The following is a 144179-nucleotide window of genomic DNA, read 5'->3' as shown; positions in this document are numbered from 1 at the left end:
TCAATAAAAAATATTGATAGCCTAACAAAACAAATGATGTTTCACCATTCCATGTGATTATGCAAATCGTATTTTCCTCTGTACAATCCACCGATTGAGCATTAAACATAATTTTATAGTGCGGATTATATTATCTGCAGCTGAAAGACAAAAGAAATAAATATTTTAGAACTTAATTTGTGAAAAATCATTTTTCCAAGGATTTATACAGGGTGCTCTGTAAGTCCTAATGCAGTCTTTATCTCATTAACCGTTCATCGTAAAGATGTGGTTCTAGTTTAAAAAAGAGGCCCAGAACCCCCGCCCCCCCGTATCAGTTTTAAGAGTGAAAACACAGTGTGTCACAAAACAAAACTAATCTAAAATTTTATATGTCCCCCGTCTTCAAAAACCCAATTAGAAAGTTGTTGTCCTACCTCTTCCGAAGAAAACGAAAAATTTCCATGTTTCTTAGTACAATTTTCACCGAGATATTTGAATTCAGAAATTGGAGAAAAGTTGGGAAATGACAGCATAAATGAGGAAAAAGAGCGTTGTCTGTTAGTTTATGCTGTTCTTTCCTAACTTTTCTCCGATTTTTGAACTGAAATATGTCAGTGAATATTGCACTTAGAAACGTGGAATTCTTCCTCTGGCCTCAGAAGAGACAAGGCAACAACTTTTTTTTTATTTACTTTACAAATTAATGCACAAATTCAAACATGTGTTACACAAATACAAACATGTGTTACACAAATACAAACATGTGTTACACAAATACAAACATGTGTTACACAAATACAAACATGTGTTACACAAATACAAACATGTGTTACACAAATACAAACATGTGTTACACAAATACAAACATGTGTTACACAAATACAAACATGTGTTACACAAATACAAACATGTGTTACACAAATACAAACATGTGTTACACAAATACAAATATATAATACACAAAAAATAGATGCACTCATATTACAAACAAACACTATTACAAACAAAACCTCAAGGGACTGAACTTTGTAATTGGAAGCACAAAGTGTCACCATAAAAAAATTAGATTTTTTTATTTTGTGAGGCACTGTATTTTCCCTTTTCAAACTGGTGCAGGGTGATTTCTGAACACAATTCGAACATTTTTTAAATTGCAGAAATAAATTATATAAACAATAAATTATAAATATGTAATCAGAAACCATGGGAAAATATTGGTGAAAGTAAGTTTAGTTTTACACATGGTTTATAAAAAGGAGAGAGACACACACACACACCCTTCCAGTTATATACAATTTGATTTCATTTTTACACAATATAAAACTCTACAGAGAAATTACCATTTTTCATAGAAATTTTCTCATTCGTTTCTACTAATTTTTTTTCGAAAGCAGTAAAAGATTATTTTTCGAAATCGCTTTCACTAGCAAATACAATATAAAAGAAAAAAAACGTCACCGAATTCTATTTCTTTTCCATTTAAGTACTCGACAAACTATTTTTCTCGAACCTCCGAACGTTCTTCTCGAAGAAATAAGAAGTAAAATAAAAATCGAGTCATCATTCTTTGTAAAAGATCTATCTATTCGGCGAGAGTATTTTAAAGACCGACATACATTTTTGATGATTTTAAAGTGCGTCACGTTGTTTTTTGCCAGAGAAAAATTTCTCTGTGTGTCTCTCTTTCGAACAAAACCCTAACGTGGGATGGAATCTGGGTTTTTAGCCGGAGGTAAACAAGAATTTTAGGTTGTGTATCATGCCCAGAAAGGGGATATCTGCGGACCCGAACCATTTCATTAGCGTCAAACACGTATATATATACATATAAGCGCTTCTCTTGAAAAATACACCGAACGAAAAAAAAGAAAAGAAAAATTGAAAAAAAAAATTCTCTCTTCTTTGAGCTCAGATTTAACAAAGCTTATATTTTATTTTATTTTTCGTTTAGTCTGTTTGGTTCTATATCTTGCTTTTGCCTAGATGAAGAACGTATTATCGTTGAACGTGATCTTTTTGTGCTAAAATGAAAACCGTGTACCGAGGGGGATTCACTTTTCAATGTACGTGATGCAAACTACGACAAAGTTTCAAGATTTTTTTCTCGTCTTTTTAGATTTTTCTTGTTCAAAACTTCACTTTATAACTTGTTAACGTGCTTCGAGGTAAAAAAAAAAATCTGTGTGTGTATGTAGTTATATACATTGTTACTCTATTATGTTTCGAGTCTCTTTTATTCGGGAAAGTCAAATTGTAGTCGAAATATTTATGAGAGGGGAAAAGAAAATCATGTTAATATTGGAAAAGATATGCTCAATTTCTTCTAATATTTTTCAATGTATATATCTTAAAAAACGATGTTCCTTCACGATTCCGATAAAACAGACGGTTTTTTTTTCAATTTAAGAAAAATTGCAAATAGTTCAATTGGGTCTTAATCGATTAAAAATAGAATTAAATCTTAATAAATTTTGAATATTAGCTGAAAATATACTATTGGTATCATGTAGAGCATTTATATTGTGAAATGCGCGAATTTATTTAATTTATTAAAGTGTATTAATGTAATTAAAAGACTGAAAGCGCATAAATTTACGCTGGTAACTTGGTAACTAGTAAATGTCATCTTATGAAGCATTCTTTTTCGCGGGTTCGTGTTAAGTGCTATCCTATAATGTCTCGGATACTGATTTGTTAATTTAATAAACTCTATAACCCTTCGACGAAAGTTTCCTGGTATTTTTCCATGCTTACATATTACAGTTTTTAAATATCAACGTGGTTATTATACATTTTACCTCTTAAATTACACCAAAACAAAATGGTAAATTTATACTTCCTGATAAGGGGAAATGTGTCAGGCTTATCAAAGAACTAGTTAGAACTAGTTACTAATTAGAACTTTTTAATTTAATTTTCATTTTGCTAGGGGTAGGGTTAGTACTAATTTTGAAATCAAATTCAAATTTTATTTTATATATATTTGAAAAAACATTGAAGAAGCAAAAAAATCAACCAAAGGGTTATATGGTTAGATAGGCTATACTACAGGTATGCGCAACAAAATCATATACAAATAAATATAGATTTGACAGACCAAGCGGAAAATGATCAGAAAAATAATGCAAATTTTATGTATCAATTTTGAGACAAATAATGAGTAGTTAGTCACTATGAAAACAGGTGAGAAAATTCAAACAGTATTTTTTCATTATGCAATATTTCAGTCTTTTTGCCGACAGAAAGGAATGAAAGTTTCTGAAATGTGCATGTTGTGTACACATACCAAACATATTGCGTACTTGAGTAGAATTCATTAATATAATTGCATTTTGACATCCAAGTTTATTTTTTATGAATACCAAGTCCAATTATAGGACTAATGTTATAAACGAAGGAAAAAGTCGTGTTTGAATTCCCATAAATTACAAGACATTAAATTATAGCATTCATTTCAGTGCGATACTGCGCACCTTTTTGTCAAGTTAAATTTTTTGCAATTTTATTCTTTCATACATATTCACAAATGACAGCTATAGAAATCGAATTTTATAATTTCCTTTGTTTAAATGGCAATTTAAGAATTTTAAATTAATTACGTTTAACTATATTAACAAAAAAGCATATTTAATCATTCAAAGTTCATCATTTCAAAATATTACATCACAGGAATGCATCATTCAACCGATCACTAAATCAAAACTTCAAAACGTCAAACATTTTCCACTGTAACATGCATTTAGCATATCGATGGACTTGATATGCTAAAAATTTCAAAGTTCTGAACAGTTTTAAAACTTTCTGTGGCATTTGTATTTACGAGTGCGGCATACTTCAAAACTGTCATTTCCCCTCCTACCGATTCCCACAAAAAACACAAAAATCAAAGAAAGTGTCCAAATTTCAAAGAACCGCGCTCGGCCCAAATCTTTGGTCGAAAAGCTTCTTAAAGTGAAGCTTCCGATGCATTTTCGAAATCATAGTTTCCCGGAAGGGGGCGAAAAAAAAAAAACCACCTCGACAATCACACGTCAAATACAAACCAAAAGTAATAAAATAAAATAAAAGATAAAACACACAACACTAGAGAAAGGATAAATAATAGAAAAGGAAAAAAACATTGAAAAAAAAAAAAAAATCCCTTCACATCCACATTTTCTTCTCGTATTTCGGGAACTTTTGTAGAAAGACAAGTTGAAGTAAGAGTTAAAAAACACGTTCAATGTAAATAAGGCCTTGTACAAGACACACACATAAGAAAAAAACACAGGAATTGAAGGGGTTAGAAAAAAAAATAAATAAAAGAAGATGGTCGGAAAAGAAAGAGGAAACACACTCGAATGAACGAGTACGTACTAAGGTTTGAAATCCTTAGAAAGATACTGTCAAACAACTCAAGCATTGAATACGTTAACATATAAAAAATAAAATACTTGAAGAAAAAAAAAAATAGGAATCAAAGCATACAAGGATGTAAACCGCTTTGCTCGGCATTTTTTGCATTTGCTTTGTTTACTCTTTAAACAACTTAAAGTCGAAGAGGTTTTAGAGGTTGTGCCGGCCATTAGAATTCCTAAATGGTTGACAAGATATACACTGTATACATTTAAAAAAGGGGGGGGGGGAGGAACAGGATTTAAGGAAGGAAATAAAAAAAAAAACAGGAACAAAGATAAGAAAAAAATTCAAAATGAAATATTTGTTCTATTTTTTTCTCGCTTCTATTTTAGTTTTTTTCCTGAAAAAAAAATATCGTGTGTACTCGTGGGTGATAGGAATTTCTCTATTTTTTTGTATTAATTTTTTAATGAAATTAATACTTGTTTTTTTTCTTCTACATTCTATTGTATCTGTTCCCTCGTATTCTTCGCATCTTGTGTGATACTTGTATTGTCTAAATGGTGCATGTACTAATAATTAGTCAAAAGTCTATTTTGCTAGGTTTGAAATTTCGTTACAAAAAACATTTGAATGACTATTGTTCAGCAGCATCGATACGGATCTATGGAAAATTCAAAATTAGAATTTATATAATATGATTTAGACATAAACATTTTGTGACATTACCATCATCAACAACAATCATTTCCAATCCACTGCTGAATAAAGGTCTATAAATTTTTCTTATTCACTCTGCCTGATGCTTTTGTCATCCAGTTGACTCCAGCCACTTAGCGGATCTTGTCGAACCATCTTGCGTTTGGACGCCTTCTCAGACGTTGAACACCACGGGGTGCACCAATCCAAAGTACTTGTGGTCCATCTGTTGTCCTGTCATCTTGAAATATGTCCAGCCCATTTCCATTTCAAACGTTTGATTCTTTCCATGATATCATACACTTTTGTTTGGCCTCTTATCCATGTGATTCCTTTTCTATCTCTCTCTATGTTGTCTGTAGCCATTGTATCGTCTTTCTTGCGAGTGTTAATGTTTCGGTTCCGTAAGTCAGTGCTAGTAGCACACACTTTTTAAACACTTTTCTTTTCGGGCATAATGACATGTGGCTTTACAGAATTACACAGTTTTTGCCAAAGGTGTTCTATCCGATCCAGATTTTCCTGATTATTTCATTAATGATTCCGTTGCCCGAGGTAATTTCTTGTCTCAAGTATACATAGATTTCTACTTCTTCTATCTCTGTGCTGTTGAGAAAGACATTCTTCTTCTTCGAAGCAAAGGAGTTGAACATAACTCTAGTCTTTTGCAGATTCATTTTCGAGCAGCATTATATTCATGAACAATTAAGTGTTGGGGATCAGCGCACTTTTAAACAGTTTCTAAGGAGAAAGGTTTAAGGAGGATCACTGTCCCCATAGCAGAGTTAGGGGGGGGGCCCAAATTATTACGTAACATCAGACGGAATTTTATTCCAATCTTTTTAATAATGCAATTAAGGAAATTACTGGTTTCATATCTTTTCAAGCAGTCACAAACTCAAAAATCATTTTCTAGTAGGAATATCACTATAATATACTATTCAACCATTGATTTAGTTCAAATTTGGTACATACACATGTTTTCGATTTTACATACTGTGCCAGTGCTTGACAAAAAAAAAAAAAAAATTAGGAGCCAGCAAAGTGTTATAGGTGTCACGCAATTTTTTCTACAACAAAATCGGTCCAAAATAGTATATATTTCTACTTGTCCAGGATTTAGGGGCACCCTTATATGTTAGCAGGCACGTTGGCATAATTTCCGATAAAACTTTGTGCTGTCCTTCAACTTCAATTAAGATATTCCAATTTTTTAGTCGACATGGTGACTTTCGTTTGGGATTTGTCCAGCCCTGTACTGTGCCAACAGAAAGTTTTGCATATGTCTAATACATATTTGTTTCGCAAATTTTCAAGCATCAAATATGCGTAGCTTTGCATACGTGCAAAGGGTTCTTTAAATGTTCATCACAGCGGCTAGTTTGAAGATGAAAATTCAGAACTGCCTTCGTGTACATGAAGTGAGGTCATATTATTTCCATTTTATATTTTAAATTTGCTGGTACGTGTCCCAATTAACAACAACATTTCTTTGTTTGTTGCAAAGCACGTGTGGCCATAACTTCCCTAATCTGTAATTCCCTAATTTTTGCAACCCGAATTATTTTTCTTACCATAGTAATATTACTTCAATGCATTTATTTTAGTTATGATTTCTAAGGCTTTCCACGTCTTAAATAAAGACTTATAAGGGAAGTACAATTCGAAATACATTTAAGTTAATGATTTTTCCTGCCTTTAATACATGTCATTAACTACGAAAAAAAAAATTCAGCTCGAAAAAAGAAGTTGTGCGTTTAAGTTTAAGGATAAAATGCGTTCTTCATATACAGGGTGTCCTGTAAGTGCTAATGCGGCCTTTATCTCATCAACCGCAGTCAGAGACGTATAGTTTCAATTTAAAAAATGCTCAAAAGACGTTCAAAAATTATCCTGTACTAGTTTTGAGAGTGAAAAGTATGGTATGTCTTAAAATAAAAAAATATTAATTTTTATACGTTTCCCCTTGTCCTCTAACTTACGGTTAGAAAGTTGTTGCCCTGTTTCTCCTGAAACCACCGAATTTTTTTTTTTTTTTTTAAGTTTGCGTAAGTGCAATATTCGCTGTGACATTCGGATTCAAAAATCGATGAAAAGTTGAGAAAGGACAGCATAAATGAGGGTAAGAAGCGTTGCCCGAAATAGTTTTTTGCCGTTCTTTCATAACTTTTCTCCGATTTCCGAATTCAAAATATTTTGGTGAATATTGCACTTAGAAACATGAATTTTTTTTTTCTGTTGTTCTCAGGAGGTGCAGGGCAACAACTTTTCAATTGGATGTTAGAAGGTAAGGGAAACGTATAAAAATTTAGATTTCTTATTTTGTGGACATTGTATTTTCACTCTCAAAACTGGTACAGGATTTTTGAGCATTTCTTAAACTAGAATGACACTTCTAAGACGGACGATTAAGGAGATAAAGGCCGCATCAGCACGTACGGTACACCCTATATACAATGTGATAATAATAATTATTTATATTGATTATAATATATATCTATTCCATGACCTGCAGCTTAAATCAGTTTCCAAAAGGCTAGAAATACAGTCAGTAACTTGGACTCTCGGCTCTAGAATCAGAAATTGGCATGATAACAAATTGCTTCAATAGCTGATCAACATTCATTTGTTTTCATATCGACACTAATCAATAGCAATAGGGATTATTTTCAGAATCGAAAATGTTTCTACTATGTTATTATTTAATTCAATATAAATCTATTTTTCTGAAAGAAAATCCAATCGAGAATAACTGAAAAATGTTTATTATTTTCGCAGATATATTCGTCAAAATTTTATTCACTCGAATTCCTATAGTTCAGGGAATTTTTATATATTTTTTCTCATATAAATTGACAGTACATGGAAGTTTATGGTTGGTATCCTCATAGGATGCACTGCTACAATATATAAATCACCTCTGTCTATGATAAATAAAATGTGCATATTTTTTCGGGATTTTAGGTCATGTTTGTTTTGGATACCTTAATTACCAGCAGCGATTCCGAAATTCGTGGAGTTTTTGTCGTAAAAAAAAAATTGGAGAAAAGTTTTACGATTCATATTTCCATTTCATATTTCTATTCCTCAAAACAAACCTCGATAGGATTCATTAAAATTTTTACTACGTTTTGCCGGAAGAAAAGATTCGTTTTATACCTGACAATATTCCCATCAGGATGCATAGGAGTTTTATTAAAACTCATGGAGAGAGGGGGGGGGGAGAAAGAGAGAGAGAGAGAAGAATGAAGATACGGAGGAGAGTTTGTGTATTCTGACAAAAAAAATTAGGAAAACATATATTATTACGAGAAATAATACGACCGAAAGAAGAAAAATTATTTCGGTGATATTTCTACAATGGACGATCATTCTATGGATATTCCAGAACTTTTGACAAAACTTACTCGATTCCAACAACAATCTTATATATAAATGTGTGTATTTGTTCTTTATACAAATATACAATTTTAGATCGATTGTTGCCAAATTTTGCATATATACCAAACAGGACCGGGATTGAACCGTAGGCTACTTTAAAAGTTCGTCAGAGCTGGGAAAATGCCCGAAATGGGTGAAAAACCGTCGGACAACAATGGTTCCTCGGTCCCAACCGTCACTTTCGGAATGTTTACTCTGGTTACCGTGGTTCCCTAACATTGCGTTTCAGACATTCCCATGCCTTTACAATGGTTTGCTTCTTCTTTGATGCTGCCAGTTTTATGTATAAAGTTTATTATATAATGGTTTGCCATTTTTTCAATAACCCCAGTAATTGAAGAAAACCCTGTCATTGCCGGGTATTTTTGCTTGTAATAAATAAAAATAAAATAAATAAACACAAAATTAAAATAAAAATGAATAAAAAATTATAAGTAAAATGAATAAAAGAAAAGAATGTATATAAATAAAGAATGAAAATAAATAAATATGTAAAAACAGAGGATGAATGAATAAAAAGTAACGCATGAAAAGAATGGGAGAGAAAGGACCATTCTATGTGCAGAGCCATCTGAACGCCAGAAAGTTCACAAAATTATCATTTCGGATACTTTCCTTACGGAGGCGCGTTTCTGTGAAATCACTCTCATCAGTTACCTCACTATAAGTACCATTATAACCAGGGTTTATCTTTTGGACTGGCCCGGCAATTCCTCACACATTGCTCAGAGGACAGGCCCGATGGCTGCTCGGGCCAGAGGTTAAGGTCGAAAAAAACTTTTTAAACATTTATTGTTTAACAAATTTTTCAGCAGCTAACAGCCCTGTATAATGAAGAAGAGACGAAACGTCTAACTATTTGTGGATTTTCAGCAACTGAATGCATTTGCTCATACAAAAATCAGGAGTTTGTTCCCTTCCAAAATATTCTATAGCTTTGCGAGACGCGTTTCAAAAAGAAAATCCGTTCACGAGTTTTTAGTTTTATTTCCGATAGTCAAAAGCTATCTGATAAAATCCGGAAAGACGCGAATCTCGAAGTTTTATTTTGCCAAAAATATTCAGAATTCTTCAAAGTACGAAATTAAAGGTGCCATTAAGCGCCGCTATATAGCCAAAACGTGCTAATTACTAAAAATACGCATTAGTGAGGGAGTCAGTGAGTCAATGCGCTGAAGACTGGAGATCTTGAAATATTCCGATATCAAAATATGACGCGCACGCGCTTGAATGGCGCGCAAAACAAAATTTATTTTTGGACGGGAAAACGCGCTCATTCGAAACAAAGAGACGCGTTTTATGTCCAACTCGCGCGCGAGAAAGAGAGTATTTCCAAATATTCCAATATTTCCCAAATACCTTCTCTTTTTCCACGTACATCTCGCTTTATTATCACACCGACCGGTGACGGTGGATGGGAATTTTAACGGTGTATGGAGGAAATTGCGAGTTTAGGACATTTACGTCCTCACATAACGAAGACCTCGAACTCTCCCCCTTCCTTTTCGAATGCCAGTCCATTAGCGGGTGCGATGCGCTAATGGCCAGACATTACACTATACTATATCGGCCATTCTGGAAACTTCCAGAATTGCCTAAAACACAACCGTCAGCCATTCTCCGATTAAAAGTGTACTTCGAGGACGGTGAGAGAGAGAGAGAGAGAGTTAAAGTGAATAATCGCAGACGCTAGACGTGACTGGGAAGAGATGCTTGTGTGATTTCCGTAGATGTTCGGATTCTGGAACGTCTCCCCCTCACTCTATTCGCCGTAACAAAAACAATGAACTGTAAAAGGCATTACAAAACGGCGTAACAAGGTATAATATACTCACCCGCTATCCCTCCATTCAACTGGACTTTCTTATGTAAGTGAATGTGTGTGTGGGTGTGCAATCACCAAATTCAAACAGCCCCTTCCGAAATCGTAACGGTAACTTGGGATGCGTTAAAAATCCGATATTTTTAAAAATCGTCCTTTATTGCCTCGGTTCCAGCTTCTTCTTACACCAGCAACTGCAATTTCTAGAGCATAAGCCAAGCCGTTCCCTCTTTCTCCCCCTTCTTCAGTCTAACAGGAGAAGCAACCCCCCCCCCCCTGGAAATTACAGTACGGTATATTTAAGAAGTTGGAAGGTCGGATGAAGTAATGAAGAACAAAAGAGAGACGGTAAGAAACATGGGTATTTCGGGAGGAGGGAGGGAACCCAGGGTAAGACAAGAAAACTCCTCGAAGTAAAGGCCTCTAATTTTACAGCCATCAGTGCTTTTTCGCCGAGATTCGAAGCTTCCGTACCATTTAGCAAGAAGGACATTAAAAACATTAAAAGAAAAGGGCATTGTTTGTGTGTGTGTGTGTTATGCTGCTGTTTCTTTTTGCAAAAGGGTCGATGGGGTGTTCATTGGACTTCTTGAAAAAAAAAAATATATATATATATATATATCGAGAGAGAGAGAGAGAGAGAGTACACCATGGCGTGTGCATGTGTGTGAATTCGCCCAAGAAAACAAGTATCAACTGTTTACCAGAAAATCTCCTGGGAATTGTGTGCTTGATGGTGTAAAGGGGAATTTTGCTGTTAACGAGTCTAAGAGACCCCACTTCATCCACTTTCTCCAAAGATTCTTCTGCTGATGATTTTCCGAAGGGGGTTTGTTGGTGGCAAGGGTATAAGTGAAAAAAAAAGAAAATCGAAGACAAATAATGGAGGAATGTGAACGAGGGATGGCCAAAAGGCATTTTATATGTATTACGCTTACATGAGTGAAGAGGACGGATAGTTTAGTTTGAGTGAAAATGGCTTTAATGCAACTTATATCCACCTCCTCTAACTCTCTCACAGCTCTGTTCCACCTTTTTCAAAGTAATTGAACGAGTCCAAGAATTAGAAACAGTTGTGACTCGTAAGAAATGAAAAGGCTCGGGAATCGCTCCTAAATGTGTGTTTACGATCGTCGAGGATACGTGTATTGAACAGATTGGAAATCTATGGCTTATTGATAGCGTGAACTCACTTGAATTTCTCTTTCTCCCTCAAAATTTTTGTTTAGGGACATTCAAAATCGTATCCTGATGCATAGTAAAAATTATCCAAGCTTCTCTATTGTGGAAAATGTAATGCTTTGAAGTTCAAATTGTTTGAAAATCATTAGAGTAATTGGAACTGAGAGCAAACTGAATCTCTGTGTTTAATTCTCTCTCCATGTCTGTTATTCTTGAAAGACGGGCCTTAAAATTTTTTTTGACAACTCGTTAAATATAGTATGAAAGGATTACTTTTATACAGGGTGCATAGGTAACAGGGCATGTGGTATTTTACTTGCATTTTTAAAGCTTTTTTTCCCCAATTATCCTCCGATTCTTGAATTCAAAAATTTTTCAGCGAATATTTCACTCAGAAATGTGGATTTTTTTTTTGTTGGCCTTAGAAGAGACAGGATAACAACTTTCTAATTGGAAATTAGAAGACAGCGTGACCTATAAAAATTTAAATTTTGTAACTTTTTAATTGAATGGCATTTAAGATGATGGGTGACATCATTTGAAACATTTTTTCTGTTTGAAAGTTGTCTCACGGTTCAGGAAATACGCATTGGAGAACGATAACAGTGGACACCCTATATATAGATTTAGACTATAGAAAGTGGGCCTGGACTGGAGAGTAATAATATTTACTCTCCAGTATAGGCAATTTTCATTGTGAGGGTATCACGTTGTACAGATATTTCACTACTACTACTACTACTACTAAACCACACATGCACCTATTCCGTATTCCTCTGCGGAACTTCTAACGAATTGATACATGTTGGGATGTGCATGTAGTGAGCCTGACGGAAGTTTCTGTCTAATGTTCATTATGTGTATTGCTGCCACTTGCCATCAATTTTTCTAACTATGAGTGAAGTGTTACGATTGAATAATTGCATCGTCGTAGGCCTGTTGCTCTCGATGATGAGACTTTTTAATGGAGAGACATGCTCTCTCGCATTTGCGCTACCAAGTAAGTTGGGAACTACAGAAAACCAACTTCAGCCGACCACCTCTGTGGCGACGGTGGGATTTTTCCTTAGTCTCATTATCCTTGGTCTATGGATGAGAGGAAATATATGGAACTAAAGGAAACAGTCCTTCACACAGTTCGTCAATGTTTCTTTCCCTTATGAAACGTGTTGGAATCTGTCTTTTGAAAATTCTCTCAATATTGTCTTCATATTGTTCTTCGAAATCAATGAAGATGAGTGAAATCATCACAAGCCTTCAAATTGCCATTCCTGATAAAAACAAATTTCCAAGAAGCTTGACCCGTGGAGGCCGAATTTCATCTATGCTTTGTATACGCTACGGTCAAAGTGATAAATCCATTAAGTTTGATAAAGTTTCATTCATATCTTTGTGAATTTATCACATTTATCAGTAATAGTGAATTAATTTTATGATAAATCGCCAAAGAATAACTTGAATTTACCGGATATTATGTACAAATTTCCGTCTACAATGATGAGGATTCGATCAGATACATTATTTATGTTCGCGCTCACGGTTACAAATGTGACATAAGCTAGCAATGATTTTCTATAATACTGTAACAACGTTTTCTTCACACTTATTTTACTTTTTTGGCGAAATACATGTAATGCGCGTGTCCCGAATGGGAAAAACTAAAAAGTTAAGTGTTTAAAAGTTTAGTGGTTAAACTAAAAGAAATATTTCTGTTTTCATATTCATCAAACTTAACCATTTCATTAGTGAATTGTGCATAACTACCGATAAAAATAATAAATAATATGAAATTTATCAAATTTACTGACACAATTGCTGATTATGCATTGCCACATTTACCTTAACATAAACATGTTGATCCCTTGGCCGGAAATTACTGGCAACCGTTCGTGCCATAGGCATACATCCAACTAGAGAAATCCTCCGAATAACGTGTAAAACTCAGATACATCATTAATATTGAAAGTTGTACAGTTGTATGAAACTATAAAAATTAACTTTTTATTTTGTCACCCTGTCCTAAAAAAAACCCCATTAGGAAGTTGATGCCCTCTCTTGAGCCCAACAAAGAAATTTCACGTTTCAAGTGAAATATTCACTGAGATATTTGATTTCAAAAATCGCTGATAAATGAGGTAAATAACTTCACAAACTAACGGTCAAGCTCCATAACCTGCTGCTCTTCCCCCCTTCTTTTTTTAGCGAATTTTTAAATTCAAATATCTCAGCGAATATTGTACTTGAAAACGTGAATTTTTTTTTTGTAGGCCTCATGAGAGACTGGACAACAGCTTTCGAATTGGGGGGGGGGGGGTGTTTAGGACAGAGTGACAAAATAAAAAGTAAATCTTTATATTTTCATATAACTATACAACCTTTGCTGTATGGATGTCGTATGTCTAAGGTCTATACATTATTTGGATACTTTTTTTTTCTAATTGAGGTATGTCTCTTGAATAAACGATTGCTGGTAATTTGCAGCCAAAAGACTTATGTACTCACCCTATATAATAACTAGGGCTAGGATTTTAACGACTTGAGAAACATACAGAATTTTCTCCTAAAAAAATGTATTTATGCCCTTAAAAAACTAAAAAGTATCCGCAAAAACCTAAAAATGTGCTTTTATAAAATAGGCTGAGCATATTTTCTGGGGAAAAATACGGAAATTACAAGAAATCGCCAATCATTGTCAAAAAATGATGCCGAAAAGGTACGCAAATAAAATTGCCAATACTTGATAATACCGCCGAAGAATTCCCAAAAACGATGTCAAAGGTAAGTGAAATTGCCAATTATTGCAAGTCGCCAATTGCGAGAAATGAAGCTAGGGAAATCGGAGTTTGAGTGGAGGAAAAATCCCTCTTCATTGTTACGCTGAAATATGTCAAATAATGACCCCGAATATGACATACGCCTTAAATTCTGAAGATCACGAAAAATGTCCTCAAAATATACATAAAATCACGCAAGATCGCCTTAAAATTTCCTGGAAATCATGAAAAAATGCTCCATCCCGTAAAAACACGTAGCGAAGTATGCAAAATGCGTAAAAAATATGGTCATAATGTGAATTAGTCTCTAAACAGAAAGCATAATCATTGGCAGTACAAAAATAGCTTTCTTCGATATTTTTTAATGATTATTCAATTATGCCGTTTCATTATACCAACCAACGGAACCAGAAATGATCAGAATCTAAATGAAGGTTAGGCATGTAAAAAACCCGTTGACAAGCATATCCAGGGCGTTTTTTTTTCCCCTGCTTTAGATAACTGGCGTCAGCTGTCGCATGTTTTAAACCTCTTATTCCTTTTATTTTTTTTTTCTTTTCCCAAATTCCGGTGGTTTTTTTTCCAACCTTCACCCTCCCCTCATCTTATCCATTTCTTTATTTCTATCGTCTCATCCTTTATGTATCTTTTTCTTCTTCTCTCTGGGACTTTTATCTTCTTGCTGTTAAAATATGCGGGACCGAAAACCTCGGGCAACCTACTTCCGGACTGGCCAGGAAGAAATATGTCCACTGACTCCCGTTTCCGATTGACCGGGATCCTGATTTCCCCCTTCTCTCCCCCCCCCCCGCCATCCATTCCATCCGCATTCTATGTCCTGCCCTTTGGGAACTCTTCCCCAACTATTTTTTTTTTTTTTTGGTGCCCATTTTTCTTGTTTTTTCTTAGTTGTTTTTTTTTCTTTATCTTTCTTTTCTTTCCTTGACGCCTGGAGTCCATGGAAGTTGGTGGTGGTGTCGGTGGAATTCTCATGAGCTAAGCTGCAAAAATAAGGGGGTCACCGATTACTTTCATTACGGACAACATCAGCAAATTCGTTTTCACATGGAGTAAGCACTTTCCCCTTATACTTCAACACCCAAGACCTTATCTTTTCCTTTTTTTCCCCTATCATTTGTTCCTTTACGTTGCTATCCCAACGCCCCCTTCGATGCATATTCATTAAAGATATTTAAACTATAACTTTAAAATTATGTAGACAATATTTTAAAATATGGATATGAATTCCCATGCAGATCACCAAATTACAGATTTTGGTTACAGAAAAGGATTGGTCAATATGCTATCAAAAATAGAGAGAGAGAGATGGACGGCTTTTTTTTTTTGTCAACGCAATGCACTATGGAAACATATTTTCTGTATAAGAAGTAAGTCAGAAAGAAAAATCATCTCTTCGGGTAAGGGGGGGGGGGGAAGGGCGGCTCGAATTCAGGCCCTCTTGCAAACCGGGCAAGCATGCTACCATCTACACCATAGTTTTCCAACCTGTTTTGTCTCATCGCCCCCTTCTTCAGAAATTTTTTTCTCCTAGCGCCCCCCAAACCAATCTAACCCGTAGAATCCTATGCTATACCAGTAGCTTATACCGCCCCCCCCCCCCCCCTAGAACATTCCATCTCCTCCAGGGGACGTTAACGCCCACGTTGGCAATCACTAATCTACACCAATGAAGACAGGACCCTGTCTTTCTCATTTCACATACTAGTGGTGTAGATTTTAGCATGCTTGCCCAGTTTGCAAGAGAGTCTGCGAACTCGTTACCCCCCGGTGGACTCGTATACGTCACATACGTACGATTGGGTAGTGGTAGTATGTTGTACTGTACTCTGTGCTGTGAAGATTTAAGAAAGAGTTATAATCTGCGGCTGTTTTCTGTTGAAATGGTGCGGAAACGTATAGTGAAGCCCTGCACAGGAGGGCTGTAGGGACGGGTGAGCAGGGAATTAAAGATCCAGTAATCGAAGAATATGCCAAATCAGCGACAGTTGGATGGCTTTCAGCACCAGCGATGTTCTAGTAGACTTGGCGTGAATCTATTCGGGCAATTTGATGAATAACCCTGTGAAAGCAAGTGAGACTGAATTTGGCACGTATTTTACATATGTTTCTGTTCCCATCTAAGGCGACTAGAAAGGGGAGCGAACTCATTGCCTTCCATCTTTGAATAAAAAAATTGTATCTGCCGCTCCTAGTAACTTCTAATCGTTAAAAAAAGCAACATAGGGAAAACACCGATGATACATCACATTCCACTTCATCACAATACTTCATGGAGATGAAATATTGGTTAGCCTAGGGTTTCAAGTAGCTAGCTCTATTAGCATCTAGAGATACTAAGTTTATGCCAACGTTTCTCTTAGACTAGACTGCAGCAATACTGCGCAGCAACAAAATGAAGTTTAAAGTGACAGATGAAAGTAAAGTATTTCATCATACACACATAATATGTTGTGTGTGTGTGTGTGTGTGTGTGATCATCTTTATCCTTTATCCATACATGAACGTTTTCTTCTCTGAATGCGATTGCATATGCCAGGATGGCAATGCCACGTACGTATTTCGAATTGTAAAGAAATGTGTTGGAAGTTGATAGCATGCAGACACTTGGATTTGTCACTAACAAGTCCTGACCTAAATCTAATCCAGAAACCATGAAACTTGTTAGAAATAAATCTGAAGAGTCGTTCGACTGTTCCTTGATTCAGTCAAGATCTTGATAAACTATTCATACATAGCCGGCTGAAAATAGGTGCTGAGACTTCATAAAACCGATTTTATACATGTGTTACGGTGAATGTAATAAATCGGTTATTGTAGACAAATATCCGTATATTATGCATATTTAGCAATCGTCTCGATAAGTCTGATAAATTTATCACTTTTACCGGTAATTATGCATAATAATCAAGTATCGTAGGTAAATTTGATAAGTACCTGAAATTTATCACCTTTACCTGTGTGATTATGTATAATACCCTAGTGTAATTAGTGAATTTGATGAATATGAAAAAAAATTCCAAGTGAGTTTAGTAAATGTGATGAATATAATCGCACCCCGATATAATGATAACAAATTTCTTGATCGTACCCGATATGAAAATACAATACATTTATGAATTATCATGTATAATACGATCTATCACAGTGTTTTCCAAATAGGCAAAATCGCCCTCTGGGGGGCTATGGAAGCTGCAGGTATAACGTAGGATCCTGTGGGTTGGCTTGAATTGGAGGGGTGATGGAAGAAAACAATTCAGAAGAAAATGCAGCGGTGGAACCAAAAATTTGGGGAACTATGGCCTATCATGTTTACCAACGACGCGACGATTGGGTATTTTCCATAATCGCCGGTAAAAGTGATAATTTTTTAGTACCTATTAAATTTACCAACACTTCTGAGTTGCACTTCTGTGCTAAGCATAATCGCAGGTAAAAGTGATTAATTTAGGGCGATTTATGAAACTTACCAAAATGCTATTATGCATAATAACCACATTTATCACATTTACTATATAACGTGCATTTTTCTAGTACAAGTTTTTAGTTAATGGTGAAAGCCATCCAACGAATTATATAGCGATAGTTTCGAAACTTTCACGACTCGAGTAGTACCCAATGGAAATACATGCATAAATTGCATATTTTGGGATTTTTATCAGTCCACTTGGTTTTCGTTATATATTACTGATTATTTTCATTTATTACTAAAAGGGCCCGGGCTTTCGCAACCTGCTACAGGTTGGGACCAGGATTTACACTGTAGTGAATTTTATTATTATTTTTTTTTACTAGGCTATGTTCGATCTTCATAGATTATTTGAGAAATTCAGATCAGAAATTAATATATATATGAAATTTTTTGAATTCATTATTCGAGTAAATTTACTGTGAATATATAAATTCTGTGAACAAGTTCCAGACTCAATGGGATAGAGTTCAGTCAGCTTCCCTGTTGTAGGAAGGGTATAGGACCCCCCCCCCCCCATACTCAATTGGAAGTATACATATTTACATACAAACTCTCCAAAATCATAGTGCCATATCTTATCATGTAAGCTTCCTATGAATTTGAGACCTGCGTTATCGGTTCATACGTTAAGATGGTTCTGATTCTACGGGCATTTCTGTTGAATTTTGAAAATAATCACACTTCTTTACCCGCCATATATCCTTTAAAATTTTTATTTCTTCAAGTTTGAATTTTTCACACTGTTATTATATATCTGTGCCCCTGAACTTGATTTTTTTCTTCTTGTGGACATCTTAAAGTTTTCCAGGGCTACAAGGGAGCCACATGGCTCTAGGTTGAGAACCACTGATTGAGAACCAGCGAGTAAATATTTGATACAGAATGGCATGCCACAGGCTCGTTAAAGATGCTCAACGAAAACTAGTAGACAACCCCGTTTTGCAGTTATATAGAGTTCTTGTGGGCTCTTCTCTATATGTCTTTCTTAAGGTTTTTTTTTTTTCTTGTTTTTTTTATACTTTTCCTGTAACAAATCTCTTTTCGAAGTGAAGATTGCAAGGATGGATTTTTTTTTTCTTCTTTTATATATATATACAGAAGAGATTTCTCTTGATGGTGATGTTGGTCGGATGCCGTGAATGGTGGTGAAAGGGAGAGAGAGAGGCTTCTTGGCTGCTTTGGTGCATCTGCGGTGAATTCTAATTTGACAAGTGACGACTCCGTGTATAGAGCTTGGGGAGTCATGAATACGCATTTCACGGATATCCCTTTTTCCGGTTTCACTTGGGTACTTGGAACCAACACCAGCTTTCCAAATGGATGAAATGTAAGAAAAAAAATTTTATATGGAAAAAATATATATCTATATATATATAAAGTGATCTGCTGATCGTTTGCGTGTACATGTAAGCCTAGAAATATATATATCTAGACCACGCGTATATCACACCATTTTTTCTCCGATTTTTTTTTTTATAAATCTTTTCTTTACGGTATAAATTTTTTTTCTGTCCTCTTTTCCCGACAAATTTTTATTCAATGTCTCTAAAAGGAAAAACTAGATCTTGTTGCTAGAAATAGACACATTCTGGCCGTAAGACTACTGTACCGTCAGATGGGATCGAGCGCATGGCTGATGATCTAAATATAGGCGAAAATTGATAACATGAATGAGTAGGGCTCGGATTTTTATGCCCTAAAAGAAGAAACGTCGTTGCTGATAGGTTAAAAAACCTGAATTTATCGATCAGCAACGACGTTTCATCTTTAGGGGCATAAAAATCAGAGCCCTAAAATGATGAGGTTTCGACTTACCTATGATCATAAAATGTTCGTACCGGTTAGAACAGTATTTCTCAACCGTTTTTAGCCCATGCTCCCCCCCCCCCAAAGAATATCTGAAATCCAGATGTCCCCTCCGTAATTTTTTCAGGGGGTATCCCCCTCCCACCGGTTTCATAATATATATATAAAGGGTTTTTTTGTTTTTTTTTTATTGTTAAATTCATTAGTTTTTGCTTTGCTTCCTTAGGTTTTATTGCCGGGGGGCTTTGTCCTTCCCCATTTCTGTCAACTTTTACCTAGTCAAAAAACAGTGGTTCTCTCGGGGGCCGAATTAACCATTAAGCAAAATAACACGTGCTTATACATATATATATAGGGCATGAGGTAAAAAGGAGCACCCCATAAAAAATGATCAAATAGTATATTTTCTTTTTAATGTAAAATTTTTTCCCAGCATCAAGCATGCGGTAGAAAATCTTATAATTTCAAGAGCACTTGATTGCACAGTTGAAGACCTTTATCGAAAGATTAACCAGGGACGCGGCTGACGGGTGGAGGCGGGGAGGGGAGTTTGGTGCCCCGGTTGTTAGATCTGAAGGAACGCAAAGTTCACTCTTTTTTCGTTAAAAATTTACGAAGATGGGGGCGCAAAAATTGATGCAGACTCTCAAAAGAATAAGTAAATTTTTGTTTCTAGTTGAAACCTTGAGAAACAGAAACACAAAATCAGTGAACTGAGTTAATTGCTAGCAAGAACTTTCTTTAATGCTCTTTTCTGGATTGAGATTTCACTCAATTTCCATTAAATAAGCCCCGAACCGTCTGAATAGCATCAGTCTATCTTCCCCCGAGGAATAAAAAATTTTTTTAGTCCAACTGCCCTTCTCAGCTATTCTGCTATCAGCTATTCCTGCCTTGTTTGCAGCTGACTCTCTCCAAAATTTTAACCAGATGAAATTGTCATGAGACCTCCTCTGCAATTGAGGCTCTCAAGCCGTGGCATCATAGAATTCAGGCAAAATGACTTTTCTTAACGCCCCCCCCCCCCCACCAAAAAATACCCGCTTACCAATTTGCTTACTTACTCTTGAAAATTGTAAACACATCTAATTGTCACGAGGCCCCATGCGTTATGGTTAAAAGTAAAGATGACGAAGTACCAAAGTTGCTTGAGTGCCCAGGGCCTTCACGTGGAATGATCCGGCCCTGGGTTCGCTCGCTCTCTCTCTCTTAATCAGGGTTCCTCGGAAAGACTTCGGGGGGGGGGAGAGAGTCTGTGAGTTCTTGGATGAGAAAACAATCAATTCAAAAGGTGGCATCTTATTCTTAGCCACCTCGTTGGGCATTTTGCCTGTTGTGGCCTTGTATTTGTTTTTACATTCTTATATGCAGAATATTATTTTTTAAAGGAGTTCGTGGTCTTCATATTTCTTCATTTTATTGGCTCAGGTTGTCCGGGGAATTCAGCTTACTGGCACAAATTTTCCGTGGAACACAAAGCGTTAAGAGAACCCTTAGTCAAACCCCTTCCTCTGAAAGATAGGGAAAAAAGAAGTCATCAAGAAATTGTTTAAAAATTCAAACTGATATAAAAAAAAAACGAAGGGAGTTCGGAAGTTTAAAAATCTTCATAGAAAAACTAAAATTGCCCCACGTTGAGAAATAGGGGGGGGGGGTAGAAGTAACTGACTGGAGTGTGAAAGTAGGTACAGGTATCATTGGAACTGGCGTATGACTTTCTCGAAGAATGCTTTGAGCAGTGAAAGTGAACAATCCTAGTGTACGTCATAGAGTGACAAAAGGGAACTGTAGAGTGAATGTTTCAGCACTTTCCGGTGGAATTCTGTCAGAAAACACCTTGTTTTTTGGGATGCACGATTATGGTGGTTGTCGTACAAGGCCATGGCATGCAACCCACCAAACAATGATTGATGGCTGCTTACTCCTGTCGGTAAAAGTAGAAATCTTGGCCATCTCGCAGCCCTAAGAGTTGCTCGCCGCAGAGAGCAACAGGGCTACAACGTAAAAATTATTCATTCATTACACTTCACTCACTATGAGTTGAGAAAAAACTCATCCTAAACAACATTTAAAAATTGATTGCAGATGGCAGCACTACACATAACAAGCATTACACAAAAACTTCACGGAAGGTTCACTATACATATACACACATTACAACATGTACCAATTCGTCAGAAGTTCCGGAGAGGAATATGGACGAGGTGCTGTGTGGTTTAGTAGCCATAAGAGTTAGCCACTGTGGTGGTCGAGTAGTCATAGTGACGGGCTCGCATCACGAGGCCCCGGGTCGGAACATACAGTGGTGGTCGGCTGAAGTTGGTTTTCTGTGGTTAAAAACTTCGAGGTGTGAATGCGAGCCGATCTCCCCTTCAAAAAGTCTCATCACAGAGAGCAACAGACCTACAACGGCACATAATAGTCAATCATTACACTTTACTCACTTCACCTCTTTAAAATATAGTTGACAGCACTGAAAAATCACAAAACACTAGATACGTACTCAGACTGTTACTGAACACACTTACACTTCCGACACAATTCACTAGGTAGTAAATTGCCCAATGGCGATAGACCTGAGCTGTTCTCGGTTCGAAAGAATATAAGCCATAAGAATTCGTGGGCTCCACTGAAGGTCAAAACGGAATTCTTCGCACCTCGCGGCAGCAACAATTCGTGACTTTCCTGTAGATTAGTTTTCATGGTACTGTGGAGGTGTTGTGATGGCTCATCGATGCGCTTGAATGTTTCGATGGTCCCGTGGTCAAGAAGTTCAGTCAGAAGCAGGCGCACGGGCATCGTAAAGGATGGCCGAGGATCGTTGCAGATCGAATTTCTCAGTCATGAAGATGTATAAGCTGAAGCTATGAAACTCAACTGGACGGTCAGCCTGCCCGTACTAATTCTTATTCTATATAGTTCTCTCTCCAAACGCGTAAAAATCATGCTGATGTAAGGGCACGGTACAGAATACTTTGCAAAATGTGCTATGCATTTTTAGCCGGCCTCACCACCAATTTTGATCACTGCCAATCCAATAAGGTAATTTTTCTACTTTGGGGCCATTCAAGTATTACGTAAGCAGATTTTCAGCCATTTTTGACCCCCTCCCTCCCCTCCCCCGTCAGCAAAATTTCGTCAGCAGCTTAGAATGTTTCATATCTTCGAAAAGGGGTGGTTGATGACTTAAGCAACCTTCAAACTCCCCCCCCGTCATTAAAAGTCAGCAAATCCGAAACCCCCTACCCCCCCATCCCCCGTAATACTGAATGACGTAATACTTGAATGACCCCCCTTTTCTCCTAATTGTGTGATCTAATTTAATCAATTCGTCGCACCAATGTTATTTCATAGACGCGAGAGGTAATTTGAGACTAACATCCGGTGGTTATTATACATAATCACTGGCCAATCAACCATTTTAAGTTTAATACATTTTTTTCACATTTACCCGTGATTATGTCTAATCACCAGCTCGTATTGTTAAATAAGATGAATCGTCAATAAATTATTTAAACTTACCAGAAATATTGCTCAAATTCCAGCCTAGGATGATGGACCACACAAGGTCAGTGATGTTTTTGTGTTTAAAAATGTTTATCAATATGAAATTTTATGCATTCTTCGATTTTCTGTATCTGTATGCATTAATACTGAGAAAGGGCAAAATTTGCAAATGCATGTGCGCGTAAGCATTTCCGTATAATCCTGGCTCTAGTTATGAGAAAGACTATTTGAATTCACCCGATAAGTTGTCAACAAAGAGAGGAACAAATAGTAATGATAGAGTAGATGTTTGTAAAGCAGAACTGTCATAATCTGCAAAAAGTAATACGTCGCTCCTATAGTTGTCAAGCTTATTTAATGTTGCCGTTGGGGGTTTTTTTTTCCCTTCAGAATTTCAGACATGGCAGAAAGGAGAGAACGATGATGACGGTCAGAAAGGTATAAAATAAATAGTCTTGGACTTGAAACGTCTCCATATTTTAACATGCACAGACATCATGAGTATAGCAAAAAAGAAAAAAAAAGTAGCAACCCGTCTCCACACTCACTTTTAATGAATTGTGCCCACCGTTTCTGCTCAGTTTTATTACTTCGCATGGAGCATGGTTTCTTTATTTCATGGTTTTCTTTATTTAACCTCCGAAGTTTTTTTTCCTCTTTTGGGAGTGTTGGTTTTTGGTTTTTGCCAGAAGAATCAGCATTGCGTTGTTGTTTACATCCTATTTTCTTTATTTTTCTGAATGGAATAGGTAATCCCCTCTTCTCCACATTTCAGTACATAGCATCTGCTGCTCGTGAGCAAACAATGGCATTCTCAAAATGGGTAGTGCGGTTTTCTTCTTCCAGAGCTGTTTTTCCGACTGTCTTTTTCATGTTATCCTGGGATAAGCTGGGCCATGGTCAGCCTGCCCTGCTTGGAGGCAACATAGATTCGTCTTGGAATTTCGAAAGCGTTGGTCAAAGCGTGTAAACATATATGGGGGAAAAACACACCCACACGCAATCGCTCGTGCTGATAAAACATATGATTCATAGTGAAAAAAATTCCCTAAAAAAAAAGGTAAAATGATTATGAAAACCTAAAAAGGAGGAAAAAAAGGACGAGTTTTCTAAAACGTAGGAGGACGCTTGAAATGACACCAAAAACGTCGTCCTAAAGGAGTACGGACGGTAACTCTAAATATAATAACAGGAAATATATGCGTACGCCATCTATACGCTATTTTAAGCATTTCATCTAAAAAAAACATTTCAACATTTGGAATCATTATAGGATGATTAAGCAGACTACTACGGTTATAATATAAGGACGATGGGAACGCTTCAAGGGTTAAAGCAGACTCAATGCTATAATTCGAACACTAGGAACGTCGGTGCACTAACCATTATTAGGCATGTATGCGTTTACATACTTAAAAGCTACTTTAAAGTTTCCCGAAGAGAAGAAGAAAAAGAGCTGAAATTTGAAAGGAATAATGTATGAAATGAAATACAGAACTTTTGAAAAGAGAATGAATGGTCATTTCATGCGGTGAAAAGAGAGGAAGACCATTGTCCATCTCTCTCTGTCCAACAGCGTCTTCGTCCATCCTAAAGAAGACGACTTTTAAGAAAGAAGAAAAAGTTGGGTTCCCAAATACATCAATAGATTCACCCAAGTTTTCTTGCCATTTAGCTCATGTCTATTCATGGCCCAACATAGTACCCATTTGACATCCTCAATATAAAAAGTGGAAAAAAAATCAGGCTTTATTAGCATCAAAGGGAAAAGTTTTATTGTGAAAGAGAACTTTCCTTCTGATTCGTAGAAAAGAATAAAAAACGTCTAAAATATACCGTATATTTTTAAAGCTTTTATTTCTCTTTTCTGCAACTTTTACTTTGGACTGAATCCGACTTTAGAAATTGTTGAATTTATTTGCTTCTTCCGATGAATCAGTAAAAAAGCATTATTTATATAGTTTACAGGTCAGAGTGAATACATAGGTAATAAAAATATTTTATTTCTAGTCATAGTTTGAGAAATTTGGATTTATAATAAAAATCCTGTGGAAATTATGAATTTGTAATGAGGAAGATTGTCTCGCGTAATTTTTGTTTAGGCTGCAATAATCAAATTTCAAGTCCGTTATTGTACTATAGCACAATGCAGTACAGATGTGTTATATGTAACATTTACAATTCAGTATTGTGAATACTTCATTAAAAGCTAGCAAAACTTCAGGGAATCGAGCAACCTGAATAATGTCTGATTTTCAGTTGAATATAATATATTCAGAAATATATACACGATATCATTGAATACAAATAAATACAAAACAAATAACTCCTGACGTGTTTCGGTTGTATTTTGTATTTATTTGTTTGCAATAACGTTGTTTATATCTATTTCTCCTTGTATTAAGACAAAGCGCAATTTTTCTTCATTTACAATTCATTATTCAATAAGAATCTCAAATATTAATCTATTCTATATAGCTACAAGAATATTTACTTATAATGAATATAATTAATAAATTAATAACCTTTATTAATTCCTTCAATGTAAGAAAATTTCTAAAAACCAATGGAAAGAAATAGAAAGAAATAAATAGAACTAACTGTAATTTATTATTGATTGTAGTAGCAGTAGTATGAATATCAATGAATTTTGATGTATATTAATTATTCACTTTTTAACAATAAACATAATATAAAATTTTTACACCGGCATCCGCACCACCAAAAACATCCATAAATTAAGTATCTGATTCTTTTCCCCCAGCAGATTTTTGTAGTTTTTAGGCTACTACTACTAAACCACACATGTACCTCGTCCATATTCCTCGGCGGAACTTCTATGGAATTGGTTCATGCTGGAATGTGCGTGTCCGTGTTTTGAACCTAGCGTGAAGCTTGTTTCTGTGTAATACTCGTAATAGTGCTACTACTACTAAACCCAGACATGCACCTCGTCCATATTCCTATGCGGAACCTCTAACGAATTGGTACATGCGGGAATGTGCGTGCACGTGTAGTGAAACCTGATGTGAAGTTTGTTTCTGTGTAATGCTTGTTATGTGTAGTGCTGCCATCTTCCATCAGTTTTTTCTAACTATGAGTGAAGTGTAATGATTGAATAATTAATCGTTGTAGGCCTGTTGCAATCGTAATAGTGCTGCCATCTACCACATGTTTTTTGAATTATGAGTGAAGTGCAATGTTTGAAGATTTTACCGTTGTAGGGCTAAATTTTAAGTAGGGCTGTGGTTTGTAGGCTAAGAAACTACTAGTTATAGTAAAGCGAAACGATAGTTTTTGAAAATTTATAAGAAATATTAACTTGAATTACTTAGATATTTAAGATTAATTACCATTGCAAGCCCAAAACAATTCAAAACAAGTACCCAAGTTTACTAAAAAAACTTGATACAATTATTAATTTTCTTACATTTTCAATGATCTTAAATTGGTACCTACTTAAGTACTCATTTCTAAAAGCGTTACAAGAAGCGATATGTACCGAAATATTCCTGATAAACGACAAAAAATTACTCAACTGTACGAGTTTCATTACTCTCACAAGAATGTCTAATTAGCCATTTCCTTCAAAAGAGTGACAGAGTTGTCCGAATTGAGAAACACGGGATGTAGAAGAAAGAAAATTCCTCATTTTTCATAAACAAATAAAGAAAGCAAAAATTGCAAAATAAATAAAATAAAGAATGCAAAATAAATGAAATTAAATACAAAATTGTAGAAAAATAAAGAAGAGGAATAACAAGAATCTCGCTGTATTGTCAAATTCACTTTCTCTTGGGAATGCGAGTGTAAATATAGACTTGTATCTAAGTCTTGACAATCAATGATAATTCATCGTTAGGAAAAAAAAGCAGCTTACATAACAATTTTTCATTCGGTGAATCACTATTTGTAATTTTCGTATCACCCATTATGATTGATATAATTCATTGAATTGAATGAAGGAACTAAATGTTACATTGCACATGGCTTTGTACCTTTGGGAGTCATAGTGTAGCAACACGGATAGTAGTATCCCTTCAGGATGATCTGCAGCTTGCAGCAGATTTGGTCCTTTCACGAGGCTATTCTCTTTGCCTCTTACTGTATTTCTACCCGAAACATTGAAATAGTCCAAACTTACTAACGGTGGAAAATAAATGAGGCGCTCTCTGCTCTTGTGTCTTCCTCAACAACGAAAGCCGAGATAAGACAAAATAGAATTCTATTCCCCTTTTTCGTATATTCCCTGAAACTTATCCTCTCTGCATTATTTCTGTGGGGATTCTTTAGTTTTCGTCATAGTTTCTCCGCAGCTTCCTGAGGCTACTGTACTCTGCCACTCATTAGCCATGTATGTGTTACGGTAAATGTGATGAATCCGGCTATAATGCATAATCACAGAGCACTTTGGTAAGTTTGATAGATTTCTCTTTAAATTTATAACTTCCACGTGCGATTTGTATTGCACCCAAGCGGCGTTGGTAAATTTAGTTAGTACTAAAATAATTATCCCTTTTACCGGTGATTAGGCATAAACCCAAGCGTTGCGTCGTTGGTGAACATGATAATCATACTATATAATATGATAATCCAAGCATGTATTGTATCATTATATCGGGCTAAGATGGTAAAATTTGTCATCATTATATCGGGGTCCGAATATATTCATCTCACAAACTAGACTCATTTAGAATTTTTTCGTATTTATGAAATTAACGAATTACTCTAAGGCAAAGGTTCTCAAAAACTGCAACACGGAGGCCGATAAAGGTTTTTCGAAGATATTCTTTATTAAACTGCTCTGGGGAGCCGCGGATAAGCGTTGATCACCAACGTGTTGGAGGAAAATGTTTATGAACCCTGCACTAGGCTAATAAGCATAATCACAAATAAAGGCGATAAATTTCAAGTGTTTATCAAATTTACCAACGATGTTTGGGCATTATGTATATAATAATGTCATTATGTATGTAATAATTTCATTATGTATATAATAATGCCATTATGTATATAATAATGCCATTATGTATATAATAATGCCATTATGTATATAATAATGCCATTATGTATATAATAATGTTTGAATATTGTCATGTTCAAACGGAAAATATACCATTTGGTATGGCTTTCGATAACGTCATTCTGTGGTGTGCTTTCATTATGTTAGGACCAGTAAGGCAGTTATAGACCCCCTAGTGGCGCAGTGGTAAGATGTTCGTCTTCCACTATGAAGGTTACCTTAAGGTTCATAGAACGCAGAAGCAAGCTCTTTACCTACCGAACATGGGGCGACCGCAGATAGATGGTGCTTCCATTTCCTACCCAACTTCAGCGGTTGGAAATTGCCGTACCGCGATATACGACCGAAGTTGGTGTGCGATAAAGTAGTTGTAAAATCTATGTTTTTTTTAAGTCAAATTGTCCGCAATGCCTTTAAAAATATAGTCGTGGGTATAAATTATGTGTATTTTACTATAAAAGTTTACCCTATATAGAATACAAAGCTGACTAGAATCTTATCAATTTTCAGATTCTTAATTTATATAGGTTCTACTATACGTAAAAAAAATTGCAATATTGACTCGGCCTGGAAAGGAGTCAAAAACTGATTAATAATTAATTTTAGGTTTACACATCACCTGTTTTATTTCAGTATAATGCTATGGTAAATGTGATGGATCCGTAACTATGCATAATCACTAATCGTCTGAGTAAATTTGATAAATTTTACTGCATTTATCACTTTTATCCTTGAGTATGTCTAATTCCCAAATGAATTTGGTAAGTTCGATAACTATAGAAAAAAGGAATCAGATAGAAATACTTTAATTCAACTACTTATCAGTTTCGCTCGTACGTAATGCACAACGTGTATTCGTACTTTGCACATAAAAATTAAATTAAATTAAAATAGGTGTGAAGAAGAGATAAGAATAAATTTTTTTATAAGTCTTGTTATCGTTCGCTTTCACCACATTTATCATCGTATGCGAACATTACCAACATGACCGATCCAATTCATCATCAGAGACTGAATTTTATGTGAAATATCCGGATAATGTAGGTAATTCAATTGACGATTTGAAATATTCACCAATGTGAGCTGGGGAGTACACAAAATCACCGATAAATGTGATAGATTCACAATCGTTAATTAGTGTGCAGTCAAATCTCAATATAACCATATTGTGAGGCCCAAAAAAAAAACCTTGTTGAGAGCGATTTTTATCTTTATATTGAGAATGACTCTTGTCATTGTGTAGTGAGGTTTCTCTTACTGTACATGCATTTTTTTCTTACATTTATTTCTTTTTTTTAGAACTTTCTCTGTTTTTTTCGTGGTGATTTTATCCATTGTATTTCTTCTTTCTCCCTTTTTTGTCGTGGGAAGTAGGAGCTATGTTAGATATCTAAAGCCATGACCATATTTGGTGGGCTGGGGTCCTATTCGCCGCTGTGGTAGCGGCTAAAGCCATGGTAAATAATAAAATAAAATGAATGTATAAATACAGCGAAACCTCGCCACAACGACACTCTATGTAACGATAAATCCCTCTACAACGACATTTTTTTTTCAACTCTTGCATGGAATTGCTTATAGTCTAATGTTGAGATCCTCTCTATTCAACGATATAACGATAACCTCTCTACAACATTTTTTCTTGGTATGCAGAATATCGTTATATCTAGGTTTCACTGTATTTAGTAAAATTTATCAAGATATTCGGTGATTATGCGTAATTACCGGATTCATTATATATAACATTATTAAGAAAATTCAAATTGAATTTTTAATATATTGTTACATATATAATGTTATTGTTATTATATGCTAACGGATTTACTGTATGTAAATGCATGTACGGCCGGGATTACCATATGAACGTTTGATAAAAGATCTTTCGCAAAACTTAAAAGAAAAAAAAAACCATCCAATAAGCCATAGGCTATATTCATGCAATGTAACCCATACACTTATTGGTTGATTTTTTGGTTTTATAAAATAACTTTTACAAAACTCTTATAGTATAATCTCGGTTTAAGATAGCTATTTAAATTAGATAGCCCGATAGCCAGAATAGATAAATCCCACAACCATTTTATTTGGGACCTTGGATCTGAAAAGCACCGAAATATCGCGAATGAATCTTCCGCGTAGGAAATAGAATAATAATAAAAAAAATTCTATACAAAAATCCAATATAAAAGAAAAAAAGAGATCGCGATCTTTGTATACATAAACAACAAAAGTCGAATTCGACGGCTTTGGAATTTCGGCGGTTTTGAAGGGCGCTGCGAGTGAAAAGGTCTTGGTGCTGGAAAAATTCTCATTCGACCAAAAAGTTCGCTCGGCGAGAACTTTTTATCCGCGCAGTAGGACAGACAACGTAGCGCCGCTTCACCTCGCGCGGATTGATACTCTCTTCTCCTGCCGCCCGCCGCCGTTTGTTCCTGTGGAAAGAAGTAGACGGCGAGAGTCACACACAGCACACGATGAACCCAGAAGCTGCTACTGCCGTAGTGTTGTTGTTAGTAAACTTTCGGAGGCAACGTGTTCGCATCATAAGTCAAGCTCACGCCTCTTTTTACGCTCTGGCATAGCCAAGTTAAAAAGAAAAAAACGCCTCTCTGTTTCTCCATCTACGAGTCAAGACATATTATTCCTCTACAGAGTTTGTCACTCACAGTTAAATTTCCGTTCGTTTTGTTTCGAATTTAATCTCGTGGACATTGGAGCCGAGATTCGCGGGCTCGAGACCAGGCCGCGTCGCCTCCATGCATCTGTCGGCAGAAATGAGCGCCTCTTCGGTGGCGGCGGCGCGACCGACCGTCGACGCTATGACAGAATTTTTCGTGCCCGTCGAGAGGACACTGACTGAGATATTAAGTGAGCACCCGGGAGAGCTGGTGAGGACTGGTAGCCCGAACTTGGTGTGTTCGGCACTCCCGTCTCACTGGAGGTCCAACAAGACTCTTCCCGTCGCGTTCAAAGTCGTGTCGTTGGGCGACGTCCACGACGGCACCATCGTAACCATCAGGGCCGGCAACGACGAGAACTATTGCGGCGAACTCAGAAACGCCACTGCCGTCATGAAGAACAAAGTTGCCAAGTTCAACGACTTGAGATTCGTCGGCAGGAGCGGCAGAGGTAAGTCCGGAAAATAAGCTTTATTTCATTTACATTTTATGCCAAAGATTCTGGTAAATAATCAAGTTTTGTTGCCAAAAAAATTGTAAATAAATCATTATCATGAAAAGCTATAAACAATTAAAATCCACGGTGAAGAGAAGTCCGTTCAGAACTATTTTAAGTTTTACAATTGAAGAGCTCGGGGCCAGGGCCTTTTTTGCATTTAGAGGTTGCTATGACTCTGTTATCAATAAAATAATTGTGTAAAACCCCCTGTGTAGCCGTCACTCACGTCATCTAGAAATCATGAGAGCCTAAATGGTGTGACGACTTGAGCGAAGTGTCGTCAGTTTCAATGTGCAATATTGTGAAAATCGTATATTAAATTAATGTAAAACTTATCCAAATATTAATTACAATTACAATATTAATAAAATTTATGGATGACAAAATAAAATAAAAAACGATTTTTTTTCACTCTTTTTGAGCTTTAAATATTTTACTTATTGTGGTAAATATGCTGGTACACAGTAATTCATGATACAAATACAAGGTAAACTCAAACACGAGGCCCAATTTTGACTTGACTTGGGGGGTAATGGGCATAGCAAAGCAGACAATAGAAGGCCTCAACTTGGTAAAAAAAATGTGATTTTTCAACAAAGACCATTTGTTAAAATTTTACACCCTAAATTAATTGGGGCCCATGTAGAAATTGCGTCCTATTCGAACAGCCCTTAAACTTTAAACAAAAACTAAAACAGTCCTTTAAGAACTTTTGTTTTTATTTTAGTCGGTAATTGAACTTCCTCTGTGTCACTTTGTTTGAGCTGTTCCGTTTTGGTATTTAAGGCTTTTACGGTCACTTTTGAACATATGACAATGCTCTTTTGAAGCTCTATCTTTAAAGTAAAAAAGTGATGTGGACGCCTTCTATTCCTCTCTCTCTCTCTCTCTCTCTCAAATTTTTCCATAGTGACGAGTTAACCGAGTGTTTAATTGCATTGTTATCTATGAAAGCTAGACGAGACCCAAGAAAAATGACGACTAAACCGGACGACTTACCGAGGTTTTACTGTATTTATATTTAATGTGTGCGTCAAGAGTGGATAAATAGATTTTAATTGGTCAAAATGCAACCTTTCTTATATTAAAATAGACAAACTATATATTCTCTTATTTCATGAATTTGATGTTAGTTTTAATAAGCGAGGATTTTTTTTTCTGGAACTAATGTTTTTCTAGAATATAATGAATTTCTTACATGTTTGCTAAGTAAGATATGTGATAATATGCAGTGAAATCTTGATATAACGATACCCTGTGGATCACAAAAAATATCGTTGTAGAAGGATTTATCGTTATAGCGAGGTTTTAGTGCACAATGTAAAGTAATTTTTGTAGGTAAAATCTTTTATATGATAGAGCCATCGTCAGATTAAAATTTCCTACAAATGTTTCGTGTACATCTAGGGTAGCATCTTCATTTGCGACGAAGTAATTCCGTAAGTTATTCAGACACAGCCTATATCGCGTGCAGTTATTATTGATTCGTAAAAAGTGCTGATTTTGTGCAATCAACTAAGCTTTTTAGGAAGCTCATTCACTGATTTGAAGGACAAAGTAGTTAACTATAGATACAGTGAAATCCTATATAGCGATACGTCTGTCTGGTCTCCTGAGTATCGTTATGTAGGCGTTTCACTGTATACAATAGCAAATAATGAGACCCTCTTTGCGTTTGAAAAGGCTTTATCTTCATGCTTCCTTAACAGCTTCAGTGTTTCAAATTTGACCTCTTCCTACACACTGATTGATTTCTCCCACTATAATATTTATAATACCATATAGAAGAATCAATGTCCAGTTGGAGACCGAACTGATGTATAATGAAAATACCCGAGTAACATTGTAACATTATATAGGATGTATCGTGAGAACAGGTAATGAAATGACACCGAATATGGGAACAGTGGTCGTGCTACATTCACGAAGCTTGTAATAATTGATTTCGGATCATTCTTATCTTCTTAAGTATTAAGTGATACGTAATCGATTTCGTAAATTATATCTCATCCATCTAATCTCATTCTGTAAAACATTGTTGCGAAAACTTACTTGTTAAGCATCTTCGGTCTTCTATAAATTTAATCATGACGCAAAAATACCAGTATTAATTATTCGTTCATATACCGTAGCTCAGTGATTTACAAAAACTTGCATAAATAGGCACACAAATCAATATCTCCAGCTTGCTGCGACAACCCTTACAAAGTATATATAAATCCTTTCTTTCACAAAACTAAGTTTTTATTAGGTAAAGAACATTTTTTCGAAAACCACTCATTCAAATGCCTGGAAACTATGTGTGCCTCTCAACACTATGGTGTTACATACTTTATAACACGAGGATTTTTTATTTAAATTATTCAAACATGTTTTATGGAACATAATATGGGTAAATTTTGGTGATTTTTGAAAAAGTTGCATGTTGTTAAAGTTAAAATTCAAGAAAAAAATAACCAACAATTAAAATCCTAAAAGTTCGTGTTAAAGTATATAACACCATAGTGTTGAGAGACACACAAAGTTTCAAGACATTTGAATGAGTGGTTTTCGAAAAAGTGTTCCTTATTTAACAAAAAACTTTGTTTCGAGGAAAAAAAGCATTTTAGCGGAAAACATTAGCATGTATAATACATGCCAGCAGTTTTTATATTAAAATATTTTAAAAATATTTTTATTACAGGTAGAACAAAAACGCTAGAGGAATATGTAGAAAAAATATTTTTATTACAGGTAGAACAAAAACGCTAGAGGAATATGTAGAAAAAATATTTTTATTACCGGTCACAGTTTAACGCAGAAAATTTCACCGTATTTAAAAATTAGAAAATTTGCGTGCGCCAACCCCCTTTTGATTATTTTCCTGTTTGATTGGCAATGATTGGTCGTATACCCTGCTTTAATTTAAATGGTCACCCTTGAGTATTCATGATTAGTAAGATTAATAACTGTTAATTCGCATAACATTTTCGTGATAATTTCCTTACAACTCACATATGATCCTGCTTTCCAGGTATTTGACCTCCAAAATAACAAAAAATCGCTCTCTTGAGTTCAAAGTGAAAATTTGAAACATAAAATTGATATTTTCTGCCCTTTTTAGTCGTAAGTCAATAAGAAATGAGGCTGGCTAAACCGTTACAAAAATCATGGAACATAAGAAAAATCGTACTAACAAATAAATTTGTCAAAATTTCATTATTATTAGTTGTTACTGCTATACTGATTATCGATGAACTATGACAAAGAAGGTTCCATGAAGAAGCTGCTAGTTATGTTTCTTCACGTAATTTTTCAAATATATTTACCTGTAATCGACCATTCGGCAAACATTTACATAATCCTTTTCATGGTTCTAATAATCAACTTCCATTTAAATGTAATAATTAACGAGTGTTTAATGATCACGAAAAGAAAAATATATAATCATAAAAAAAAATTCACATGTTTTTTTAGTGGCTATAAAAATTTTACGGAACAAACTAAATGCTTAAGTAAAAATTGTAAAATAATAACAATAAATATGGAGATTGTTTTTTTAATTGTTCACGGAAGACAAAACTCAACCACATCATGAACAAATATTTATTAATCACTTTCACACACAAACCAAGTTGACAAAAAAAAAAAAGGAATTCACGAAAAAGTACGGAAATGTTAGCACAACATGATTCCGCTATTTTTTTAATATTTCTTCCAATTGAATAAATTAATTAGAGTAGGATTAAATAAAGTTTTTTTTTCGTCTTTCGAAATAAATATTAGAAAAAGAGGGAGAAAAAACCTCAAGTTTTTCAACTCAGGGGTTACTTATACTCACAGATGATTAAACAATTGAGTAAATACTCGTACATGAGTAGTGTATTATCTCGACGCATTTTTCCCCCACTTAAATGTCCTCTTCCATAACTTTTTTATATATAAATCGCAGATTTTGTATTCTTGAAAAATTAATTTTTTTTTCTACAGGAAAGGCTAACTAAGTCTGTTTTAAAGTAATACGACATTTTTATTTTTATATATTAACGTTTTTTTATACCGGGTGTCTTCCTAGTTCGGTCTTCATCTCACCAACGGTTCACCGTAGAGGAATGGTTTGAGATTAATTTAATAAATTGATTACTCAGCCGCTGCTGAGAATATTCGTTAAAAATAAGCATGTGTATTCTTGAAAGAAATTTTGATTACAATCAGTATATTCAATTTTTATATTACTTTAGTATACAGGTTGTCCTGCAAATACTAACTCTATTTTTATCTCATCGATCGTTCGTCTTAGAGGAATGGTTTCGATTTTAAAAAAATGCTCGAAATGTGTTCAAAAATCACCCTGTACCAGTTTTGTCGGTGAAAATGCAGGTTGTTTCGAAAGAAATCACCCAATTTGAAATGCGTGTATTACGAAAAGTATTGAACACATACACACTTTTAAGATTGATTTTATATTACATGGCTTAGTTTTTTTACAAACAAAATTAAAGGTGTTCAATATGTCCACCTTGAGATGCACGGCATATACGGTGGTCAAATTCGGCCCAAACAACCGCGAGCATGTTTGCTTCCACGGCTGCTGGTATGCGTATCTTCAGTTCGGCTAATGTAGCTGGAAGGGGAGGCACATAAACGTAGTCTTTTATGAACCCCTACACGAAGAAATCGCACACTGCGAGGTCCGGCGATCTTGGAGGCCAGTAATGTTTAACTGAATTGTCAGGTCCCGTACGTCCGATCTATCGTTTAGGAATGCGATTGTTCAAAAGTTCTCGAACATCCAGGCTCCAGTATGGTGGTGCCCCGTCCTGACGGAAAATTAAGTCATCGAATCAGTTTCTAAATGTAGAAAAAGTCAATCTTGAAAAACACTGCAGTGGCGGCCGAAGGAAGAGCGTTAGCGCTACCTGTCGGGAACTGCGTGAACCTCGAGATTTCCCTCTTTCTACCTATGCATTATTCGATCAAAACTTGATTAAAAGCTGAGTAGTTATGATCTTTTTTTAAATCGGATGATTCTTTTTGAAACCCTCTGTATAATGTGTCACAAAAGAAAAAATTATATTTTTTTATATGGACACCCTGTCTTAAAAAACACAATCATAGAGTTGTTGCCCTGTCTCTCCTGGGGGCAATAGAAAAATTCCCCGTTTTTCTCTCTCTCTCTAAATGCAATATTGGTTGCGATATTTAGAATTCAAAAATTGGTGAGAAGTTGGGGAAGAACAGCATAAATTAGGGGAGAAGAAACGTTGTCCTTAGTTTGTGCTGTTCTTTATCACCTGTTCTCTAGTTTTTGAATTCAAATATCAACGAACATTGCACTTGAAAACGTTAAAATTTTTTATTGCCCTCAGGAGAGACAGGGCAACAACTTTCTAACTGGGTTTTTTAGGACAGGGTGTCCATGTAAAAAAAAAAATAGATGTTTTTATTTTGTGACACTCTATTTTCAGCATCAAGAAAGACTGCAACAAGGTGATTTTTGAACACATTTCAAGTAGTTTTTAAATTGAAACCATTCCTCTACGACGAACGACTGATGAGATGAAGGCCGAGGTAGTACTTACAGGACACTCCGTGTACTAAAATAACATAAAAATTGAATATATTGATTGCATTCGAAATTTCTATCGAATACATATATTCATTTTTAACGAATATTTTCAGTAGGGGCTGTGAGCGATCAATTCATTGAATTAACTAATTATTTTATGACTTATTTGAAGATCATGGAATTTTCAATTTCAAAAATTCTCAAGAGAGAATGGAACCGATCTGAGAACAGTCAGTTGAGAGAAATTCCGGTTAAACGAATGAGATTGAAAAAAGCGCAAACTACATTGCGTATGTATTGTATATTGAATATTTTAGGTTAGGGGTTCTTAACCAGGGGGTCGTTGGAGAAATTTCGCTAGTCCCGTGAGCTTGGGGATAAGGGAGCAATTGAGTTTTATTTTCACGTTATTACATGTTTAATATTATTCTTTTTAGAGGTCTGTGGCATTCACTTCATTGCTAAAAAAGGGTCCATGGAGCACAAAATGTTAAGAATCCTTGTTTAGGTACGTCACTCAGTGAAATATTATGTAATAGGAATTTCATTTAAAAAAAGCAACACGTAATATTTTGTAGAGACAGTGTGTGGAGGTGGTCTTACTTGCTATGAATTACCTCTCGTACACACACTGTACTAACATAAGAAGGCATAATAGGGCCAATTAGAATCAAGATTTCCAAAATTTTTGTGGTTACATACATTTTGTGCCAATAAGATGAAGGCCACCAGTCCTTTGGGCCACTATAGAAATTTGGGTCTCAAGGACTTCTGAGGTGGCTCGTACATAAAACTAAATATTTTGTTGATATGGAAATACTTAATATGAATACAGATCCATGGGTCGCGAAGCTGGCCGTGTTGTTCATTTTGGGTTGCGCCGAAGAAATATTAAGAAGCCCTGCCATAAATGTGTCCGAGAGTTTCTCTGAACGGTTAGCGGTCATATCTGTCTGCCATAAAGGTGCAATATTAATCAGGAGCCACAACTAGCCTCATAATCAGGAGTCTCTTGATTAGTGTCCAAAATTATTTTTTGGAATAAAACTATATTGGAGTGCAGGAAGAACTGTGATTCCTACGAAGGTCTTACTGAAATATAGGGCGTCACGGAAGTGCTTCAAGATCAATCAAGGGATCTAGGAGATACAATACATAAAATTGATGTAAAAATAACTATGGGAATCCCTGAGCTAAATGACGATCAGTTAACAGAGTCTCTACTGTATTATGTATTATCTTGGCGTAAAAAAATTAGTTATATATGCTACGGTAAATATGATAAATTCGGCTATTATATATAGTAACCGGATTAATATTATGCATAGTCGCCGAGCATTTTGGTAAATTTGATAAATTTCTCCGAGTTAATCACCCTTTTCCACCGGCGATTATGCATAGTACCCAAGTGTCGTTTGTAAATTTAAAAAGTTCCAAAAAGTTATCATTTTTATCGGCGATTATGCATATCCAAGTTTCCCGTCGTTGGTAAACATGATAAATCGTATTAAATGATATGTTACACACGATAATTCATACATGTATTTCATCGGGGGTACGGTCGAAAATTTTTTTATCATTATATTGGAGTCCGACTATATTCATCACACGTTATACTAGACTCTAGAATTTTTTCTGATATTTGTGAAGTTCACCAATTATACTTGGCTATTACGCATAATCACAGATAAAGGCAATAAATTTGAAGTATTTATCAAATTTATCAACGACACTTGGCTTTTATGCAGTCTCCGGTAAAAGTGATAATTATTTTATCATTTGTCAAATTTATCAACGGCGCTTGGGTATTAGGGCACGAATATAGTGCACGATGGTTTCTGATTCTGCGAGCACTATGTTCATACCTTTACGCATGCTCGTTGGTAAAAGTGATAAATTTATCCAACTCACCAAGACATTGGTAAATATACATAATAACCTGCTCATCAAATTTACCTTAACATATACAATATGCATATTGATTGGGAATAAATTTTTGTACTGCAATTGTATCTTGCTTTATATGATAAACTATCGTGATCTTAATGGTATGAATGACTATTTGTGCTGATAGTTACTTGCATTAGTTAGAAAATTTTGTGTATAAAATAGAGTCGTGGCGAGAGATTGGGTGTTTAACCTACAACTAATTTTGGAGATGTGTAGGGCTTAGAAAACCCCCCTAACGGCGAGAGAGAGAGAGAGAGAGAGACAGACACCGCGATCTTGGGGTAAATCCGATATACAGCTATTTCCCATCACTGAACATGATAGTGGTTCACTGTCGAGCCAATGATTGTTGGTTGAGATAAGTGTCGGATATGGCCATCCCCTGTCTCGAATAATCCGCGAAATTCAGTGTGCGTCTAAGTCTAAACGCATGGTCAGTGGTTGAAACTCTGCTGTTATCGAACGATCCGTGAAAGGAGACACCGGTTACACGGAGGAATTTATTAGGCATTCCAAATTAGCAATTGGTATGGAAGCTGAGGAATGGACAACATTGGGGCTGTTCTTGAAACAGTAGATGTAATAAGTAAATTTTTGAGTCGTACAAGTCAAACCTGTCTCCGGCAAACAATTAAGAATCAATCCTACTAACCGGTTATTACCCATAATAACCGGTTAGTAGGCATACTTACCAATCGTCTTGGTACGTTCAGTAAATTTATCACTTTCACCGGCAAATCACTGTTGGTGAATTTGATGGTTACTGAATACATTATCACTTTTACTAGCGATTACGCATAACAACCAAGTGTCGTTGGCAAATTTGATAGATACTTGAAGTGTATTGTGTGATAAATTTGAAGAATTTAATTGTGAATGAATTTACTGTGATTATACATAATTACCAAGTGTAATCGGTGAATTTGATTAATTAAAAAAAAATTCCAAATGAGTCCAGAATGTGTTATGAATATAGTCGAACCTCTGTATAATGATAAAAAAAATTTGCGATCGTACCCCGATACAATGCATGTATGAATTATCATGTGTAGTAAATAATATAGTACGATTTATCATGTTCACCAGCGCACACGACGCTTGGGTATTATGAATAATCGCCAATAGAAGTGGTAATTTTTTAGTACATATTAAATTTACCAATGACACTTGGGTACTATGCATAACCAATGGTAAAAGTGATAAATTTAGGAAAATTTATCAAACTTACCAACGACGTTTGGGTACTATACATAATCACAGGTAAAAGCGATAAATTAAGGAAAATTTACAAAACTTACCAAAATGCTCGGTGATTAAATATAATAACCGGGTATTATGCAATAATGGTAATCGGGTTTATCACATTCCCCGTGACACATATAACTTACCTGAGAAATTACACAACGAATCATTCTCACTGGCTTTATTTACATTAGTATGAATAATCTCTGGCGTGTAAATAGTCGTTTAAAAATAAAGGGGCAATTCTAAATCGGAGTAGACATTTAATCGGATTCATTTTTGACAGTAATTGCTCATATAAATATATATACCTTAAGATATCGCGAACAAACTAATGGTTTGAGTCCGAAAGATTGTTCAATGCACTGAAAAATCACATTGGATCTGCTTTCCTTCCATTAATCGAGATCAATAAAGTTTACAATGAGATAAACATCCAACAGGAAACTTATAGCTTATATTTCAATTCATAAAAACTTGAATATTAGTCTCCAACTTGAATGTTGGTAAGATAGCATAGGGGTTCTTGTACTTTTGAGTTCCATGGACCCTTTCTGTTAATAAGACGAGGGCCACGGACACGTTTACAGAATAATATTCGGTATATAATAATTTAAAAAGAATAAGTTAATTGTTTTCTCATCCAAACTCAAAAGAACCGCCCCATGAAAACACTCCAAGGACCCCAAGGGGATTCGCGGACCTCTGGTTAAGAACTACCGAGATCGTTCATAGCAGTCTGCTTGTATTATGAAAGAATGGATTTTTCTTTTCCCATTTCTTAAGGCGTTCAAATTTTAAGCTCCACGCGTCTTTGCATGCTAAGTGTTAGCTATAGTTATCAATAGTGGTGTAAATGAAACTTATAGCATGGAATTCTCATTGAAAAGCGGCTTAGGTTTTCTGAACATTGTTCAGCGGTGGTAAAAAAAAGTGAATAGTTATGAAGAGAGACTTCATTTTTTGAATATGTTTGTATATAGGGATGAATGCAGGTGTCGAAGTGTTATAAATTTTCAACGGTATGGATAAGATGGGCCATGATTAATCAATTCGCCGCCAATCAACTGCCTTTACAAGGGGACACCAGTACTATTTGGCAAGAGACAATGCTTGGTTATGGTGTCGTAGGGAATTTTTCTCTAATAGGGTTGTTATTAAATGAAATACTTACCCCCCGGGGGCAGCAAATTCTAACTCAATCGACATGTTTAAAAAGAAATACGATAAGCATGTTGGGGAAATCGAGAACCTATCCGTATTTATACAATGCCCATAAAATGTATTTATGGCTGTGTTATTCTAATATTTTACCATATATTGTTTATAGTTTTTGTGATTACATTTCTAATTGGGTTCCTCTGTTCCAGAAATATATGACATCCATATTTGTTATGGGCAACAACTTTTTTTCAGCCACCTCGTTGGGCGTTTTGCCTGCTGTGGCCTTGTATTTGTATTTAGTTCTACAGTACTTCCAAATACACTTCATGAGCCACCTGTGCATACTCGAGAAGCCACAATTTTTTTCAACTCATGTTAAGGACGAATAATTTCTTTTCATATCATCAAACCTATCTTCGATATAATGAAGAATTTCGGTAATTATTTTAAATTAAGAAAAGATTTAAAAAATTCAAACAACGATTAAATTTTTGTGAATGAAGTACTTAAGGCGTATATAGCATATTTCTCGGAATAAGCACCACGGTGTGGAAAAATAATTGAAGTACATACTTATGAGCCTAAGGAAAATGCCACAAGTGTTTCAATTTAAAATTCAACATCTTTAAGATTGCTGTTTTCTTATACAGTGGAAATTCTATATAACGATACCCTCTATAAAATAATCGCCTATATAACAATATAAATCTCTCCTCCCTATACATTTTCTGTAATGTTAATATACTTCACCTATCGCGATGAATTCTTTATCATAGTACGTTTCTCCGGCCTCTTAAATATCACTAAATAGCAGTTTAGTTCTTGTTTGAAACTATCGCCAAGTTCTCAGTACTTATTTTGAATAATTTAAATGTTATTTGATAAGTTGGTATTTTAAATTTATACGGAAACGTCCATAAATCAATTGATATTGCATTTTTTGAAACAATAATTAACGTATAAGCTCTGCTAGAGTCTCAAACATTATACTTCGAAATACATTGATTGTGAAACAATTTCCGATTTGCTTTGTGACATCATACATCTCTGTCTAACTTCATTACCGCATTCCCTTGTATAGGCCTCGGCCAACCAATATTGAATAAATAAATACATACATAAACGCCACAACGGAGAGGAGAAAAAAAATATGGTGATTAATTTTTGGTTTCTTTTTGAGCTTGGTGAAATATACACTTTCTAGATCACAATTTATACACAAATTATGTCTCTCTAACATTCCCATTCGATATTATTTTGCTCGTGAGCACGTATCCAGTTTTCAACAGCAGCAGCAATGGCAATGTCCATTCTACACAATGATGAAAAACATAAAGGAGAAATAATAGGCACTTCCCCCCCCCCCCCCCGTCCATTTGATCAACCGTTGCGAATCGATAATAATTGTGTATTACCCTCCTCATACTCCTCCCTGCTCATTAAGTGTCACGTAATCCCCGTAGATATGAAGTGAAAGGGATGCATGTGTGGTGAACGCAACTTACATCCAAATATGTGTGTCTATAGCGAAAAAGAAGAAGAAGAGGTCTTTGGGGTGAGCAATAACAAAAATTTCTTCCGACAAAAGCACCAACAATAGATCATTAATCATTCGCAGTCACATGACAGGAAACATGAACAGGGGTGAAGGCAAAAAAGAGCACCCACCCCTTCCAGTTGCGTTGTTGTTCATGTAACATGCCCAAACTATTCCTCTCTATTTATTCTTTTTTGTAAATGGTGCCCTGGAATATATTCAGCGTTGTACAAATAAGCAAGGGATACGCAGCTGTGATTTCTTCATAAGGTGTTACCAATATATTTTTTTGTACCGAAATGGCATCAATCAGTACAGTGTGGTCCATGAATTCATCTTAGTTTTTAGTAATGCCATTGGTTTTTTTTTATATATAATGCTGCTTTTTGTGTTACCGTTCTATAATAATTCAAAAATTCTACTCAAGCACATACACTCAATTATCATGAAAAAATTAGTGTTTCTTCCCTAACGGTTCTGGAACAATACTTGTTTTGGAAAAGAAAAGATTTTCATTGTCCACGAAGCCACAAGTGTTAGTGTACTTTATAAAGTAATCACACATTGCATCTGTATGCAAGAGAAACATGATTGCGATAGGTATAATAATACAATACTTTCAGGTTTGCATTTAGAACTTCCTTCCATTAATAATTATTTTTCTACCGACATGCACTTGATCGTTAGTTGTACCGGAACCTAAAATTTACCACATTCCGACTGGTCAACCAAGATAAATGCATACCAAAACAAAAAAAAAACAGGTTCGAACTGAAACCTATAAAGTGAGATGTTGGTTTTTGCCGGCATAGCTCCAGAGAAAGGCCTATATTTTCACAATTCTCATATTTTTTTTATATCATCTGGCTTCTATATTGCAATACCATACTCTTCTTCAGATATATAAGAAGCATAGTTCCGGGAGAAAAAAATACTTCATCCAACTCCCGTACTTCAGGACAACATTGGCCAAAGAACACCGAAACCATAAATTCCCACCAAATCAACGGCCAGCGGCTAAGCGCCCCAAAAACATTGCGTTAATCCTTCTGCCTCAATTCATACAAGTACCAAAAAAAAAAAGAAGTCCAAGGATGAGGAAAAGTATCGTTAATTAGTACCAAAAAAAAAGTGGTAGTGATTGCTTGGCGTTTTCTTATTTTCCCGGTGATTTTCAGTATTTAGTTGCTAACAAGCAGCTAAAGGGTATTACACGGTTCTTGGGGAGAAGATCACTATAAGAAGCGAGAGAAAAAAAAGAAATTAAATTAGGCAAAAAAACAAGTCCAGGCAAAAAAATAATAATAACAATAATTCCACGTAGGTTACAAACAACATAATCTTTTATCGCTAACTTTGACCAAAAAAAAAATCTTTTTTTCCTCAGATTTTTATCATTAGTGAAGATTTTTTCCCCTCAACGCTTAAACGAAGATTATTGTAATTTAAATTGTTTCTTGTAGTTAACAGGGCGATTAGTACTGTTCACTAATTTTTTTTCTTCTCTCTCTCGCCATGTACAATTGCATTTTTTTTCCCTAATTTAATTTTTTTTTTCAGTGTTAAAGCATAAAAAATAAATGAAATAAAATACACGTTTTTTCTGTTTTTTTTTAATATTATCAACGTTATCTCTAATTGCTTTAGTAGTTTTTGAAATCCTACCTCAGACGCGGGGGAACCGAATAATTCACTTAAAAGCGTCACTTTAATATTTAAGGAGAGCAAATAACGATTGTTAATTGGATTAAAATGTTTGTGAAACAAGTTGCGTTGAGAGGGCTGGGGCATTCCATTTGGACAAAAAAAAACGAAAATATTTTTTTCATTGCATGTTAATACCTGTCTTCATATATTTTTTTCTGTGGGGGGAGGCCCTGCTCTCAGTCTACATTTTTAGTTGTTTTTTTTTTTTAGTACTAACGTTTACACGTTTGCTTAATTCGGTTAAAAACCTACGCGTTTTTTTTTTTTTACTATATCATTATTTTATTTATTTTTTTCTATGGGTTTTGAAAACTTCATGAACACATTTTTTTTTTCCTCCTGATATATATATCCTGAGGAATTTAAAAGCATTAGAGAGAAAATAAATGGTAAATAAAACAAAACAGGCAATTCTCTCTTTCCATCTCCTCATTCGTGTTCTAATGCGATTTAATTGGGTTGAAGAGCGAAGTTACGAGATTAAACACACACACACACACAAAAAAAACTTATCTGACTCGCGTAGTTAGCGACATTTTCAAAAAAAAGGGGGACTACATCTATCAGTTGTTCATTAGGTTGAATATAAAAAAAAAAATTAAATAAAAATGACTGGAATGTTGTTACTTTTGTGTTCAATTTTTTTTTATTGTTTTATTTTAATTTTTTATTTTTTAAGAGATGATCAGTGACATTACATTTCTTGTTTAACGCCATTTCTCTCTCTCCACTTTTTTTTTTTCACCTTCTCCATCTTTCTCTTTAGATTCGTTTTCTTTATACGTGACATTCTTAAAAGCATTGGGTTTTCAGTTTTTCTCATTAAATTCCTCTTTTCTTCTAAATTTTTTTTAATTCTCTAATTTTTCAGAGCTACTTTTTTATTGTATAGAAACGAAAACGTATACGGATATTGTACGAAAGAAGAATGATAAAAATAAATTTCAAAAAGATATCTATTTTGAGTTTTGTTTTTGATTTTAGTACGATTTTATCATAAGAAGCTTTATTAAAATTAATATTAAAGTACGATGGAGGGGAAGAAAAACTTAATGAACTTTATGACCATCGCGATTTTTTTAAATATAATACGGGGTATTTATTGTAAGTGATGTAATGCATTTCAGTCGTGGGAAGAATCATTTATACTGTTTTTATACTGCAGTGTGTCCTTAAGTGGGTGATTTTAACCTTGACATATAGGATCTTATGGGTTGGCTTTTAAAGATCAGTACTTAGAAAAATCGATTCAGATTGGATTCAATTTGGGTAAAGGGCAGTGAAACAATAAGTTTTGATATGCAGTGCAGAATACGTTTTCTGCTGGAGTGTAGACGATGTTTTTTAGGATTTTTCTTAAGACTTTTGTTTAAGAATTTTTTTTTGAGATTTTTTTATAGGTTTTTTTGACACTTTTTAAGGATTTCTCTTGAGACTTTAAGGATTTTTGTTGAGACTTTAAGGATTTTTGTTGAGACTTTTTCAAGGATTTTTGTTGAGACTTTTTTAAGGATTTTTCTCAAGGCACTTTTGGATTTAAGGCTTTTATCAATATTTTTTATATATATAAGGATTTTCTCCGACTTATTTTTTAAAGCTGGAGGCTTTTCCAATGACTTTAGGATGCTATTTGAAATAATAATGCTTAGCTGATCAGATACCCATTGAATGCATGAGTGATCGGTACTTTGACTTATACGAGTTTAGTTTGATCCTAAAAGTGTTTGTTACTAGTATCACGAAAATCTTGCTTCCCATATTTTTGCCATATGAAATAACGGAAATCTCTTTATTTTGTTCTATATCTTGCATAATAGTAGAACATATTTAAAAATCAATTAGAAGTAAAATCCTTTGCAGAATAAAAAAATAGTTTTGCTCACAGTAAATTCCGACAATCACTTAAAGTATATATATGAGGAAATTAAGCAAAGTTTTATTTTTTAAAACGAAGATCTATACCGAAGATATTTCTCCATCGAAGAAGTAATTACTACAAGAACTTTCGTAATTTTTGTCATTTTATACTTTTGTTATTCTCGGATAGATTGCCTCAAATGAAGTGTGAATAAAGGAACACAAGACTTTAACCTAACAAAACTATAGTAATTGGCGTGTGACAGCATTTGACCGAATCTCGTCACCGATAGTTGTCTCGAAACCATTTAAAAGTATATTGTATATGGATTGGGAAGAATAAAGCGAGAAAATAAAACAGAAAACATAATACATTTGATATGTTATTTAGGAGGAATCTTTGAGTGGGAGCATATGAAGAATAGAAGTGGAGAGGAGAGGCACTAAAATACAAATACGGAGCTTTTCTGTGTAAAATGATCAATTTTCGTATGTTTCTAGATCGTAAGTCTGATGTGCTTGAATGTTGAAGCATTCGTAGCGAATGTTTATTGCTTGTAACAAATTACTCTCAAGTCGTGATTCTACTGTACTTGGACGATATTCAACAATTACACTTCACTCATAGGTGGCAACAACACTGAAAATTCAAAACACGCCACAAGATACGCACTCAGACTGTTAGGAACCAACACACACACACGCTTCCGGCACAACTCAATCGGTAGTAAATTATCCGTGGTGATAGATCGAAGTTGTGCTCGGTTTAAATGAATGAACGTACTTTGACGATGCTTTTTCGTTGTATTTATAAAAAGTTAAGACTTAGTAAAGTATTGCAATACAAATGCATTGATAAAAATAAAAGTATTAAACATAGTAATAAAAATAAATGACACATACAATAAAAAAATACATACATACATATAATAAAAACGTGATTATTACAAACGTGATATTATATAATAGAAAAAAATAAAAATAAATAAATACAGATGTGGAATAAAAAAAAATTGAAAATAAATAAATCTTAAAGAGAAATATGTAGAAAACAAATACATATTTTTTTATTGACTAAGAATTAATTTTTTTTCAGTTATAGATATTCATGCGAAAAATATTTTTCTATCCAAGAAAATATCACGAGACATTTTTGTAATTTTAGCCATTTTATATCCATGTTATTCTCGGGTAGATAACCTCAAATGAAGTGTAAACAAGGGAACATAAGCTCCGGCAAAACTCTAGTAATAAGCATGGACAAATTTAACCTGATCTCGTCCCCGATAGTTGTCTCAAAACCATTCAAGAGTATATTGTATATGGATCGGAAAGAATAAAGCAAGAAAACAAAACACAAAATATAATAGATTTGATGTATTATTGGAGGGATTCTGAATCTTTGAATGGGTACCCTAATATAAGAATAAAGGCCTGGGAGAGGGGTGGGACTAAAATACAAATACGGAGCTTTCAAGTGTGAAAAAGTCGAGAATCAGTCTGAAAACGAATTCGCTATTTTTTGGTCCCACTTATTCTTCGGAATTAGGTTTTTGTCCGGATTTGCTTCCGCAACATCAGCCTTTCGTTATGTGGAATAAATGTCTCGGTGTCTTGGCATAGTGCACGCATTTCTTATCTGTCTTCTTCGGAGGAGGGGGGGGGGGCTTTAACACACGAACTTCATACTCACACATACTCTTTCTCTCAACCCTTCTTTTCTTCGAGAACGGAGTCAATTTTAAAGTTAGCAAATCGAAAGCTTTATCTTCTTGCCCCCCGTCTTTGATCGTCATCCTTAATTCACAAGAAGAAGAAGGAGAGCAAATTTTTCGAAGGTGGTTATACCAACGACGGCAAGGAGCAATGCGAATGGGCGATATTTCTCTTACTTTCTTTCCATTTGGTTGAGAGAAAAAAATAAGATTTATACACTTTATTTTTATTTTTTTAACTTCTTATCCTCCTTGATGTTTGAATTCATCAGAATGAAGTACATACTCTGATATGCTGCTCTCTCTCCCTCTCGCTCTCTCTTTTTACTGAGATCAGAGAAGTAGATTTTTTTTTTTTGTTATCCTTGTTGTTGAGGGAAATAGAAAAAAGAAAGTGTATATCAAAATGTTCCTTTGTAAGATGCTATCGACTCTAGATTCGGTAAGCTGTAGTGATGCAAATTTGCATTTTCCTTAAGAAACCTACGAAGTTCTATTCTGTATACAATGCAAATGACTCGCGTTGGATCACGATGTATTTTAACATACGTATCTTGAATCTGCGTGTATGTGTATTGTGCTCGGCATGGTATCTATGAAATAAGATTTCAAATAAAATTAATGTTGTACTATATGCGGAGTAATTTTCACGAAGTCTTTATCTTGAAGTTTACTCGGATTTTTGTGTTTTTTTTAGTATTTTGAATTAAATTAAATTTTAATTAATTTATTTAATTTAATTTTTAGGTGTTTTATTAATGTGTTTAAGAGTTGAGCGCAAATATTATCAGTATTTTTAGCTATAGCATGGCTTAGATTATAGTATCTTCCATTGATCTCTATGTTATAAATACATTTTCTGTCTCTCCTGTAATTACATTCCTCTAATTCCAGAGGAATCCTTTCTTAGGATTCCCCAGCCTTATCCAGGTTCCCCACCTTCACCCAGGAGTGAGACCCTTTTCTACTTATTGAACTGTATTTAGTCAAAACTAAATATTGATAATGAACAAATTTTTTTTATAATTAATGTTTGTTTCTGGACTTCTGAACCAGGCACGGATCCAGAGGATTGGGGTGATCATCCGTCTAAAGAGCCGAATTTTATGGAAAAAAAATTAGTGTGTCCCGTAAATTTCGGACAGACATATCACCCTGGATCCATGTCTACCCTAAGCTAGAGTTCAGCAGGATTTCCACTGGGGGTTCTATGCATGGCGGTCCCAACATCATAGACTGCCGGGCGTTTTGGGTCCCCTGGTACTTAGTTGGAAATAACAGCTCACATATTTACATGCATACTTACTGGTGAAAAAATCATAGTACCAGATCATATTATGTAAGGCAGTGTTTCTCAAAGTGTGCGTCGGGACTCCTAGGGGTGTCGCAACGAGCTTCAGATACTGATTTGTATGCCTATTTATGCTTTGAAATGGTTCATTTACTTTGGAAAATATCTACCTAATTATTCTGGGGAGTTGCCGATGAAACATAAATTTTGCAAGGGAGTCGCGGTTGACAAACGTTTGAGAACCAATCATGTAGGGGCATGAGAACCCCCGGGTTATGCCTGGATCGACTCATGGGTTAAAATGATCCAGGGCATCTCTGTAGGATTCTGAAAGTAATCACATTTTACTTAAAGGTTTTATGTCTTTTCAAGTAGATTTTTTCCCCACAGCTTTCTGTGGCTCCGTTGCCACTTGTCATACCTCTCTTTCACTTTTTCCCCCCGTGGCTCCCATAGAATATCTTAGGACCAATAGAAATTCATGTGGGCCAAGTTGAGACCCACTGCTTTTCGATATAGAAATATAATGAAGAAATATTATCAAGTCCGGGAAAAGGGTGAAAAAGTATTATTTCGGACTGTTTTTCTTGAGAAATAAACCGTGTTTAGTTTCAAAAAAATTTGGTTGGCACCAAATTCTTTTCTGATTTGTCAAGCACTGTTTTAAGGGGCATTACGTATTTTCCCAGAATTGACCGGCCCGCATATTTTTAATGAAAATGTTCTGTTTTCCCGTTATTTCAACCAAACTTTACTATTACTACTTTAATATTTATTATTTCATGATATCAAGGATTGAGATTTTTTTCATTACTTATAAACTCCATTAAGACAAATATCAATACAATTATCATTAGATATATTCATCTCTCATATATTTGCCAAACCAAACGTTTTTTTGTTAATTGCATTCTAATGCATTGCGATTTGCTGTAGTCCATTATTCTTCGTCATTGGCGATTTTTCACGTATTTCAACGGTAAATGACAGTTTTCTTAACTTTGAAAATTCTTTCGGAAATAACATCTGATGTCCCATGTTTTTACATAGAGAACCCGATTTCTCGTATTTTTCTCGAGGCAATACGATCAGCTTAGGCATATATTTTATTGCGTCTATTTATACTTTTCTTCGTGAACAACTTTCATGGAACTCATGGAAACTCTTGGTGGACTGCATTCGGCATGCGGACAAGAGGTTGCGCACCCTTGATATGCAATACAAAGAAAAATTCTGTACTAGGAAAAAATTGTCTTTATAGGAAGGCGGCTTCAGAGAGGCTTCACTATTTCACTGAGCTCGTTTTGAGAAAAAAAGGAGAGAATACACCCCAGATTTTAGATCTGGAGAGGATACCTCTCACAAATAAAATTGCATCGGCGTACATCATTGCACTTTTATGTGTAGAGAAAAAGTACCCCGCAATGGCAACATTGGTTAGCTTGTATATATATATATTTATTTATATGATGTCGAGATGCTTGAGACTGGCGAAAAAAAAATCAAGCTATCTCCCTCTTGAAGTGGCATATACTTTCATGGAGAGATGTCAGTGTGAGAGAGAGAAACCTCAATGAGAATACACGGCAAAGCCGTAGCGAAATCCCCAAAGCCACTCTCATCTGGTGGGCTCCCATCTTTCTTTGACTCTTACTCCGAAACCTTTTTTTTTTGTATTTTTGCTGTTCCCCCCTTTCGTTCTTGAATCTGGCGATACGAGTCTAATGCAAAAGACATAAGTCAATGCAAAGAAACAGCGTTGGGACGATATATATTGTCAGTCCTCTTAAGAAACTAGTCGCGTTTATCACTCCGCGTATTCGAAGTATGGCGTATATTCGCCCATTCGTCCAGAGTTCACCGGAGGAAGATTACGATGTATTGGTTTGATAAAGAAAGCAAAAAAAAAGGAGTATATAGTATTTCGAGAAAGTAATAAGAGGGGTGGTGGGAAATAGTTTTAAAAAAGGACAACCGAAAAAAACTATCATATTTTGAAAATTTGTGCTTGTAAATGTACGGAAATTTTAGAGTGATAACTAAAAAACAGATGTATACAAAACTTAAGTATAAGCAAAAAGAACAACAATAATAATACAAATCTCAATATTGTACAAGGGAAAAATATCTGCAAATAATTACAATTCATATATAAATGTTTGTTTTCGTACAGCATACTATTCCTTCGTGAATCAAAATGCCATATACGTGCTGTACAGGCTTTAGAAAAGGACTTCTCGGAAAAACTCAGGGTGTTTTTCACTGATTTGGCTCCAAATCAATATCTTTAGATTTTGAAACACGTATACTTCACCAAAGACCAATTCTGGCCATATCGCAATTTGCTGACATTAATGAGGTGGGTTGGAAATGAAGGCGCTATCTATCGAGTTCATTAGGGAAAATATCTTATCTATATCCTCCATCGGGTTTGAACCTGGGAGTGTGATAGCAACCTTCTTGGTGATGGACCAGCATCTTACCACCACGCCACTCGGGTGCTCGAAACATCTACAGACACACTGTCCTGTTGAAACAAAAAACTGTCTAAAAGTAATGAGAGGCGCCTCAGAAAATAGGATTTCTGTCGAAATTATCTTGATATGAATATATTTCCAACATTTGGCTCTGTCATTGCATGGGTTAGTAATATTTAATGCTATCGAGTCAAACTGAATTGCTTCTCATCAAAGAAAACATCCTCATCCCACTTAATATCGAAAGATATACACTCTTTTCGGCCAATTCACGTTGCTCCTGACTATGCTGTTTTGTATGGGAAAGGTTTTCATTTCTGTTTTCCGTACGCACATTTGAGAGTTTCTATCACATTAGGCAGAGTTCGATGTGTGCAAGGCAAGTTTTATTCTTTCTGAATTACATCAGAGAGATTTTTTTTTCACGTAAAATCTGTGAATAATCGGGGTTTTTTTTCCTACGGTTGGTAGCCTTTGTTTTATGAAGGTCTAGTTTTCTATTTCAACCTATGAGGACATAATTGATATCAATACAACTGAATAATTTTTCATTCATTCAATTATAATAAATTATCAAGTCTACCTGCAAACCACCTGCGCCATCCATGCACCATGGGTTGAGAAACGCTACTCTATTGGGTATATAGTTAGAGTTTTATAAAAAGATATCGGATGACCAAATATAAATTATAGATTGGATACTATTCCACAACAGCAAAAACCAATTATAATTCAATGGCAATAATTCAGTTGAAAGAGTTAAAAATTTTCAAAATACGATAATTTCTTGCAGAAACATTACTTTTTTGTGACTATTCCTAATGTGTAATTCCTACTAAAGGAATGACAATTCCTTTTATAGAGCTATAAAAACTTAGATGAAGACAACTATAATTTTTATGAGCTGTGCATTATATTTTTCTGATAGTTCCTAGTATTTTGTGAAAATCTATTCAATTTTCTTGTGTCGCTGTATTTTTAGATATACAGTAGAACCTCATTATAATGTACCCCACTATAACGGACTTCGCTTATAACGGACAGCTAAAAAAATTGTAAAAATTGCAACATTTTAATCTGACGAGTTTAAAACTCGTTTTTTATTATCCGAAAAAAGTACGAACTCGTTTAAAAAACATTTTCAAGCAAGCGATAACACATCGATCATTGTTTTGTTTTGCGTAAATGTGGATTCATATCACTCGCCAGCTAGAAAAATGAAGATTAGCACATTGTATATGTACACATCTTTTTCAATTCTATCTTGTTGAATGCTGTTCTTTATTTGATGTATAATGAACACTTTTTACAGTTAACTAATGTTCTTTCATTGATGTAGGTATACCTTGTAGCATTGCACCCTCTCTGAGAATTATTTGTTATAAACCGGATTTTCATTAGAACGGCAACCTTCGGCTCCTAATAGTCCGTTATGACGAGGTTCTTCTGTATTTGATGTCCATATTTAAATGAACATTTTTTTTCTCATTTCCTTTCAATAGACACATTGCGTGTTGTGGTTCTTGTATTTTTATTAATATTTTTATTGCTTCATGATTTCGTATTCTCATGACCAAATTTCCGTAAATGGTATCCAGATAACCAAATAAAAAAGTCATTTCTATGTTACCCACAATCAACGAGATGCTAACAAATAAATAAACTACGCAATCTTAATCTGAACCACAATTTTTTTCTCTCTTGGTATAACATCCAGTCGTTTGTTGAACGTGAAAGCAATTTGCATGTAAGACACATTAACACTAGATGCTCAATGTTTTGTATAAATAAAGTCATTTACAATGATTTTTAATGAGTTCCTCTCTAGTTAAGCAGTTTATTTCTACGCACTCGTTCGTGAAAAAATAAAATAAAAAAAAACCCCGACAACACTCCAACTTATACCAGAGAGACAACCAGAAGGATAATAATAACAAAAAAAAATTTGCAATTTCAACTACAGAAGGTCATTAAATTTTCATAAGCATTTACATTTTTGCTAATTTTTGCAAATGAAATACGAAAAATGCAAAACCTAATCAGAGATTCTTTTTAGTTGAGTGTTTTAATATATATACGATATGAATTCTAAATTAACTTAAATTACAAGTTTTTATTATTATTATTACTCCTTCTTATGATGATGATGATGCCACTAATTAAAAATGCCAGAAACAAAAAAAAAAGAAAAGAAAGAAAGAAAAACAACGATGTCTCTTAAGTAACAAATTTTCACTTCGACGGATTCACATAAAAATTATAATTTAAAAAAAATATGCATTTAAAAGAATAACAAACAAAAAAACACTCCCTTTTTAAATAAAGAATATTCATAGAGAGAAAGTAAAAGATGTAGAAAATGAATGATAAATTAGTTAGACGTAAGGAGAATTTAAAGAAAAAATGGAGATGAAGTGCTATATTTATGTATAAATTCTTAAAATGTGCTTCGAATTAAAGATTCATGTATTTCAAGGTGATGCTTATGGTTCTTCTTAAATTTTTCGGTGGATATTTTTTTTTAATATATTATCTTTCTTTCCTTCATTATCATTATATTATTATGCCATGATTACCTCTTTTTCCACTCTATCCAATTTTTTGTTGTTGTTTTCACCTTTTGCAAACTTCATTAATAATTAGCTTTTGCCATTTACCGTTGCCGTTTCTCATGAATTTCACTTCCATCGCGCCCACTGTATTAGCATATGAATATATATATATGCTGTTGTGTTAGCGTAAAATCACTAATTGCGGTGAAAGGGTGGATTCCAGTCGAAAATGCTAATGATTTTTCCCCCCATTCCTTAATTAACGAATTCTGAATTAAATAAATAAATAGATTTTTATGAATTTTTTGTAATTCTTTTTTTTTTTAATTTTTTTTTTGATGTACTATTTTGTAACATTACGTACCTGTATATATTTTTTTTTTTTGCTCTTTAGCTTTCTCTTATTAAAAGGAGTGAAATACCAGCGGAGAGTGTTAATTAATTTTTAATTTAATCATGTGGAAGTACACAAATCTATGATATCATGAATGTAAATGCACGCATATGTAACCGAATTTTTTATTATTGTTATTCCCTTACCTCTTTTTTTTTTGCCGTCCTCTATTCCGCTAATAAATATGGAAATAGAAACGTGTGCAGAATTTCTACTTCTATGCCATTTACTATAATATCGATTTTTTTTTTTTAATAATTGAGAATATCTGATGATGTTTTTTTCCATCCCTTAGTGTATGATATCCAACTCAAGCTAATAAAAGTGATAGAAATGAATTTATATTCGATTAACCAGCCCTTAATTAGAATGCATTAATAAGATCCGCTCATCAAAATTTATCAAAGATTCATGAGGAATTCCATAAATTACGTATAAGGAGTGAATAGAAAAAATTATTTTCTTATTATTTTTTGGAAAATCGGGGGAAAAACTTGATTCAATACTTATTAGCTTGGAGAAAAAAAAAGCGCCACACGGGTGTAAGCGCTGCAGTTTAAGGAAATTTATGAGATTTCGCGAAATTCGTAACCCGAAAGAAAACAATGTTTTGACTACGTGTTGGATGCAAGGGGGTTGGAAAATTTTTTATTAACATTATCGGCTGTTCGGAGATGAGTTTATGGCATTAGATGGGACAAATTTTTTTTGCAGAGTAATGGGTAGAATGACCATATTCTTATGTTATTCGGTCAGCACGTCTCTTTTTTTTTTTTGGTAAAAGTGCTTATTTTGACCAAAGTTTACTTTTTTCCAGAGAGAGCTTATTAACATTGTTAAATTCCACTTGAGACCGGGAGAAAGAAGCTGAAGTTTTATGAGTTTAGGGTGGTGTGGAGAAATTGTTCCCATCGTACCACCCTTCTGTATCCGGTCTAGCATGAAATTGCAATGTAAGAGTATTTCCACGATAAGCAGCAATATAGAAGGCTCTCTGATATATAAATACAGTCGAAGCTCGTTATAACGACTGGGGCCGTAACTAGTGTTTTTGCTGCCCGGGGCAAACATAATTTTGCCGCCCCTACAATTTTAAAATTCGATAATTTTATAACGGTGTTTTTGTTCCCACATAAAACTGCCACCCCCCCCTAAATTTTTCCGCCCGGGGCAATTCCCCCTTCCCTGCCTCCTCCTAGTTCCGGCCCTCATAACGACCACACGTTATAGTGACCATTCCAATACAACTACCGGCAGGATAAGTCCCAAACGGTTTTCATAATACGACTATCATATATGTTTTACTTTCGTGATATAACGACCCTCCCAATTTAACATTACCTCATACCCTCCATTTTCAACGGGACGAAGGGAGTCGTTATATCGAGCGTTGACTGTATTTAGAAATTGCAGAATAGCAGAATTTACACGAACGAATGGTCATTCTTAGCAAATTTCGTTTCTTGGGTCGTGATGTCAAACATCCGTTATTACAACCCACAAAATTACGCTGAAAATTCCCGTGATAATAGACTTCTCATTACTAGTGAGGTATAATTTTTTGCTCTGTAAGGTTATAAATTATTGAAAATTGTTGTTTTATCGCCATCAAAACGTCTTTTAGATCATTTCGTTTTAATATTAGTGAATGATCAGAACTTCAGTCATGAAGTTGACTTTTGATCTCGCATCAGTTGATTCTCTCAAGAGGTTTCTGCATAGATTGCCAATGTAGCTGACCAACAAAATAGTTGAAATTCTCAATTTTTGTATCACCGTTCACTTTCGTGTGTGTGTCTGCATACTTGTTAAAATTTTTCCGCTAGTCGGAAGGTTTTAGTTATTAGTTCAGCCGTTGGTATAAAAGACTTTAAACTGTAATTCTCGGTCAAGCAAGCCCTTTCAGTGACCGCGGTCACTTTGTGTCTGGGATAGAAAAAAAGTCGTCGCATAGAAAAAATAAAATCGTCGTATATCCCGTCTGTGTATAGTGGAAAAGTATGAAAATAATATAATATTTAGGTAAAAAAATTTTACATTTCCGAGTCTATTCTTTGTTAGAAGTATTCGAAGTAATGTTCACGAGGAGCATGCGCAATGATAAGCGTCACCGACAGTTTAATTTTTTAAGAAAGAGAAAGAGAAGAAGAAAAAAAACGCGAAAAAAAGTTTTTTCGCGCGGGAGAAATCTTTTCACGTTATAGAGAATTTTTTTTTCAATTTTTTCAATTCGCTAAAGATGAAAGTTTTTTTATCTTTACCATTACCTCTTGCACAATCACTTGTTATAGCGAGATTCTCGTTATAAACCATACTTCGCTATACCGGACTCTCACTATACTTGCTTATATTCCGGTATATGCCTGTATGTTTAAACGTTGTCCGGTTTTCATGTATTTGTAGACAAGTATGATTCTATGATACAATGCTTTTTTTCCGACTGAGCCAAAATATGAAATGCCTCATTGATTCATTTTATGTTTTGCTCTAAGTATCTACAGTGTACACACATGCTCAACTCATGACCCATGGGCAAAATGTTTCCCACGACCTCAAACCTCATTTTTTAAAAATTATCAACACATTCCCAGATCACTTATGTGATCCCTGTCAGTTCAGTACCCGTGGCACATTTACATCTTACTTAAGTAGCTCATGGTATATTTACAGACCACATAAGTAACTATGGCACTGTTCCACATCACTTAAATAAACTTGTAAATTGCAACACGTTTTCAAATCGGTGAAGTGGACCTCATTCTCCTAAAGGTTGAACACCCTTGATCTACTGCTTCAAAGTTCACCACATATATAAAGCGTTCAAATTCCTGTTACATATGAGTCAGGAAGTATGGATTTCTGCGGTAGTGGGATGCGTAGAAAAAAAAAAGTGAAATGAGCATAAATGCCAGAAACTCTTAAATTTTTACAAAACGTAAAAGCGTCAAGGCAGAAATTCCACGAAAATATTGTCTGTTGTATGCGACTCTATGACAAATGATCATGGATCATGATCATTTGTAAAATAAGAGCGGCATAATCGAATTATGCTTATTGGTCGGCGATATGTGTAATCTCCTTTGAAATTGGTTGTAATTTTCCAGGTAAAGTAGGGAGAGAGAGAGAGGAGATAGAAAAGGGGGTATATATCCAAAGCCGCTAATTTCGGCCCCGAGGTTTCTAATTTCAATCGGGATTGCCATCACGGCTGAAAGAAAAATCCTGCCTGTGTTCTTTTTCCCCACTGTACGTAACGAGGACTTTTCTCTGTGAGAGTCTGTCTCCCTCCAACATCCCTCTAAGTATCATTCAGTGAGTCACTCACACACACACACTGTCAGGCTCAGAGTCTAGGATATATTCTCTTAGAATCGGCCCAATTAGTATTCTCCATTCCCTTTCCCCAACAGCCGATGCCTGTTGTGGGTGTCGTCACTGTGTGATAAGGCATCTCTGTCTCTCGTCACCCCTTAACAGGATTAAAGCGCCAGTACAGAGTTAAGTTTTGTCTTGGATTCCCATCTTGATGGGGTGGAGAGATAAATGAAAAAAAAAAGAATAAATAAATAAAAATTATTCTCCCCTTCCTACTTACAATGTAAAGCTTCCAAACAACTAGTTTCTAGCTTCTCATTCTTTTTTTTTTTTCCAAGGCCCTTCCTTCATTCATTCCTCTTCAACTCTATTTAACCCCTTAGAACCGAGCCAAGAAGTACCGAGGAGCGAACGAACCTCTTGTCGTGGAAACTGCAGCAATTGAAGTCAGTCTCGGGCAAAAGCAGTGGCTAATCAAATATTTAAACTTCAAAGAAACAAATTCAATTTCGAAGTGACGCGAGATCTTGCGGGAATTGTGATTCCTCATCTTTTTGGCAGAGTTTGTGTGAGTTATTCCTAATCGTCCAAGCGCCAAGGAAATTCATCCATTTGTTCTGTTTTCGGAAAGAAACTCGAAGATTTGGGTTTGATGAGTGGTGATGTTATACGAGAGTCTCTTCCTCTCTCTCTAAGAAACACAGAAATAAATTAGATTACTGGGTATTTTGTGGAGGAATGGCAGGCGCACGCTACTAGAAAGCATGGTAATGTATGATAAAACTTTAATCGGAAAATGCTGAGAAATTTTCTCAAAAAAAAGGCACTATTTTCTTCCCAAAAATGTGAATTATTATTTGTAGTATTGAAATTAATTTATTCTTCGATTCCTCGAAATAAATAACGAATTCTTATTTATTGCATAAATGAACTACATTAATTAATCATTTCGTTCGGTGTTGCTAATGAAATGCTTGTATTCGAAGCGAATGGCGTTCTCACACCATGTCAAATGCGTATTTTCTGACATGGCCGTACCCTTAGGTTCTGGATCAAACTTATTAGTTTAAAATTTTTGTATCATAAACTCGATATAAAATGTACATCAAATACTCATAGGCGGATACAGGGGGCGATCGACTCCCCAATCGTTCCCCAAAACTTTATATTGTTAGCATAGGCGGAAGAGTGGAGGCAGAAAATCCGCCCCCAAAACTGATCCCAACCCTCTCCCCTCTCCCTACGCTGAAGAAGAGCCTGCAACGCCACTTATGCTAGTAGGAGGAGGGGGGGGGTGGCTAGTAAAATTCCTAGCCTGTAGATACCTTTAAGAGATGTGACGACTATACCAAATACAACTAATTCAATACTAGAGTACTCCCGGAAGGGATCGAGCCCGGGTACTGTCTGGTCTGACAGAATACTAATCCACACATGCACCTCGTCCTATATAAAATGCTATGTCTATTTTCGATAATCTCTGACATTCATTTGGAAAGCTGTTGTTGAAGATGAAAAATCATTGTTAACAATTGTCGAAAATCTTATCACAATTATAAAATAAAAACTTCATTAAATTGTTGAACAACGTTGTGTTTGAAGAGTATAATGCATTCGGAAAATGTTGTGGACATTGAAGAATTTATTATATGTTATCTATATTTTTTATGGGCATCTTTTTTTCAGTCACCTCGTGGGCAATTTGATTGTTGTGGCCTTTGTGTTTGTATTTATATAAGAGTCATTGTTATCTGACAGTTTCAATTGCTGTGCTGTGAATCACCATTATAAAATAATACATTTATAAAAAGCGTTATCCAATAATGCAATTTTTAACAGCATCCGGAAAGATTTATCGCAGTGGAAAACCCCATTGTTGTCTTACAGTTCCAACAATCACCGAATATAATCACCATTACAAGAGAATTATTCATAAAATAATGGCAGCTGTTGGAAAGTTGTTGAGGTTGAAAAGCCATTGTTGTGTTTCTTAACAGTATATTGTATCTAGAAAGTGTTGTTGAGGTTGAGAAACCATTGTTGTTTTCTAACAGTATAATGCATCTAGAAAGTGTTGCGATTCTAAACCTATTACCGTGTTTTTAACAGCATAATGCTACCTAGTCGGGAAATGTGTTTGTTGTGACCTTTGTTTTTGTATTTCTATCTAGGAAAGTGTTGTTGATAGCGAAAAACCATTGTTGTGTGACAGTTTCAAAAAACATAGAATCTAACACAATTGTAAAAAGGAAATCTCAAAATTGTTCAAGAAGAACGCTATTTTTAACAGCATCTGGAAATTATTGTAGAGATTGAAAAACCATAGTGTTGCCACACTGTTTTTAACAATCCTAAAATCTAATGAATTATTCGAAAAACCGTTTGTGCTGAGTTTTCTAAAAAAACAACACACACATTATAAAAATTGTATGATCTAGTTAATAAAGAAATGCAGGAAATGAGTTATACCATATATATATATATATATATATATATATATATATAAAATTCGAAATCGGAGAGGGGCAAAAAAAAATCATGATTTTTTTATATGAGCAAATTTAATTTCAAAAATTTTATGACAAGACACACGTCAGTCTTTTCATAATTTTCTCAATCAAGATGTTGAACATCAAATTTTCTAACACTACTAAAAATTTGAAAATTCTAAATCCGATAGATGGTGCTTTCATTTCCACCCAGGTTGGAAATTGCCGTATGGGGATGTATGAGCGGAGTTTGCGTGCGGTAAAGTAGCTCTCCCATGAGAAGCATCCGTGCCGTCTTTCTCTGTCTTAATCTCGTGCAAATGTTCTTCTAAATATCTTATTACCTTTATTACCTTCATCTTATCTTTATTACCTTCATAATTGAATATCACGTATCTAAAAAAGTGTCTCATCCACTACGGAGTCAGATGCGTCACCTTAGCAATAGCATAAGACAGATAAGCAAATCTGGGAAACAGTTTCGTAACGGATGATCATGAACTGCTTCCGTACATTGGGCTTTGAACATGGTCAAGAAATTCTACAGATATGCTGACTCCGGAACAGTGGAATAATGTAGTAGCAAAGATCAATTAAATTATGATTATAAATAATTGAAAGTTGGAAAACGCTTTCGTAACTGATATGATAAAATTTTAATAAGCGATAATTATTATCCTATGTGAACGTGGATGATGAAGTTGCAATTCGTAGTCAGCTTACGGATCCTGAACTTCGAATTAATCAAGTTCAACTGTATTCTGATGAAGTTATGATTATTTTATACGTTGTTATATGGTATACATACTTTGCGAATCTGAAAAAATATACGATTTTCATATGCCTGAATAGCGACATTAGTGATCAGGGACAATACAAAAATATCATTAAGAATGATAGAAACATCAGGGATAACTAAAAAATTATCATTACGAGTAATAAAAAATTATTATGTGTATGGTAATTTGCTTAAGCATTACCCCAAATAATTTTTAGTCGTATTATCAGTATAAAATGTGGGATCATAGGGAATAAATTCTAGAGGATTATGCTGTTTATAGATCCATTACTATCAGTAAAAATAAGACACAAAATAGCCATGGTTCGCGTAATGATTCATATATTCAAATACTTATAAAAACTATGATGGAAAAATCGAGATACAAGTAGCAAGAGAAATTTAGTGCAGTGAGTGCATCGTTGTGCGACTTATTGTTCCGATTACGATCAACCAATTACGTCAGTACACCATCGATCAATGTTTTTCAATGGTTATTTAACCACATTAACATCACCATTAAAGTATACAACGACAACAATGTATGTTATCATCCAAGCCTGAAAAAAGCCGAAAACCTTTCCGCTTCATGCCGTGAGACTTTCGGCAATGTTATAGCGGTACGAAAATAGTGCTCGGAAACATTAACATCAAAACCGATTCCACGCTTCGTATTTCGACGTTCATCAGAAATTCAGGTTCGAACTTCTTTTTCCACCGCACTGCTGCCCTCTATCCAATTATCGGATCCTTTTGAACCGGGTCAAAAATAAAAAATGAAAAACGGAAAATAAATTCGCTTAAGTGATTCACCGAGAATCACAAACCATGTCATTTTCTTCAGGGGGCCCCGGCCATTTGAGTTACTGCTCGTGACGACGCTGCTTAGATCTTGAAACGAGATTATGAAACGATACCGCGGGTTTTCGAATAGGTTGGGGGCTGGAATAGACATAGTTTATAATACCTGAGGTAAGTACAGCGGGGAGAGAAAGCGAAGAGTACCACAGAAACCAGAGTGGTCTACGTGAAGAAAACGCGAGATCACGCAGTCTCTCACGCGCAAACTCACATACATCATAGAGATTAATGACTCTGCAATCACACGCCCTAGATTAAAGGGGATGATTACACGGCTCTCTTTTTTTTCTCTTCTATCTTTTCTCTATTGGCGACCAAACACTCTAGATTATAGCTGCCGCTAATTTCGTACCGATCACGTAGCTTTTATATACGTAAATACTTTGCCCTACTCCCCTCCAGAGTCCACCTTAAGCTATGCTTCGTTGGAAGGAGGTGGGATGATGCCCGAAATTATGAAACATCAGACGAATCATTAATGCATTCGTTGGGTAGCCACAAGGACACTGCGACCGCAAACTTGCCCAACGAGCACTGCTTTGGTGGGCCTGGAACGTACGGTGCAGCCTAAAACAAAAAAAAAGAATATGTAGAAGGGAGAAGAAAACCATGGAGAAAGGTATCGATGGAAAGACCCTCGGGCGAGCCCTAATTGCTCTCGACGCTTCTGTTTAGCGATTAAGTAGTTATGCCGTAAAGGTTTTTTTTTTTGCTCTGTCATAAATTCTAGACTTCCGCAGGCCATGTTTAGTATCCATCTTGATGCTTACTAATAAGTGAGGTCTTCTAAGTATGCTGTTTTTTTATACATCCCGACACATGGATTTTGTTGTGAATAGATTTAAGCATTTGATTACATCACTTTCAACAGGTGCATTTTGTCACTGGAATGACCGATTTTATTTTTCTTCCTAAATACAGTGAAACCTGTACGAAACAAAAATAGAATGAAATAATATTTCGTTTTATACAGATCACCGTTTTTCATAAACATGCACACCAAAGCACTGTACATCAAACGGACTATTTATCAATTTCGTTCAAGACAGGTTCCCATCTTGAACCGGATTTTCTAGGAGGAGATTTTTAACTCCGCGTGCAACGTGAATCACTCAGTGCGACACGTCGTCCACTCGCCAATAAGAAAAGCAGTACGACTGTTTTCCTACAGAGCGCAATACGCCTCATGACAGCGCTTTGCGTCAGGCGTGATTGGGCGACTGCTTCTCGTGGAGTCAAATGCGTCGTACGCCGCGCTTTCGCCGATCTTCTCTTCATTTTTGTTGTGTTTTCTTTCCCTTCCCTTCACACTGGAGCATGCGGACGACAGAATAGATGATATTAGGGCCATATACTATATAGCAACCCATGAGCTGATGCGCCACGCTAGACTAAAACGAATGCGTAGCGTGATTGAGTGGAATGCCGACGTGGAATGGTCCTATTCGGTTCTCGCTTCGCAGATGAACCTTCCCCTAGGAAAACACGGCTTTAGGTTTCGCTATGTATCTAGATATCGTAAGTATCTAGATTTTATAGTGAAATTTCCCAACTCTAACCTTAATTTAACAAACAATGATGAAAACACAATCTAAATCAGTTCCCCGTACTTTTTGTTCCATCGCTCCCTTTTTCAAAAATTTTCTCTCATCACCCCCCCCCCCCCAATTCAAGCATACCCATAGAATCCTTTGTCTTTTGGTGGTGGATTTCTCTAGCTGTGAATTGCATGGCAGTGAATTGCTGGCGGTGAATTTTCCTTAAACCAATTGTAGCTAGAATGGTGTTTGCGGAATTATCAATTAAAATCTTTGGTGACAATTCGATTTTGAACTTTGCCAATCTTTCAGCGCTTATAGATCGCCAATAAATCCAGACATTTCGATGATGAAAATGATGTCATCTCTTACAGGATTTTTCCGTTCTTTCCAAATATGTGCTTAGTTTGTATGTAGGTCTCTCAAAAACTTTACAAATCCGTGTTATTTCAGACTTCACGCATTTTCTTTCCATAATCGATTATCCACCATAACTCGGAAACGGTTCGAGATAAGGCAGAGTTGGTAGCTGTTTCATAATCCACTTGGGCTCATCTACTATCACCCCCGTTTGTTTGGCAGAATAGGTGAGATTCACCCTGTATACACACACGCACATACAAAATTCATGCATGCTAAAAATCCACATTATTGTACATTAAAAACAAAAAAGTTGGGAATGTCTAAAATACATTTGTGCGATATTCAAGTAATTAAGGTAACGGCATTTTCCCTAAACAATGTACTTTACTGGCCAATACTTAGAGATTTCATGATAAGCACACGACAATAACATTTTACCGCGAATGAACGATTGAATTTTTCAATATATAAAAAAAAACATTTGCCCATATATAAAAAATCGTGTTCTTTATCGAAATTACTCATGATAAAATTTTCTTTAAACACGTTTGAATTTTAATTATAGTTTTTATAAATGGAAGTGAAAGAAGTAACTGAGATTTATTTTAATATTATCTATTTTTTGTAGGCAAGAGCTTCTCCCTGACGATAACTCTGAGCACAAGTCCACCTCAGGTAGCCACATACGTGAAAGCAATCAAAGTTACTGTTGACGGTCCAAGGGAACCTAGAAGTAAGAATATTTTTATTTGGCGTGTGTATAAAATCAATGTGTTTAAAATTCAATGGTTGTATAAAACCGTACTTTTTATACGACACATATAGTTTCGGTTGATGGAAATTCCTATTCTATTTATGCTGAGGAATACATTTACTTTTTTTTTTCTTTGCATTGTTATAAATTCTCTGCTGCTTTAACATTAAAAAAATCTCTTTAAAGAAGCATTATTGGAAGAAAAACTGAAATCATTGTTAGAGAAGTTTTTGTTAAGGAATAAGCTGCCATAAAATCTTTGATGGAAATTTATTTCAAGATATTTTTTCCTTCGAAAAGAGGACTGATGGAGGAAACCTATTGAATAGACTTAGAAATAATTTGTTACGAAGAATATTGTTTAAAATAATTTGTTACGAAGAATATTGTTAGAGATCATTGTTAGGAGAAAGTTCATTGGCAAAATCATTTTTAAAAAGAAAAAAATTGTTGAAAGACGAATTGTTTATATTTTTGTTAGCATTGTTAACTTTTGCTAAGATTGTTAGCTTTGTTTGTAAGCATTGTTAGAAAAACATTGTTAAAATAAGCATTGTTAAAACATTGTTAAAATAAGCATTGTTAAAATAAGCATTGTTAAAATAAGCATTGTTAAAATAAGCATTGTTAAAATAAGCATTGTTAAAACATTGTTAAAATAAGCATTGTTAAAACATTGTTAAAATAAGCATTGTTAAAATAAGCATTGTTAAAATAAGCATTGTTAAAATAAGCATTGTTAAAACATTGTTAAAATAAGCATTGTTAAAACATTGTTAAAATAAGCATTGTTAAAACATTGTTAAAATAAGCAGTGTTAAAAACATTGTTAAAACATCGTTAAAATAAGCATTGTTAGAAATTTTTTCTTAAAATAAGCATTGTGTTAGAAAAGCTTTTTTGAATGAAGCATTGAAGTTAAAACATTCACCAAAAAAATGTAGATTATAATTTCCATAAAAACTACTTCTCGTTGAAGAAGGAATTCCGTACATAATGGTCATTTTTCTTTATTTCAAGATAATTCGGCTGGTCAAGAGAAGTATCTAAATATTTCTCAATACAATTTTTTTTAATTTGGGTCGAAACTTGCGTAGACTCACTTGACACAAAATATATAATCACATAAATTATTACGCATTAAATTTAAAACAGAAGTTATGTGCATTCTTGATAGTGAATCAAATGTCAAAATACATTTGTAAAAAAATTAGAAACAACAAGTGCTCTGAAAAAACGTTGAAAAAAAAAACAAGCTTAAACACATGAAACTAATTTATCAAAATTACATTTTGACACGCGATAATAAATCAAATGAATCACAATAAATAAATAAATAAAGCAAGGTCGTTATAACTCGAATATTTTCGAGACTTCACTTCAGTAGATGTCAACGCACTTTAAAATATTCCTACAGCCACCACTCGAATACGATAACCCTCTCTTTTTTTTCGCCATCATGGACATTTTTAGATCGAGTAGAATACCAAAATAAAAATAAAAAATGCACGTCAATTGGAGCCACCTTAACGTAACGATACTCATTAACCAGAGTCATTGTCTTTTAAACTATGACAAACCTTTGGGGCAGAAATGATGAGAGGAAAGGCTAGAATAAAAGAGAACAGGTTTCAGATTTCTTACCCCAACCTCTCTCTACGCAATTTCGGTGACAAACTTCGGCAAGCCACTCGGAACCAAACTTAGAAATTTCGAAGGGAGAAAAAGAAATTTGGTAAAAAAACTCGCACTTTATTCGATGTAAAAAAAAAAAAAAAATAGAAATAAACCCACGTAATATAGTGTAACCTCGTTTATACGACGTTCAAGAACCCGGGTCAGAACGTCGTATAAATGCGTGTGTCGCATAACTGAGGCTCCTTTGACAAAAATAGCCCCCACCCCCCTCCCCTTTTCAACATACATAGAAAATTTCCATATTTGAAAATATTCAAATAAATTCAATGTGTTTGGTTGCATCTTGCGTTTTGACTGTGTGCAGCGTATATGCTAAGCCCATGGAAGCGGGGCAAATGTCGCCCTGGGAGTCATCTAATCCGCGATCCCATAGTCTTCGATCTCAAACCTTATCTTCTAAAAATAAACTACGCGACATTTCTAGATGACGTAAGTGACCCACAGTGCAGTTCCACATCACAGTGTCCCGTGGCACATTTTTAGATCACTCAGGTGACTCGTGGCATATTTACAGATTACTTGAGTGACCTGCGGCAATTCCAGAGCACTTGAGTGACCTGCGGCAATTCCAGAGCACTTGCGTGACCTCCGGCAGTTTCAGAGCATTTAAGTGAGCTGCAGTTCCAGAAAACTTGAGTGACCAGCGTCACAGTTCCAAATCACTGAAGTGGTCCTCGGAATATCAACAGATCACCCCGCGGCACAATTTCGAAGCATTTGAGCAGCTCGCGGCTTATTTACAAATCAGAGCGGCCCAGTTCCAGATCACTCGAGTGACTCGCGGCACGTTTGTAAATCACTGAAGTGATTCGCGGACCTGTTCCAGAACACTTAATTAAGTGGCATGCGACACGTTTCAAGTCAGGGAAGTGTCCCGCACTCTCGTAAAGGTTGAACACCCGCGGTCTCCAGAAATTGTACGCAATTAATGGATATAAAAATGACATTTTTTCAAAAGATTCGGAGTTCGAGTCGAAGTGAAAGCGTTGAATAAATGAATTATTTTAACAATAAAATGTATAGGAACCAACTGCAACCGAAGCTAAACATCGTATAAACGTAAAAGTGGTATAACCGAGAGACGTATAAACGAGGTTCCACTATATAAGGGTTTTTTTCCCCCCTTAAAAAAAAAAAAAAACTGAAATAAGTAGGAAAAACAAAAGAAGCACCTGCCATCAAAAGACATTAAGCCAGTGAATATAAAGAAGAGGTGAATCCGCGAATGTCTCGAAACAAGATACCAAGATCGAGATCAAGTCAAAAGAAAGAGATCAACCTTCTTATATTCTTTGTGCTCGTCATCTCTCTCTCTCTTAAAAAGAAGAATAAGATGAAGGGAAGGCACCTTTGATTGCCGGGTGCTACCGTAGGGTGAACATTTGGTTTTTGATGACGTCATCAAATGAGGCCACGTCTCGGTCTGTGGATCACCATCAAGTTATTTCTTTTTTAAAGAAAGAAAAAAATATATACGATTTCTCAAATGGATATTTAAATGGATGCGTGAAGGTATAGAGTGTCGTTTTCCCTATGAGTTAGAGGTCTATACGTGGTGACTGGAGTGAAAGAAAAAAGAATGAATGAATGAATGAATGAAAGAGAGATACAGACTTAGGTGCTCGAATTCTCGACGTCTAAGGATGAGACGGAAAATCATCAGTTTCTTGACTGATTTCTAAATAATCACGGTTTCCAAAGACGTTGACGTCTCTTTTTTTTACTTACTTTTATTTATTTTTTTTTACAGCTTTGAGTTCTTTGATCTTTTGTTGTTTTTTTTTTTTTGTCTCTAAATAATCTCGAAATGTCAATCAGTTTTGCATCGTAAATCAATGGTATGTGATCATGATGATCATCAACATCATCAGGATCTTCAAGCATGAAAATAACAAGCCGCTTGCGAAGGGATATCCATTGAATATATCCCAGACACTCTGTTGTTTTTTGTTTTGTTTTTTTCATTCAAAAATTTCTTATATTTCTCGACTTATAATCATGAATGATTACTATTCGATTCGATTTCTTATGGTGTTATGGCTTTTGAGGATTTATTTCTTTTTAATTGGTTAGAAGTGTAATAAATATAGGGGAATTATGATGAGATTCAGTTCTATATACACTTCCCCCCCCCTTTTTTTTAAATTTACGTTTGTTTTTGTTTCCTCACCGATATTTTTACCGGAAATAAATTAATAATCTATCGAATTTCATTTAGGAAAGCAAACCTTTTTTTTTCTTAAATTTTAGCTTGAACTGATATACCGACATCGGTATAACGCCGATCGTTTTCACGCCCGCAACTATGTTTTTTAAATGCTTCTCTGCGAACATAATTAGCAAATCGAAATACTCTGTGATAAGTCAGCCCGCAAAGAAGTCGCTTTCATTTATTCTCCAGAACTGACGTTATACCGAAGGTTCAACTGTATTACCCAATTATTTTTAACGTTTCATCACGCTCACAACGTCAGTTTTTAGAGGTTCCTTCTAACATAACTAGCTAATCGGACTTACTCGTTTTCAAGTCAGCCTGCTTATGTCATTTTTATACGGTTCAAACGCGCGACGTTGTGTCGAGGTCAGACTATATTATCACAAGTATACATCGCACTTCGAGGGGGGTATATCGTCCATCTCGTACAGCCCACGGGTTGGGGCGGCGTTAAATGGACCAAGAAAGCAATACAAGGCTCAGTATTTGCTCCTATGGGTTGGCTGCCTAGGGGAAAAAGGGGAGACGAGAGAATACTTATTTTCTGGGGGACGTGGTTGTTGGCTTAAGTTCGGACGACCAACCTATATATCTGAGGTCAAAAACTGAGGGATCCATTTCGGATACGGCATATATAAGAGCTAAAATAAAATTCTTGCTTGCGGCTTGAAGAAAATTCAACACCTGACGAGATTGTTTTAAAAATCTCAAATATGTAAATTTTATTTGTATATGATGCTTAGTATTTTTTACGTAAAGGCTAGCATCAATAGGGCCTTCTTTTAGACAAAGATTTCCCCAGTCATCGTTAACAGAGTGCAGCCCGTGTACGCCGAGAATATTATCGGAGACTGCCCTCGTTTGAATAATTAAAAAAATTGGGGTTTTTTTTCTGCATGAATGCGTCAATAGAGAGACAGGAATAAGCGTGTTCATGTCTTGCTCCTTCAACGAGTCACTCCGCTTACGAGGTCATATTTTTGGTCTCCGAAGAGTGACTTATTAACTCATCGACCTGATGAATATCTGGTCGACTAAGTCGTCTTTGATTCATTGATCCTGAACTAGAGCACTGTTTCTCAACCTGGGGGCATAGTTCCCGTGCAGTTCTCGGATATTCTTTGTGGGGGGGGGGGCGGGGCTGGGCACGGGTGAAATTAAAATGGAAATTGCGATTCATAATAGGTTTTGAGGTGGAAATAGAAAGCATTCAAGTTAAACATGGTGAGATAAATTTTTGACTACTTTCAGAAAGTAAAGCAGAACTGCCCTTATAACCACGGCCATCTAAACGCATGGTGTGTGTGTGTGGGGGGGGGGGCATCCAGAGGTTGCCAGGAGAGGTGACATGAGGAAATCTGCCATCTCGTTTTCCAGCAGCAGTAAGTATTCAAATATGTATGCTGCAACTTTCAGCGAAGCACGTAGACTCCAGAACATCACTATGTCCAGGAACTCTTGATGTTAAGACAGCGTTGTGTAGAACCCTCACGAGAGAAAGGCTGACAAAAATCTTGCCCAGGGGGTCCGACTTTATTTATAAAAATTTTCTTGCCAAATTTACCCATAAAACCTATTAAATTAGTAGAAAGGATAGAATGAGGAGGGATTCTGGATGATTGGGGAGGGGGGAAGGAGGCTAGAAGAAATTGTAGTGGGTGTATAGACAGATCCGCACCGTACATTTCTACATATGGGAAATTCGGTGGCACTTCCGCAAGACACGGACCTTTCTTTTTTTCTGTCTTTCTTTTTGTCCATTCCTTCTCTACCATAAATGGCCTGAAGTTATGGGGGGGGGGGGGATTGCATGCGCATGAAATTGTGTCACTAAAATTAATTTTTCATCAAAACAACACGCTACAAGGAACAGTACTGTACACAAAAATGTTGGTAATTTTCCTCAATGCAGAAGCAGAGATTCTAATTTTTTTTTTTAAATAGTACTTTGATTAAGTACGAATTAACACTTTATAGTCATTAGTGAGGCTCATGGGCAAAAAATGGCAAGATTGGCCAAATTTCTCTCTGCAACTACCGCTTTCTGTATATCTAAATAAACTGATTTTTAATTAAGATCATACGCAAAAATTGGAAAAAAAGAAGAAAATTTGTTGATTCCCGACCACCCCCCTGTTCGAGTCTTAACAAAAGAGAGATTTCAATGATCCATCGGTCGTTAAAATTACACCCATTTATCCCAAAAATTAACGATTTTTGTCCAACTTCAATAAATTTTCACATCAGGTCATGTATAAATGATAATTATTTTTTCCTGCATTGAGAGACGTCACTAAATATGGTCCATCAATAATCGAAACGAAAACCATACCGTGGAGAGAGAGAGAAAGTTATCTACCAATAACTTCCAACCGCTAGAAACGAATGTCGGAGTAACCCTTTTACCAAAGAATTTGTTTTACCATGGGTATATATATTTAAAAAAAAAAATTGGTTGAACCGGCAAATCGCTGAGGTGGAAGCAACTTCAAAACCGAGCACCAGTTCTGGCGTTCATAATTCGAATTACTAATTCCCCCCGTTCTTCTCTAATCTGGTGTCAATTAACAGATTAGCACTAATAACAACAATAATCAATAATCCCTCACTCTAACTGGAGTCACGTTATATGTGTGTGTTTCCCTTGTTGTTGGGAGAGGGTAGAATCGAGAGAAATTGTGTATTGAGGTTCCGACTTACACACACACACTCACTCGCACTTGTGAAGCGATCCAAAGTGGATGATGGATCAGAGGCTGGCGGTGGCTGATGGTGGTTCGGTAGAAGGCCACTTGGTGATTGCTTCTCGCTTAGAGAAACACAGAGTTCGTTAGCGTTTCTAACGGAAAAACTTGGTGATTAGCTCGCGAATGAAGAGAAAGACGGTAAAGAAAAGTACTCTGGGTTCGAATCACCCGATTCTCGACAATTATTCTGGTCTGTTGAAGTGGAAACTCTCTCTTTCTCTGCTCTCTCTGTGTGTGTGTGTCTGTGCCTCAAAACTCTTTCTCATCTATCCAAGTTCTTTGGATTTTTCGCCATTTTTAGGGTTGCTTGGCGATGGGATGATGATGGTGGTGATGATGGCATTACGTATCCTTTATTATATACCCACTTTTATTTTATCTTGATAAAAATACCAACCATTCAAACTATTTTAAATACATGCAGTGATATGAATACCTTCCGATCAATTCTAGCCCTACTGACAATAATACCGATACTGACTTGATTATAGTAAATGTAAGCTTAAATTTTTAACTACACACAGTAGAGGATACACGGGAGTTATATTATTACTAATGATATTTTTTTTTAAAACGGTAAATGTTAAAAATATTGAAAAAAATAAAATACTTGTAAATTAAGTTGAGGGAAAGAAAATTATATTATTTATTATTCCGATCTGAGAGACCTAGAAATTTAATTGAAATGTCACTAGTGGAGAAGGAAATACTTAATATTACAATATTTTTACCCTCTCTTAAATGCTCAATTTTTTTCGAGCTGATCATGTTTTTCATATTTAATGACACGTATATAGAACGCCTGAAAAATTGTACTGCTTATATAGGCCCTTAAAGTTGCCGTATAGAGCCTCACAAAAATCGGCCATAAAATTGATCTATTGAAGTAATATTACATGCCAAATATATTAAATTTCAACGCGATGATTATCCGAAGCATTGGATGACTTTGGTAATGTATTAGATTGAATTTTGTGTCCACTCAATGATAATTTTCACAGCGTTTGCAAGTTGTCAATTACCCGGCTGTATTTAGACGTGCGCAATTGCACAGGTAGCGAAATTTTTGGCGTAAAATATGGGGTGAAATCATTCCAACTTCGGAACTTTCCCTTGCCCTACTTTTTGGCGAAGTATCCTACTTTTGTCTTACTTTCTAGCTGTTGTTCTACTTTTGCCCTACAAAATTCGCGTAAATTTTCTTAAATGAAAAGGGAATTATTAAAATATGGCCAAATATGTTGTACATTGCAATTAATTATTCTGCCAAAGCAGAAGTTGTATATTTTTTTGAGGTTATTTGGGGGGGGGGGGGTGTATGTGAGCCATGTGGTATACTAATTTATCTTTTGCTTATTTTGAGAATTCAAAAGCTCATTTTCTATCAATGTTTTGAGTAGTCAACTTCTGGATAGAAAAAATAATTTGGTATTCAATATTTCATGGTCTAGGACTATTTCGTGTATAGGTGAAAACAACAGTTTGTATAACAAAATAGTTGAATACATAGGCCTATTCTAGGTTTTGACTCTGATACGGCCCAATAACATTTAGTTGTATTCTGTATTTTTAGGGCATGCAGAGGCATAAACAATGCACCAGAAATGAAAGTGTTTCATTTGTCAAAAACGATCTTGCTAGCATTGAGCAATAAAATGTAAACAAATCCCTTTAAAAAGGATATGTAAAATGTAATATATTGTGAGGGAGAGAGAGAGGAGAGACAGAAAATCTCTATCGTTGCTAATACACTGTTTTGGCCTAAAATTGTTTTTCTTACCAATTTCTGTCATTTTGCTTTGGCTTGAGTCAATCTTATAGCATACTGAAATTGTAACTATTAAAAAAAGTTTTTTTCCTATAAGGCTATGATTATGTTGACTTTGGCTTAGTTTTTCCAATTTTTCGCGTATAAGCCCTGTAACTTGAAAATCATTTCAAAATAATACTACCATGTTCGAGTAAGATACAGTAATTTTTTGAGAGTATACATATATTATTATATGGTTTAAACTGATATCTATTCGAGTGATTCATACAGTATATGTTATTGTAAACCATGATAAATCACTGATGATGCATATAATCGACAATTTCGCGTCCCTGTAAGTTTGATATAAATGAAAGAATTTATCATTTTTAACAAATTAGTTCTAAATGTGATAAATATCACTGAATGTTTTTCTTTTGAAGCGTTTTCACATAATTTCCGAAATGTTTTCAAATATAACAATAAATTTATCTCAGTTATCTTTTACAATGAAAAAAAAAACACAAACACACGCGCAAAAAAAAAAATTAATAAATTGTAAATATCGGTATGAAATAATATTTTCATTTTGATGCAAACGTCATTGATGATTTTCATTAGTTTTTCCTTCAGTTTTCTAATGTGAGACATAGGAATGGACTCAGAAAATTACTCATCCTGTATTCGATATTTTTTAGCAATGAAAATCTACAAAAATTATGAAAAATATACAAATTTTTTCATCTAGAGAATTAAATTAAATGTGTCGGCTCAAAATTTTTGGAAAATATTTCCTCTTTCTTTCTCTTTTCCTCATTACGTAATCGCGCCAAAAACAGCAAACGGATCGCCAAATACTGCGAGAAAATTTCACGTAAAGTACGTTCCCACGACGACGCCAAATTAAAATAAAAAATTGGAATGGGGAGAGAGCGTTTTCTGGCTAACAAACTCACTTAAGTCTGGCCTTAGATTGCGAGTCGCGCCGTTTTTAATTTTACCGTTATTCTCCCTAACAAAACGGAAAATTTCAATTCCAAACAAAGAAAGTAAAACTGAAATAATAATATGTATAATAACTTTGAATTATAGAAAAATACTGAGATCGGAAGAATGCGAATCTGGCAGCACCAGGACCAATTATTCTGGTTCAAGTCATCCTCCCAGCTTAAAACAACATTCCTTTTTTTACTTTTCATTCCCGGGGAATCATTTAAATAATATGTATAAATTTTCATGTGCAATTTACATAAAACAATTTCACAATGAAATATGTTGTTTTTTTTAATGCTCCACTTTCTTTATCTTCAAGTTTCGTTTCTTCGAGAGTTTTTGTGATATTTATTTTCATTCGAATATACTGTTGCGCAGATACGAATAATAATGGAAATAAAATTTAATCGGTGCCATTATCGATATTATTAGGTGTTTTTTTTGTCTTAAAATACTCTTACCTCTGGTAGAGAAAAAGTACATACAAACCATTTCAGAGAATGCCCTTGTTGAATAAATTCTACTGATTACGAACAATTCAAGATTAATCTCAAAAGAAAATGTTCTTATTTGCTTTGTTCTTGTATAATGATCAGAAACGTCACATGTCGTATAAATAATAATATATTACCTTCACAAGAGAACGAAATGCAGTTAAATCTCGATAAGTCGAACGTGCATCGGCCGCCAAAAACTTCGAACTATCATTAGTTCGCCTTATCGGAAATTTCGATTTCACAGTGAGAAAACAGCGCTATTTACGAATATCGTACATACGTTGCTATAGATGTCAATTTACTGAAATTCGAAAAGATAAGTTATCCTAATTTCACCATATTTAATTATTGAATGAGAATATTTAGAAATAAACTAGACGTACATACTGTATTATGGAAACAGACGCCTACGTGATACCCATATAAATGATGTGTAAACAAGGTTATTTTGTGTAGAAAATGCTGTGATTTTTGACTGTCTCTCTCTTTTTTTTTGGTCTTTTGTGAGAAAGTCGTTGACTTTCTGCGAGAAAACAAATGAATCCGCTAAACTAATCTTCTAAATGATATTGTTAAATGCTTTAAATTCCGTTTCTAAATGATAAATTCTATTATTAAAGGCTATTTTTTAAATTTCTGTCATTCCCGAAAACTTCGACTTAAAGGAAGAAAGCTTCGAGTTCAGGGACAATATTTACACTAAAATACGGAAAAAGTTCTGGGGCTGAGTGAAAATTTCGTCTTAAACATATATTCAAGTTATCAGAGTTTGACTTATCTTGAATTGACTGTAGTTAAGACGATAATGTTTGCAATCTTCAATAAGTGTAAAAAATCTAAATGTACTTGGACAAATAATGAGAAATGATTTGTCGATAGGCTTGAATATTATTGACTTCTTATATCTAAAATATCAACAATGTAGAACTTTAATTACAATGTAATATTAAAAAAAAAATTAGCAAACAAGATTTCTCTTCAGTTATATGTATATTATATTCTATGTTGGAAACGAGAGATATAATTTTCATCATGAGGTATTTTGAAAAAAACAATTATTGTCAGTAATTTATTTAAATCAATTGAGGTGATTTATTTTTCTCTTTGGAGGATGCATATATACGATATCATAAATTTCACTGAAAGATGAAAACATTCTGAATATATGTTACATTAAATGTGACAAATCTGGTGGTTATCCGTAATCCCCGACCATTTTGGTAAGTTTGATCAAATATTGGGAATGTATTACATTTCCCGGTGATTATGTATAATATAATAAAATTCCCAGTCATATTGATAAATATGAAAAATCATCAATGAATTACTCAAATCAAATTTACGCTGAACTAATGTAGGATTGAGGAATTCGATCGGAAATGTTAATTATGTTTAAACATGCTGATAAATATGAATAAAGCCAACATTAGCAAGACAGATAAAATAAATTATTTGTCTATCTTCATTTTATTCATTTTTCTGTCTTAAATTTGTCTTTAAAACTTATCGAATATAACATTTTTAGGAATAAATTACACCTTAAAACAGTGGTGTCCAATCCGCAGCCCAAAACATGAATATAGTCCAAAAAGCTATTTCAAAGTGACATACAGTAAATGAACATTTTTAAATATTTTATAAAATTTGCAAGTCTTTTTTACCACCAAGTGCTTTATTTAAATGAATTGCATTCCGGAGACATCCCGCTTCACATCTCGGAGAGATATTGAAGCGGTCCCGAAGGATGGGTATATTCGGAACATTTCATTACAAATAACGAAACGTAACCGCCTCAGACGAGGCAACAAAAAACAAATTGATGCAACCATCTTGGATCATCAGCAGTCGTCATCAAATCATATAACATATGAATGAAATATAAACTGTTTTCGCCAGTGAGCAATCAATGCCACCAAGTCTTAGAGAAAATCTATGTTTCCCCAAAGTTCTTTTTTTATTTTTAGAACTTCTTTTACAAATAAATACATATGCAGTCAAACCTCGTTAATGCGTCACTCTCGAGAGAGCAAAGATATGACTTACTAAACGGAGTGACTCCTTAAACAGAGTAAGCCATAGCTGTGCCAATTCCTGCCCGAGGACAATTAGGACTTCCAAAAAGTGACTCGGTAAGCGGTGACGTGTTAACCGGGTGACGCACTAACGAGGTTTCACTGTATTTGGACTTGGTAAATTTTGCTTCAAAGTTCTTTCTCATTTTTTATTTTTTGCATTTCGCCAGAGACGTTTTGTGTTCTCCCTGTTTTGATAGCAACTCTAACATCATACTTCCTTTACCATACAAATAATACAAAATACTTACATCATACAATGATGACTAGGCTTACGAATTTTTCGGTTAGCGAGGATTTTCTTTCACGATATTTCCGCTGTGGCTAACGAACATCGTTGATATGGATGCACGCACTAACATAAGACAGCCGCGTCGTGAGCTGAATTTTAGTGCCAAACATCATAAGAATTGCTGCCACTCGAGCGCGATTAACTCATGTTCCCCTCGGAATCGTTTTCCAGATGTATGTACCTCCACTTTCATGTAAAATGACAGTCAGCTAACATAAAAAGATTTTCTTTTTTAAAAAAAAGAAGAAGCGGAGTTTTCAGAGTGCGGGCTCTTTCAGTGCAAGGCACTCAGGATCGAACTGAACAGTCAGGACATTCTAGGAAGTTATCTTTTCCATCTGCATGTATCAGACACAGAAATGAGGTGATGAAAACACAAATGGAGGGACACAACTACGAACTCGACTGGGTTGTGTACATTAGGGTAAAGTAACGAGATCTTGATCTTCCTGTAGACTCCCATTTGTCCAATTTTCATTTTAGCTTTCGTTCAGTTTTTGACTCATTTTATCGCGCTCCTTATATCTTGAAATTTTTGGCAGTACCTGAAACAAATTAAACGATTTCCCCATATAAATCGTGTTTCGGCTAACGAATACGAGTCCGAAACAACTTATTTTCGTTAGCCGAGGTATCACTGTATTTAAAAATTAAGTATACTTTTTTTTAAAAATTTATTATCATGATTAATGATTTTAATCACTTGATAATATCCACTCTAAGATCTTCTTACAACGAATAGAACGTGCATTTCAGTATGTGATTGCAGTTAATTCGCATGATATACGTATCTCGGAATGTTGGCGGACGGAGGGGGGGGGGAATACTCGCTTTACCCGCTTTAAACGTAAATAGATTCTTTCCTACACTACACAATATATGTCCGCATCTACTACTGTTTCCCACGCATTATCTCCATCTATATAATTCTCTATCTCTCTCTCTCTTCTCTACGATGATCTATACTGCAAGTCAACACTATAATTTTCAACCCTCAGTTTTTGTTGAATTTCTTAAAAGAGGCGGAGAGATCCGAAATGGATAGACATCGTCTAGGAATGAGCATGTCTTCCATCAACAACTGTCACGGCAAAAAAGAAATCTAATGATATTTTTATTCCTCTGTTGGGAAAAGGTTTCGGAATCATCACCGAGTAAGACGGTAGATGGATGATGCGGTAGCAAACCCTCAGTAGCAAGAAGTAACCTTAAAAACAACCCTCAAATGACCTCAACTAAAACCTCACAGCCATCATTTGCAGTGAACCACGCTTCCGGTCAGAAATGGAAACAATACAGCCGTAATGGATCTTTTAGAAGCTTCTGAAATGAGCATTAGAGAGCATTATGATGTCCCTGAAAAATTGGTAGGGCGTCTAAGTGTATCTCTTCTTATTCTCATTCTGGCGGGTTTGCTGGGTTGGGTGCGATGATGATGGGGTAAAATCATTTCGGAAAGAGCGCAATTATCCGGTGTAACAGGAGGGGGGGGGCATTCTGGTAGAGAGATCTTCACCCGCCCTCGGAGATGCGGGAGAGAGAAAATGCCAGAATTACAGGTAATTTCTAGAGAGTAATTTAGGTTTTGTTTAACACAGGCTGTGATGTATTTAGTTTGGGTGCTTTTTTTGTTGTTGTTGGTGGTGGTGGTGATAGCCCGAGGTTTCATATCCGTCATGTGTTGTCTCCTCTTTGGTGATTTAGGCTATGTCTTAGGCTGACCGTAAACGGGAGCAGAATTCTTCAAGCTCGTTCTTGCGAGATCCGTGAGATATTTTTCTTTCTATGGGAAAAATCGCGTGATGAATATTTCAAAAGAAATCAATAAAAATTTTGCCTCACCAATTTAATCACACGGGAAAAATTAATTTATCTAAAATCACAACTGCAATGTTGGTGAGTTTTCATAGTTTCAAAGCCAAGTGCTTTGAAACAAAAGGTGCGTTTGTAATAGAGTCGAAAAGTTTAAACATCAATCTATCTCTTCGTCATCTGGTTAGAGTTAAACACTAAGACTGGGGGCGTCTAGCCAAAATTTCTATCTATATATAGGGTAGGGTGACCAGATGTCTCGGCCAATTTTGTTGCTGTCATGAAAATTTATAATTTGGTCGTATTACTCTTTGTTTACAAGCCTCCTTCTTGTACATCATGTACACTTTTTTTAAAGGCGGATAATGGTCAGTGGCCACCCCACTTGAAAGTAAAAAAAGGGCTAACCCCCGCCCCTGCTCTTTTATTTTCCTGTAGAATTGCTCAAAAAACGGGTTTAATTGTGAACGAAAAACTTTCCCAGGTAAGGGAAAATATATGCACCAAAATGGGCATCGCAAATCCATAAAACTTCCTTTCAGTCATTAACAGGTGGTTATGCGAAAAAGACAAAAAGGATGGGTTTTTAAGTATTAAGAGGTTGCAGAGAGAGGAAAGGCAAAAAAATATTGGTGGGTATTACGCAATTATTCTCCTTGGAAAATAGGGGAGGGGCCCTTAAGTAGGGTCATAAACAAAGGGGCGCTGATGAGTAAGGAAAATATATTAGCTAATATGCATGTTTGACTTTGGAATAACCAGAGAGCTTCAGTCTTTTTCAGAAATGGACGGACCCCATACATAGAATAATAGGAATATAGCTATCGGCACGTTATAATACATTTAGAAATCACAACAGGTCTGGCATCGTAGCACCACATCGTTTTTCAAATCTCATCTCCTTCGTTCATCTCTCGTGTTCCCACTTCCCCAAAACAGTATAGGATTTCATAGTAGGCCCGGGTTGCTGGTACAGTTACACAAACTGGAAGTCCCCCTCTCCTCCACGTTTTCTCTCTCTGTCAATCTATTCTTTCTCTAGCCCCATATCACTTTTCCAAGCAATGCTGTACTATAGGTAAAGAAAAGTAATTAAATTTTAAACAAATAATTTTTCCCATTGATTTTTTTTAAATCTTTCATATTTCATTTTCAGTAGTAATGTGCAATTTCATCAAAGAAGGCATGGTGTAACATGAAACACAAACGTGCTAGCTCGTTTCGAAACGGCGACTCCGCAAACGTTCAAACGGCATTCCTGTTGAAATTTATCGGGTGAAAAAGAACACAATGTATATGCAAATTTAACCTGGAGAAGAAGAAGAAACCGTATGCAAATCTGCGTCGCTGTGAATAAAAGGCGCGGACGCCAGCCCTGTCAAGTTATTCCAGTGTACAACCGTTCTAACAGTTATAACGTACGGGATAATGGCGCACTTTAGTAATACTGAAAAAGTAGACGCGCATTTCATTTACGGAGCTGCAAACGGAAGTACCACAGAGGCAGCACGAATGTGGGATGAGCGTTTTCATCGGCAGCTGTGCGAAACGGGATCCTTTCTTGCTTCCCGGCCTGAGGCAGGCCGTACGAGGACTGCCAGAACAGCAGGTGGACAGACGAGATCTTTGTGATGGTGTCAGATCAGCCAACTACAAGTACACGAGCTGTGGGGCCGTAGCCTTCGTGTTGTGCGCAGTTGGTGTTGGCAGTTGCGCCCTGTAGCACGTTTGCATTTCATTATAGACCATGCATTCTTTGATGAAAATTGTTCGTTTTTGTGTGTGTACCACCAGTTCTTAAGGTTTTTCCCATCTTTTCTGAATCACCCTGTATTCTCTGATAATGCATGAATTTTTGAACGCCGATTCCTCTGCCCCCGCAAAAAACATACAAAATCGGGGCTAAGGAGCTCCGAAATCATTTCCGAACTGGGCTGCGTGACTGACAAGGGTTGTCCAGACTAGCTAGTGCGTACATGGATAACAAGTAATATTTTAGATTTGACACGTATTAATTGCGAAAGAATAAAATCAGTTTATTTTCAGACGTTTAAATTTTGGAAATTTTTCGCGACCCCCTCCTAGCTCTTATACACCCCCACAGTTTGGGGGACCACTGCTCTACGCCATGTACTACGTTATGAGGACAGTTCTTCAACATATGAGCTAATCACACCATATATCGCACATTTTAAAACTAGAAAACTTGCGGAAAACTTCCACAAATGTCCGGCGAAGAAGTATTGCCATAAATCTCTCTCTTCACTATTCCTTTCCGAGAACAAATTCATTTTAAACAAATTCTTACGCCTTACGTGCGGAAAAAAATCAATATACAAGGATTTTTAGTTTCTTAGTTTCAGGAAATATGCATATTGCCCTATCAATACATTCTCTCCCGAAAACACGTATGACGCATACATCAAACCTCATCACGCGAGTAAGTATAGGGAAAAATACAAGAGTCTTCGTAGAACTCTTATCAGTGTCGAAACCAGGCCATGTACAGTAAAAAGGAAAAGCTGCGTATACGAGAAGCGAAAAAAAAAACATATAAATATGTCTGCGTATATGCCTGAATTTTTCTTTTTTAAGAGCCAAGGTATGAAAACCCTTTTCTTTTTCCGAATAACTGCAAAATCGACTTCCCACAGAAAAGAATGGCAGAAGGTATTTTTTTTCATATACCAGAGGTTGGATATACGGGTCTGATGGACAGGCCATCGTTCAACCGCTTCTGCAACTGATCATTATTAGGACAGGCCCGATGCCCGGCCAATGTAAGCACGAGGCTTCTTTCTCTTCCCCCTCAGCATTCCAGTGGCCAGTTTGTCAATGTCAGGAGACGCGGAGTGTACCCCAAAAAATAAAGTAAAATATACAGTGTGTGTGTATATATATATGTTTGGCAACATAACTGATGGCTACAAGTTCGACTTCGATGTTCACCACTTTTTTCTCACGTTTCTATTCTTTTTGCCGCCTTACCCTGTATATATATGCGTATCCTAACATTTCCTGCCCTATCCCTTATTTTGTTTATATTATTGATTACTCTTCTTTGAAGTTAGGATACTCAGAATTTTGGTGGTAACTGCAGCACCTGTTGTGGGAGTGTTCGAGTGTGACTATGAAGTTTGCGTAGTTTTTTAGGTACAGTTCACGTCGCTTATTAGAATCACGGATAATGTTATCATTTGGGTATTGTTATCACTTTCGCAAAATGCATAACAGACCAATGTCCTAACATGGGGAAAAATTCGTTTGTAGTTATTAGATAGTTTTAGAACTTCGGTTTACGTTATCAACTTTTTTTATGAAAGTTTTTTCATTTCACATATTTTGTATCTGAGGTTGAACCAGACTCATTTTTCCCGTATAGGTTACCGTTATCAACCTGTAAGACTAGGAAAGTTTCCGTAAGAATTTCCGAACTCGGTTCGCAAGGTCCTAATCCAGCCGCTATGATCGATGCACGTGTAGCGCTTCTCTTGGGGAAAAAAAGCCGGATAAGACACAACGGAATATAATCCACACTTGGAAATTCAAATATTTTTTCCAATTTAAATACGATAATTTTCGATCAGATGTGGTTCATCAAGCTCGGCTCAAATCACCCGATGAATCACTTATCCTACAATAATTTTGAAATTTATCAGAAATTAATCGCCGTATGCATTAGTTAACCCAGCTGACGTTGAATTCTGAATAATACAACACATAATGGAAAAACTATCATGAAATCAACTTAAATTACTCTCTAAACAACTTAACACTATTCTCATGTTGATTCTTATGAGTTTTATGTTACCGAAAAATTTTTACAGGCCAACCAATTCACGCCAAATGAACGGACAAGTGAAAGCAAATATAGAATTGGACACTTACTCGCTTGTTATTTCCGACAAAGTAATATAATTTCCTTAGAATCAGATTCGAGACATTTGCTCTTATAATATTTTGATATGTAAATACATCACACGGTGTGCATGCGCCCCGATGAAAATGTAAAATTTTACATAAGTCGTGCCGAAAAATCTTCCATCATGAAAATCAATTTATTTTCATTATAAAGTAAATTCAATTTTTCTGTCATAACATAGTGTAAAACAATTTCATAAAACTATATACAACTATTAGAGAGCGACAGGAAATAAATTTCAAGGCAATAACACGAAAACTAAAATATTGAGCTCCAATATATATACATATTTTTTTTCTTCAAATTATTATTATTCCTTCTTCCCGTATAACTTAAATTTTTAGAGACAAAGATTTATACGCAGAAGCACACGCAGAATTGCTCGAAAATAAGATTTCCTAGAACGCGAATAGCTGATCTAAATACAATTTTCCTTTTGCCTGAGATGCACGAGAACATCCACTCCAGTATGTGAACATACAAGTGCGAAAATGTGCATTTTGAATAATTGAACGACGATTTGAACGAGAAATTCCCCCATCCGCAACTGCATCTTCCCTCTATTTTACCATAACTCTATTTATTTACTTGCCTTCTCGATGTCCAGGCAATTTACAAAAATATTTCTAATTCATAAGCCTTTTGTGGGGAGGGAAAAAGCCGGCAGTGAAAGCCAACAAAGAGACCGCAATGCCTTTTCCGCCTACTAGTATATTTGGGAAAATATTTTCGCTCCACACAACCAAAGTGAGAGTGCTTGCTCCAAAAGATTTATCTACCTTCGTGAGAGAGAGAGAGAGAGAGAGTGTGTGTGTGTGTGTATACGCGGCAGAGGTTTCTGTGTTTTGAAACCAAAATTGGATTTTCGTATCTGAGATTCCGCTGTCGGAAATGAAATACCCTCGAAATCCTATCTCTCTCTCACTCTCTTTCTATTTCTACTTATAAGAGTATATATGGATGTATATACTCTCACATTTTATATATATGTCGCTACCTACTTTTGCTGAAATTCCCTCATTCGATTGGTTTTCTCTCAACTCTTTCGCTCTTTCTGTGTTTGAAATGGGGATGTAGGAGGGAAAGTCTTTCCAGAGATAAAGGGATAAGTGGCTCAACCCGTCCTCTATAACTTCACTCAATTCCATGCATAACTCACTTTAGGGTTAGCTTTTTTATCTTTTTCTTCTTCTCCTTTTTTTTTTGCAAGGAGTTGAAGGTATCATACAAACCATGAATTGAAGATGTCGGTTTTTTTGAAGGAATAACGAGAATATAAGGGGGAAAAAACTGTTATATTTGTTTAAAAAACAAAATACAAATGCGAGACTTGAAAGGAGGAGCAAGAGACACGTAGTTGTCGGGTTGACTCTTCTGTGGTGAGAACGGGATCTTTCTCCATGGCAAAAGGGCAGTGCAGTGATAACTCGGGTAACGAATATATTTCGCTCCGAAATTACACACGTAAGACGAAATATTCGTTAGCCGAAACGCGATTCCCCCATGTATTTCTACAGAAAAAATCGTACAATTCAGTCCAGATACCACCCAAAATTCAAAGATAAGTATTATAAAACACTGTATAAAAACAATGGCCTATGACTAAAACTTACTAAAGACAAAATGATGTGACATTATCTGAAATTGTATACATAAGATTTTAAGATGAGAAATACTGAAGATTTTTTCATATTACATTATGTACACAACCCAGTGAAGTTCATAGGTGTCTCCATTCATTTGTGATCAGCTAATTTTGTACATGACCCGGCCGGGTTCATAGATGTCCTCATCCAGTGGAGATAAATCTAGAAAGTGATTGTGAGGCTCAGGTGACAGTAATTCTGACAATTTTCTGCGCGAAATTTCAGCGCAAAATTCTGCTGCGTAAGGTTAGTATGTGCATGCATGTCAACAAAAATGTTCGTTAGTCGAATCCGTATTCGTTAGCCGAGGGAGAAAAATCACAGAAAAGTCTTTGTTAGCAGAAAAATTCGTAAGCCGAGGTATCACTGTATACTGCAAAAGTGAGACGGAATTCCGTTGTAAATCTTAAGGAAATGGCGTCTCGCCAGCGCCACTCTGAAATGGTCTTATCTGACTTGCATACTAATGACCCCGCAACGAGCATATTGCGGTGATATCGCTCCCCACTTTCCTCATTTCCACAAGTTCTCTAACGTCTTTCATACCCCGAGACCCATTCTGGCAGTGGTCTCAACACTCATCCATTCTGTGTGTATGAGAGAGGGGAATGAGCAGGGGCTCTTCAACAAACGCGGAAGAGAAGCACTTCTCTTTTCCGAAAACAACCAGAAATCACCGCAGAATAAGACATTTTCCGGAGGAGATGGTAGAAGAGAACATACATGCATACACACAAACTGTGCGTGTGTGTGCTACCACACTGGGATATTCTGATATCTCCGTCCGCAAATTACCTCGCATTTATTTGCATGGTTGGTGATGATTCGAGTGATGAGCGATTAGTTTATGTACTCATTGATCTTTTATGACGCTATAGGGACCAATAAGGATCGTTGTGCCTTCTGCCTCCATCTTATTTCCCCTCCTTGCAAGACATCTCCTGAAACGTCATAATACGTTATTCTAATCTCACAACTTCCAATTTTTACAGAGTGAAAAAAAAAAAGATAGAGACTTAAGAAGTCAAGTCGCAATTATTTTGAAACGTTTTAAGCAAAAATGTTGACGTTATCATGTTTTATTTGGCATTCAGTGGTCTCTTCGATTTGAGACATTCATCTCATGTGTGAGTGATTCTCAACCTGTAGGGTCTCACGGTTCCTTAGGAACTGTAAAAAAGACTCAAACGTCAAAAAAGCTAATTATTTTATCTAAAATAAGAAAGATTAATTTTGATAGTAGAAAAATTAAACGTTACTCTAAATAAACCGCAAAGTAGATTCATCTATACTACTTACATTCAAAAAGTTCCAAAACTTCTTTTATTACAGAAGAATGAATACACAGATAGAACCTGTTTATTTGGTGTTTCTTTCATGATTGGTGTTGTATATACCTGCTGTGAACCGGCACATTATCGTGATGGAGAACCCACGACTTGGCCTTGCAAAGATTTGTTCCCTTGCGTCTCACCGAATCATGCAGACATTTAAGGACTCTCAGGTCCCTCCTGGTGTCAGATTACCTGTCAAAACATCACATTCCGTTATTTCCACAACCAGTTTATTTCCACTGATCTCGCTCCGGGTGACTTTTTTCCCCTTTTCCTCGGGTAAAAAATTTGCTTAAGAGGCAATGATTCTCAGGATCCGAAGAAGTGCAGGGACCAGCGACGAAGGCACTAGAATAGGATGTGGGGGTGGGGAGTGGGGGGAAGGGTTGCAATTACATCTTTTCATGAACAATGGAAAAAATTCATAATTGCACAAGGTAGTAGTTACTCAGAAGGAAACACCGAACAAATAGGTTCTATCTGAATTCATTCCCTTGAAATAAAATAAGTTTCGGAACTTTCTGAAAGCAGTAGTAAGTGTTTCAAAAATTAATGCATTCGTCACTCACTCGAAATTCAACATAAAATTAGCACCTAATTTGAGAAAGGGTGTTCGAACTAAACTGAGATCGATAAGATGGTCAAAGGATGGAATTGCAGTAGTCGTCATATATGATACTCGATTAACTGTTTGACCTCCCAGCAGGTCATGTTTTACTTTTCGCTATTGTTCAAATTGCTTTTGTGGAGCATTTCTTGTCTACCCCCACTCAGACCCGAGCATTCAGTTTTTGAAATTTTCAAGATGTTTTGCATTTTTGATATTCAGAAAAATACATTAAAACCATAAATGTTTGCAAATTTTTTCATCAATTATCAAAAGTAAAAAAATAATTCACCTCATTCCAGTTTTTAAGCAAAGACGATGCAAGGTATATTTCGATTCACAATTTTTTTTCCAGAATTTTATTGCTCAATTTTATCTAATACATCTCATCCTCTTACCCAGGAGGCACTTTCTCCTGAAGCGATCTTGAAAAAGAAACATAAGGTTCAACTTTACGTGCTTCCCTCTGATGGAATTTGCTCTACAAAGTTAGTACACTGCTCAAAACAATTAGGGGAGCACATGGTTTTAACAAAATTACGCAAAGATGTATACCGATAAGTAACATAAAATGAATCATCCATAATTTAAAGCCTAGCAGGAAACGGAAGAAATCAGGAAAAAGGAAACTTCATATGCAAATCAAAGTTCATGACGTCAAAAACCAGAAAAAGGAGATAAGGGCAGAAATCGGGATGTTGCAGAAACGTCTGTTTTACTGCCGTAACTGTGAAATTCGATTGCGCAGTATTTTTTTTTTAATACAAGGTGACTTGAGGATGTCTCAACAACGTGATTTATCGGAATCCATGGCATGGCGTGTTATAGGCAGACTGGAATCCGGGCAAACACAACGTAGTGTCGCGGACGCTGTTGGAGTCGCCAGATGTGTTGTTGCAAGGCTGTGGAATCGATTCCAAGAAACAGGAAACGTTAGACGTCGACCTGGGCAAGGTCGGCCACGCGCCACTACAGCAACTGATGACCGGTATGTACGGTTAACAGCCCGTCGAAACAGAACATAGAATGCTACGCAGCTGCAAAGACGGTTGCTCTTGGCAACAGGACGAAGGGTGTCCAGCCAAACAGTACGTAATCGGCTTCATGAGGGAGGGCTCTAAGCACGTAGGCCAATGGTCTGCATTCCGTTGACCCCACGCCACCGTGCGGCCCGAAGAAGATGGGCTGCTGAACATCGAGATTGGGAACAACATGATTGGAGCCAAGTGCTGTTTACAGACGAGTCCCGTTTCAGTCTGGAGTGTGACACCCGACGTGTTCTGGTATGGAGGGACAGGGGCACTCGAAATAACCCCGCATTCGTTCGTGAAAGGTAAAAATACAGACGAGCTGGTTGGATGGTATGGGGGTGGAATCAGCATAGGCGGACGTACGGACCTGCATATCATTCGGAACGGCACTTTGACGGCCCGAAGGTATGCAGACGAGATACTGCGACCTCATGTCATCCCTTACGCTGGAGCCATTGGAGATTCCTTTGTTTTTCAGGATGATAATGCCCGACCGCATAGAGCTCGTCTGGTGGAGAACATGCTTGAAGCTGAAACAATACAGCGTATGGAATGGCCAGCGTGCTCTCCTGACCTGAATCCAATCGGGCGTTTGGGGCATGCTCGGACGACGCATTGCTGCACGACCAAGGCCGCCTGTTACTGTCCGAGACTTGCAGATTGCACTTCTTGAGGAGTGGAACAGTATTCCCCAAAGTCTGATCGATAACCTCATCGCATCCATGGCAAACAGGTGTGCGGCAGTCTTAGCTGTTCGAGGAGACCACGCGCCCTATTAAAACTCATGCATCATGTCTAAACAGTACTTTTTTTTATCGTTTACATGTAACCAAACTGTTGCCCTAAATCATCTTTTCATGTTTTTTCCATATTTTCAAAGAATTAAAGCTTAATTCCAAATTTGTTTACGTCTTTTTTCTGTATTGCGCATTGATACGCGTGTACTATCCATTGTATGCCAATACGTGGCTGTCTCGCACGGTTTTCTTCACTTTTTTGCTTGCTCCCCTAATTGTTTTGAGCAGTGTATATTCGCCATGTTCCTATCATTCAAAACGCTCACAACCTTTTAAATCAAGGCTTAGCTCTATGATGTTGGGGAAAAAAATCCACAGTGAGAAAAAGCAAGTACCGCGTTTGTGTGTACGGAATCTGGAATGGCTGTACAAGTATATACCTTGCACTTACAACTTTTTAATCATCGGAAGAAATTATAATTTTTTCTTAGTTATATTAAAATCCAGTGTTGGGTGTTTCGCACGTAAGGGAGCTTACCGCACCATACACTTTTGGGAGATAAACGTTCATCAACACTCTTGGTAATCAGATGTTGCAAAATACCAATTTTATATGTGAAATTAGCATATTTACAATACCTAAACATGGTACAATAAAAGCCACTTCTCGTATCAACGTGTTCTTCACACAAATTATTGCTACGCGATACTGTTCTCTGCAATAAACTAAAATTTTTAGAATATTATGGAAACTTTTTGAGATATATATATATATATATGATTGTTTAAAAAAAATACATTTTTTTTCCACGTAATTCAAAACCCATTTGAATCACCGTTCAAAATCCTGTAAACCAAAAATGTTTCAAACATATGAAACTTTGGTTCATTGTACAGTCAGAGCTGGTTTAAAGACAATGGGGAAGTTTCATAGAGATATTTTGAAAAATTCTTGAGGCATCAAGTTTTTCGCGAAGTGAAAAAACAAAAAACACAAATTTCCGGAAAACACTTTCAAAAGATTCTATTTTTAGACTAAGAGCATTAAATTCGTCTTAAATGATCGACTTAATGACTTCGCTTCTAGTTATTGTAGGGATGAGAGAATGAAACAGTTTTGGATTCTGGAAAAACTACACTTTTTCAAATGAACACATAAATACGATTTCTAAAATTTTGTGGTGTTCGTCATTTGAAGACATGCAGTCGCATTAATATATATTGAAGATGATTTATAGAGCGTATTATCGAAAAATATCGTTGAGGTGTGGTTTCAAAAAATTTTTGCAAAATACAATTGTAAACAGATTTGTCGTGGTGAAGGCTATCGTTGTATGAGTTTGAAATTGGAGTACAGTTGAAACCTAGTCAGATTTGAAAAATATAGAGGGGTATATTGTTATAACGAGTAAAAAAGGATTGTATTTGTTTCATTTTCAATCCATTTAGAATGTTATATAGTGCATTTCGAATTTATACTCGGTTATAGACTAAGACTACTCTATGAACTACAAAATATCCTATGATAGAAATGACATAATAGACAGAGATCTGACCCAAAGCAAAGCTATTTCTAGATATTTTGTATATTCTCGGACATTACAAGACGCTGCTATGTTCTCGTACTTGGACTATCCGAACGCGGCTTTACTGTGCATCTTCAGGGATAGGTCAGTTCATGTAATAAATATTCTCGGACACGACAAAACTTGAATTCGTGAGTCTCTCCCTAGACTTATTTATCATACAGAAGACTCCATCTCATCATGATAAGAATAGCCACAGGAGTCCGGCAAAGTAACATTCGTATATACATTTATGCAAACACACTCTCATATAGAGTAGAAGAGAGAGAGAGATGGACTCAACGGACAAGAGAGAGAGAGAAATATATATATGTACATTGGTACTCTTCTCATCCATCCTTTTGGTCCGCTGCTAAATCCCACGCGTGGACACGAACTGAGAACCTTTAAGACGATTACAGTCCACTAGGAGGTAGGAACAGAGTGAGTGAGAGAAGGAACGACGACCAGAGTAAGCGAAGCATGCATTTTCCAGCGGAACGCGTCGCATCGTACAGTGGAATACAACAACTCTCTGCTCTAAAACAACTCGGGCATGCATCAGACTTGTACTGTACATACACGCGATGCCCGGAACCGTCCAAGCGATACCTGTTAATAATTAGAGAGGTTGGCCACACCAGCAAGCGACACTGGGAGCAAGGCGAAAGGTGGCGATGGCGGTAGTGGGTTCAAGCTCATATACAGTACACTGCCGTCTTCGTCGTTGGTAAAGGGTGCGCACGGATGCGAAGGGCAAGGGAGACAAGCAAGCAAGTCGCTTTTAGTACGTGTAAAGCCCTTTCGTTCAACCCTTTCCTTTGCCCATCTTCTCTCTCTCAGTGTGTGTGTGTGTCACCCTGTTTTCATCACTCCTCCGGCTATTCCACCTTTCCACAGCTGCGAGGACTATTAACGATCCATGGGAAAAGGGGGAAGGGGAAGAGAAGGGTTGAGAGACCCACTGTCCACTACCACGGTATCCCAGCATTTGCATAATTACTGGGACGCAAAGGCGCAGCCGTGGTGGTGACGATGGCGGTAAGTTTCGTGTGCGGTGGCATGCAAGGTGAAGGATGAAAGCCAATATGGTCAGGATGTTGGCTAAGGGATCGAGATTGGAAAGAGGGCTGATAGAGAGGGAATGAGAGGACGAAACTTTGTTCCCTCCTCCTCTCTCTCTCTCTCTCTCTCTCTCTCTCTATATATATATATATATATATATATATATATATATGTATGTACACTGTACAACTTTTTCATTCCGCTGCCAGATATGCGGTAATTCTGCATCTCGCGAGGCAGAAACTTGTAGGGTGACCATATGACCCGTATTTTACGGGACGTTTTCGTATATAGTTCTGGTCATCCCTACTTTATTTTCGTCGAGGCTCATTTGAATTTTTGAGATTAAGAATTGAGATTCTTCTCATGATTTATAAAATTGTCATCTCCGACAGTTTTTTTTTGGCTGTACTTTGCAACTTCATTTGCCTTTGGCAATCTCTTTTAGCAATGGTTGGCTACTTAGCTTGCCTTTGGAATTTTATTCGTAGTATTTGGCAACTTTACTTGCACTAGACCATTTTTTGGCGACAGGTAGCAATATCCCGTAAGGATTGCGATTTCCAGTATTTTTATAACGGAAATATGGTCAGTCCAAGAATTTATCTGTTTGTGTGTATTTGACACCTTTTACGCGACCACTTTTCGTGGTCCGGATGGAACCACGAATTTGGTCCGAGGGCTGTGTGCACCCTTTTCCTAGTTTATGTAATTCTTGTTTTAATATAGATCAGGATTCCTCAAGGAAACCCCCCCCCCCTGAAGTAGAGTTAGGGGACAAGACCAAAGAAGATATAATCTAGTGTCTTGTGTGTTGGACCTAAGTTCATTCTTCTTTTTTTCATTAAAATAACAAGGAAGAAAGTACCGAAATGGATGCTTATCCGGGGAGAAAGCTAATACAAAATTTTTGTACCTAGTTGGGGCCTTGTAGGGTGCCGTGAACTTCGAGATGCTGCGAAATGCGATTGACAAAGTTCAACGAGAGCGTCTTCAGTAACTGCAGCTGTCTAAACAGTATTCGATTTCTCGTCACGTGTTATGTAGCATTATTAATGTGCTGCAGAGATACGCTGTTCAGATAGGGATATGGGGGTTTCACATTGCATCCAGTTCGTACACGACATTTAATAAGTATCACTGACTGCAAGCATGCTCATGCTGACTGACAGCTAACTCGTGATTCCTGCGAAAAACGTCTCAAGGCATCTGTCAACAGCACACATATAAGCGACTTTGGTAGAAAACTGGGAATCCCTCTATCGATGGGGCAGCACTTTCATAATTAAACATGTGGGTTTCTCTGCGTACAACTATTACTTTTGGATGACTTCACCACTTACTTATTTATATATATTTACATAATATACATGGACACAACCCTTGTTCCACCTAAGGGTATTAACTTTCGTAAACCGGACGCTGCCATACTATTCAGTACAGAACTGACTGGGTGACACGAAAATCGGAGTCAGCGGAGCCAGGTTCAAGAGTTGGTACCAACCCTTTTAATGCCCATCATGTGGTTTTTGCTAAAGAAACAGATCTATAGCCTTCAACCGCAGGGCTTAGTGCTACATAACGGCAGCACTAAGCTGAAACCCTACCCTACACACAAGGGCAAAATAACCAGAATTCGTTTAGTAATTGTACCTTGCTTAATTTCCATCGAATTCCATAATTAACATGCAAAGCATGATATCCAACCATTACAATGATGATAAATATCGGTCGGATGTGTTCTTGTCCTGCCCGTGGTTACCCAAAGACTCCTATATTTCCTCTTCAACAAAGGGAATTTGAGACTGTTTTTATCAATTTCAGAATTACTCGATGGTCACGATCATGCACTCAACTGTCGAACATATACTCCCTCAGTAATGATTCCGTCCGGCGTAATCAAAAGCAGAGCAATATGTATGGCCCCAATACCCCAAATAGCTGTTGTTAATCACCATCTCACCAACGGGGTCGGCATCAGTTGCGACAGGGTAGTAGAGAGGTTCCCACACACACACACCACTCTACCGCACGAGAGGCCTTTCAGCATGTTTTACCATCTACCCGGTCCCACTCCATCACGAATTTATATACACGTTTTCCCACGCACACGTTTGTATGTATGAGCCTTGCTTTTGTGTGAAAAGTGTGTGTGTGTGTGTGTGTGTGTGTGTGTGTGTGTGTGCGCGTGCTACTCCCCAAATCCGTACTACCAGAAGGAAAAGCCAACTTTTGTGGGAGGGAAGCGTGGCCCAAGCGAGAAAGAGAGCTAGTGCAAAACGGCTGTTACCACCGCGCTACGGTGTGGCGCGACTCGACCACCCTTCCGACAACAGCACCAACCTCCCTCCATTGCTCTAAAACCCCCTGCAAAACCCTTCTCCGACTCCCCCCTCTCTGACAGGCACAGATGTCTGTGACAGGAACACGAACGCGAAAACTATGCAGATATTTCAGTTTGCCCGGGTCCCATTAGCATAGGGGGGCCCTCTTTCTCTCTCTCACTCATACTTCCCATCCTTTTCGCTATCCATTACAACACGCACTGGGGAGTAACACTGTAGTGTTTAATGCTGACAAAACAAAAATATCATAACCCCCTCGGGAGATTGGAAAAGCCCTCGGAAACAAAACGGGGGAAAAAAATTACGTACGCGTTATGTTATATACCAGAAACATTTTTTTTTGTTCCCGTATATTCTCGCCATCTTTCTTTAATCCGGGAAATCTCAAATTTGTTTCGGAACTAAAAAAAACAAAAAAACGCTGTGCGTTTGAAGTTCGTGTAAATAGTGCCGAAAGAGTTGACAAGGAATAGGAATTTTCTTTTTTATGCCTACAAACTGAAATTCCGTTCGTCTCTGAAGAACGTTCTCTTCGCAGCGAAATCCATCAAAATCTTCGGAATCAATATCATTTCCTATTATTTTTTTCTTATACCAATGGTGTTTTTTTTATAGAATTCTCAAGTTTGGGACAACTTTCTTGGATAGGAGAAGTTTGTTTCATTTAATTTGTGTCTTCTGAAAACTCGAAATTTATACAAATACAAACTCGAAGGCAACAACAGACAAATTTAACAACGAAGTGCCTGAAAGAGAAAATCAGATTAAAGTGAATTATATGTATAACTAGGGCTGGTCTGATTAATCGATTGATCGGGTCGGTTAATCGATCAATTGTTAATTGCAGTTCAAAAATTTTAGCCGAGTTAATCGACTCGATCAAAATTTGATTAAAATGTTGATAAAAATTTGTGAATTAACTTATACAAATACGAAGGCGACAACAGACAAAATGCCCAACGAGGTGGCTAAGAAAAAGACCCCATAAAAAATATGGATGTCGATTTCATATCTAAACTATATCAAAAATACAGCAACCCAATAAAACCCAATAATGATAAGATATAAATATACTGCCCATAAAAAATGATGGTTGTCTCATTACTCATTCTCCCTCTCTCTCTCTTTCTCTCTCGCTCATTCATTTCTCTCACATACCCATGGCCCCCACAAGGGGTGGGCTGACAAGGCTCCAGCCCTGGGGCCCGGGGTGATTTTAATCATTTTTTGTTTTTTCACGCTATAAAGGGGCCCCGTAAAAAATCCTAGCCTAGGGGCCCTACTTCAGGATGTGGGGGCCATGCACATACCTATCGATTGATGGATTAGATATACCTAAATACGTTAACTCATAATTAAAAAAAAAATAATTAGAGTGAACTTAAAACTCTTGAAGAATTTTTCACTGGCTATGAAAATGAAGTTGTCTTTCTCGTGAGAGCTTTCTAACTCGAGTTGTTATATTACACAGATCGCGGTAAATATTAGAATCATAATTGATTTTTAACCTAAAATTTAATTTCTCTTTAGAATTCAGTTACTCCACATCATGCAATAATAGCTTCAATCTTACATAATGAAATAATGAATGTGGAACTCCAATGTTTTGATTTTGACTTTGATTATTCCAGTAGGTTTGTTGCCATTTGAACACTATCTAACTAAAATTGAGTTAGCTTCTGTGAGACATAATTTTACATATGGCAATAGCTTCTTTCTGATACTGTCGGGTTTTTGAGGTTCCCCCTAAACTCTAGTAGAATCTGTAATTATTTTGACCGTATAAATTCATTTGTTATGCATGTTATTGGGAATAGAAATGCTTCATGACCAGCCTTAAAGATAATTATTTAATGTTAAATGCAGTTAAACTTAGAGGAGTGAAGGTTAATAGAGGAATGAAAACAAATTAAGCATTTCTCCGTACTAGCCATCACTCCCAAAATCTTCAAGAAAAAAAAGATCCTGGTAACCCCACAATTAACCCGTCATTTTGAATTTTATACTTAGACCCAGATGAGTCCAAAAAACCGATTTTGCAAAAGAGCCAATTGCTTGTATTGGAAAAAAATTATTCAAGCCTCGTAAAGCATAATTTCTTGTGAAATAAAAAAATATCAAACTAAAGTTGAGTTCACAAAAAATATTTCACCTTCATTTCTTATCTATAATTGAATTCAACTGTATGTTTGATATTAACATACAGAGGAATACCTTTTATAAAAATAGTACAAGTTAGATAAGAACAGCGTTGTAATTCATAACAATACATAAAATATGCGTTAATTAATTCTAAAATGTTCAATCTAGTTTATTTTCACAAAGAAGGTATCAACGAGTATGTTCGAATAAAACAACACGTAATTTCTCAATTTGTTTTTGTTTGTTTGTATGACAAATTACTTTTTGAAATCAAACATTTTAAATCGTGAAATTTCAAAATTCTAAAACGCATTAATAAAATTTTATACCTTTCTAAAATTATGAATGTACCTTAGAAGTGTATCAAGCTCAGTAAAAATAAAAAATTTCAAATTCTTCAAAATTTCAAAATGTAAGGAACTCACAGTGCAAACAGATTTGATTCTACCCTTTAAAAAATAACCATCTTTCAAAACACAAAATGCAACAAAATCCAAATACGAAATAAACGTAATAAATGCAATATATAAAAATAATAGGACAATAGAAACAGACATTGGAAATCGAAGAAAAGCGGTGCATTGAAGATAAAAAAAAAAAACAACTGTAAAACCGCATTTCATAGATGGATGTATATTGTATACGGATACCACGAGAAAAAGACGAAATACAAACAAACATACTTATATACACACATATAGATATATATAAATAAACTGGAGAAAACGGGACCGAAATCCAGTCGCATATCCCCACTTTGCGGTTTTCTTTAAAGGATGAGATCTCTAATCCGTGGCTATAAGATTCCACAAAACAAAAATAAATAAATATCGTTGTGGAAAGATTGCTTGAGGTTTTCTCCACAAAACAATAAACTTGAAATGAAAATAAAAAAAAACACTATATATTAAAAAAAACGGAGATGGAGTTTATATATATGTATCAAAAATGTTTTTATTTTTTGGTGTTGTTCTTGTTTTCTCGTATTGTTTTGTAAGAAAAACGGGGGAGAAAGAAGCGTTATAAAAAGGTTTTGTTTTGTTTTTCTATTTTTCTTGTGGTGCATTTGAGTCTGAATTGCTTTGTGAAGTGGAGAGGAAAAACAACAGAAACGAGTGAAATAAGAGTATAAAGCTTTTCCTCCCTTCAGTTTTTATCTTAGGCATGAGACACAAAAGCTCTCAAAATAAAATAAAACATATCTTTTTTTTTTATTGTGGTTTACCATTTCGGTAAAAGAAATATTCTTCTTTTTTTTAAAGTTCCCCGGTTTTTTCCGTCTTTATTTGTGGTTGTCGAAATGGAGAAGATAATATGTCTTTTGAGGCTCTGTTGACTTTGAAGTTTTTATCGAATTTATAATGTTGAATCCATTCGACGGATTTAAAATGTGATTTCATGTTTCTGAAACTGTCGAAAATAAAATTTCGAGCTGTTATAAGACGAGAAAAAAATTATTTGCAGGTGAATCGAATGATTTTGGTGAGGAAAGATGCCCAATTACGAAAGTAGAAAATTCCGACGCATACGAAACACAGTGACACAATTGACACAGTGTATAAAATATTATCCTAAGGCTAATTCATGAAATACAGTGAAACTTCCCGTATTGAAAAACATATATATATATATATATATATATATATATATATATATATATACATTCTTAGATACCTGTAGGCTAAGAAAATGCATTCGAGATTAGTGGCTAAGTTCTAATAATTTGTGGGATGAACTATTATTATTTTTTTGAATTTATATAACATTATATGAATAAAACAATCTAATTTCTAAAATTTATTGCTGGGCTTTGATCAGCTTCCAACACCTTATTTTAGCTTCTTTATAGCTCTACGGAGATATTCCTTTCCATCAATGTGGGCTCAACAAACACACACACACATACAGAAGCTCTCAAAATAAAATGAAACTTATCTCTTTTATTTACTGTGACTTACCATTTCGGTAAAACAAATATATATATTTTTCTAGAGTCCCGTTTTTATTTGTGGTTGTCGAAATGGAGAAGATAATACGTCTTTTTAGGCTTTGTTGGTTTTTAAAAGGTTTGAAAAATTCTTATCGAATTTATATTATTCAATCAATTCAACAGATTTAAAATGCAATTCTACGTTTTACCCACTGTCAAAAATGAAAAAGTGAGCTGTTTTGAGATGAAATAAAAATTATTTACAGGGAATGGAATACTGTAATTTAGGTGAGGAAAGATGCCCAATTACGAGGGAAGAAAATTCTGATATATACAAAATAAAAATGTATACGCGTGAAATAGGAGTATAAAGGTTTTCCTCCCTTCAGTTTTTTTTCCTAGGCATGAGAACCCTAAAAATAAAATAAAACATCTCATTTCTTTTTATTGTGGTTTTGCCATTTCGGTAAAAGAAATATTTTTTTTTCTTAAAGTTCTCTATTTTTCCGTCTTCATTTGAAGTTGTCGAAATGGATATTATAACATTGTATGTGTGTGTGTGTGTGATAATTAATATTTATTATATAACATTTGTACACATAGGGTATGAAATATTACCTGGAGGCTGACTCATGAAATAAAGTAAAACTCGTCATAAGCGAAAAACTAGACTATTTTTATAGGTGCATATTATAAGGTGAGATTCTAACAATTTGTGAGCTGAAATAAATAAAAATAATAATACAGCATAGCTGGAAAAACGCATTGAAATGATGTCAGATGATCATGAGATTCCTTACGTGTTTGTAATTATTACGTATAAACACACAAGCTTTTCTTACGCCAACTCAACTCTGGAAGAACCGATTCATACTTTCAATCATGCTATGTTTTGCATGGAATTATTCCGCAAGTGAAATTTCATCCTTCTACGTCTATTCTTGTATGAAACCTGCAAAATTGCTTCTTCCGGCCAGCAACTACATCTTTCTTAAAAAAAAAAAAAAAAAAAAAAATTATTCGAATTTTGCTCTATTCTGTGAAAAAAAAGTCTTTCTACAATCACAAAACTATAAGTATGTGTCGGGCGTTAGTTTTGAAAAGGAAAACAAGAGGTACGAAATATAGTGTATGATTTCTGGACGTATCCAATGTATACAATTTCTCTGTCTGTGCCTAAAACTGTATTATTTACCCTTTAAGCGGTGCAACAAGAATCACTAAACCGATTCAATATGACATATGTTTTTAAATGGAGTAGGCTTTCTCCCGACTTTCAGCGGGTGCAAACAAAGAGTATAGGGAAAATTGTTTTATTAAGACGATGTATGTAAGACGAGATATTTCGTCAATGCCGATGAAAGGTTTAATATAAAAATTCAGTATTTAAATTTAATTAGATGAAGGTCGAGGACGACTGGAATATACTAATTTTGAAAAAAAAAAACCCCGTGTATTATACATAAAAAATTCAGTATTTAATCAATATTCAACCTGATTTCTTCTTTTATCCTTAAAAAAAACGGTAAAAATTATGTAAAGACACTTATAACACTATATAAAGACGAATTGTTTGGCTTTTTCCATCAGGCAAAATGATGATTTAAGTTTTAAATTCAAGTGAGATAAATGTATTATAGTATAGTGTACATATTTGATCATTAATAAAATAAAAGCTCACATGTTTTAATTTATAACTATTACGTAGGATGCAGGCATGGTATGGTAATCATTAAAGAACAGAAAAAAAAAGCATTTTTAGGCTGTTTAGTGAGATTTCGGAACCTCGCGTGCTCCACAGTACGTGGGAGAATCATTCATGCATTATAGTACATACCATTAGAGGAAATTCCTATATACACATTTTTGTTATCGCTTTTTATTTAATCATTTTCTGCCTCCATTTTTTTTTTCGTTGAAAATCATTTCCAAAATGAATTTCCTTTTATTTTCTCACGGTCACTAGCACTTTACATAGACCATCTGGGCAAAATTCGGAATTTCGGTTCCCACAATTTAAATGATATCGTTTCGTGCTATTTCCCGTATTGTTTGATAACATGGTTTGTACGCAACGTTTGTTTTTAGAGTAGCGTAAGCTCTATAAGAACCTCTACTAGAACCTATTCTTAAATAATTACAGTATTAAAAAAATATTAATAAATAGGAACTATAGAATTTAAAAATTCACATAAAAATCAAGATTTGTGACATCCGAATGCTAGGCAAAAATTTTATTTTATAAATTTTAACCCTTTGAGACAACGAGCAGTTATTTTTTGGAATTTCCAAAAAATAACAATGTCAGCAAATCTTCATTTTTTTCGAGTTTTCAATTTTTTTGTGAAGAAATATTATAACATTCACTTCACTTCGTTCAATTTTTTCAGCCAAGGTGATGCAGGGTATGTTCATCTTCACATACAAATCTTTCCCAGAATTTTATTGCTAAATTTTATGTAATAAATCACACCTGGTGCCACAAATGTGTGGGATGCTTTCTCTCATTGTAGAATGTTTTCTTTTGACCTAGGGAGTCAAGCCCTTGCTTAAAGGACTGTGTAAGTTTTGAGTTAGAAATATGGTGAATATGAACTTTGCGGTTTCGTCAGTACTTCAGGTTAAATTTCAGGGATATTTCAAGATGGCTTCCAGTAAAAGTGCCTGAGGGAAAAGTAAGAGATACTAACCCCTGACCCGGCAAACATTGTTCGCCATTCATACGGGGTTCCCCGAAGGGAGCATTTATTTTCTCGAAAAAAAATCATCTTTACATCTTACTCCATGGAGCAACCAACTCGCGAGCAGCAATTTAGTGTCCCTGAGGTTTATAATAATTACTTCACTTAAGTATTAAATTTTACATTGTAATTATCACACTATAGATATTCATTCACATAATATCATATGAGTCCGACAATCATTTGATCTTTCAACAAAACCAACAAAAAAAACCAAGGAAGTTTAATCAACGAAACTTAACCAAAGCAAGGGTTAAGTAAGTTTGTGATTTATGAGAGCATGTTAACTGAGCAGTTTCTTTCATTTTGGACCGATTTTTATCCAATTACACTGACATCATGCTATTTTATCATGCACGCAAACTGTCAACAGAATGAAATTTCTTCTCTCAACCTCTTCATGTGTGTACTTCATTTTTAACGGTTTCAAATTGTTTTTCATGATTATTTTTCAAGTCAAGACCTAAGGTACAAATGTGTGTACCAAGCTCAAATTACTTCTAGTAAAGATAACAGTTCAATTAATTAATTGATTTTTTTTTTCAAAGAACATTTTGACTTACAATAAAGACAAATCAATCGAAGAAAAATATTTTTTTGCAATCAGTTTTGTCTTAGGTGTGAAGGGGGTTAATGTTTGAAAATGTTCAAAGAAAAAAAGGTGTTAGAGATACATAAAGCATTCTTTTTTTTCACAGCATAATATGATATAAAATCAAAAAATAATGTTTACCAAATTTGAAGTAAATGAATGGTTGAATATATATTTTTTTATATTTCTACTAGAGCATAGTTTTTTGAAACGTTATGGCCATGTTGTATGACATGTATGCTCCTCAACCTATGACCCGCGGACCAAATGTAGACCTCGGAGTCGTCTAATGTGGCCAGCGACCTGAAACCATTTATTTGTTAAATGAACTACGTGACCCAGAAAACTTTAATGACCCGCGGCACATTTCCGGATAACTTAGAGGAGTCGTGGAATATTTACAGATCACTTACGTGACCCACGGCACAATTCCAGATAACTCAAGTGGCCAACGGCATGTTTTCCCATGATTCAAGGGGCACGTGACACATTCCTAGGTCACTTAAGCACCTCGCGATACAGTTCCATAGCACTCAAGTGATGTGTGGTGTCCAGCTCCAGAGCACTTAAGTTCTCCCTGGTGTAATTCCACATCATTCCAGTCACGCTCGACTCAGATCATTCATGCGGCTCAGGCTCACGACACATTTCCACGTGACTCGAGAGACGCGTGGCATATTTACGGATCTCTTGAGTGAACCTCGACACAGTTCCGGAGCAACCAAGTGATATGTGGCACAGTTTCAGAGCACTCAAGTGATGTATGGCACAGTTCCAGATCACTGAAGCAAACCGCGGTACGTTTACGGATCGCATAAGTGACCAGCGACACGTTTGGAAACCAATAAAGTGGACCACACTCTCTCAAAGGTTGAGCACGCCTTATTATATGGTATGAGATCCCTCACACAAGTAAGGTTTTTCCCTGGCAATTATTATTTCACTGAAAAACAGGGGTAGGGTTTACGGTTGAGAGAAAGTTTCAGTGTAATAAATTGGCTCTAAGGACTTAAACCCTTGAACTGCAATGTATTTTCAGGCAGCACCGCTAAGACAGACAATTTCATGGCGATTTGGAATTGTCATGGTGTGGACTCATTTCAGTTCAAGAGGTAAATTGTCGATATGAACTGGTTTTGTAGAGGGCCATAAAGTATAACATAATCATGATCCTCAAGGAAGTATTCAAACTGCTTATATATAAATGTATATAGATCTCGTTTATAACACAGCATATTTCAAAAAGAATCATCCGATTAAAAAAAGTCATAAATATTCAGCTTTTAATCCGTTTTGATCGAATAATGCATAGGTAGAAAGAGGGAAATCTCGAGTTTCACGCAGTTGCCTGCAGATAGCGCTACCGCTCTTCCTTCGGCCGCCACTTCAGTGTTTTTCAAGATTGGCTTTTCCCACAGTTAGAAACTGATTCGATGACTTAATTTTCCGGCAGGACGGGGCCCCACCATAATGGAGCCTGGACGTTCGAGAACTTTTGAACAATCGCATTCCTAAACGATGGAGCGGCCCTACGGGACCTGACGACTCAGTTAAACATCACTGGCCTCCAAGATTGCCGGACCGCACAGTGTGCGATTTCTTCTTGTGGGGGTTTATAAAAGACTACGTTTACGTTTACGTTTCCCCTTCCAGCTACATTAGTCGAACTGAAGATACGCATACCAGCAGCCGTGAAAGCAGTGGATGCAAACATGCTCACAAAAGTTTGGGACGAATTTGACTACCGTATAGACCGCATATGACGTGCATGCCAAGCTGGACATATTGAAAACTTTAATTTTGTTTGTAAAAAAACTAAGCCATGTAATATATAAACCTAATCTTAAGTGTCTATCATCAACACTTTTCGTAACATACGCATTTGAAATCGGGTGATTCTTACCGAAACACTCTGTATAATGATAATTATGTTGAAAGAGAAAAAAAAAAAAAAAAAATCGGGCATTACCATAGTTTTCGTCCCAGTTTATGTTATTAGATTATTATTAATAGTAAATAATTATTTGCAACTTTAAAATAGACTACATACAATTGAATTTAAAAAAGGTCTATATCTATCGAAAAAATGTCATTTCGTTAACCATTACTAAGAGAGAAAAAAATAATAGAGTATTACAACTATTTAATTATGTGTTGGAATAATTATTTTTCCCTTCATCCTCGATATATCTTCAGTATTCCCACGCGTATGGTAATAAGTGGAATCATAATCGTTAGTAAATATTTTTATTCATAATACCTGTGTTCCAACGTATAATAATAATAATAATAATAATTAAACAAGAATTAAACTAGCATAGAAAAATAATGTTTGAGCTACTGATTTTGAAATGACGACTGCAAATTACGCCCGAAGCGCGTAAAACATCTTTTTTTTGCACGTTAAAATTATTCCAAAAGAATGCGAAGGGGGGAAAAAAATTACTCCAACATCGTGTTCATTTGCCACATTTTAAAAATTCCCTATCATTTATTTCGTGAAAGGAGGAAAAAAAAAAAGAAGAAATAACTAAAATTTTATTTTTCAAACAGAAACCGTGTTGAAAATTACTCTTGAAATGTTTTTTTTTCTTTTTCTTTCTCTTCTCTTTACCCTTTGGTGGATATTTCTTACCTCCCACTCGATTCTCCCCTCTAAGTCACCCGAAACAAATTTTATTCAAATTTTCTGAATTTTGGTCTGTCCCTGTGGCTCTAGAGTTATCCCCCAACACCCAATTAGCAAGAAAATCTAAATATTCAATCCTTTATTAAAGTTATATCTTTTTTTTTTTCTTCTTTTTTTTTTCAAATAATATTTCTCGAGTTTTTCCTTCTCCCCCTTATAATTCCCAGGACGTCATTATGTATTAGTTTGCTGTTAAATGCTCAAGGGGAAGTAATGGTAATTAGGAAAAAGACGAAGTTTTCGTTAATATCTTCCGAACCTTTTTTTTCTCCTAAAAATTTTGGAGCCCCGTCTGCTCCCCTCCCCTTCTCTCTCTCTCTCTCTCTCTCTCTCTCTCTAGCCCTTTTTCCTCTCTATTAAATATTTTTTTTGTTACTTGTATGCATGTACATATATTTATGGTTCAGTCGATACACAAATTGCAATTAAGAGTACCTTTTGAACATCCAAGGTGGCTACGAATATAAAAAAAATTGTTTGATTCCGAAGGGCAAAAACCATAACTCCATTTACTTAATATGTGTGCCCTCTTTTTTTTTTCTTTAATTTTCTTCTTTTAATGTTCTATTAAAATATAAAAATATATCCGTATGGAAAAAAAAACGAGAAAATGGAGCGGCATTTTTTGTCAGTGAATGTTGATGAATATATAAATTGGTGTTCACATTCTCTTTAATCATTCATTTATTTTAGGAGCTGTGGGGGAAAATTATAATCTTGCTCGATAAAGTTATTTGCTCGTGTGTCAACGGAATTATACAGGGAGATTCCATAATTCCCCTTGCCACATTTTACTGGCGAACTGTTGATCCTAGAGACACACTTCCAATTAGGAAAAGTATTTAAATAACGTGTAGAACTGTATGTTGCAGGAGGGGTTGCATAATTATCAAAATATAAAAGTTAACTTTTTATACGGGCACCTTGTCCTCAAAAACGGAATGGCCGGTTTGAAACTTCAAGACACATTTACATAAGGGCATCGTTAGATGTTTCTGAACAAGTTTAATGTGTAATGTCTCAGAAAAATACCTAAAGTGGGTAGAAGCCGGTGTCTTGGGTACCCCATACGTTTGGGACTGACCTGTCACCAGCCCTGTAGTCCAAGATCAATGTATCATTACATTGGTTTTTTTTCACATTATAAATTCACTATAGAGGGGGTACGTTTAATTCTGTTGTTCTGAGAGCCAAAACAGAATCCATCCATAACAGCCTTGGGACTCTGCTGTAGGATGGAAGGAGAAGTGGGACTGGTCAATGATGTCTATATTTGAAATAGTTATTTATATATTTATAATTATAAATTATAAAATATTTCAAATATTTATATTATTATAATATTTGAAATGGCAGTATACGACAATATAAAAAATATGAATTGATACCTAAGGACCGTGTCAGATCTAAAATCAGATTTTATTTGGCTGCTGCATATGACAACAGCCACGGTGGTGATTGCTGCGTGTTCAAGGAACACCAGTCCACGTGTACGTTCGGAACCCCGTTGACACTTATTAGAGATTCAGATGATGATGATTCAGCGAGGGATGCAATATAACTCCCTCCCCTCCTTTTTTGAGTACAAAATTCGGGGTTGTGGAGGCTCTATTGGTAACAGCATGTGTTGGTTTCATTCATGCCTATGGAGGCTTCCGTTTGCTGTACTCAGTTACAATACGGTTGGCTTCTCTTTCCACCGCGTACTAGCGTGCAACGAGTTCCGTTCAAACTGCACGGACGATTACCAATATTAAATGGCATAATGCAAAGGAAAAATTACAAAATGTACCATGAATGTGTACGAAATGAATCCGAATACTATGTACTTTTTCAAATGCTTCCAGCGATGCCGCACCACTTGCCAATTCATTAACTACGAAATACGAAATTTCCATCTCCGAGCTTTACATTAAAAAAAAGTCCATGAAGAAACATTACAATTTTTTTGAACAAGCAAAATATACGGGGAGGGGGGGGGGGTGATAAGTCCATGACAAGTTTTAAGAATTACTACAAAATAAATCAATCGATATAAAACCATTGAAAAGTTTATCAGAATAAAAAAAGTTTTATTCTGATAAACAAATTCAAAATTTCACTTACAGATGGCTCTGCATCAGAACCCCCCCCCCCCCCATGGCAACACAAACGGTGCACAGTTAATGTTTATTTTTGCGTTATATAAATATACCATATTTCGATATGAGCGCTCTTCGTAGCTCGGGCTACATCTTAACCAGTGTTTCATGGTATCGGGAGGCCATATTTTCAGATTGTATTTCATTGTGCTTAGCAATTAGCTGCACACAAGCCTGCCAAAATACAAAACAGCCCATTTCTAGATCGCAAAATATAAAGTTTGCAAATTTCGTTGATCTGTCGTATCATCTATACACTATTTGTCACACTTTATTTATTACGTCGAACTTTTTATGATGCAGTCATCTTTAAGCGAATTTTGGAAAAAAAATTTAAATTTCTCAAAAAAAAAACTCCACGCCATCATAAGTGTTTCAGTGCAAACTGCCCTTTTCAATGTATATATATCGGTTGATTTTTATTAATTTTTAAAATGAGTCATAGACTTCCTGTGCATTTAGACATATTCAGAATGTTATACGAATTGTGGAATTATTTAGAATTCGATGAGAGAAAAACGCGGTTACTTTCAAAACACCAGCTTCATAATTTTACTGGAATCATTCGGAAACGTATCAGAAAAGTTTTATCAGGTCGGGAACACTTTTTTGAAGAAAACTAAAATAAAAAAAAAACACTCTTTCTTTTTTTGACTTGTCGTCGTCATTTCTGAGAAGACAACCCCTATTTTTCCTCGTAATATCGATATGAGCCGTTCATCGCCATCAAAACTACGGCGTGTCATTTAACGAGATACGCCCAGTTAATTTTCGATGCTCGCGAACTATAATTTCTGATACACGGAAAATAACTGAAGAAAGCTTGGGGTAACAAAAAAAGGGGGGCGAGTACTTTAACATGAAAAAAAAAAGGAACGGCTGTCACGTATTGCTTCTGGGGAATATCCACAAATTATACAACATCAGGTGATTAGAAAATAAGTCATTTACGTAAACGTCGATACCTTTTATAAATCACCACTTGCATGTATGAAACTATCTTTTACTCGCAAAGCTCAAAAAGTTTCTTTTTTTCCTATGTATGTATTTTCGAAAATTATATGTATGGGGGGAAAAAATCGGAGATACCCAATCTACGTGAATAAACGTTTAGCTTTGTATACCAGAGTCTGTAACTGGAGGTGGGAAAATATCTTTTTTTTGGCATAAACACAGGTTTATCTCGATGACATAACCGTTATTCATTTTTCATTTTTGTTCCAATTGATCTCCCAATCAATTGCAATCGCTGTGCGATCGCGTGGCCATAGCTACGGATTAGCAACGCGAGGATCCGGGTTCGAACCTTCCATCGGCATAGTGGTGATCAACTGAACTTGGTTTTACCTGTGGTTCCCAACTTCGAGGCACGTATGCGGGCTGATCTCACAGTTAAGAAGTCGCAGACTACTAGTAGACCTACTACTACGTTTAAAAAGTTCCGGGACTTACTTTATAACGGAGGATGAATTCAAATAGTACCTGTTTTATATGCTGTTTCCTTAGAAGTAAATGCCCAGTGCAATTATGATAATATTGTAAATGCGGATTGCAAGTCTCATTTTGCCACAACTTCCAGTGCCTTCGTCCCTGCACTTCTTCGGAACCTGAGAGTCGATGACTCTTAAACTAATTCTTCATCTGAAGAAAAAGAAAAAAAGTCACATGGGGCTAGATCAGGAAAATAAGTTGGTTGTAGAAGTAGCTGAATGTGATGTTTTGACAGGTAATATGATACCAGGAGGGATTTGTGATCCGGCCCATTGTCGGGATGGAGTACCCACGAATTAGCATTTCAAAGATCTGGTCGCTTATGTCTCACTTAATCATGCAGATGTTTAAGGACTCATAGGTTTCTTCTAATCCGATTACCTGTCAAAACATCACATTTCGATACTTTCATAACCAGCTTATTTTCCTGATCTCGCTCCATGTGACTTTTTCCGTGGGATAAAGAATTTGCTTAAGGAGCAACGATTCTCAGGTTCCGAAAAAGTGCTGCGAGCAAATACAAAGGCACTGGAGGCTGCGACAAAAAAAAGATTGCAATCCGCATTTGCATATTTGTATGAACAATGTCAAAAATTCAAATAATTGCACAGGGTAGTTATTTCCGAGGAAACACCAGAGAAACAGTTCTATCTGTATTTCTTCTTCCGTAATAAAATAAGTCTCGGAACTTTTTGAACGTAGCAGTACAACAGTACAAACAGTCGATCATCGCACTTCATCACAGTTTGAAATATAGACGGCAGCACTAAAAGTTCTCAAACAACTCTAGATACGCACTCAGACTGTCAGGAACCCACACACACTTCCGGCAGATCTTAATCGGTAGTGGAGACCGAAGTTGTGCTCGGTTTGAATGATTCAATGAATAATTGATCTTCCAAATTCAATTTCTGCTCCATTGGGTGTCATGCTTAATGTCCTAAATCAAGACAATTCCCGAAATCGCCGGTATCTTTGAGAAGTAGCGACCTTTGGCGATTGGCCGTATGCGGTATTACATGCATGTGTTTTTCCGGTATTCGAAGAAAAGCTAAACTTGGTTATTGTGAGGATAATTTTTTCTGTACATGTGTGATTACGCTCGATCCTGACTTTGCTGAATATACTTGCATATAACTGTATGTGAAATACAAAAATAATAATTTTAATACCAATTAACACACACACACGCACGCACGCGCGCACACACACACACACAAAAGACACCCCTTGCCCTTAAAAAATAATTCCGTTAGGCTTTTTAGTTGACTGTGTATAGGAAGAGGCTATCAGTCGATATTATAAAGCAAGGGTTTCAACCAGTGATTCCCGCACACTGTGGGAGTCCTTGGGGAGTGTTCAGGGGTCCGTGAGGCTTGGATAAGACAGCGATTAACTAATTGTTTTTACATTTATATACATTCAATATTAGTTGAATATATGGTACGCGAGCTTTATTTTATTGGCACAGGGGGGGGGGGTCTATGGACTTTATGTTATTGGCAGAAAGGGTCTATGAAACATATAATGTTGAGAACATCCCTGTTATAAAAGATTTCTAGAACGGTCAGTTCCGTAGATAAGCCAATCCCGCTTCCAATGGTTTCTATGAGCGACACAAAATCATGAGGGGGGGGGGGGCGAAATCACCAAAAAGTCTTAAAAAAATGAAATAAACATGATTTCTTAAATAAAAAATTCAAATATCGGGAGTATGGTGCTCTCGGTATTGTCACGGATATCTGTCATACAAGTCTGCTCCCACTGAATACAATCCAAAGACTTTTTTCCGTCTGAAAACGATTTTCATGGTGTGGGGATCTCTCTCTCTCTCTCTCACTCAAAGTACCTACTTTGTCGAATCTCGTTAGATCAACCCGTTGCAACAGGAACAACTGGTGTTGATAATTTTTGCCTCTATCCCTTTCCCTATTGAACTCAACGTATGTACGGTATGGATTTAACAATAAAGTAAAAAAAAAAAAGATGAAAGTCCAAGGAAGTGAAAGTCGCTGATGCTTTCTAGATCTAGAAAAAATGGACTTGTATATCTCTTTTGCCCCCGACTCACAAGAAAGGAAAGGTTCCCCCTGTCGATTTCTCTCATAACCCCTCCGACTATCGCCTAAAGACGAAAATGATACCAGCAGCGTTTCCAACTCTCCTCACTCTTCATATTATATATATATATTTTTTTTTTATCCAAGCCTGAAATCAACTTTGCACAAGGCTGTGCCGCGCCTTCATTCCAACAAAATTTGTATCTGAAAAAAAGAATTCAGTTTTTTTAAGGAGTATACCTTATAAGCTGATGGGATTCTAAAGCCCGTAAGGTTTTCATTTTTCTTAGACAGAAGTATCTAATACTTCGACAGCCCGCGATATTGAAAAAAGAACGCTGATGTGTTCGGTGTCCGTTCCGAAGAGGAGAAATTTCAACTTCGTGACGTATATTTAAGTATCGTGCTCTTTTTTTTCCCCTATTCGGGTAACTTATTACATTTTTTTAGTCATTTTATTTAGAAGTAAATTTTGTTTTTCACATACAGCTGAATAATTATAATTAATACAATGGTGCGCGAGATATTTTATGCAATACTATAAAATATGATACGGGTATAAAGTTTTCGATCTTTCATTACCTGCAGTACAGGAAATACTACAGCGGGTATTCCTGATCACGAGTAATGCATGGAATAGATATAAATGTAGAGTTTAAATGGATCTAGAAATGTATGGGATCATTTCTTAAAAATTTGGTACAAACCTGAAAACATAAATAAGGCATAAAGACGTATGCATCAGATGAAGTCTTAAAAAAAATTAAAACAACAATAATGATAAATATTAAGAGATAATGATTACGTTAATTCCAGGTAGTAATGTTCTTATTACAATAATTTATGCAGCAATGACATTTTGAAAGTGATTTGGGGTTGCTATGAATATTCAAAAAATGCCAAATAACAGAAATATGCAAAAAAAATTCGCGAAATGGATTTTCAAAAAGGACTTCACATCAAGAGCCATGACTTTTTTTAAAAATGACTTGGTAAAAATTGCTTGGTTACAGGTTACCCACGGAGCCCTTTAAAAATAACTTCCTAACAAGAACACTTCAAACATGACTTGGGAAAAAAAATACCTTTCCGAAAATGACTTGGTAACAGGAGCTCTTTTCAATGTTGAAAGAAATGCTATTATTTGTATGAAATATTTTGGATACTCCAAAGTCGAACATCAAAGAAAAATAGAAAAAATTTTAAAAAAATCCGCATGAAAAAACAAATTTACTAAATATTTACTAAAAAAAATCGCGCAGGTTGTATATTTTCCATTCATTTAAAGCTGATAGAGAAAGATCAGCTGCAGAATTTCAATTGAAAAAATTAATTGAAAAAATTCTTACGTACACAGATTCTTCACGTCTATTAGTTATTTTCATAAAGTCATGATGATTTCACTCAGTTATTTTTATGCACAAATAATATAATTATTTCGATAAATACGTCTTATGATCATTTCTTGTGTAAATTGATTCCCTTTTGAATAATGCCATAGAAAATGCTAATCTATTCATTAATATTGACGATAATATACTCGTATATTCCGAATGAAATATTTTGAGTACTTTCTCTCTATACACATAAATGTATGTACATTTACATCACAGAAAAAATAAATTAAAAATAAACTTACACGTGAAAATTAATTCACAGAAAAAATCTCAGGTTGTATAGTTTTGATTATTAATGATATTTAATGTTGATGGAAAAAGAAAAATTGCGTGTAAGAATGTATAAGAGAGAGAAAAAAATGCTTTGATGTCTACACAGATATAATTTTTTTTTATTTTTCTCGTATTTAAGGTATCCGACTATGCACGTCATTTTGGAAGAAAATATCGGTTTTTATATTTTATTTTATTGCAAGCCCGACTTGCCGTAATTTCAAAACAGGCCGTGTTTTTTTATACGACGCTCAGAACCGAAGTTATGCTCACTTTAGTGTTGCGTTTTTACATGCAAGTAATCCGTGAATAAAAACTTTTAAACCCGTTTAACGAAGAATGCTATTTTTGAAATTTTACTTGAGATTGAAACATGATTGCTAAACATCTATTCATTGTATTATTACAAAATATTACAATATTTCGCTGCATATTTTTGAAGTTATGAAATAAAATCTAAGGTCTATCACATATATTCGTCTAATTACAGGGTTTTATAGACAAAATGTAGAAAAAAATTTCAAAAAATTCACACACGTTCATCAACAGATTTGAATGTAACTTATTAATATATCATGCAATCCTTTAAATTTTTGCTTCATAATCTGCACCATTATTAGCTGAATGTACTGTGAAAATAACAAAATATTATCTTCATAGAATTTTTTTCAATCGTGTTTTGGATATTACATGAATTTTGCTTAAAATTTGACATAAAATGACTTTTTCATAGCGAATTATATGGGTAGTTCAAAATTTATTATTGTTTTCATCATTTTGGTACACTTTCTATCAAAAAATGCAGTTCAAGTTCACTCTAGCACCATTTTAAAGAAAGGTAGTCGGGTTGATCGAGCTTACATATTATAAGTTTATTCAAATTTATAAGTTTACTCTCTTATAAGCTTACTCTCTTATAAGTTTACTCTCTTATAAGCTTACTCTCTTATAAGCTTACTCTCTTATAAGTTTACTCTCTTATAAATTTACTATTTATAAGTTTATTTCAAACTTATAAATGCCCGTGCATAATATATTTAAACTTATATCTCAAATCAACTTTGAAAGAAAGAAAGAGGAAGTCTTAATATTATAATTATACACACATCAAATCAATTGTTAATTTTTCAAACAAAATATTAATAGCTTTTTCTCACAACCTGATGAATCTTTAAGGTGCACGAGAGGGCAATTTTTCATATTAAAGAAAAAAAAAAGAAGCAAGAATGTAAATAAATTCATACACAAAGAAAATGCAATTATTTCGATAAATACATGTTATGACCATTTCCTGTATATAAACTCATTTTCTTTTAAAATATCATTGTGGAAAATAAATGCTATCCTATTCGTTCATAGCTATGATAATATAATCGTACTTTTCAAATCAAATCTATTCACTTTCCGCTCATTCATAGAGAATTAAAATTAATTTTTGTAAAACACATTTTACCATCCAGTGGGTATGATGCCTATACAGATGATCGGAAACTTACATGACTAAGTAAAATAAAAAAAAATTCGACATGTGTGAACAAAAACATGAAGAAAAGCAACCTATACAACATACGCAAGACAAGAAGGTGAAGTAAAAACGTAATTATAAAAAAAAAAACAAAGGAAAATCATACTCGCACACAACATAAAAAAAATACAAAATTCTTAATGTATAACGAGAAATGTACAATGCACAACACATTAAATAAATAAAAAATATATGGGGAAAAAATTAATCTCGTACGTACAATAGACAACACAAAGAGCAATCATTTAATTAAACAACTCATTTTAATTAAAAATATATACATAATTAAAGTGGAAAAGCTATGGTTGATAAATATTATTGCTCCTCCTAAAAATGGAAATAAGTGTCTGCATCGTCTATTGAAATAAATAATTTAAATAATGCTTTTTTTAAATACCGCGTGGGGTATATTTTGTATTTAAAATAAAAAAAATTCTCTCTTTCGAATAAAATATTTTCATTGCTTCAAATTCATATGTCAAAGAAATATAAAATTAATTTGAAAAAATTGCTCTTGAAAATAAATTCACAAAAAATAATTCCATTGTTAATGTCATTTAAAGTTGGTAATAAAAGAAAAAAATATATATAAAAAGACAGGAAAAAAAATTCTCTGATATCTATACATGCTTTTTTTTTTTAATTCTCAAGTATTTAAACTTATCAACTTTTATAAAAGAAAGGGAACTTTTCCTAATACTATAATTACACACACACCAAATCGACTGTTAATTTTTCAAACAAAATATTAATAGTACTTTTCTCACAACCTGACGAGTCTTTAAGGAACACCAGAGGGTTATTCTTCACATTCGAGGGGGGAAAAAAAGAGGAAGCGATTAGCTGCAGATTTTTCAGTCGGAAAAATTACTTGAAAAAAGGAAAAAAAAAGAGGTTGAATAAAAAAAAGTTTAAGAATGAAAACACACAGAAAAGTTGAGAAGAACGGAAGGTTCGAGGGGGTAGAGCAAAAGAGTTTTTAAGTGGCGGTGAAAGCTTGTTCGGGACATGCCATTAAGCTTGATTAATGTACGGCTGATGAAAGGGTGGGAGGGCACATGACCATATATATATATATATATATATATATATATATATGAGGGGAATTAATCCTCATGTATCAAAAAAACTAAGTATTAAGTAAAGAAAAAGGATCGAACTAAAAAAAAACTCTTCGGTAATCCGTGTTGTGACCGTATCGCGGCAACCAGGCGTAACTGCTCGATAAATTGCTGGTTGACTTGACAAAAAGAATGTCCAATTTTTTTTTATTTTTTTTTTTGACAGATTGGTCACAAAACGTTTCTGATATGCCTTAGAGCAGTGTTTCCCAAACTTTTTGTTGTCGCGGACACCTCTATAATGAAAGCCAATGCTCTGCGGACCTCTTGTGTTAGAGATCAATGCTCCGCGGATCCTCTATAGTGTTAGAAGGTCGATTTCGACACCACACATGTAAAATGCAAAATCTATTGTTGTTTCTTTCTCCATATCGTGAAAATTGAATTAATTATAATTTCACAGAGCAAAATGGGCCATTCATTGTAATAGAAGTGAATAGAAATGGTTCGGCGAACCACTTACAAAGTACTTGAGAGCTCCTAGGGGTCCGCGGATCACAGGTTGAGAAACCTTAGCTTTGCCTCAAAGGTACAGTGCAAGCCACATGTGATGTATATTAATGTGATCGCGTGTGAACTCGGGGTTTTTGACGACAAAAAGCGATTGATAACTCTATCCGACAAAATCACAATTGTGAATACGATGGTCATGTGTCCCGTTTGGTTGAACGGGAAGTATGGAAACGAAACAATTCCGTTTTTCTTTCGCACACAAAGGGTTACAAATATTCCCACTGATTTTGTTTTTAATTTGTTATATTTCATTTCCAGTATTAATGTGTCACAAAACAGTAATTCTCCCGATTTTCCCTGAATTTTTCTCGGGATTTCAGGAACGGATCGCAAAAAATTCCCGAGAACGGCCGGGCGGGAATTCTCGATCGGAAATCCTAGTCCGGGTGCTAGTCATATTGGTCCGTTCCGTACATAGAGAAAGTGATAACAACACTAGAATGATAACGTCATCCATGATTCTATTAAGCGGCGTAAACTGTATCTAACATTGGCATGTGTGTGGCCCGAAATAACGCGTGAATTGGCGATGACCTGCTTGTTTACTTCCACTGCAACCGTTATCTCAGTGAATTATCAGTGCCGTAATTACCGAAGAGACCTAATTATGGTCCTTTCGATGTATTAAACTACCCGTGTTTATAATAATGGAGTTTGTTTGATCATGATGACGATAATCAATATCGTTTTACGTGTATTTTTATTAATATATAATTTTAAAAAAATTGTATGCCATTCCTGAACGGGCGTGTTATTAATATCGGATGTTATCGGTGTAGCCTTCAAGAAGGAATGATGGTCTTAATAGTTGACCGCCAACGGGTCTAAATGACATCAACGTTAATCTGAAGTTATATCTGAAGGTTTTTGTTTTTTTTTAGGATGCCTAGCCTTGATCGAAATGATAATATACGAACGAATTAGATTTGTTATTTTTCTCTTGTTTGTGCTTCTGATGAATCTGAAGTGAATGTAATAATGATTTATATCTAGGGCAATGACGCTTGATGTGACATTCCTAGTTTAATTATTCTTGTAATGTTTTTTTTTTTCTTTACCAGGGCAACAACATCACCTACGAGCTTTTGCATCAGCCTTCGGTCACAACGGGCCATTCCTCGACCCGAGACTCGTGGATCCTTTAAGGGAGTGGGAGCACCTCCGCCGGAAAACAGTAGAACATTGGACATTTGATTTCCCAATGAGGTTAGGCCATCAACCGAATGCTCAAGGTGAATAATCGACTTTTCTTGTTCAATTAATTCAAATTTTGAATTTTATATAGCTTTTGTTATTATGAAATCTTCTGTTAAACAGATGGAGTCTATTTAATATGCTCGGCATGTTATCTGTAGTATTTAAGTCGGGCGGATTTACCACTATAACCCAGTGCGCTGACTTGAAATTTTCTATAATTATTTTTTTTTTAACAAAATTTGAATTTTGCCATGGCGGCATTAAGTCGTCTGAAATGTGCCTGCAAAAATTCCGTCTAATTCAATAATGAATTTAAATTTATCATCTTTTCAAAAGGAACTTGATTTTTTTTTTGAATGCATTATTTCAGCGTCATGTTGAAAAGTTGTGGTACTTAAAAAATACCTTGTCGTATATAGTCGGCCTTGCTTATCGGATATCAACGATTCCAGCACACAATATCCGATTATGCGGGGGAATAATTCCATTGCCATTTTACAACGTTAGTATAATTTGCGTATTGAAACTGATGAAGGACCAATAAATTATAAAGCTTCTCGAATAAATCAGACGCACAATCAATGAAATAAAAATTATATTTAATGACAATGATCACACAATGCACGATTTTAACTTTTCATTAAGAAAGTTAGCTCTCTCTATTGGCTCAACAGAAAACTGAAACAAAATAACTAAATGTAAGTATTGAAGACAACTTGAATACTTGGTGCAACCCCCCTCCACTCGGTACTCACTCTCAAATGTATTTATCTTAACCAAGTAACATATTTTTCGTTAAATTCCAAATGTTTTATTCTGCAAAACATTATGTGTATAGTAGTTAATGTTTATTAACAGTTGACGTGTGAAGCATAATATTGGATTAAACGGGGGGAAAAGTTAAAATTAGCATTTTTAGCGGGGAACTCTAACATTGTTTTCATGGGAGAAATTTTTGTGCCGGCGGGTTTTATCCGTTTAAGGGGGGGGGGGCATCAATTTATCCGTTATCCGGTTAAGCGGGGCTGACTGTATGTCATAGTTTCTGGAAAAAGTGCGACATTTACAGGAAAAAAAAAAGACATAGCTGTACGACGTTTCTGCTAGTACGGTGTTTAACGGTGTTTCCATTTTTTTTTAATAATAATAATAACGTGATCTTCACGTATTCCCAAGGGATCAGCATAATCCGCCCAGGGAATGGTTAATCTAATAATAATCCAAATTTCAAAATCGCACATATGCGGTATCGACTGAAATCATATTTTATTCCAGATTCAATCCTAATATATTTGAATTAAAAATATAGGAAAGAATGGGATTTTCCACATATGACCTGTATTTTACGAGACATTTGCCGTCCCTCGACTTTATCACATTTTCATAATTTCGTTTTAAACTTAAATATCAAATGTGTGGATAGTATTTTCATTGCTGTTTTCGTCATGAACTGGAGATGGAACTCATTTTTCTTGATGAAATGTGGTCAGCCGAAGAAGGAATAAAGAAAATTCACTCAGCGTCGGTAGAAATAAATACCATATACGAATTATGGATCCCGTTACTTACAATAGATTTTAATGGAAACTTACTTATTAGAGTTTCAAGATACTTTTTTTTAATTTTAAGAATATTATCAGTGAATTACCCTGACTTGGCAATTTGTCTTGGAATGAATTACTGACGGAAGCTGCGTATCACTGCATTATATAATCGTATAGCCAGTCTTATGAAGTTTTACCATTAACTTTCCAGGTTAATGGAAAAAAAAGCTCAAAATAAATTTATTTAATGTAATAAAACCTCATTATATAACGGTATTCTGGGAACCAAGAACAAAATATCATTGCAGAGAGGTTATCGTTATATTGAGAGGTTGCATTATTCATCTGATGCCGTTAAATTTATCCGGTTGTTGATATTTCTTTTGAAATTATATTGTTAGTATCACGAAATACACACACAGTCTTTATTCGTAGCAAGAAAAAAAACCAGTTTATTAGTTAATGCAATAAAACCTCATTATAACTGTACTCTGCGATAATGAAATATCGCAGAGTACCGTTTGCGATATTTTACTTACTAAACTGATAATTAACCCTTAACTGTGGCGTGGTGACTCCACGCATTTTTCATCTTGCCACCCCCTTGAGAAAGAAATACATCTGAACCATCTTATTTTCAGTACCTTTCAAGCTAGCTGTTTACATGTGTTTCACAAATTTATGATGTTATTCTACTTTTCCTTCCCTCTACATCACTGATCGAAGTTTCCGTGGGGCCAAAATGACTCCACCTCACCACTTGCGTAAGTGGTTTTTTTTGTCTGACGGCAGGAGTATTCAGATTGAGATGGGGCGTTTCAGAAGAGCGCCAGTTTTTTCGATATTAGTCTCAAATTAGTCGTGAAACATCTGATATCCTAGGTGAGCATGAGGATAGTGTTGTTAGTGAAATTGTACGCAAGATCTGTGTGATCAACATGCCATAGTGTTGTTTACAAATACTGTGTTAACGACTTGGAATAAGACTAATTTTGGTGCTTGTTAAAATATGGTAAATATTATTTTAATATGTAAATTTTATTTTCTGACTACATTTCAATCATACCTGTTCATTTTTTAATCATGAAAATTGCATTCAAAATATTTAATAAAAAATTTAACAAATTTTTCAAAACTCATGTATCCTTCCATTTTTTCTAATGTGCGTCTTGGTAAAAGACCATTTTTGAGAAAATAATTAAAGAAATTTGAAAAAAAATATTATTTAGTGAATTAATTGACAGATGAATGAAGTCATGTTAAAAAAAACCCATTGTCTTTATGAAGACTTGTTGATTTTTTAAATGCATTTATACTTACTGGGATCAAAATGACCCCACGACGGGAGTTACGCACAGAATTTTCATAACGCCAGTTAAGGATTAATAAAATTCAGTTAGTTTTTCAACCCTGTCTACAAGCTTCCCGTACAATCATTTTGTGTAATACACAGAAAGTAACTTCGTGGCAACTTCATTATCACTTTCGGAGGGTGGATAGTGAAAACTACCGATGTTATTCATTGAACACCCTAGAAAGAACAAAAACTGTTGAGGAATTTAAAAATATGTTGAAGGTGATTTTGAGTGGAATATAAAAAAAATATCGTAGCAGAGAGGAGGAAGAGGGAGAGAGAGAGAGAGAAGAGAAGAAAAGAGAAGAGAGAGTGGGGGAGAGAGAGAGAGAGAGAGAAGAGAGGAGAGAGAGAGAAGAGAGGAGAGAGAGAGAAGAGAGGAGAGAGAGAGAAGAGAGGAGAGAGAGAGAAGAGAGGAGAGAGTGGTTAGAATTATATCTATAAAAAATATCGTTATAAAGCGACTTTTCGTATAAAATTCAGGACAAAATTATAGACTAGTGTTTCTCAACCTACGGTCCGTAACGATGGTATAGATCAGTGATTCCCAAACCTGGGGGCTATGGAATGTTCCAGGCGTATAGAAGCTACGGGTATAACATAGGATGCTATGGGTTAGATTGCGTTGGGGGCGATGGGAGAAAAAAGGGTTGGGAAACCATATCTATACCATATTCCCAACCTATTTGTCCCATCGCCCCCCAACGCAATCTAACCCATAGGATCCTATGTTATACCCGTAGCCTCTACCACCCCCTGGAACTTTCCATCTTCCCCAAGGGGGGTTAGCACCCACGTTGGGAATCACTGGTATAGATGGTCCGCAAGCAGACTTGATAAAGTTAATTATAACGGAATGAAAAATGATTCAACCTCTGTATAATTGATATATTAGTTAGTTTGCTTTTTTTAACACACACATATGGGGTTCAAATAAAAATTATACCTTCATACTTGGGTCCAACATAAATATCATCGTGAAAAATGTCGGGAATTGTGATCCTATGATCGGTGAGCAGGCCTCTATCACTAAATTATTCAAAAAATGCAACTTATTATTTTCTAATCAGTGCAGAATGGGGAGGGGAGGATGAAGGACTGCTACAAGTCGCAGTAAACAAAAATGTATTTCACTGGGAAAAAATATTCAAATGATCAGATGACGATTTCTCATTGAGGAAAATACGTTGAACGGGGATCTTAAACAGGGTAAAATACGGTACGTCGCCATCATCGAAAACGTTGCCAGAAGTAGGAACTATTACCAATTGTTATTAAAATTGCTGAGAAATTGAAAATTAATAAAAAGAGTTGAACCTGACAAAAATGCGAGATGAATATTTTTTTCTGTTATGCTTATGATATAATTTCTATATTATCAAAACAATTGTGTATCCATGACCTTGGTAAATATTACAAATTCAATATCTCCTGTATAGAAAAAAAATCGGAACAATCAAAATAAAATGAATGCCCCGTAATACGGGACACAAGTAGTCCGTCAAATTGTTTCAGACTTCCTATTTGTCATTAGGTTCAAAAAAGTTGAGAAACGCTGGTATAGCAATTCAAACAAGAAAAATCAAAACAGTATTTTAAACAAATATCATTGTAGAGGGATTTATCGTTGTAGCGAGGTTTCACTGCGCTATACATTTTCAAGCTTTGAATATCACAAAAATAATAATTCGGGGTTTCATGATTTTAAGAGGAAAAATATGTCAGAATTAAGACCTCGGAATTTTTTTTCAAGATTTATGAGCTGGAAGGAAAACACTTCTTTGAGATTTTCACAAGGAACATTTTATACATATATTCCTTTTTTCCCCCCTTCTCTCTCTCCTTTTATATTACATTCTTGTAACTACTCTCTTTCTCTTCTCAAGGAGTAAAATGAACACGGGTTTGTCGTTTGAGTGGCGCCGTTCTTTTGTGCGTTGGTTGTCGTTGTCAGCAATGGGGCCCCGGCTCTCCTCGTCCGCGTGAATTACTGCGAAGTTTCGAGTCCCTTAAGATGCTTCAGGCAAATTAAGTGAGCAAAAGCCACAATCTGGTTTTGTGGATAAAAGAGAGAGCCTGAGAGAGAGAGAAGGAGAGCAATGATGTCACGGAAAGTGTTTTGGAAGGAAAACGTTTCCTCTCTCTATTAATACGACTAGTCTAATGCCTCGAGACTGCGGTTACACGCAAAACAAAATACTTCGCAGCTACAAATGAGACACACACAGCGATGAAGTGCTTGAAAGTGAAGTGAAGTGAAGAGAGAGAGAGAGAGAGAGAGAGAGTGGTGTTCCCCTTGGGGACTTTTCAGACTGAGGAAAAGATTGGAGTAAACTGGAAAAGTGGTTCGGGAATTGTGAAAACGGGGGATCGTACTCAAATCAAACTGGATCGCGGACGATTTTCAACGGAGCTGCTGTGCCGAACAGTTTTTTGAACCTGTTTTCTTTAAAAGCTAAGCTAAACCACTTGAGAAACCTTTGAATTCTTCTGGAACATAACGATTTTGTTTAATGATAGCAGGGCCGGACATTTTGCAACTGTCTACATTCCAATGCAACGATTCACATATTTACGTATCCTCACCTTTCAAGCAGTGTTACCGGAAAAAATAATTTTAAAGAGTAATTTTTCGCTCTTCTCCTGAATTTTAAGGGAAAAAAAGGTATTATTTTTTATGAAAGACGAAGAAATAACTCTATTAAAAAAATTACCTAAAATTTCGAGGAGTAATTTCACTCCTCAACAAAATTCGGAGGAGTAAAAGTGAATTTTTGATGCGTGAATCATCTAGGTCAGGTTTCTTCAACCCGTTGCTCGCGAGCACCAAGGTGCTCTCTTAAGTACCCAGAGTGCTCGATGCTCGTGTTCGATTTCGTGCTCACGAACCCTTGGTCAAAATTTTCCAATTAAACACCTTAGAGGAATTTCATTCAAAGATTGAAATCATCATTTCATGTATTCGCATATTAAACTTGCCGTAAGGGCAGAGGCGGATTTAACTGCGGGCGCACCGGGCGCGCGCTGGTGATTAAAAAAAAAAAAATAAAGTTTGGCTCCTACCTGGCGTAGCCGTCTTACATCAACGCATCGAGCCTTGATCAGGGATCTCCAGCCACTTTACGAAATGGCCGGCCAAAAATCTGAATCATTTCTGGAATTCGTACTTTGGCCACAACGCTTGGCCGTTTCGCGAATTGACCTTCTCAGTCACGATTTGATCGCACTTTGGGATTTGGCAGTAACATATACAAGAACAAACACTGAACACGATTTTCTCAGATTTCAATTTTTGAGTTCATGCGTAAAATTATAAAAGAACGCTAAACATTCTGAGAAATTTATCATAAATGTTCACTCAACAAGTGTTAGTAAAATTAACCTCCGATTTAGCAATTGACTGATGGGAAGTATTTTTAAGGAAATGCTGAATTCAAAATTTTGAAATTTAAATATTTTTTTAAATTTTTTTGGAGCTTTAAAAATTCACTTAATTCCACCGAATGGTTAGACATCGAAGTTCGAGGTTCACACACGTCTGACACAAGTAGTTTTTTTTTTGACCTTGCGAATGAGTTCAAAAACTCCAATTTGAGAAAATCGTGTTCAGTGTTCGTTTCCCTTATATACAGGGGAGAGAGGAGGGCTTAGCGAGCTATAACTTAGGATGGCGAGATGCGGAGGAGCGGCAAATTTTAGAAATGAATGGTCAAGAAAACTAGTACATAATGGCAGAAGGGCGGCAAAATTTTATAATCATGAATCCTCTCAACGACGCGAGTGATTCGATACTTGCGAGCACGGGACAAGGGATGCCACTGCTATAAATCTTTGCTAATTTTTCCGACACAATTCTGCCTCTTTTGAGGTAACGGAAGTAAGGTGCTTTGCATCAGTTCGGGGCTGTGAGCGGTTCTATCTATCTCCTCAGAAAGCTAGTTTAGTGACCTAGAGAGTTTGCGAGTATTTGAGTAAACAAAAGAGTGTGCAAGAACGGCAGTGAGCAAAATAGTGACGCAAAGCGTGTCCAAGCATGTGGATGGCTGAAAAGGTGACATGGAGTGTGTGCAAGTATGTGAATGACCGAAATAGTATGCAGGCATGTGGGTCACTGAAACCGTGTGCAAGCTTGTGAATGGGTAAAACAATGCAAGCGTGTGAATGGTGAAAAGAGTGACCTAGGGAGTGTGTGAACATAGGATCGACAAGCACGTGAGTGACTAATAGAGTACGCAAGTATGTGAGTGACCTTTGAAGGACTTTTGTAGAGACACAGGCATATTTACCAGCGGGGGAGGGGACATGCTGGTTATAGCGCAGCGCAGCTTATTCGAGGAATGAGTGGGCCAAGAAAATTAAACTATAAATGAGAGACTATAATAATGAGAGAAAAAAAGAGAGGCTGGCAAACTTCGGGCTGCCCCCAGGCGGCAAAACCGTAAATACGCTTCTGCTTATACTCGTTTTACACTACATAATTCATTACTTCTTTCTTCAACTTTGAAAGCACAAATTAAACACGATTGGCACGAAAATTTAGCATTTGTTTTGCAATTAAATTAAATAGTTTTTGAAGGTATTTATAAAAAAATGGAATTCAGGGGTCGTGACACACCTAAACGTTTCTACAATATCATGAATCTAGAGATGGGCAGCAATTGTTTCATGAATCTTTACTCTGGAGGCGTTCACTTCTCGTCCAAAACACCCTTTTGAGTATTTACAGTTATTTGGTTAATATTGACATTTAATTTGAATATAAATTTAAAAAAAAAACAGATGTTAACCACGCGTAATGGAATTTATATACAAGGTGCATAGCAAACAGATGGTATGTCATTTTACTGGCGAACCGTTGATCTTGGAGACATACTTCCAATCAGAAAAAAGTATTTAACTAACGTGTATTACTCAGATATGTCACTTGTGTTGCAAGGGGTCGTATAGTTCGTAAAATAAAGAAATTAACTTTTTATTCAGTCCCTGCGTGCCCCAAAACCCAATCCGAAAGTTGTTGCCCTGTCTCTTCTGATGACAAAAAAAAAATTCCAAGTTTCTAATTATCTCCACTCACACAGAGGAATATTAGAATTCAGAAAACGGAGTAGATTTCGGAAAAAAACAGCGGTAAATTCGGGTAAAACGGTGTTTCCTCATTTTCAGAGCAGTTTTTTTCCCAACCGTTTTTCGAACTCGAATATCACAGTGAATATTGCACTAAGAAACATGGAATTTTTTTTGTTGGCATCAGGAGAGACAAGGCAACCACTTTCTAATTGGGTTTTGGGGTACACGAGGACTGTATAAAAAGTTAATTTCTTGATTTTACCAACTATACGACCCCTTTATAACACGAATGACATATACGAGTACTACACGCTATTTGAATTGGAAGTATGCTTTTAAGATCAACGGTTTGCCAGTAATTTGCGGTTCGAGGGGAGTTAGCTATGCGCCATGTATACCGGAATGTCCTGCGTATAATCTACTGATTATACGTTAAAAAACTCTATTGGGATTTTTTTTCCCTGTCGAAAGAAACTTTTCTCCAGACGTTTCAGTGATATTTCTTTTTGTTCTAGAATTCCCCGTCTACTTCTTTAATGTATGGTAATGCATTTTTCTCACCTTTGTATGTTTCTCTTTCCTCCACCTTCCCAGACACTGCGCAAGCTGGACTCCATTTCGGACCGGAATCCCAATGGAATCCCTACAGCCACCATTATCAGGGTTATTTTTCGCCGACTCAGAGTCTACAGAGATTTTCATCCGGGTCTTGTTCACCGATAGGGAGCAGCAACGTCCCACAAGAAAACCATTGCCCCGCGGGTTCCGTGAACACTATGGCGACGCCGGGTATGTGACATAAGAGATTTGCTTACATACATATTTTTTTCTGGTTTCCGTTCTTTTAGAGAAAACAAGTTACTGTTGTAAAAGTATCATCAAGATAAGCAATAGCCAGAAATAGCTGGAAATCTTATATTACAACATAGAATAATCTCTAATAGAAACGTTTTCTTTTTTAAATCTTGCAATAGATCTGACAAAATTTGCGATGGTGGTCATATACCACTCCATTTAAAGCAGTGATTTTTACTGATCAAATGAAAAAGTGACGAGAGCTCTTGAAGATAAAATTCTAATATCAATTGAAATTAATAGCCTTAGGTATGAAGTTGGACACCGCAATGCTTCGCGAACTGAAACGTACTCGTTGCGGGGTGGGCTCCTTGAGATGAGTATATGTTACTGCTAATTCGCGAAGTGGTGGCCATTTCACAAATTGGCCGAGCGTTTTGGTCAAAGTCCGATTTGTAGAAATGATTCGGGCTTTGGCTGGCCAATTCGTGAAATGACTGGAGCTCTCTGGACGATGCTCGATGTGCTGATGTAAGACGGCCCGGTAGGCCTCAAATCCAATTTTGTCATCGCTAACGTGTGATGCATAGTTATATAATATATAGTATCTGTATTGGATTAGCCCCACGTGACGAACGAAAAAAACGAAAAATTGGAGAGAGAAAACGAAATGCCACAGAGAGGGAAAAACAAATGTGAAAGGAGAAAAAAAGGAGAAATTTAACAGAAAAACTATTCATATAAAATAATGGGGTGGACATATAGTTTTTCTGTCAAATTTTGAAGAAAAAATGATTTCCGCATCGTGACGGCGATATCATGGGTTGCCATAGCTAACGTGGACATAATTATCACGAAAAATTAAAATAAAAAACATAAAAATCACGAAAAAAAAAGTCAACTGTCGATGCCCCCCCCCCCCCCAGTCATTATTTTTGTCAGACTCTGAACAGGAATCTCTAGTCACTTCGCAATTAAGGCCAAAATTCGGACATAGACCAAATTCACGACCTAGTCGATTTCAGGTTTTGGTAGTAACACATACACATCTCAACGCAAGCAAGCATTGTTCACATCGGCGTAGGAGGGCCGAACATGCCCCCCCCTCCACGAATATTTTTTGAAAGTGGTCAATGATCGAATGTATGAAAGCCATGGAGAGGCCGGACTGAAGGATGGTTGTTCCGGTGTTTTTGAAACACAAAAAAAATTATAAAGGGGGGAGGAAAGTAAAAAACTTAAAAAAGCAATTCACATACACACTGAAAAGACTGCTGAGTACAATTTAATGCATGATGCGAAATTTCCTGATTTGATTAGTTCCCCCCTTCGCTCTTTTCATAACAAGAAGCAACAAGAACGCACAAGTGCTTTTTGCGTTCTTGTTGCTTCAATCACAGTGTCGTATAGAATCGCCCGCGTGGCTCCGTGGTAAGATGCTCGTGTTTCACTATGAAGGTTACCATCAAGGTCCATGGGTTCGAATCCGGGCATAGGACGTTAGAAGCAAGTTCTTTACCTTCCGAGCCCGGGGCGACCACCGATGGATGGAGCCTTCATTTCCCACGCAACTCCTCTGGTTGGAAATTGCTGTATGGCGATATATGACCGGAGTTGGTGTAGGGTAAAGAGAGTATCGTATAGAGAGTCCGAGGAGGGAGACTCGGACACTAAACGCACAAAGCCTATTTCCGCCGCTTATCGTCCTTTTTTTACAGTAGACTCTCGACAATCCGGCCCATTCAGTAATCCGGCATTTTTAAGGCGGTTTTTCTTCGAGCTCACAGAAGGGGAAAACGTATTACTACATGCCTTTGAAATTTATGTTATTTAAATGGACATTTTTCATATATGCCAGATTAGCGAGAGTCTATTGTATTTCGTGCATTGCAGAAGGTATGAAATGGTTTCATGAATCAGGAAAAGACGGACATACGTCTCATGTATGGTGCTGCGCAAGGGGAATAGTCTGGCATGCCAGAGGTGTGAGGACGACGTAAAAAGCCAGTTTCTCACATACGCAGATGAGATCGCTCGAAGGTTTTTCGATCTGGCACGCGTCTTGTCGGAAAACGCTTCCAGTACAGTCTTTGGACCTCCAGAGCTTCCCGTGCTGCATCACCGCCATACATGACCTTTGTCCTCCCCTTCCTGATTCGTAAAACCAACCATCCCTTCACCAGTCCACGATAGAAATGGCGATAAGTGACAAAACCAGCGCTTTAAGCGTTAAATGAAAACGCCGTCTAGCGGTTCACCACTTGCGTTACGGCCATGCATTGTACGACGTAAATTGTTCGTTTAGATGTGTTCCATCACTCCTTAAAGTTTAGCCCATGAGTTTCGAAATCACCTTATATTTGGCAGGGCTCACATGCTTCACTTTTCTGTGATGACCACATCATATACAGCAGACTCCCAGCAACTTGAAAAGTCAGGAAGATGAAAACTGGTCAGAGAAAATGTGCAATATTTGGCAAAAATTAGGGATATACGCAAATTTTAGATAAAAGTCAGGGTTAAAAGTCATATAAAAAACGTAAAATATCCGGAAGTCGGGATTCGGAATTATATTTGTTTCTTAAGAGAGCATGTGATTGTGTGTGTCAATACGTGGACCAGCTCTTAATGAAAAGAAAGATAACTAACAGGAACGAAAGAGAAAGACCCTCTTATAAGAGCATATTGTAATTTTTCCTGTTCGGACGTCTGGAGCTTTCTATCTGTTTTCTTTGGTAACTTCAGGTTTTATTGCTGGATCACAAATAATCAAATGTTTAAGAATAAAAGCTGCGAAATATTGACATTTACAGTCAAGTTAATGTTTTTTAAATGGCTAATCCATTTTTGACATGAAATACTGCACCATAAGAATCTTAATGACGGATAAGATTAAGACACGTTGTGCTCGGTGCTTCGAACAACGGCAAGCAGCCCTTGGTAAAAGCTCATATCGCGTATGCTCTTTTGATGAGGGAAACTTTTGAGTTTTGATCAGGAAAATCATCAAGAAGATTTTGCTGAACACCATGATATTAGAAAGAAATTCTTCAATAGAATCTTGTGGATGCGTACGTTTCATCTTATTCAGTTCGTCTTCGAATTAACACAATTATTTTCAGATAATAGTGAGATTTTACCGTGAGCACCCAGTCGAAACTTTTTGAGTTGCATCTTTGAAGAGTATAAAAGAGTTCCTTCTTATAAAACTTCGCACAAACACGCATATAACATCCACATAATTAATCACTTGGGACTTACGTAATCAATACCTACGGACACAACAAACTTCACGACTCTAGTGAGTATCATGCTCTTGGACAACTTCTTGAAAACCGGCATAAATATCGTGAATTAATGCGATTTGTTTGTTTGATTCGCGTTAAAACGAATCGGCTCCTTTTCCAAAAATTCGTTTCGGAGCGGTGACAATGATAATAATGTTCGGCGGAGAAATAATGACTATCGACGAGGCACCAAAGAATACTCAATCATCGTTTAATAATCATGAACTGCACGCAAATACACACACACAGGGGCAAGTCAAAGAGTATCGTAGTGCCAGAGAGTGAGAGAGAGTGAGGATTCTTCAATTATGGATCTGTATGGCTGGCGATGATGATTTTCTCGTCCTAGCTTCATCAAATAAATATTTTTCAGTGGCAACAAGGATATGATCGAAGTGGGAGGCGATATTTATTTTCAGTTGGAGAAGTTTATTAGAGCGATTATCACCATCATCATGATCATCACGGCGAATTCCTTTCACGAAGAGGTACTTGGGTTGTCTCTTCCACTCTCGCATTTACATATGCTAGAGTTTTGCCTTAATTAAGGGCCTTTTGGGCATTTATTGGCGAAAAGTTTGATTGATTTCTCGCCGCGTGAGTGTTACTTTGTGTGCGAGTGTGTCTCTTTCTCCTCCCAGTTGGTGCCTGATTGAGAGCAGCTCCTTCAAGTTTCTCATGGAGAGAGAGAGTCTCTCCTTGAATGAGAGACAGCAGCAGAACAACAATAAGGAGAAGAAAGCGAAAAGATTTCTCGCGCAGCATCATCTCCCCTTTCTCTTTTCGGAGAGTTCAAACTCATAATGGTTTTAACATTTGGGAACCTGACTTTGATAAATACTTCCTGACATTCCTCCAGCGAAAGGGTTGCTTCCTTGCTTGCTTGATTTCGCAACGGAACCAATTCCGTGCCAATATTCTATCGCCAACTGCAGTGAAGTTTTTGAAAACTTTATCGAATTTTAGTTTTCGGAATATCACATTTGTGGGATAGTTTCGAAATCATTAAAAAGTTTAAATTGTTTCTTATCCGAGCAAACTAACATTTGGACCACTGATAATAGAAATATGTGCCCTACAGATTAGTCTTAATTATGGTTTATACAAATTTCAAGTATCCATCTGAAAATGTTATGTGACTGACGAACCCTCTTGCACAAGGGCGTAGCGAGGGAGGGACTTAGGGGTCTGCCCCCCCCCCCGAAATGTGAGAAAATGACCGAAAAAAGGGAAAAAGATGGCGAAATCTATTGTTCTATCACTTTGGTCCCCCCCCCCGAACGAAATTTCTGGCTACGCCTTTGCTCTTGCATATTGTATCATGAACTACGCTTTTGAATTTGTATTAATTTACTTGTTTCTTGCCGTTACCGTAAAATGGGGTGAATAGGAACGGTTTTAAACTTTGAATGTTAAAAAAAATAATATTGAATATTTTTAGAAATATGTGTGTATGTGTCTGCACGCGAATTCTAGCTAATTACATGTATTCTACCTTCTGTTATGGATACCAAGAAAGCAGAAAGTTGTAACGTCAACTACTTATTAAAAAAACACATGGTGTTCCTATTCACCCTACAGAGACGGGGTGAATAGCAATACCTATTAAATAAATCCTTTGCTTGGTCCTATTCGTTAACGTGTAGGATCAATTGAAACGTGCATAAACTGTGAGGGGGGTATATAAGAACACGCAGTTATCATGAAAGAAATATGTATTGTTACAAGAAAATATTGTTTTTCTCCGTGAAAAATACATGGGTACCTTCAGGAGAAATTTTGGCTTTTTCGATCAAATATCCGTCGTTTTTAATGGCGTTATTTACACTCGTGTAAATATGAAAGCACAGAGTGAGTTTTTACAAAGTTTCATTCTTATATTCACCCCGGTTTACGGTACTGAATATTTTTCACTCGCCTCTTCTTGAACGGTCTGGCAAATACCTTGTGTATTTCTGAGGAAACGCGTACCACAGGTTGGATACGCTGGTCGAGGTATAATCTATCAATATTCTTCAAATGGTGGTACCTTTAAAAGAGGTTCGACCCTTTATAAGACACGTATTTTCAACCCAAAATGGTTTATTTTTTTAACAATAATATTTATAAAACTACGCCTTTCTCTATACCGTTTTTCTGAACAATGTCTTTCCTTAAGCGGGTTTATTTTCACTGTACGTTTTTGTGTGTACGTTTGTTCACTGTGTACGTTTTTTTAACAATTAGTTATATTTAAATCTTTCAAAAATTTCTTTCGTTATACGGGTTTTCAATAAGGTCTTCCGTTAAACGGGTTTCTGACAATGTGTTTCGTTAGATAGGTTTTCAATAATGTTCTTCGTTTAACAGGTTTTCATCAAGGTCTTCATTATGGGATTTTTGAACAATGTCTTTCGTTAAACTGGTTTTCAACAATGCCTTTTTCTAAATTGGTTTTCAACAATGCCTTTTTCTAAACTGGTTTTCAACAATGCCTTTTCTAAACTGTTTTTCAACTGTCTTTTATTCAACAGATTTTTATCAGTGTCTTACCCTAGTTTTCAAGAATGAGTATTTTTCAAATACTGTTTTTTGTAAAAAAACAAAAGTTGGAGTTCCCCTTTTCAATCTGTAAACATGTACCGAAGAAGTATCTTTACTATATGTATTATCCCAGTTAATCAAAAGGAGATCTGTGGACTCCGTCTGTCCGCAAAACGTTTCCAAGGAACACCCGCAGGATATATGTTTTCAGAAAAAATTAGATACTGAAAGGGATCAGATTTGAAATCCAACACCCTCCTTTGTGGTGGACTGTCCTTGAGTCCTTGGGACTATGTGAAAGGCAGAGGAATCCTCATGTGAAATGCTTGTCCAAAAACGACATCGTAAAACAAAAAGAAGCATTGATAATGAAGGGTGCCGAGCTCGGTCGAAGAGTCGCTAACTAACTTCAATTGTAAAAGGGTTGGAGGAATCGGTCTTTTCTCCAAAAAAGGCCGAAAAGCAGCCAAATTCTGCATCAAGTGCAAATTAGTCTTTCGGTCATTTGTACGTAGTAGTTGCGGGGGCGGAGTTGGCAATGTGTCTCGACCGGGCGGTTACTCATGATATATCGTTAGGGTCGGCGCGGATGCACATTAACTCATTTTAAATGATGCACGGTCCTAACGCAACATTTAATTACTTATTTTCAATATTTTACGGTGTTGTGATGAGTAGTTCCGCTTCACTTCTACGGCGGTTCGTGATGAATGCCTTAAAACTAAACCTCGTTAAGCAGTTTTCTGGCTGGTCGCTAATTTTTATTTAGTTTTTAAAACTGAGGAGAAGGGTTAGGAGAAAAAAAAATGCACTACAACAACGCAATTTCGCTCTTTCTCTCTCTCTCTGGCAAATTAGACGATGCGCATTAAGGGTTGGCCTCGGTTGCCTAATTCTGGTTGTATATTGATTGCGGGAGTTTCTGGGAAGTGTAATTACGCGGCATCCGAACTCTCAGACCATGAATTCTTTTGACTCCCTCGTATTCATCTATTTGTTTTATTTTTCCAGTACCGACGCAAGGAGATTTTTGCATTTAAGTGCTTTTCCTTCCTTTGCGTAACCGCAATTAGGGGGTTGTGTACCGTATTACGGTGTGCGGCCTCTCGATCTCGTCGACACTAGCAGCCCTAGAATCTGCCGTCATTTACATTGATGTTCAATATAATTACCGTATTCTAACTTGTATAAGGAACCCTAGTGTATAAGAAACGCTCCCCTGACTTAGACTAAAATATTTTAGACTAAAATTTGGAAAAAAGTTGAAAATATCCATAATACCATAAGAAGTTTTTGTTGAACAAGTTAAAATACTGTACTAAATCAATATGATGTATATACATCATTGAAACGTGAAGGAGATATGCAGTGTTTATATGATTAACACTGAGCTTAGAGGAGTAATAAGCCCGTTTATTGTACACCCACGCTGAGTTGGCCTCTGACTACGTCGTGAAATGTCACGGTGAACGATTCCATTTATCTTCTTTCGGTAAAAAGGTCGCTGGGAAAAGAAGCAGGTTGAAATTTTCCGTTGGCGTCTTTTGCGCTACTATAGCGAGTTCTTTTCCCCCGTTTCCCCTCCTTGGAAAATGAGCCCTCCCTTCGTGCGTCAAGGTCAGAAGCCACCTCAGTATGGGTATATAATATACGAGAAATAAAAATACCGAGATCTACTTGGTATAGGGATTTAAACAGAGGCAACGACCTCTTTTTGTCTCCGTACGGAGAAAAAAATTATCGTAGTTAATAATCAGTAGCTATACCGTATTGTAATGTAGAAACAATAAGAGTTGTTTCCTCATCTAAACTAACGAACCACTTTAATTTTTTCCAAGCATCTAGAAGGAGGTCTATGAGCCTCTGGTTAAGAATCCTTTTTCTTAACGATGGTGCGTATGGGACCCCTTATTAAGACCTAAAATCTCTGTAAGCTCAGCACATTTAACTATTCCGTGAAAAAAATAAGAATGAAAGTGTGGTTCCGCTGGAAAAATTTTGATACCCTGCCATGAAGTTTGAGTAGTTTGGTCCCATTGTAGTGCACATGCTGTGCACTAAAATTTGTATAGACAATTTTTGATTTCTTTATTAACGCATTTCCAAATTTTCATGACTCCCTGACCAATACAGGGCTGGAAAAATATATTGCCCCACATGCCCGGACCATGTAAAATTTTTTATTGCCCATACATTTTTTTTGTCTACGTGCTCGACGGGGCCATATATAAGCTATATATTAATTAAAATTTTGTTTAATTTAATTTTTTCATCGACGATGATGCAAGTGTCCCTACACACACATGCATGGAATTTCACAGAAATGCTTTCGTTGGCAGCTAAGATGCAAATGTGTATTCAACGTATTTTGATCTATTTTCACATTCCTAATATTTAGCAGCCCGGTGCGATTATGGGCTCTCATGTACTGAAACTGGGCTAGAAATAGAATCATATACTTCATCTGGGCTGTTTTGGAAAACGGTAAACCTTACTTCCAGCAAAATAGTATATCCTAATTGTAATCACGGAAGAAGAGAAAAAATATATATATCTTAGTTTGCATAAAAACGTAATAATATATTTTTCAAAAAAAAATTAAATGTTATATGTTATATTATGCAGTATATGACGTGTCCAAAAGAAGGATAGAAGTTCTGCGATTGTGTTTCTAAAAAATTGTAGAAAATATTTATGCCGCATTTCTCTACACAAAAATATCGGGAAGAATATTCACACATTACAAAGATACAGGGCTTCTGTTGACACCCGTCAAATAAAAACTAACTAAACTATCTAATATTATACTTTCTTAAGAAAGCTAGTTGTTGATTTCAAAGCGGTATGCAGTATGAAAAAGAAGAAAATGTGTAAGTTTACTATATATTATTTATTTTTAGGCTGCATATTGGTACGAATTTTATTCTTGAAAATACCAGTTAATAGGTTTTTCTTTTAGTGCTATATTTGTTTCTGTAAAAATCAAGAAAATATAGTAACCGGTGTCCTGGTGCATAAAATTTGCACAGTTACAAATACAAATACAACGCAGAACAAAAATTTAAAAAAACACTTTCATTCTACGTATCCGTTTAAAACCAGAATTTTTTTTTTTTCAAAATAATAACATAGTTATGATTTTATTTAATGGGTGACAGCAGGAGTCCTTGCTTAAAGCTGTTTCTCATATTTATAACAGAAATATATGAGTATATGAAATATTATAAGTCAAAACGTTAGGAGAAAGTTCTTCCCGTGCTCGTTAGAGAAAAAAGTTGAAGAACTAAACTATACAAAGCTCAGGCTTTTAGTGCCAGTAGATAATTTTGTCCGCAGCGCAGCCCTACAATTCGACACTCTATAATATCTTTGGAATTTTTTTTCAAAATTTGTACCTCCGTTATGTTCCGGCTTATATAGGGATTAGTCCTGGTTCACGAGTCGCCTGATCTGGCACCTTATCCTAGGTTTGCTTCGATCCCGTGACGTAAATTGGCTATGATTCTACACGCGAGGGGAATTTTATATATACTTTTCCAACGCGCAAAAAATTAGCGATTTGACCAATTTTAGATATTTTTAACCACACGCCCTTTTGAATTTTTGCATTTCTTTCAAAATTTTGATTTAAAATATTATATCACTTTCGATATTTTTATGCGAACAGATCCATTTTTTACAAAAAAAAAAAAAAAAATTCAATTAAGTAAATCCGCAGTGTTAATATTTTTCTTGCGCGTAAAATATCGATTCGTACATCTGCATGCCCAAACTGGCATGTAAATTATTTTGGAGATTTTCCGTAAACAACTTTGAACACCCAGTATATCGTTAGAGAAGGTAATAATATTTAATCATTCTCTGTTTTATTCGTTTCAGGTGCCATTCCCGAATGTCCTCCGAACAACACCACAAGTTTTCAAGTATCCAATAAGCAAAGAGGCGTGACATCATCGACTACAGTCAAGGATTCGTTACTCGTCGCGCGCTACAACAACAGCGTTTCAGAGTTATGCTTGACCGATAGATTAACTGAACTCCGGCACGGACTCTCTGGTACAGGTACAACGAATTGCAACAGCTACGGCACGCACATATCCAATTCCTCCTTGGCCTTCCTCACCGGTAACAACGCTGCTCAAACTAACGCGAATAGCGTACCGTACTTGACTGTCGGGCATAACAGCTACGGACTGCTACCAACGAGATCAGGATATTACGGCACCGGTAACAGTTCGACGAACCCGCTGGTGGCAGCGGCTGCGGGCATGTATCTGGGACCACCGATGGTTCCGCCATCGTTACTCTATCCGCAGCTGTACACAAGCATGGCGCAGAATCAAGTTCAGCCCTCCGTGCATTTCTTAGGTAATGACCTGAGAGCGTCGTCTACTGATTCCAGGACTACCGGTGAGCAAGGGTACAGCACAAATAATACTTCGTGCCCATCGACGTCCAGAGATTCGAATACTGCGGATTCTGTTCATCATTCCGAATGCAGCAGCACTCATAGTAACAGAAGCAGCGTCGGTATCGAAAACGGTCAAGGCGGTGTGAACAATATATCTCCGATGCTGCATCCAGTGGCGAGCACGGCTCAAACGTTCGGCACCGAACAGCAGAATGGTCACGCACAACCGGACTTGAACCTGTGGAGGCCGTACTGAGAATCATCCTTTGTGTACCTTGTTGTTTTTTCTTCATCCGAATGAGACTTTCAAGAGTTCTATTCATAAGTTGTCAGTCAGCCGACTGGACAAACTTCTCCTTGTATCGAGGCACGGACATTCTTCTTACGACGAAGTATTATGAAAGATGTTTATTCCGAGGATATTCTCTGGAACTTTGGTTGTTTGAAGCTTGTCATTAAAACTTCAGGTCCTACTTGAGTTGAGCATATCACACACTTTCATACTTACCATGGAAGTGTCCGAAGAAAAGTTAAATGTGAGTATATTTCATAATGTACGCAGTATTGCTATAGAATCGCGCTTAACCTTTCTCAGAAGCATGGCGGTTTTAACCAGTCAGGAATCCTGTTGCCTGAGCATTTTTTTTTGTTAAGGTGTCTGTGATAGTTTAATTACATTAGTAAAAGTCTTATGTAGGAGATACCTGGGTACACGCTATTTTGCAAACTTTTCCTTATCAGTCAAATTTTATCAAACAATTTCATTAAATTCATTTTTAGTATCTTTATACTGAATGAAACATCATATACAATTTTTAAACTGTTTTTCTTTCTTACTGTAATCATGGAATATGGATTTTTGAAAATTCAAAAATGTTCCAAGATGAAAGCAAGTTAAATCTCATCACAAGGGTGGTCCTGTAATTTTAAGCATGCACTGATGTATCTTGAAACGGGGTAAAATCACAAAGAAAACAAATATAAATATTAATGAAAAAATAATACAATGAGTAATTTTTTTTAATATATATGGGGGTCTTTATAATTGAAGTTTCACTTTGATATAGCCATAACAGAAAAACTACTGGAAAAAATGTTATCAAACTTGGTAATAGTTTACAGGAGGTCATGGGATTCAATTTTCTGGCGAAAAAAAAATTCAAAAACTAACCACCAGCTGGGAATGGCGCTGTATGCAATATTGTTAAACAAAATAAGGCATGAAGACATCGGTTTAAAATGTTTTTAATCGCTTCTAAAACGTTTTACAAAGCATGTTCACTGTGGTGTCCACCATTTTCTGAAAGCGAGTTAAATCTCGTTACTGCTTTCTCATAGCAGCTATTGCTATGAGATTCTTTACTGCTTAGCATATCAGGAGGAACGTTACGGACATTTCGGCGTATCGCATTTTTCAATTTCACCAAATTGTTTATGTTATCACCATAAACAGTGGCTTTGAGGTAACCTCATAGCCAGAAGTCACAGGGTTTAAGAAGACGGTCACAGAAATTAACAATATTGCATGCAGTGCCATTATTCCCCACCTGTGGTGAGTTTTTAACTTTTTTTGAGGAAAATTGAATCCCATGACCTCCTGTAAACTATTACCAAGTTTGATGACATTTTGTCCAGTAGTTTTCATTTTATGGTCACTTCAATATGGAATCCTAATTATAAAGACCCTGTAAATCTTATATAAAAAAAATATATAAAAATAATGACACAATTATGAGATTATATATATATATATGCACACACAAAAAAAATGTAACAATAATGGAGGTAGGAACGTATTTGTATAGATGAAATACATAATTATATTCTACATTATAATTGTAGAGAGGAAAGCAAAAGTGAGGAATATAGTGAAATTTATGAAACGATTGGTAATTACGCAGAAAGATCTGCTGTTATGAATTCACTACCGGTTCATCCCGTTTTACCATAACACACTAATTATATTAGAAACTAGCTATAATACCCGGCGCTTGTCCAGGTTTTCTTGAATTACTGGGTATGCTGAAACCTGAGGATATTTTAAAGTAGCCTATCGTGTTCGAGTCAGGTCCCGTTTAGTATATATGCAAATTTTGGCGACGATCAGTCTAAAATTGCCGATTTGTATAGAGAACATACAGACAGAAAATCAATTTTTATACATAGAAAACTATAAGCTGTTTAAAGCTCAAAAAATCGCATTACATACAGCATTTATTTGATTAATTAATTTTTAGAAAAAAAGTATCAAATTGTGTTTTTTTTGTTTAACTTGCTACTTTCTAATTGTATCTTACGAATGTTCCCTACTGAGTTTAATGCTTAAAACAAAATAAAAAAAATGCAAAAACCCTGTATTCGTAACGCAAAATTGATATGTTCAGAGCCTATATCATAGAAATGCGTTTATAAATTAATAAATAATTATAAAGATGCAATAGAAGTATTGAAACGTCTATGAAAACAAAATTATTTGAATGTACTGACGTTAAAATACTATAAATACCTGAATCTTCCGCTTATTAAATTTTTCAAATGTAATTTCTTCTCATTCCTTTGTATTTCGAGTAATATATTTTCTTTTCTAAATCGTAATCATATCAATTTATTTTTCCAGGTGCATGGGAAAGAGGTATTAAACGCGAGATTGGATGTAAAAAGAAGGATCAACTAGTCTCTACGATAGCAACGACATTCTCAAATTCTACGTCTCCTCCAATATATCGCACCTGTCGCTCACATACACACACACACGCGCAAACAATACCATTATATACACGTCATTGTTTATGTTCGATTGCGTGAAAAGAAATATGAATATGTAGCGCACCAATTATATAAATTATACACTTGTAAATAAGATTTTTATCTCGAGAGTATTTATTACCGTGATTTTGTATCCACGATGGAACCGTTGATGAAGGAACAAAAAATATTGGCCGGAGATCGAAGTCGGTAAAGTCAAGAAAATTTCAACAAAAAAAAAAGATTTTATCACATTATTTTTTAGTATGGAAAAAAAACAATAAATGCAAATTTTTCATTGAATTGGTTTGTTTCTTGTGTGTCGTGGATAATTATTTGACCATTTTTGTAATAGGGGTGGAAAACCAGGTTCTACAGTTTATTCCGAAACAAACGGAAAAAATCTTCGGAATTCTTTAAATTTTATTTCCAACAATAAAAGTTGGTAATTGTAACCGCTGAAGTTGTCGCTTAGTACCAGTCAGAAATGAAAATGGTTGCAAGCATTTTTCGAGCTTTTATCGGCTTTTCCCCGTAAATCCCAGGTTTTGAAGTTCTCTGAGCTGCTTCTCTGAGTGCTTACAAGGTGTATTTCTTTAAGTTGTTAACAGATCATGTTAACAACTCAAAGAAATACACCTTGTAATATTATACCATATAATTTAATAATTGATTAACTTATTTTTGGAAAATAATATACATATAACTAAATTTTTTGATTTCAATTATTTGATTTAGCTTGACATTTATGAATAAAAAGTTATTAAATTCCCATTTTCTCTTTGAATGGGGTTCATTAATATACCTATGAATCTTTCAACACTTTCAGTTCTGACGGTACTTTAAAGCACCAATGACTTTTAACCCCCCGTAATACCCCTTACATATGTTGTTGGGAGTCGGGATTTTGAAGTATGAAATGTATATTATTTACTATTTTACAATTACCAGATCTCACAGCGGTTCTGTCAAAGAATATCTTGACTCGCGTATTTTTCGAGTCTAGGTAAACGATGCCACTTCGAATTATAGATCTATCAGGGATTTCATGAGTGCCAAGGAGACCCTCAACGTCATAATTTCTACATGCATGATTTCTCAGTGGCACCAAAAGGATCTTCAAGGTCCATAAAGTTGAAGAGTGGTGTGTTTGAAGTCGGGCCCAATTGAATGCTAGAAAAATCTAAAGATAAAAAAAAAGCTGTTTTCATTTGGGCGACTGGATCCTGGCACACACGAGTACAAGAGAACGCCGACATGACCACAAAAAAGAACACTGCTACAGCAGGGAGTCCTACTTCGAGGGGTTAGCGCACCAACCCCTCGGTGAGTATAAAAAATGGCTGCCTTTCGGAATCGGTAATAAATTGTAGGTCCAAATAGAGATAGTAGGATTTTATAAATGGATAATAGGGATTATATGGCAATAATTGTAGGTCGGTCTAAATAGTCTTCGTGAGCAGAAAATTGCCAGGGTGCGACAAAAATGACCAAATTATCAAGTGGGAGGTGGAAAAATTCAGCTTTCCCCTATATGCATTTATAAACGTGCAAGGAAATATTATTAACACACACACACATCCATCTGATACACATAAATACCTTGGTGTAATTTTCGATAAATGTCTTTCGTTCGCCCATCACTGTTCTGAAGTTATTAAAAAAGCCAAACAGGCCAGAGGGGCCCAAAATTTGCAGGCTTAATTCGGTCCTTTCTATCAACAGCAAACTCATTATTCATTATGCATATAGTTGATCATACGTCCTATATTACTTTACGCGGGTCCTGCTTGGATGTATGCTAGAAATTCTAATATTGCTCTTGAAAATTTCCAAAACGTAGCACTCCGAAGTTTTATCGCTTCCCCCATCCCCCGGGCCATCAGAAATAACCATACACGCAGATATACCAAGATTCACACAATCATGGATTACGTCAACAGATCTCAAGAAATCGCTACGAATCTCTACACAACTCGGGACTATGAACATCTTCGTGAAATCTTCAAATTATAATCAATTATCACATACTTTTAGACTCAAAAAGCCTAAAAATTTTCTCGAGATATCCAGACCCAATGCTCGGGGTCTTTGGTATATACACTTGTATTATTTGTCTAATTCTCTCCATTCTGGTAGTGCCAGAATTGATTGATGCACTGCATATGTCATTGTGAATACTTCATGACCTACGCATATTATATTCCAAGTCAAATATTATTCATAATTATTATTTTTATCTATATTATCATATTCATACCGCATTAATTACCTCATTATTAACATGTTGCATCTTCAGCATCTTACTCATCGTATGGTGACTTGATCATCATTTATTACCATCATTATTACCCCATACAATTAGTTAGCATCAATCATCATCAATATATGATATACATTAGTTCCTGTGGAAGTGGCTATGAATTCCCGGGGTAAAAAGATGTACTTCCAGCCACATTCCTAAATTTTTCGCCGTCTTAAAGATGGTGTGAGGTGACTCTCTTAAATTGTCATCATCCCTATTCTCTTATACAGCCAACCATCCCTCCAACGCACTACTGCATTTAATTGGCAGAGCGATAATGAAGTGGGTATGAGCTGTCGAAGTCTCATCTGAATTTATTAAAATCGCAAACTAGACATCCAGGGTGATTATAACTAAAGCTCTCGTACGCTGAGTAGTTTCTCCCAAAAACTGCTTATCTGAATGCAGCCATTTTTTTAGGATATCTTAATAAAACCATGCGAGAGAGATTTATGAAATTAAAAAAAAAAAGTTCAATTTCCGACCACCAAGTGAAAAAGTTGCGCTTTTTATTACATTTTCCCTTTTCCCATAGACCATATAACATAAGTACTAAGTTTTAATGGAATTCGTCCTCCAGAACGAGCGCTACAGGTCGGAGTAGCGTCAGTATACTGACGGGTGCTACATTGGTCGGAACAGTGTACTGAAACTATTCAAATTTACGTAGCTCCTGTTCTGGTTGACGCATTCTATTGAAACTTGGTATACTGTATATGCCAGGCGTTCCCAAACTGTGCACCGCGGCAGCCTGGTGCGCTTCCAACCTTTGTCAGAGGCGCGGTGGAACGATGACTATCACAAAGGTTTTTCGAAAATATGCATTGTCAAACAGCTCTGGGGAGCCAGCGGAGCTCGCGAATAAGCATTGAATAGGAAAAAGGGGCGCCGCGGGTGGAAAAAAGTTTGAGAACCCCCTGAGATATACGCTATATGGTCCATGGGAGAAAGGGAAATTTAATTAAGAAGAACCACCTTTTCACCTGGTGGTCGAAAATTTAATTTCTTTTTATATCTAATATTTCATAAATCTCTCTTCCCATGGTCTCATCAAGATACCCTAAAAATTTGGCTGTATTCTGATAAACAGTTTTTAAGGGAAAAACTACTCAGAGTACGGGAATTTTAATTATAATCACCCTGTATTTGGCCTTTTCCAGAACTTAATGCTACAAATCAAAAAATAAATAAAAACTGTACTTGAATAAACACAGTATCACGAAACTGATTTCATAAAAATGTATGTACGAGAGTGAATAGATAGCTTGATTAAATAAGAAAATGGCATCTCAGCCAAAATACACTGAAAACTACAATAAATGACACGTGTACAAATAGCATCGTGAACCAATATCGTCTCCACTACACACACACAGTAGAAACAAGAAAATCAATATACATTATATACATATCTATGATAAATGTGTCTGCGCGTTTAAATTAATACTTCGAAAATATTTGTTAAAACAGACAATAAAAACGGTTTTAACGTTAAAGTTCACAACATATTAAACAATTACGAGTTCTCGAAGTGACTTTAAAGAGCCGTTATTTGACTTCATAATCACTATTGAAATTCGTTAGTCGGATAAGATTAATGAGAGGATTAATTAAGCTTCAGTCATATACAAGCGCTAAAACACCTCTACATTAATTATAATATCGCGATACATACGATGCTCTCGATTCATTTTTTTCTCTCCATCAAATGAATAATATCGGATTTACGGTAGTTTACCGATCGCTTGGTTATGTTGCATCTGGATTTCGATTGTTTTATGAAACACAGTGGGGAAAAAATTTTGTTTAGTGATAAAATGCAGTGTATATAAGTAATATATTCATTAAAACTTGTTTAAAAATGTCGTATTTACATATTAAACACACTTTTTTGTGATTGTAGATAATAATATTTACTAAATGTTAAGGATGCATGAAAATATGTCATTCAAAATTTGTTTGATTTCGAAGCAATCAAAAGCAGTAGAGGATTTCTGAATAAGCATTGAAATTAAATGATAAACTGACAAGTTTGGAATTTTTTCCGATTACTAATATAATTAATAAAATTAACTTCACTAATTAAACAAATTAATGCTTCGTTTTCGATGCCTTCTGTTCATTCGAATGTATTACTATGCAAAGTAGGTTATTCGTGTAATTAATAAGCGTGATTAGGCTAAATACTATTGACAAACTCTGCTACAGTAACTCTGGTTATCAGAACACTCCATCTATAACGTCAATAAGCGATAGTGTTGTCTTGGAGGATTCTCATAAATAATAATATTGATGAGACTCGCTTTCACTGTCAATAAAATTCAGTGATCTTGGATATAGCGACACTTTTTTTAGCACTTCTGCTTTTGGTTTTTAGTGTATTCGATAAATTTGATTCTCAAATTTAGCGAATGAATTAACTTTTTTCACACCATGAACTTTTTTTTGTGACTCTCACAGTGAAAAACAATAGCCATTGAATTACTTTCAACGAGTGTGCAGTTTGCACAGGAATACTGGTAAATTATTATATATATTGAAATGATGTGGTTTTCTCCTCAAGATTTATAGTGAGTTAAAACTATCTCTCAAGGGATCCAGAACCTCAACTTTATTTAATCCACGCGTTTGTTATCGCTTAACGCTTTGTCTTTCATTTGAAATGATTTTTGAATTCATTCCACGATTGAGGGTAAAAACTTTAGGGTGAAAAAAAATTCATACTTGTTATTTCTATCATCAATTCAGATATCGAATATTGTCAGTAGCTAAAGTGTTTAATTTGACCCTTAAAATATAATGTATTGTTTTTGAATAAGTTCCCAATGCACCTTTAAACGTCTCACGCAACAGAATTTGAGAAACTTCAGTCTAATGACATGTTTAACGCAAGTTCAATAATACTGACAAGGATATAAATAGTAAGAGATCATTTATTAAATCTACGAACTATAAATAAAAACGGCAAATTGATATTAGCAGTTCCCGAAAATTCCCAACCAAATTCTACATTTATCTAAGAAAATACAAAATAATACAGAAAAAGTGTTCCTCACACATTTTCGCAGAAAAAAACACCTTGTGTGGAATGATTTGCTTTGTCATTCGACATCATGGACGGACGGACAATCGGAAATTCTATCCAAATATGTTGCGTGTCAACATTCAAAAATCCGGGGAATTTATTGTAAAAATTCGTAATTTTTCCTCTTCCTTGTTCTCCGAAGAGAAGAACATTCTTCCAATTGCCCGAATTTCTCGCCATTAACATCACGAGAAAGACTCCCTCCCTTCTCTCTCTTTCACTCTCTCTCTCTTTTCTAAAACGGTACAATTAAGAGACGGCGATAATAACTGTTAACCTAAGGTTGTCTTTTAAGCAAATAATCGTTTGTGCGACGAAGAACAGTTCGTTCGTGATGTTTTCTGAGTTGATTAGCACCCGTTCAATTGAACTGCTCCGATTCATTGGTTGTGTCCTGGTTCGCCTCCGGGACGAAAAATTTTTAGCTCGTTTCCTTTCCCCAGCACGAAAAGTACCTTTTTCCATAAAACGATGTTTGAAGTGAGTGAGTGAGAGCGAGAGTGAGAGGATACATCTTCAGAGCCCGCAGGGCATGATGAGCCCGACTCACGTAACGCACAAACGCACGCACGAAACACCGCCGTCCTCATCACGCGTCCCCCCTCCGTCCCGGGCACCATACTGTAGAAAACGTGAGCGAATAGCTTGTAGAGCTGTTCTGAGCTTCAGAAAGCAAAAACGACTCGCTCCACGTTTAATGAGCATATCCTAGATGACTAATTTCGACGAGGATCTTAATTGCCGCAGCGCGTGTAAAATTTGCTCAAGGAAAACTTAGAGGATAGTTAGCGTGAGGGTGAAAGTGAGGTCTAGGAGAATGCTTGAGGAAACTGTGACGGTTTTCTCTCTTCGTCCCTTACACAAGTAAGGAGGAGCGGATACTAAAGGTGCCGGTGGTGGTGGTAAGGTAGGTATATGTACCAGGATAAAAGGGGACACACAGGGCGACAGAATTAAGAATTGAAAGTTTTCTTCTCCCTTCACCTACGCTATTAGTTTGTCTTTCTCGTAAAGTGCCGAGAATTCTGAGGTGTTAAAGGGTGTGCATAGGAGAACGTGTGTGTCTGTGTGTGTGTATGTTCTCGCCCCGTTTTCTAGTAATTGGGATATAGCTCGAAGGGAAGTGCTTTGAAAAGTTTGAGAAAATAAAATTTAGATCCTGGGATAATTAGATATGAGGAGTTAAGGGGAAATTTTGAGGCTCTGGCAAATCTTTTCGAATTCTGTTTGACTTTTGCCCTGTCTTCTCTCTCTATCTGTCTGTGAGTGGGAATTCTTTTCTAACAGAAAGACTTCCGTTCAATTAGAAATGGTTACTTGCAATCGTCGGAGCGAAATGTCGACGAAAATAAAACATTTACGACACCTTCCAAGTTCTTAATGACTGGATGTAAATGGACTTCTCTCTCTCTCTCTCTCTCTCCCTTCCGAGGAATGAATGTTATCGTGTTTAGGAGGAAATCGAAGGAATTCACCAGATTCTTATTGGTTCCTCCGTAGAGGCTAGTGGTTAATTTGGAATCTAAAGGACGTCTTTGAAGTTTACGGATATCCTGGTCTCGGTTCCAGTTTTTCGTAGTTATTTTTTTATACTGTACATACTGAACCTGGAGATTTGTTTCTAGCATCACAAGCATTGATAGCTTACATTTATGTGGTTACTTTCCATCAAACGAGCTGTTATTTGTGATTTTCATGGTTTTTGGTATTTCAATTGATATCATAAAGAGAACCCGATACAATGAAAAAAAAAATTGTTCCCCGCTTTTTTGCAAATTTTATTTTTATTGGGTTCATCTTTCATCTTTTCTGCTGTAGAATTGTATCCGAAGGGAATGAAAATTTAACGATTGATTCCAAGTTCAACTATTATAGAGGCTTCCATGAAATAGGAAATTTATGGGAAAATTTCTATGTAGCACTTAATATATATATACACATATATATATATATTTTAAATACTGAAAGAAATCTACCCTAATGTTCATGTGGAAATTCTCAATTTTTGTTAATTTTCGGGAGCTAAAATAAGCCTCAAAACTGCAAGGATTTAAATCACCGACATCTCGGCAGTTTCCGACCCAATTAATACTGGATTTATGAATTCTTTTCAATACATTAGTAACACTTGTAGATTCTATATGCACAAA

The 144179-nt window shown here is 35.8% G+C and overlaps 1 protein-coding gene across 2 annotated transcripts; it reads left to right on the top strand.

The window, feature by feature from the left end:
• The first annotated feature begins 30502 nt into the window (after positions 1–30502).
• LOC149076415 (uncharacterized) lies at positions 30503–136940 on the top strand. 2 transcript variants are annotated; one of them, XM_089243970.1, is made up of 6 exons: positions 30510–31193; positions 64648–64752; positions 114778–114948; positions 123473–123667; positions 133363–134430; positions 136512–136940. In XM_089243970.1, exons 1-5 carry the CDS (start codon positions 30821–30823, stop codon positions 134148–134150), a joined length of 1632 nt encoding a protein of 543 aa, XP_089100096.1. In that variant the 5' UTR covers positions 30510–30820; the 3' UTR covers positions 134151–134430; positions 136512–136940. The 2 variants fall into 2 exon arrangements, with proteins under 2 accessions (XP_089100097.1, XP_089100096.1); XM_089243971.1 differs by lacking the exon at positions 123473–123667 and having other exon boundaries at positions 30503–31193; positions 136512–136868.
• The last annotated feature ends 7239 nt before the right edge of the window (positions 136941–144179 follow it).

Source organism: Pholcus phalangioides, unplaced genomic scaffold (assembly GCF_987345545.1).
Source record: "Pholcus phalangioides strain wild (caught in Gottingen) unplaced genomic scaffold, Ppha-v1.0 ptg000015l_1, whole genome shotgun sequence".
NCBI classification, from domain to species: Eukaryota; Metazoa; Arthropoda; class Arachnida; order Araneae; family Pholcidae; genus Pholcus; species Pholcus phalangioides.
Note: the sequence above shows the minus strand (reverse complement) of the source record. Positions and strands in the feature narration are given on the sequence as shown.

What these genes read in the sequence shown, in the direction of transcription:
- LOC149076415 (XM_089243970.1), top strand. Translation starts at nt 30,821, where the DNA reads ATGCATCTGTCGGCAGAAATGAGCGCCTCTTCGGTGGCGGCGGCGCGA. An exon ending in CGTCGGCAGGAGCGGCAGAG is followed by an intron (nt 31,194 to 64,647) that starts GTAAGTCCGGAA and finishes TATTTTTTGTAG; the next exon opens with GCAAGAGCTTCTCCCTGACG. An exon ending in GAACACTATGGCGACGCCGG is followed by an intron (nt 123,668 to 133,362) that starts GTATGTGACATA and finishes TATTCGTTTCAG; the next exon opens with GTGCCATTCCCGAATGTCCT.